This window comes from Corvus cornix, chromosome 13 (genome assembly GCF_000738735.6).
Source record: "Corvus cornix cornix isolate S_Up_H32 chromosome 13, ASM73873v5, whole genome shotgun sequence".
NCBI lineage: Eukaryota > Metazoa > Chordata > Aves > Passeriformes > Corvidae > Corvus > Corvus cornix.
Window position 1 is genome coordinate 8,265,100 of NC_046343.1, and position 121,896 is coordinate 8,386,995.

Below are 121,896 nucleotides of genomic sequence, written 5' to 3' on the forward strand. Positions count from 1 at the left end.
GAAAAATGCCAAAAGGGAAGAAGGGGAAACAAGTTAAACCATTTGAAGCTCATAAAAGAAAAAAAAAAAGAATTTAAGTGCAACCACATGAGTGGTGTAAAATTGGTGTAATACTTAATCCCATGTTAGAGCACAATGTGTTAGATATGAGTTCCTCTAGAAAATAAGGCCTAAAAATAACCTAAATATTTATGATTGAGAGTTCACAACATGATCAGCTCACTGTGTCGTGCTTGCAAGGGAAAAAACCCTCTGGTCTAAAGATCCACCAAGATAGGTCTTCATTTCACTTGGCCAAGGTTTTTACTTGAATGCTGTTCCCAGCTACTTCTTTGGATCAACGTAACAAAAAAAGAAAGTCCCTGAGAGCCTCAGCAGCACATGGCTTGAAGGAAGAGATGGACCCAGATTTATGGAACATGTCTGTGTAAACGTTCTCAGTGGAAAAGGGTGAACATAGGAGAAGTTTAAGGGAAGAGCACAAGTTGGTGCCACAAGTTCTTGGGTAAAATGTGCTTCACTGGCATAACATTTAACAAAACATTGGTATTCAGCAAGGTTTTGCTGGACTCTCTTTCTTGCTAACATTTTAAACTCACTTTGTCCTCGACAAACATTGATTTTACCTGATGCCCAACAGTAATTTGCCCAGGCAGAAACATATCCATCCAGCTGAAGGGATGGGAGGCAGCAATGCAGCCTCTCAGCCATGGAACATGGGTCAAGGACTAGATTTGGGTTAATTATACGGGGTAAAAAGACATTAAACACACATAGTGCTTGTTGTCCTGGTGTTGATGGATTATGGTGTTCATCGAGCAGCCCAACTTGCAGTGGGTAAATTAGTTCAAATGAAGGTTATTTACTGTACTGTGGACAAGTACATGGGTTTGGCTTTTGACAATATTTTATGTGAACTATAAAGTGATGCTGATTTTTAATATTTCATTTACTTGCCCACAGTAGATGACATAAGTGGCTGCTACCCAGCAATTGTGAATCTGTTTACTGTGAACTTTTTACCTTGTTTCTGAGGAGCTATTCTTTCATCCATCATCTCTTCCTCATAATATTTTCAAATAGCAATGTATTTCATTCTCTTTCTTTGTCTTAGCGTTACTAAATCTATCATCTTACTGGGAAACTTATGGTGTTGTCAGAAATTGAATATTATGCCCTGGATTAAAGCTGTTTAGCTTGAACGTGACAAGTTGTTTAAAAATAGACTGTTAGGCTTTGTATTCATTCTCCTCTCCAAAACTCTCTTTTGTAACAATGTAAATAAAGGACTCCCAGAACTGATACAGTGGGGCTGGCACAGTTAAAAGAAAAGACTCGGCTATTGCCCAATTTACTTTAATGCAACATAAATCTTAACTATATTGAACAAGCATCAGACTGCGAGGTCTTGGGAGATGGAGTCATTAGGTAACAGTTTACAGGGAACATTTATCTTCAAGCAAATTCCCAGGCCTCCTTAATTTCTTTTGTAGTTTCTTAAAGGGGTTGAAAACAAGAACTGTAGTATGGATTCACTTTATACCCAGTTCATTAAGCAGTATCCAAAGCTGAGCCCCCAGAATAAGCTAGAAATTGCTAAAATAATAATTTCCAATTGTGCAGACCATAGACTTTATCACATCTGCAGAGTCTGAGTCTGCAGATGGCATTAATGACTTCTGGGTTGTTCCTATGTGCTGCCCTCTCCCGTGGGAGCTGGGAGGTCTCTGTCCTGCTCACCCACCTCTGTATCACAGAATTCACACTCGCAACTCTTGCCCAAAGTAAATACTGGGTTTGATATTTTTCCTTTTAATTCCCACCAAAACTTTTTCTCCTCAGAGACATTTCCTAACCCAGCTACTGAATGGTAGCAGGATTCTAAATGTAGTTTCCAAAACGCTACATTTTTTTTTTTAGCAAATTGCTCTCAGATAAAAGCAGCAGTAAAACAGATGAGAATGGATTTTTAATTTTTTCATCTCTCAATTTTGGTTTATCTTACACTCACCACAAGCAGTATCTCTAAAATATATCTGTCATTCCATATGCTGCACCCACTTTACAAATTTCCTGGAAGACTATAGGGAAAGAATTATAAGATCACAAAATAGCTGGGGTTGGAAGGGACCTTTAAAGGTCATCTAGTCCAATCGCCCTGCAATGAGCAGGGACATCTTCAGTTAGATCAGGTCAGGCAAAGCTCCATCCAATCTGACTTTGAATGTTTCCAGGGATAGGATATCTACCATCTCTCTGGACAACCTGTGTTGGTGTAGGCAAGAACCAACTTTTCCCACGTGCTGTGAAGTACTAAGAAATCCCTTAAACTTGAAAAAAACCCAACCTAATATTAAGGTTCCTCTTTATACAGAATCTTTGGTTTCTTGCAGGTTTCTCACATTCTCAGTTGAATGGCTCCAACCTAAGCTCTATGTGGGAGCTCTGTGCATTCACCCTTTGACAGCAACCCTCCTTTAAGCTGCCTAAAAGCATCAATACCAACTCATTACTCACTTGTTTAAGTACTTGGCCTCCCTCTCCTACACCTTCATTAGGACATTTTCTCCTCCCTAAGGAGCACCCTGTGCTTTCTGCCTGCCACCGGCAGAAGAGGTAAAGCAGAGTGGTTACTGAGCAAGCCACTTTAGATTAAACAGATCCAGGAGGAGTCCATGGAAAGGCAGGGAAAGATTAAGCAAGGCTGGTGTTTAAAGCACTCCCTGCACTCCAAGGGAGGCTGAAGGCAGCTGAGGCTCTGCCTGGGGGTAAGACCCCCAAAATTAGCCAAGAGGGTGGTGCACGTAGAGGGGCTTTAATTGCTCAAGTCACAGCTGATCTCCAAGGTTGAAAAAGGTGTTTCATCAGAGCTGGGGGTTCCTTTCCAAAACACTTGACTTGGGGATGGAGGGAGTAAACCTTTCTCCTGGCTGTAATGTGCTTTCAAGGAGGCTGCAAATATGTTTGGGGTTTTTTTTGTCTTCTGTGTAGAAACTTGTGAGCAAGTTACTTAGGGAGTAGTGGTAGACATTTCTACCAATCATTTGTGACTACCTGGGGCTTCTGTCTGCAGGTTGCCAATCCCATAGCGAGGGAGCAAGTGGGATTTGGGGGCAGGGTGCCTGCTGGAGCTCTGTGGTGGGCTGGGAGGGGGAGAGCTGGACAGTGTATCCAAACTTCAAAGAGGAGTACTCCAGGCCGTGGCTGAAATTCTGGAGATGCAGTTGCACGTTTGAGCACAGAAATGTTTATGCAACGGGGGAAATTCTGATAGGAGTGCAGAAATATTTAATGATCTTTGTTTATCATCCTTTTCCAGCAGAAAGGAGAGGGAGCACTGTTGTTTCTCAGATAAAAAGCGAGTTCTTGCTTTTTGTTAGTGTTGCTGTCACTCAGCAAATACTCCACCCAAGCTGGCTGATCCACTGCAGAAGGCTGCAAAAAGGGGCTTTTTCTTCCAGCCTGGCAATGCACATGTTGTGGGAGAAGTGATGCTTCCAGGTGCCCTGCAGGGAATCCTGGCTGCAGCAGAGAGGCTGCAACACATTGGCATGGAGCAGTATTCTGTATCAGTGTTTATTGTTTGAGTGCCTTTTTTCCTTAATTAAGAGTATTTTGTCATTTTTGGCACTTATGGATGCCTTAGCCATTGCTGCCCGGTATGGTAAGAATACGAACAAGCTTTAAAACTGGAATTATAAATGTATGACCAGATCCAGGCTGTGTCAGCAGTCTGCACAGAAGAAGCTCTGACTCAGATAATGAGCAGTATAAACCAAGAGGTTTATGTTCCTCACTTTAATACTTTAAATACTGTGATTTGCAAGCCTGTATCAGCCATTTGCAGCACGCAGGGACTGCGCAGCAATGCTACCCGCTCGACAAAGGCTTTTTCCCAGAATTTTGGAGCACATAAGACCTGGTTCCCTCTACTGTGTAAGCAATACTAATAACTTCAAAACCTACTTCCCAGCTTGCCTAGGAGCCTGATCTTGGCTTTTTCACCAAAATTATGTCGTGGGGAAAAAAACACGGTAATTAAGATGTGCAGCGGACTAATTTATTTGGTATTTGGGAAAGGGAGGAAGACATGAGATGGATCCAAAGGGAAGGACATGTGGTAGATACTCTCCTGAGCTCACTGTCCATCTGACATCACTAACCCTGTGCTCTCTGCTTCCCACAGGGCCCCCGGGGAGGCGAGGGAAGCCTGGCCGGCGTGGAGAACCCGGTAAGCATCACCTGTCCCGATGGCACTGGGGGCCCTGGGGGTGTCACTGGGTGGTATGGGAGCCTTTGGGCAATGACACCAGTCACCTCCACCTACCAGGCTGTGGAACAGGGACTTCCTACGTCCTTTGCGGTGGATACGAAGAGTTTTATTAAAAATTTTTTAAAAACCCAAACCAACCCCCAAAACCCTAAAAACCAAAAACAAATTAAAAAAAAAAAAAAAAAGGAAAAAAAGCAACCAACCAAAACAAAAGACCAAACAAATTCCACTCAAAACACCCACAGCTGTTGCATGTTTTATCCATCCTTCCATTTCTCTATGCAGTATTCAGCCTCATCACCCTCCAGCACTGACGAGGGACAGTGAATTAGCATGGAAATAGGGAATCCCCCAGCCATGTTAGATGGGAGGTGTGCACTGACTTGTTCTCTGCATGTGGATGTGTCCATACATTGCCTGCCAGCCATAGGGTGCTGGTGTCTGCATTTGGGAGTCTGGGATAACCAAACCTCAGCCACCAGCCTTGAGCAGGTCCCCTGGGCATCACTGTACCCTCAGCCCAGGTGAAACCACAGAGCAGCCTTTCTGGGGTTTTCATTTGAGCTGACTGTAACTCTGTGTCTCTGACACTTTGGTGGATCTGGTGAGGTTTGGGGTTTTGTCCCTGACTTTGAAAAGGGAAAGGACTGACCCTGTTTCACCTGGAGGGAAGTGCTGTTTACATTCTGCTGTTGGGTCTGAGTGCTGTTGGAGAAGGGAGAGATGCAGCTGGAGTTGCTCTTTCTGAGGAAAACAGACAGGGGTGTGCCCAGAAAGCCAGGCAGTTTTTGGGATTGCTTCAATGTGCCAGAAAGCAGCACATGAAATTCTACATGTCCCAGCTCTTAGGTTCTTGAACACTGAGAGAATGAACGGGAGTCAGTGGATTTTCATTTAGTGAGGAGGCTGAATTCTGTTCTCTGCTGCCTCTCACTATAGAAAATTCACAACTGGGATTTCAAAATGGGCAGCATAACTTTCTGATCACCAATATTTTGAACAATATTTCTAACTCTGAGGAAAGGAAATTGAGGGGATTTGTGCTGCACACCAGCAGCAGCACATGAACTGATGGACAAGGAAGGCAGGCAGGCATTTCCCTTCTCTTCCATTGATGGTATTCCAGAGTGCATTAGGTGTTTTCTGAGATTTTTTTTTTTCCTGAAGCATCAGGGATTTACTCCTGGGCAAGGGATGGGTGCTGATGGGGTGGTGGTGGATCCCAGCCAGCTTTGTTAATTTGTTTCATTTTCCCAGCAGCTGGGCTGTAGGGAGAGCCATCAGACTGCTTTGATTCTTCTTTTGGTTGTTTTTTAAGTATCAGCTAAGGGCTCTAAGGGGCACAGTGGAATACAGCATTCAACCAAGGGCAGCTGGAGATGTCAGCCAATGGATCTGATTTTATATGCAGGCATTTATGTAAACGCTGTGCAAGACGTGTCTCTGGTCCATACAGAAACCTGGGAGGTAGCACTGAGCTCACACATGCCCTTAAATCTCTTCTCCCTGCTTTATGCAAAACTTTTGAAAAGCATCATTTGCCCTCATGCTGTGACACATCTGCAAATGCACTTGAGCATCCCTCTGATGGAGCAGAAATCTGCCAGGGAATCAATGCAGAACCAGCAAGAAAACAAGCATTATAAAAGAAAACAAAAAAAAGAAATCAATTATTGATGATAAAAAAATTTCCAACCTTAGTAACAACTTTTTTTGCGTTTCTGCAACTGAGGAGGAAAATAGAGAAGAGTGCAGCAGCCACCCACTGCACACAGCCACACACTCAGCCAGGCTCGAAGGGTGAAATCCAAGGAATGCAGTGCAGAGCCTGTGGGTTGCCCACTGCAGATAGACACCCAGGGAGCAGGCATCCCGCTGTGTATTGCTTTTGGCTGAGCTGCCAGATGTTTGTTTCTCCAGATAACTTGAATATATATTTCTACATTTGTTTGAGAACCTGACCACACATAAACCAGGTCCTTGTTCCTTCGCTACAGCTGATAAATGAGACTAAAACTTTGTTTGTGTAGCGTGCTGGTGTCTGTCCCTGGGGACCCTGCCTGATTAGGGCTTCACAGCCTCCAGACAAAGGCTGTTGGAGAGCCAGGAGGCTCAGCCCTGCCAAGGGGGAAGTGTGTTTCTCTGGCATTTGTTGAAATGGTCATGTTGAAAAACCTTTTCAGATTCATACTGAAACTTTCAATGTATATCTCTAAGAAACAAGCAGAGAAACTGTTAAGAGGTATTCCTGTCCCTTTTAATCACACCCTCCTGTTGATTTAAACCAAGACTGAATTTTGCTTTTTTCTTCTGCCATGATGGATTCAGATAAAATAAATTAATCCAACAGCTCTGTTTCTCTAAACTAAGAATTCATCATCATGAGAATGCATTGGGACAACTGCTCTCTTCCACAGATATGTGCCTTACCATAAAAGATTAATTTTTAAACTAGTTCTGGAGGGAAAAATTTAACTATTTAGACTGTTTGGAAGAGGGACAAGCCTGGCTGCACATGCTTCAAAAAATATTTGTTATTGCCCCCAGAACCCGCCAAGGGCAGGCACTGGGTCCTGCTGGGTTCCTGCCTCTGGGCTTGGTGGTTTATTTTGCTATAGTGAAGCATAAAGTGAACAAGTTTCCCCCTGAGGAGCCCTGGAGGGCAGAGAGGGCTGTGCTAAACCCCAGCCTTCCTTTGAGGTTCACATCTCTGGTGGCAGCTTGAGCTCCCTGTGGCAGCACGATTGTCCCCACTGTCATCCCTTCCCTGACCTCAGACACAAGGATCAAGTACCTGGGGGAGTGTTTCTGCCACCATCAAACCAGCTGAACAAACCAGGGAGTAATTGAGTCAAATGGCTTTATCCAACCCATTTTATTTACCCTCTTCATCATCTGGTCCCATGGGAATCACTGCTGCAGCAGAGGAGCAGTCCTGGAGCTGGGCACAACCACTGTGAAAGAGGCTACTTTTAAAAACCAATTTATCCCACTGTTGCTACCATGAGACCAGGAAATTCACACCAGCAGCCTCCCTGGAGAGGTGTCACTTTGGCTGTTTGGTCTGGTCCAGCATGTCCTGAGCTCCATCCCATCCTGCCAGGACAGACACAAGGGTCTCAGCAGCCCTTTTCCTGCAGACGAGCATCAGCAATTTCTTTTCCAGCTGGAAAGCAAGCGCAGCCTCGAAGACCCATGTGCACCTACCCATGGAAGTTGTGTGTAAAAATAAAAACACATTTTAATACCATTTTATGTGGGATATTCAGTCTTCTCTCACTGTGGGGTGGAAGAAAGGTTTTGCAGCACTTGCTGTCATGGTTGGTCCTGACAGCCAGCCTGCTCATCTCAGATGCAGTTCTTTTTCCTTGCCGAAGGCAAAATCAGGTTTAATGTCATGTTAGCTTATTTTTTCAATGTGATATGTCCCAGTGAGGAGCAGTTCAATTGTTGGAGTGAGCGTTTGTGAAATAACAAGGATTTCTGCCAGGGACCTGGGAGGTTTTGCTTCCCCTCTTGCTGCCAGCTGGTGCTGTGTGAGTGGGATGGGACACGGATGCACAGCCCTCACAGGGCTTTGTGTTTATTTTTTTTTAACGATTGAGCCATGCTGGGGTGTTCCTGAAGGATGGATGAATAGGATCCAGGATTTGGGAGCTTAGTTGAAGTATTGGTTCAAAGTCTTTGCACAAGTAGATGGTGGGAGATGATGTACTTGTCTCTTGTAATATCATTCTGCTTTCTTCCTCTGAGTTGAAGATTGATCCAAAAACTGATCCGAAGCTCAAAATCTCTCAAGATAAAGCAGGAGACAATCCCCATGAAATGTTCAATTTGGGGAGTCTCTGAGTAAGGCTCTGCTCTCCTCACATGAAGCAAGAGCTGCCTCAGGACACAAACAGCCAAAGCTGATGGCTGGGGTGTTAGGTAGCACCTGTCTGCATCAGCTGTGCACAGCTACAGCCCAGGGGGATAAATGCTGGGGGTTTTAGGCACAAAATTGCCTTTACAGGTGGGCCTGAAAGAGCATTTTTTTGATGAAGTGCTATTTCATTGGAAAATCCTGACTTGGCATAATTTCTGGTACAAAAAGTTTTGTTTACAAAATGTTTTTATTTCAAAAGCAATTTTTGGGGAAATGTGTCGAAATTGGTGAATTGGGGTAAAAGTCTCCTGCTCACCACCCATGACTTTTTCTTTCCAAATTTATGTTATGCTACAAGTGTTGCCTTAATTTGAACTTCTAACAAAGACTTAATCCAAAGGGATTTCTTGGTTTTTTTGGGTGGGCTGTTTTCTTACAGCTATTCTGTTTATGCAAATATTCTGATTTGGAACAAGAAAGAATCTAAAGCTTTTTTAAAAGGAAAAAGAAAAAAAAAAGTGATTTCTATCCAGGGAAGGGTTATTTCTCTCCCAGCCTTACATGTACTTAAAACCCCATATTTTACATATCAAGATTTACACTTTCAAACCCATTGGCTGTGTGATTGAGGGGACAAGTGTAAATATACAGTTGTTGTTATTCAGTAAGTGCACATGAGCTGCATGTGAATAAATCACACAGAAAATTGTATTTATCCAGGGATTTCTATTGCTCCCCATATTTCTCACTATGAACTGCCTGTGCCAACCTCATACCCAAGGAGTTCTTTTTCTGCTGAACTTCAGGACAAATCTAATCTGTCCCACATATGCTCTCAGTAATGAGCCTCTGCTAGGAGAGCATATTCACTGCGTGCCCCAGGCATAGATAGGAGTTAGAGGTCACCACACAGGGACAAATACTTTTTCCCAGATTCTGTGACTCCTTATGACTGTAGCAGTTGTCCTCCTCTGTTGTTACCCATGACTCAGTTACTCCCCTTCCAGCATCCTGAATTAATAACTCTGTGTGTATGTATATACATATTGTGTGGGTATAAGTACACATAACTATGTATTAATACAGATTTTTTTGTATTGTAATGTTTTTACATCTTCAGGTGGCCACAGATGCATGGTTGCTACCTTGGGGATGGGCTATTTGCCCTTTAGAGTTGCAGCAAAGTCACCTCTGACTCTTCCTGAGCTGTTGGGAATGTTTGGCTGGTTTTGTTTCCCCTGCCTGGCTCTCTCCTCTCATGGTGGGAGAGCTTGCATGATAAATGATTTGCAGATTTAACAGAAATATCTTATCCCAAAATTTCCAAGCTGAAAAAATACTTGGAAATAAATGACTGTGACCTGTCATTTCCCATATGTTTGTGTACTGCTGGGGATGATGCCACTGTGATCTGCTCGGGCTTTGGATATACAAAACATTAAAGTTGGTCAATCAGGAAATCTGGGTCATTAATTTTTAATGAGTTTTGATTTTCACCTCCTGCTAGCACAGCTGTCCATGTTCTTAAGGAATCTTTTGGTGTTTCCAAATATCTCCATGCCCTTGCACGCTTGAGCACAAGCTGTTCCCTCCTGGTTATAGCAGCATCATCCCTGCTCAGGGTAAATCAATCACAGACCAAAATCTGTGCATTTGCAAGTTATTTTTGTCTTTCTCCTCTTCCTTCTGAAATCAGCCCCCAAGTCAGTTTTCAATACACAAAGGCTGTTTCCAACTTCTATTTGTTGTAAGAAGAATTTGATTATTCCTTTCAGCCTCTCAAACTGATTCTTACTAGTCAAAATGGTTAGCAGCAAATTCTGGCAAATTGCTTTGAAAAGAGCACATCTCTTGCACAATGTGTCCACAATGATGAGATGGCTGGATGAGGGGCAGCCCCTGGGTACAGGATCTGCTTCTTTATTTATTGTTTAATTGCAAAATATTTGACTTTCTTCTATAGGAAACAAGTGCCTTGTGGCTGGGCTGTTAAAAACATGTTCAGCAAACCAGAAAGTGATGCTGTTCTTAGGAGGAGAAAAGATCAGTTCGATAGGTTTCACTTTATGCCTTAATGAAGATTTATTGAGCCTCAATTCGCCAACAGCACAGTGAAAGATTGGTGTAACTCCACTGATGGGGGTGGAGAACATCTCAGGGTGCATATACAGAACCCCCCTATTCAACTGTGATTCCTGGATTTGGGAGGAGGAAGCACTTTGAAAGAGCACTTGCCTGCACATGTTGGGGAGAAAAAAACAGTAGCTGAGAAAAGGAAAGTAGGCAACAAATTCCAAAGAGATTATAATTGGTACATGATTGAAATCCCATATTAAAATAATTTCCTGCCCACTTCTTTGAGACTTACTCTTGACTTTTCTACAAAAGGGCTTTTGTGGGTAGCTTGGTGTAAGTGAGTTAATAAATCAGGTTTATGATTCTCAGTTAATAAATTGGCATAGAGCCATTGGCTTCTGTATTCAGAAGAAATTAAACCAAGGAGAGCAAGTTAAGCCCCTGTGCTTGTGGCCTGGAGTGAGACGTGGAGGTTGTCCCTGCCCCAGGTGTGGCCAGGCACTCTGCTGTGGCTGTGTGGCACTGACCCCCTTCAGGTGACAGACACAGGTCAGTGGGATGGTTCTTGGTGCATTGCCAGTCATTACTTGCTGCCACTCCTTATTCTTAGGCTTGTTTGGTTTTTTTTAAAATTCAGCTTGGTAATGTTTTTAATTTTAAAACAAATTTTAAAATCCTTGAAAAGGCATTGGCTTAAAATATGCTTCTTGAATAATATTGTTGAATAACATAAGATGAATAAAGCTTCCCCCCCCCCCCCCCCCCTCCATTTTAAGTTTTCCCACATTTTTTTTTTCTTTCCTAATTGTGCCTGGTTTCTGGTTTTGATCAGGCAAGAATCAGAGCATGAAGAGATCCCAAACAGAGCTATAGGCTGCCTCGTGAACAGGAGTGGAATGTGGATTGCATTGGATTAGGGCTCAGCGTTCACCTCAGTGCAGCACCAGTTTGGGAAAGCAGTAGGAAAACTGCAGAAATTGGTGTGGCTGGTGGGGAACACCCTGCACTGCTGGGGAATATGGGGAAATGTTTCTTTTTCTACTGCTGTTAATGCCAGGTTCAGACTGTGCTGCTGGCAGCCGAAGCCTAAGGCAGGTGTGAGGGGTGTTTCCCTGGAGCTAAGGCACTGTGCATCAGTCCACTGGCTGCCTCTGAACGTGAGCGGGGGTGACACAGGGCTGTGGGGTTGTGTGACATGTTTTGAGGTCAGGGAGAGATGGGAACCATCCAACAGCAACATTTGGGGTCTGTGGAAGCAGTAGCACTGTCCTTGTCAGGTCCCTACTACACTGCTCCTCTGGCTTTTGTGAGCTTATCTTCTGTTCCTTTATCTGAAGGGTAAATAAGGTCCATGGTGAAAATACAGATTTTATTAATAAAAATTTGCACATTTTTCTGGCCATGTCTGTCTCCTTTTTGCTGGCCACAGGTGGTGCCCAAGGCCCTGATGCCCTGCATGTGGGCCCTGCCTTGTGAGGTGCCCAGGGTATTGTGGGAGGAGAGAAAACAATCGTGCTGTGGAAAAGATGGGAAAAGAGTGGTTTTACCCTGTCAGTACTGCTGTGCCAGCAGCACAGGTCAAATGGTCTTGTGACAGGAGGACGTGGATGGTGCTGAGTGTATCTAGAAAGTCATTGCATGGGAATTGGACTGAAAAGTCCCAAATCATTCTGATGTTGGTTCCTGCTATGTGCTGCTTTATCAGATTATATTTCTTCTTTGTAACTGACTCGTTCTTTCTTTGTTTTTCTTTTGTTTTCCAGGACCTGCAGTAAGTATCGTGGATTTTACTGTTGGATCAACAAAGTTAAGGCTTCCCCTTCCCCTGCCTTTCAGTGTCCTTGCAAAAGCACAGCATTTTTTGGTAGAGGTGTGTCTGCAAACAAAATTGGTACCAGATGCTGCTGTATTTTTTTTTTTGTGATTGTAGAGAAATGGGGGGTATGTGTGGGGGTGAATTTTAAAATGTTTAACTTGCTGCCTCAAGGGACTCCCAGTAATTTTAAACTCAGAAAATATTCAGTAAAAACAAGTTTTCCCTTTAGAGAGTTCTTTAGTCTGCCTCTATTTAACAGAAAGAGCGCTGTACTAATATTTTAACACGTTAGTGGGTTTATTGGTTCTAAAGCTCTGTCTTGCTTTTCTTATCTGTTGTGTTTCCAGCATTTAATATGGATTTGGTTGCCTCACAAGGGGGGCTAGAGGGAAAACCATAGCTTGCTTGCTTCTTTCTTTGAAGTCTTGGGTAGAATAAAGAGCATTCCTACCAATGCAACCAGAAAATTTATGGGCAAATAGTTGTTTGAAGGGGTAATAGTTGAAAATGTGTTAACTCCTCCTTTCAAATGTTCAGACATGCCTTTGGCTGTGCCACCACATCCAAATCTGTTGTTCTCCTGCTGGTTTTGGAGTGAGAATGTATGTTTTGTTTGTGCCCTCCAAGTTGCTGAGGGTTGGTTTAAAAAGTAAATTATGGGTATTAGGTGCTTCTGGTTTTCTAACCTTTCTTCCCCCAAAGGAGGAGGAGGAGGAGGAGAGGTGCAGGCTGTTAGCAGCCACATTTCCTTGTCTGTCATTGCACCAACAGAGGCATTTCTTCATGTTGTTCTCTTCCTATAGAGCCCCACTGGGTTGAAAAGGGCTCATTTTAGGGAAGATAAATTTGGCAACTCTTCCTGGGCTAATAAATTTCCAGTTTTGTTTTGGTGACAAGGAGTGCACATGAAGTGTAGGGGCTGTCCCAGCATCGTGGCTTTGGTTTTCCTGGGATTGGCAGCATTGCCCGTGAGTTTAATTGAGGTTTTCAACCCTTTGAATTTTTACTTCTATTTCAAATTCATTTTTTAATGTAAAGACTTAAGAGGGGGTTGAGCAAAACGATTATTTGGGATTACAAATAAAGAGGATACTGCCTTACTAAAACTCCATATATAGAACTTAAGAGACATTTTCGCCTTGACTGAAGCACTTTGGCTCGTTTGAAATGGATTTGTGTAGCTGCTGGGTTGTGCTCAGAGGCTGTTATCAGCCCACACGCAGCCGGGTGCGTTGCTGCCTCACGTGTGCTGTCTGGTCACGTTTATTATGGCGATCCAACACAGGCAACATATGGTGCACTATTAATTTTTCTTTGTCTCTAGTTGGTTTCATTTCCTGGTTCCCACGGCACTATTGAATTGCAAATGGAGCACAGGAGAGGTTTAACACAAACAAGACCTTTTTTTTCCTTTCCTCTCCCCTTGCCCTTCTTTGAAAGACAACTCCTGGTTTAGTTAATTTTGGTTTGGGTGGGATTGGTTGGTTGGTTGGTTGGTTTTGGTTTTTTTTAATCCTGCTTTTTAGTATAAGTACTATTTGCCAGAGACTTCTTTAAGCATAATATAAAATAAGTCTTAGAACCCACAGAACCACAATATTATTTTATTTCAACAGTACTGCATTTATTAGTTTCTTCTGTTTCTTGATTTTGGCCAGAAGGAATTGATTACTTCTTACATGTACAGCATCACACTGCTCTAACTGTATCCTCAATTCTGTTGTTCCCTAGTAGCAGTTGTTCTAGTATTTTATTCTTTTGGCTGTCATAAGTTAGTTATGCATATAAAATTATTAGAATTTGTGGTACAGGATTTGTGGTACAGGATTTGTGGCTGATGGATGATTGATTGTCTTGTTTGTGAGTAAGGGGTATTCTGCTCAGATATGCTATAAAACCTCTGTTTTGGAGAGTATTAAAATCACATGCTGGGTAGGAAATTTCTGCAGTTGAAATATAGACTTACCACAGACTGTAATTAAACATTTACAGTCACAGATATTAGCAAACACATTATGTGTTATTGTGCTGGCTAGGGAACTCACCAGCAAGTGAGGGCAGGGCGTTCCAAGTGTTTCCTATATATCTGTGTGTGCTCCACTGCCATACATCTTCATAAAAATCTCCCTGTGCACTTTATCCCAAGACTGTAATTGGTTAAATAGGCGGTTGTTGAAGTCGGTGCTGTTTCTGGATGAATCAGGAGTGCTGCAGGAGGCGTTACAGCTGCAGGGGTACTTAGGAGAAGGGAGAACCCCTGTGTGTGGTGTGGAGGGGACTGCTGGAGCTGTTCCATGCCGTGAGAAAAGCCTGACTCTGACTCTGTACCCACAGCACGCTGACACAACCTGTGTTTTTGGTAGCAGATGGCATTGCTGTGCCAGATACTCACCTTAACTGCCTGTTTGTGTACCAGCTAATACTGAACAGCTCCTGCCCGGGAACCTGCGTCGGTCTGGCTCACAGCAGGCTCTGCTGTACAGCAAGCTGTACAGGCTCTGCTGTAGCTCATGGCGTGGTTAACAGCAGCTCGGGCTGTAAACACCTCTGGGAACCTCCCGAGGAGAGCACGAAAGGTGAAATGTCCTGAATGGGCTGTGTTTTATTCTGCTGATCCTGCAGGTGCTACCAGGAACTTCAGTAGGGTCTTTCCCCGCGGCATCAGCTGTGCTTTCTGCTTCATTGCAAAGTAAAGCAAAGCTTAGATGTGAGCTGGGAGAGCTGCATCCTGCAAGGAAGTTAATGGATCTAAGAGGGGCAGACCTTCACCAAATCAAATGCTGGAACAGGAGTTTGAAGCTCAGTGATTGCTGTCCTGGCTGCTGGCTCAGCAGCTGCAGCCTCCACAGCCTCTCCGCAACACCTGGGTGTTTCCTTTCCTCTTTGTACCCCCATCCTAGGGCACGTGTATGGCCAGGATCCAGTGTGTGCCATGCATATCCATGGCTTCAGGGGCAGCAGGGGCTGGGCACAGGCAGCAGGGATGGGTGCAAGTTGGCAAAACCGGCGGTAAGTAGCCAAAGGGGAGCAGGAGATCAAAATCCAGGGAAAATACGCTGTAGGTGTGACCTTTCTGATAGGAAAGTTGCCCCAAGAGGTTTCTCTGGAGTTTAGTGCCAGGGCTGGCTGGAGAGCAGATGGCCCCGTGTCCTGCCTGCTGCTATGTGATGTCAAGCTGCTCCAGGTGCATTGACTGACTTGTCTCCCTTGTTCCCCCCCACAGGGGCAGTCAGGACGTGATGGTTACCCGGTAACTCCACTACTCCTTTTATTTTTATTCTTTCCTAACCTGTGCTCTGTGGTCCTCTCCAGCTTTTTCTGTGACTCATGACTTTCCTTGCCTGTTTTAAGCTTCCTTTTTTTTTCACTTCTTCCCTCTTTCTTCATTAGCAATAGCTTTTGAGGGATTTAGCCTTAAAACTTAAAAGCCTGAGCAATAATTTCCATTAATGTTTATAGGGATGAAATACTTGAGCCCTTTCATGGTTGCATTTATGCTCTTGCCTAAGAGTTCACTGGACTGCAAAGCGAGTGAAGGCTTTGGGGTTTGTCCCACTTAGAACTGTAAGGGATCAAATCTTGGGACACTGGTGAAAGAGCCTCAGGTGTTGAGATGGATCCTCATTTGCCCATATCCAAAAATTTTTCCCTGGGAGCAGAGCTGACCTGCTGGACATGGAGGGGGAGGGAGTCCTTGTTCTGGCCAGATCCCAAACCTCAGCCTCAGCCTGGCTCTCCTCATCCTCATCAATGCACTTGGATGGCCACAGTGCTCCAGCTCCAAGGGGCTCAGCAGCTCATCCATCAGGGAGCGACTCCTAAGCACTCCCTTGGTGCAAGGGGTTGGTAAAAAATACTGTGTGAATTCTCCATGCTCATGGCATGGAGAGAGAGTTTCCATCTCTGCTCCTGCTTTTTGAATGGATGCGGTGAATCCTGCACTGCCTGTTGCTCTGGAAGGGGATTCTTGGCTATCCTTGGCCTTCTCCTTCCTGTGGTTGATGCCCTTTTTTCCTATTTTTTTTTTCCTTTTTTTCTCCTTCTTTTTTTTGTCCTTTTTTCTTTTTTTTTGTCCCCTGAATGGGTGTGTTAGAAAAACTCCCTCCTTGTCTCTGCCACCACATGCCCTGGCCTGGCTCCCCTTGAGTGCCCAGAAACCATAGAAACATCTATTGAGTTTTATGTGTGTCAGGGAGCTCAAGAGAGGAGGATTGGAAGGGAATTCCAGGGCTATTTGCAGTTTTCCCTTCCCCTGGACCCCTGTGATCCTCCCTGGGGAGGACAGTGGTGTTTCCCCAGAAAGAGAGAGGTGGGAGATGGGGTTAATTTTGCAGAACCAGCCTATGCTGCTGTGGCATCCCTGACATGAATGTACTCCACCAAATGATTAGGACAGATTAAATTTGCTGTGAGGGGAGGGAGGGGAGGCTGTGGGCAGGCAGGGCTCTGTGTCCAGGAACGGGGTTTGTCTCCCTCAGGTGGCACCTGCCTGCAGCAGCCCCTGAGATGCTGGAGCCAGGAGGTTGAACAGATGCCTCAGGGGTCTGTTGGAAATGAAGAGTTTATTTTATTAGAAGTTAGGATGTGAACATTTCGCCCTAATGGGCGGTTTAATGTCAGTTTTAGAGCAGTTTTTGCCCTTGTGGGATGTGACAAACACTGCTGGATTAGCCAGTGCCCTTGGCAGGTTTGTCCCTTCATGTCTCAGTCATGTGGTTTAGTTGCAAAGCTCTGAAAACCAGAAACCCTGGGAGGAAACGGGCTGTTCCCCAGGACAGAGCATCACCACAGTCCCCATGGGCAGCCTGGCACCTTGCCTGTCCCAGCTCCTGCAGAGGGATTTTGGTGATGCTCCAGCACTCCTGGATGGTGCAAGGGAGTGGCAGTGACCTCAACTGTGCTGCCACATCTGCAGTGGGAAAATGGCATTAACATCACCACAAGGTTTTTCCTCCTCTCTCTTACCCCCAGAACCTGCAGTCCAGGTGAGCTGTGGTGCTGGTCACATCCTGACTTTGAAACCATCAAACACTGAATTACTACATCCGTGTGGCTGTGGCTGCACTAATTAACTTTATCTAATAAGGAGGTGAGGATAATTGTATTTCCAAAGCAAGATGTATACCTGAAAAAGGAGGAAACTAAACATGAAGCAGGCTTGAGGGTATTATTCAGCAGAAGCGTATGGACAGGTCTTATTAAATCTAGTTGCATATTCAAATGAATTTAATTATTTAGTTCCCTTCAGGGTGATCAAATAAACTCTGAGCTGTTTCAAGGGGTGGATGTGGTGGAAATGCAGAGGTAGAAGGTGGATATTAAGTGGTGTGTGGCCAGCAGTGCTTTGAGCTGCTAGTTTATAACTGAGCTGCAAGCAAAGGAAGCTTTAAAGGGATGAAGTGATCCAGAGCTCTGGAAATGGGGCCGAAAGAGAAAACAGCTTCTCTGAGATGATTTCAATATTTTTATATTTAATGTCTTAAGATGAGGTTGGAGCCTTACAATAAAACTTTACAGCAGAAACAGTTTTTTTCTTTATAAAGTTTTGTAGGTTTACTGTTATTTTTGAAATCCCGTAGAGGATTTGGTTTCCATTTCTAACCCTATGGCATATCCTACTAACATTGTCGTAACAGCTATGAAGGATGTTGGGATTTGTTGCTCTTCTGCTCTTGTTTGATTTGGTTTTGACATCGCACTGATCATGGATCACAGCACATACCTCAGCCTGAATTTCAGTATAAGGGCTGTATGGGTCTGTCTTCTCTCCTCTTTCACCAGTAACATTTCAGCTTGGCCCGTTTGGGCCAGATTTGACAGAAGAACAAAGACTTAATAGATAATAGTTTAACTTTTGATACTGGGGGCAGGTTAAGGAAAACACTTTTCTGATGCCCATGGTGAGGCAGGAGCCATGCTGCCATACAGCTGCCTTGAGCTCAGGCTTGCACAAGGCCAGCGGAGGAAAAGCAGATGTGCAGCCACCACAGTGATGGAAATGTGTTTCTCGTTGGGCAGGAGCAGGCCCTGGGACTGGGATCCCCTGGGACATGTCCCAGGCTGTGCTTCCTGAGGCAAGGAGCATCCTTGCTGCAGAGTGGTTCCCCTCGACTTGATGTGCTGTCAGCGTGTCAGGGTCATTTGTCCTCAAGAAGCTGGGAGGGGAGGGAGGGGTTGGGTGTGCAGAGAGCTGGTGCACTGGGGCTGTGGCTGCTTTCGTGAGCAGGGCAGGCCAGCTGCATGTGGGCAGGAGGAAAAGGAGAAAATGAGGAGCAGATGGGAGAGCTGAACTGCAAGTAGGCTTTGAACTGGCCTTTCAGAGCAGGAGGATCTCTGCATTACACAGCTGTTTAATTGGATATTAGGAAACATTTCTTCACCAAAAGGGTTGTGGAGCGTTGGTCCGGACTGCCCAGGGAAGTGGTGGAGTTACTGTCCCTGGGGGGATTTAAAAGATGTGGCTCTTGATTTAGTGGTGGGGTTGGCAGTGCTGGGTTAATGATTGGACTTGATGATCTTAGAGGTAATTTCCAACCTGAATGATTCAGTGATTCTAAGCAGTGGCTGTGCAGTGCTCTTAGCAGCCTTGCCCCCATCTCTTTCCCTGCCTCATGCAGGGATGGTTCTATACTTGCCTTCAAACTCCTCAGTTGCTCTCCTACATGGTATTTCTCTTTCCCAGTGAGAGGCTGCCTTTGTGGTTCACCAGAACCCATTCCCTTCTCTCTCTCCATTTACTGGAGAGGCCTTTTGAAGCCAAAGTCTCTGTTTCTTGAGAGTTTCATCTGCCTCTACTACTCATCCCTAAAATCAGTCTCAGCTACACCGCTACGTGACATCCCAAATGGAGGACTGTCACTTCAAGTGGGAAGAAACCAAAAGAATGAAGTTGATTAATGAGGGGAATTACTTCATGTGCATGTCTTCATTAATAGAAAGCAGATCAGGGAAGAGGCTTAGCGGAAGAAAAGTATGATGTGAAACAGAATTGTCTCCTATTTTATACATTTCCCTTAGAATACTAGAATTTATTTTTAGTTGAGCGGTGTTACTCATTTTATTCCTCTGGTGTGTAATGTTTGCCTTCTGAATTCTGTTAATCACTTGTGTGTTGCCTGGAAGAACCCAGGCATTGTCCTGCCCATCTCTTGCAGCAGTGGGAACCTTTTGGGAAGGCAGGGAGAAAAGACTTCATGTTCTGCCTGCTTAGAAGTAATGCAGCTTATTACTGAAAATAATTCAGCACTGAGTATCCAGCTCTGGGGTCCCCAGCACAGGAAACACATTGTCCTGTTGGAGCAAGTCTAGAGGAGGCTACCAGGATAAATAGAGGAATGTAGAACCTCTGCTATGAGGAAAGGCTGATAGAATTGAGATTTTTCAGCCTGGAAAAGAAAAGGCTTTGGGACATCCTAATTGCAGCTGTGCAGTACCTGAAGGAGCGACAAGAGAGCTGGAGAGGGACTATTTACAAGGGCCTAGAGTGGCAGGACAAGAGGAATGGCTTCCCACTGACAGAAGGCAGGGTTAGATGAGATACTGGGAGGAAATTCTCTATTGTGAGGATGGTGAGGTCCTGGCACAGGGTGCCCAGAGAAGCTGTAGCCCCATCCGTGAAAGTGTTCAAGGCCAGGTTGGACGGGGCTTGGAGCATCCTGGGATAGTGGAAGGTGTCCCTGCCCATGGCAGAGGAGTGGGGCCTAGACCGTCTTTAAGGTTCCTTCCCACCCAAACCATCCCATGATTCTGTGACTGATAGTGTCCTTTCCTAATGACAGGCAATTACACCAATATAATCAACTAATGGACTTCAGGCAAAAAAGAGTCACGACACAGGCATTGCTCAATGCTGGCATTTCATTTTGGGGAATAATTGTTCTGTCAGAATTGGGATACTCCTGTACAGGCCATTCTCATGTATTTATAGTCCAGTGCATGCTAAGATGCTGTTGGAGCTAAGCAGGTCAGCATCTTCAGAAACTTTTATTTTGGGAGCTTTGGACAGTGAGCTAATATGTTCCTTTGGCTGCAGTGTTGTAAATCCAGAGTTATCTACTGAAGTCAGCTGTAATATATAAGCCAGAAATCAACTGGTAAGGATGGTAAAACTCTGGTTTTAATTAATTTTCAAGACATAAAGCGAAGCCAAATGTGTTTTTCTAGGCTGATGTCTGTGAAAGGGGTTGAAGAAGCACGGGTAGAAGATGGTTCCCTGACTTATAAAAACCCAGCACTGGTACACTGACTTTGGTTACAGCTCTAGACCTTGACCATAAACAGAGGAGTCAGGGGTTTTCTCCCCGCAGCAATTAAGAATTTCATTTAGTAGACAACTTAGGGAAAGTCTGTGCAAGCTTTTCATGTGTGACCCATAAATGTAATATGAATGCAGACAGGATGATGTGTGGGAAATGAGGAACACATGCCTTAGCCTGTTCCTGGTGGCAGCTCCTCCGTGCCATTGTGGTTCCTCTTTTACCAGAAAGCTCCAAGGCATGCACTTAACCAGTCATTTTGGAAATGGCAACACCAGAAGGCCAGATGTGGCATTAATAACAAACCAGTTTTACGAGAACTGTAGGAGTAACTTAGAACTGAACTGCCTGATGTCTCTATGAGTTGCCTCCACCTATGCAATTATCTCCAAGTGCTGCTTGGGTGTGCTCAGGGTGCAGCCTGGCAGAATGGCTGGCGGAGCCCTGTGTAGCACTGGGATTGCTCCATGCACAAACCAGAGCAGCAGGCAGTGTTTTAACTCTTCAGGAGGGCTGCCAGAAATCCCATGTGAGGCCATGCTATGTGGTCAGATCTCATGGGCTGTGTGGACCCCATTTTTTCCTGGTTTTTTGCAGTAGACAGTTGCTTTCCAGACCTTGTGTGGTAGCTCAAGCACAGATGCAGTTGCCTGTGGTGTCCAAAACACATTGCATGGGTGTTTTGGCTGTTTGTGCATTGCTAGACTTGGATATTTTAAACACTGTGTGGTGTGATGGAGGCGTCTGTTGGTGAAGTATTTAGTTTTCTTAGCTAGGCTAATCAAGGTCATAACTGTAATTTAGGGTTCAGTCCTGTGTTTGTTCTCATGTTTTACTCGTAAATATTCAGACTTCAAGGAGCATCTCCTGTGTGTGAAGTCATTTGAACACATACCTCTCCCAGTAAGAGCCCAAAAGACAGAAGTACCAAACATTCATTTTACAAGGCAAACTTTGTAGTTCCAATCTTTTTCATTTTATTTTAATATCAGTTTTGTGGCCAATTCACGTAATTATTTGCCTAGAGGGAAAACTCTCTTTAAACAGGGAAAGCAGATCCAGCGTGTTTTCCTGCTACATCCATTTGCTGGCCCTCTGATGTGGAAACAACAGTGATTTTGTGAAGACCAGTTCTTCATGGCAGCAGTTTATTTTCCTTTTGATTTAGAGGTAATTCTTCCACAGGGATAATAAAAAGTTGTCTTATATCCCACCCAGTAGAGGAATTGCAGATACATTTATTTATCCTCTGTGTTTCCAGTGGTTCTGGATAGGGAGAAGAGACAGCCTGGTGAAAGTGCTGACAGCAATGGCAAGGAGAACTTTCCAGCCCAAATTGCACCAGCAGGGCAGAGGTTTGGTTTCTGGCTTCTGCTTTTCCTCTGGTTCCCTGCCTTGAGTGTTGAGTGCAGCTGGTGGGTCTGCATCTCTGTTTCCAGTGCATTTGGGTCCAGCCCTGTGGTAGAGAGGCTCAGTGTCTAGGCAGAGGAAAACTCAGAGAAGTTTTCTCATGAACCACCAGAGAGAGGTAATCCAAACAGAAGCTGTCAACCAGGAATGACACTGGTGTGGAAAGACTGTAAAGGCAGTAAGTTGCTGAAGTGTTCGCTTGAAACACCAACATTCTTCCAAAATAAGTACTTACCTACTTAAAAATTGCATTCCCACCTCAGAGGCCATCTCCTCTCTCATAGGTGGACATTAAAAAATATATCCAAAGCCCAACAGAGACAAGATTTCCTGATTATAGGCAAAGAAAGAAACCATATTTTCAAGTGCTTGAAGAAAGCAGTTGTGCAGAACACGTGGAACTCATTTAAGCCTCAGAAATTTGGGCGAAGTCGGGGGACTCTTTCTTTCATAAAAGTACTTTGCTGTTTTGGAAGAAAGCTGGTGCAATGTGATGCACAGATGAGTGAGTTCTTGCCTCTGAAATGGTGGTCTGGCATGTCTGCCCAGGAACCACTGTGCTGGGACAAGTGAACAAACTGGCCCTATTTTGGCATCTCCAAGTGACCTTCTTTGAAAACCCAAGCAGTGCCCTGTGCACCTCCAGCCCAGTGTTAGTTTTCCACCCCAGTGTTTGTTTTCCACCCCTTTGGACCAGTCAGTGTTAGGTTTGAATCCAGATATTTTCCTTGAGCACCTTTGAGAAGACATCCAAAACAAAGAGGAAGCTCTGTTCACAGACAGAATGCAGCACATCTTGTGGTTAAGGAAGAGGCAGCTCCTGCAGGGAAAAAGGTCCCTTATCTCATTTGAAACCCTGCAGAATGTGGTTGACATGTCTGGAGGACAGCTGGGAATTGAAGCACTCTGGTGAGCTCAGGCTAGCGATGCAAAGGAGGGGCTGAACAGGGGTCAGAGCCCAGCACTGCCCCAAAAACGTTCTGAGGATAGGGTTGGGGTTTGGTTTTTCTGGTTTTGCCTGTTTGTTTCTTTCTTTCCCAAGGCTTTCAGAAATGCTGGGAGCGTCTGTGCCCTGTGGAAGGGAGAGGGGCTCTCCCTGCAGAGGCTGGCTCTGCATGGCTGCCGGATGCCCGGCGGGGACCAGCCCGGCCTCCGAGGTGGCTGCTCCCTTGCAGAGCTGTCTGGTTTGCATTATGGGTGAAGTTTTCTAGCAAATTACTGCTCCTCTCTGCTCCATTTCCATCAAAGAATGGGCAGAGGCCTCCCAGCAGTCTGTGGACAGATTTTTTTTTTTAATAGAGCACAGATATGTGGGGTTTTTTGTTGTCTTGCTATCACACACTTGGCTCTTATCAGGCTGCTCTGCATCATTTACCTGACACCTCTATTGAGGGATTTATTCCTGGCAGCCTGAGCTGTGGGACATGGTTCCCTCTGAAGATATATTTCAGAGCCTTTGAGGTTTTGGTGATGCAGAGCCCGACCAGATTCTGTAGGCGATGCTTAAGGTGTACTCAGGTGGCCTTTTTGGAAAGAAACGTGGGAGAGGGGTGAGAGTTGCTGCAGCTGGGGGTCTCTGTGGGTGAGGGGGACTCAGCTCATCCCACTGCCCGGAGCAGCCCCATCTTTTGGGATCTCCCACAAGACTGGGATTGGATGTTGCATGCAGGGAGATTAGGTTTAGGGGAACCCTTAAATGCCCTTCCTCATAAAAAGAAATGGGATTTTCTAGCTGAACAAAGAGGTCCTGGCTCTGAGGCCATGCAGGATGCGGCCTTGGCCTGCATGTGTAAATTGTTTCCAAATGAAAACAATTAGTCTTGCAAGCATTAAAGAATAATCATGTCTCATCAACGTTGCTGTTTAGTGCTTGTAAGAAAATTGTAGAAGCTGTTTGGTTTGGGGTTTTTTTTTAAATGATGCAAAAACTATCATCTAGTAATGGAAAAGTGGGTTTCCAGTTTGCATGTAGTCGTGGAGCAAAGGGGAATTTGTGTTGGACAATACTGAAATCATTTTTTTCAAACAAAGAAACAGAAAATTGTTAGCAAAGGTTTGTTGATAATCATGTTCATGCTTAAAAAATATTATTTATTTTGAAGTGCAGGGCTGTTCCAGTGTGCAGCAACCCCATCCCATTGCACTGAGGCCCTCCATACTATATATAAAGTTAAACATGAAACTATTGGGATATAAATGATCTTAATGCTTAAACATGACAGCTCCTGGTAGGAATATTTCCATTGTTATGTCATGCTGCAGAGTGATATGATTTTGGGGTCTCACACCAGAGACCCAGAAGTCAGGGCTGATGAAGGAGGAACCTCCTGCCCAGGGCTCCTCCAGGCTCACAAAAGTGAGGGGTGTGTGCTTGGGGTAATTCCTTGTATGACCGATTTCATACTCTTCACAAGTTTTTTAATGTAGTAATAAATTTATCTAGCATCATAAATAATAATGATAAAAAATAAACAACAATATAGAATAAATTAGATCATGTATTTAAATGCATTTCAAAGGACGAACGATTAGCGCAGCAGAGGTGGTATTGGATGGAGTAGAAACTCGTGATTTTGTAAGGGTTTCTGATCCTTCTGAACTGAGGACTTCAGGGAGGGAGGATGAGGTGACATCCCAGAGCAAGCCTCTTGGACTCTGTTTATTCACAGTTAGTGCCAGTGATTCTCAGCTGCTATTTAGGGGACTCACAGTTCATTTTTTGTTTCCCAGTCCCTTTTCTCCCTTTTCCCTTCAGCTGGGAAGCTGGGAGCAGCCACAGCAACCTGGCTGCCTTCCTCCACTTTCCTTGTGACGGGTCTGGCAGGGCACGCTTGGGCACAGCTTTTGCCAAGGCTTTCTTCTCACACAGAAATGTGCTGAGGAACCGCGTGGCCAGCAGACACTGTCCCGCCTGTGAGGATTTACAGCGTGGCCTATGGGAAGGGATGGTCCCTGTTCCCTGGCTGTGCTGCAGATGACCCAGGGCCCTTTGCAGGGGTAGTAAAATACTGTCATGCTCTTTTATTCATTCCTTAAAATATAAGATTCTACCCTTTTTTGAAACCACAGGGATGGAAAGGCAGCCTTTTGAATTTGTCAAAATTTGACTGCAGGGTTCCTTCCGACCCCTGTGCTAATTTTTAGCAGAGCAGGAAACATTAAAAATAACCATGAGAGAAGATTTCCCAACTCAGAAGGATTGTCCTCTTAATAATCTCTGGCTTTGTTTTCCCTAGATATTTTCCCCCCTTAAAATTCCTGTAATGCTGCTAGAGCAAGTCCATCCCTGCCAGCAGCAGTGAGGGCACTGGCAAGGGACAGCAGAGGGCCAGGTAGCCAGGCTGGCACCTTGGCTTGCTCTGAGCCAGAGGTGAGTGATGTACATGGGAAATGCTTGTTATTTATTGGAAGAGCTTTTGGAACCAGAGCTTGCAAGCTCCACATCTTCCCTTTTTGGTGAGCTCAAAACTGTTCTCAAGCCTTCAGCTGGTCTCAGCAATGGGTGAATCTCATTTTTGCAAGGAGAGGTGGCATTTTGGTGCTGTATCTCAAGACTTCAGAGTTTTCTACTGAAACAAAATGAAAAATATATCAGAATTTGTTTTAAAATGCATCTGAATGTAGCCCCTTACTCTGAAGTTGAAATGTTGTGTGGCAAAACCAAGGCATGCATCAAGACTACATGATACAGTAACAAGCTCTGCTCAAGCTTCGACATCTTATCTGACCCATGTCTGCATTCTCAGCATCAAGGTACAACTATATATCATGAAGTAATATGTCATCGATGTATACCATAAAATATATTACATTTTATAAATAATGTCCTCACCTGGATGATGACAAAGGGGGATGCACCACTGGATCACCATGGATCGTTATTCCTGCAGGAACACCTGTGCCTGTGTTGCTCTTTGTGAGGGGTGAAACCAAGGCATGTAATTGCAATTATCACTCACCTCTGCTCCGTGGCACCAGCTCTCCCCATTAACCCAGCTCCTCCTGTCCCAGCAACCTGAGGGCTCCAGACAGATGTTGCAGATGTATTTTCTTTACAAAACTGAAGCAACAATTTTTCTTTTCAAGTGGGGAGGGTGTCCCACGGAGCTGGTTTGGTCAGGCACTGAACGCAGCTGGTCCTCACTGGTGTGTGGTCAGAAAATGAGCTGTGAGTTGGTTACCAGCCAGGAGGGGGCTCTGGCGTTGTCTGGGACCCCAACAGGGTTGTCTTCCTTCAAGTACCCTTGATTGACGGATTTTGTCCCACTTAGCCAGTGCAGTGACTGTTTTGGTCAGAACTGTGTTTTGGGGGAAATTGATTAAATTTTCCTTCTACCTTGTCTTAAAGCATTGTGTTGGTCCTAGGCAGAAAGTTCATCCCCTCTTGATGTAGTGAGTAAAGAATTATGTGAAGTGTGATCGCTGTGTGTGTGATTTAGAGCAAAGGTCTGTGATCAAGAGTGGGTGAAGGCATGAGTGAAATTTCTCCCTGGACAAAAAGCACAGCCTAAAGCCACTGCAATGCTTTCTATTGCTTGGGATGTCCAAGGAGAAAAATCTCCTTTTTCATACACTTTTCCTGGTTATTTAAGTGGAAGTGATTTTTGTCCCCTCAAAATGAAATCTCTATAGATATTAGTTTTAAGTGAGGGAATAGAGGGTTACTTGTTGTTTTCCTGTTCCTTGTTTATCAAATAAATTAGAGATTGCTTCATCTTTAATTAAAATTACATGGAGGAGAATTCAAATAAAAGACAATAACACTCTCAGCACATGGGCACTCCTGAGATTTGCAGGCAGTCAAGTCAGGCAGCCCAGATTTCACATGTTCTCTCTGCTCTACCCATGAAATCCCCTGGCTGCTCTTGGGAACCCTGCCTTGCTCACACAGACATTTGGCTGGGCAGGTAGAGCAGAGTCAATTAGATCTCCAGTCCAGACTAACAAGACACTTAAAGGTCTGTGTTAAGTCTTGTCCATTCAGTGCTGTGGCTGGCCAAGAGCCCCTTTGGAACCCTGATGGATATTGTTTCTCTCAAGCATTAAATGCTTTCCCCCAAACATCTTCTGAATAGGCCATTGTTTTTGCTTCTGGATGTCTCTTTGTGGACTGATACAAGAATAGCTAAAAGCTGAAGAACTGGCATTTTATATTGAAAAAAATAATAATTCTGGGACTTCTACTCCTCTGAGAAGTTGAATGTGCTGCCAGTTCTCTGCTGAGATCCCATGTCTGATCCTCTGGAAGTCAGGGAGTTGCATCAGGAGCTTTAGATCAATCACCTCAAACAATCATAGTTCCAGGAAAGAAGCTGCATGAACCTGATGCCGTTCCCAGGTTTTAGAAACTAAGTAATTGAGGTGAGATGAAGTATGGAGGAGATGTTGGGGTAGTTTTGTTGTGACCTGCAAGCCTTTGCATTAACAGATAAAACTGCTTTATTTATATTTTCCATTACCACTGTGTAGCTCTCGTGCACTGGTAGTTCCTTATGAGAAAAAATCCACATAATGTGAGGAATATAACCAATGTTTGACCACTTCAGAAATCTCACGTGTGTAAAGAAATCCCCATTTATTTTCACATGAACTTCTCTTGTACAGGTCCCCTATCCCTTGTAACTCAGGTACTGATGACCTGCCCAGGTCATCTGGATTTACCTCTTTTTCCTAACAGAGCTGTGTTCCCTAGAGTTTCATATTCCAGGCTTCATCAACATAGCCATTGCAGACTGATTTATTCCTTATCAGTGGCCATTTATTCCTTATCAATGGCTGTGAGCTGGAACGATGCTCTTTCAATGCAGCCATTGGCCTCCTCTTACCCACCTTTGTCTCTTTGCTCAATTTCCCCACCACAGATATAAGATAAACTACAAATACTCACCCTAATCAGTTCCCTAAGAAATACAGAGAACTTGGTGCTTTAGCACTGTACCACAGTCCAAACTCCATTTGCTTTGTTAGATCCTCATGGTTCCCAGGGCTGTAACGTGGGAGATGTTTCATCCCAGCATGTTGGGAGGAGAATGTGCATATTCCACACGTGTGGCTGTGCAGGGCAGGTGCAGGAGGGAGCGGGAGCTGATCCCAAGGTGCAGCTTTGCAGGTGGAGCCCTTGCATTTGCCACAGGCAGTGGATTTACAGTAACTCGTGTGTGTCTCTTGTCCCCAGAAGTGCCAGCTGATGACAGGGGCTGCTTTGGCCTTAGAGCACCTATGCTTCCTCCCTCCACACATCCCTTATCAAAAGCAATGTTTCCTTTGGCCCCACACATTCAGTGGTTTGGTGTTAATTAATGGCTTAAGTGCCAGAAATGCTGGGGAATTAAACATTTTCCATATTCATGCAGCAGCCCTAGAAACAGGGGACCTAAGGAAGAGCTGGGATAACCGAATGCTTTAGCGAAAATAAACGGTTCAGATCCAAGGTCGATGTGAATCACTCTTGGATCTGCTCAGTTTAACCAAATCAGGCATGTTTTACTGCTGCTGTTTTTGACTTTCAAAACCTCAGGGAGTCCCAGGCGAAGTGCCAGAGCAGTGTCACCTTATCCCTGTCACTAATCCTGTCGCTTCCTTTCACACTCCTTCACACTGCAAATTGTTTGATGCCTCTTACTGTACCTCTGTGAAACCTTCCTGCTGGATTGCATGGATGGAGGATTAGGTAAATCATAGAATCATAGCCAAAGATTGTACTGTACGTAAGTAGAGTTTCTTTCAGAGTATGCCTGATATTGCTGTCTGTAAATTAATTTTTTTCCCTTTTTTTTTTTTTAATAATACTCTCTTTTCCTTCCTTCTTCAGGGGCCTCTTGGCTTGGATGGCAAACCAGTAAGTAGCACTAAGTGCCAAATATAACATGTCTTTGTTCATGCTGCTCCACAATAAATAGGCAGTATCTCAGCTATTGCTCATTTATTGCTACATATATAACTGTTTAGAAGGGACAATTGTACTTGGGAAAAATACTCCATGCAAGTTTGAATTCTGGGCCAGGGCTGGCCAGCACAGTTGGAAGTGAACTTTTCTTTACCTGTCAGCTCATCTCAGCTGCCTCTTCCCCTCCTGGGCCAGCTCGGCGAGCACAGACTGCAGATGAGCATCAGGCCAAATTTGGGGAATAAACTCCAGTAGCACATTCAAAGAGCAATGTCAGTGATCTTGGTTGTGTGCTCCTGGCACTACAGAGTGATACCATAAAAATAATTGATCCCAAAGTGGGTTCCATTTTCCTCCAAAGGACCTGAGCTGGGAACTGCTTGAGGGTGCCCAGTGTCCACTTTTTGGAGCAGACTGGATTAATTTATGAGCTGTTTTCTTGACTTCATTTTTGCTTGGAAGCCCTTTGGATATTCAGGTGCTTCATTATTTTCTTACTTATTTTACAGAAACACAGGCTTTTTATTTTTATGCTAATTGAACCCTAGCCAGCTCTGATTCTTTCCACTGAATGGCTCCTACAGAAGGTCACAGCTCCATATTTTTTCTCCAAATCCCATTCTCTTCCACCACCTTCACTAGAGGGCCCCATATGAAATCTTTTTAAATTCTGGTCTTAAATGAAGTGGGATTTCAAAGTGGGTAAAAGTCATTCAGTCTTTGCAATTGAAAAGCTGTTCCAGACACTTATTTCTATCCAGTTAGGGAGTGTGTTGTTATAGCTGTACACTGTTGTGGTTGGTTTTTATCCTAACCCCAAGAATAAGATATGTGAATAAAATCTAGAAATAAGGCATTAGACAAGAAAAGAAGGAAGGGCCAGCTCACAGCCTGATGCTCAGGGCTTGGCTTTCATTAGCAAAACCTCATGCTGGCAGTGCAGTCAGACCCCAGAGCGCAGCCCTGCACCCCCGGGCTGGGGTGCCACTGCTGGGCAGGAGAGACCCCGAGTGAGAGGCAGGGGAAATCTTAATGACAAAGCAAACTTATCACACAGCCAGACTCAAACCAGACTGTTCATGATCTCTTTCATGACAGTAAGGGGCCAGCAGCCTTGCTCAGAGAAAAACAGCGGGAGGGAAGCTGCATGGGAATGCAGATGCTGCTGCCACTGGCCTCTCTGCTGACCTTCCCCCACTGCATCCCACTGGGTCCCACTTCAGCACACACTGTGAACTGGTACCAAGATTTGGTACTTTTCTGTGCTGGAAGGCACATGCAGAGCAGACACATCAAAGTGTTGCTCTCGGGTTCTCTCTGGGGCTGCAGTGTCTCTGCCTGCCTGTCCTACACTCAGCTGCTTGGAGGGAAGATGAATGATGCCTTCAGCAAATAGGCCAGAGGAAGCAGCCTGTCCTCCTTGTTTATTTCAAACAGATGTATAATTGTTGTAATGATATGCTGAGCATGTGTTTTTTCTAGAAGTGATTTAATACCCCAAGATATCTATTGCATCTATTTAGAGTCATGTGTTAGAGAGCTGCTGTCACACTGCCTGCCCTGCTCTGGTCCTTCTCCCTACTCTGTCCTGGCAGGAGCAGGCAGGACCTTGTGGGTGCTTTTTGGTAGAGTGTTGCTCATGTCAAGCACTGCACAACTTAAAATAGTAGTATGTATTCCTTAAAATAATGGAGAATGTGGCTCAGGTTTGTGAATTGATGAATGCAATTTCCTTGGTTTTGTCATGTGCATTGGTGATTCTACAGCGCCTTAACTTGGATTCTTCTTATGTGTTTCCAGGGACCTCCAGGACCAAAAGGGGAAAAGGTAAAGGCTGCATTAACAGATGGATTTTGGGGAAGCAGTTGTATATCCTCCAGTGGCTGTAATTCCTTCAAGTTCGGGTTGTCCCAATAGCCCAGCTGGGTTTTGTTGGGATGTGGAGCTGTAAAAATGGGTTCTCACATTGCTCTTGGAAAAGCCCCAGGAAGGGGAGGACAGGAAGAATTTGCAAAAAATTAGGGGGAACAACTATGGTGTTAAAGCTCACCCATGCTGTAGGGTTCTGGTAAGCCCCTAAGAGTCATGAGAGTGGCGTAAAACTCTCCTCATTCCTCCAAGAGATCTGGGCTCCATCGCTCTGTGTTTGCATGACACCCATGAAATCAGAGCAGCCAAAGAAGGTCATTACTGAAAGTGAAGTTAATTTTCACATGTGAAGGACATAAGCAGTTGCTAGGGGAGCCTTAGAGTTGGAAACAAACTGCTATTTCTGATTTATTATCTGTTTCATTGCCTGCCAGGGCAGAGTCTTTCCCTATTGTGTTGTCTCCAACCCTTCTCCTCCCTCATTTTAAATACATTAAGCAATAGGACTCTTGCCACTTCCCTTGTGTGCTGTACCCGTGTTCAGTCCTTCAGGGTTGATATTTGAACTCTGACCCTTTGCTGTTTTTCCTGATTTGCAGGGGGAAGCAGGAGACATCGGCCCAAGGGTAGGTAGTGACACAGCCTGTTGATTTATTCTAAAATTTGGTTGGGTTTAGTCACTGCACAAAACAAAGCTTTGTGCAACCTTGCTGCAAACAGTATGGTAACAGTTGTGGAAACGTTTAATTTTGCCTTTGGAGCTCTTTGTGGTGGTGGTTTTCCTAACTTTGGCCATGAGGAAAAAAAAGTCAAAGATCTTTGCGTACCTCATGAAGGGTTTTGCTTCTACTGAACTTTCTCCTCCCTTGCTTCCTCTTCCAGTGTCAGAGACAGACTCCATGTTTCTCCTGAAGTTTCTCTTGAGGCTGTGCTCCTTTTTTGTTGGCATTAGAGCACTAGTACGTGGGGGTAGGACCTGGTGTCCCAAGGGAGAGGTCCAGCACAGAGTTGTGCAGGATGGAACATTCCTCCTCCCTTGCTGAGCTCCCCACCTGGGAGCAGGATGACATCCAGGTGATATCCAGGCTGCCTTTGAAAATAAAGGGTTTAAAGTAACTGTATGATGAGGGAAAACTCTTTTGGCTATAGCACACAGAAATCAATGGAATTTTGTGGAAATGGCTCTCATGGAGCTGCGTGAAGTTGGGATTTACTGAAGTAAATCAGGACAGGTCTCCACAGGACAGAATGGGGATGTGGCCCATGTTGGGGATGAGATGGGAGGTTTCACCACAAGGTGTGGGCTCTGTTGCAGAGGAATTTCTGAGGTGTGGCTGTCTGTGGGTTATGGGCACCTGCTGGAAACACCACTGTGTGCATGTGTTGGAATCCTGGCGTACAGGTGACCGTGCAGAGGCTGGGTTTGGAGCTGGCACCCAAGAGCTGGCTGACCTGGGTTAGATGTCGTTGCTGGAAACATAACCAGGACCTCAGTGGTTAATGTTGAGTAGAGATGCCTCAGAGATTTTTTTTTTTTCTTCCTTCCCTGGAGGTTGTAAACTCACTTTATGAAGTTAGTGTCATATTCTGAAGCAGCTCCCAATTGCCTTGGGTGTGTTTGGAAATGTCACCCTGGGGCTCAGAGGGGCCCTAAAATGTCTCACATAGATTTACAGCCCGTGTGGCGAAGGAGGGGCTCAGCATAAGGTCTCACTTTGTCTAAGTGCACACCCACGTACTCAGAAGAGGCTTTAAGAGGTGATTCAGCAGCACAGGGACGTGAGTTTTCACTCCTTGGCCAGGGCTGTGGGTGACTTTGGGGCTGGCAACTCGAGAGATGCCAGGAGGTGCTGCTCAGGCTCCAAAGGTTCTGTGCTGCCAGGTGCTGTGGAATTCACCTCCTGCTGCAGGAGATGCTCTGGGACAGGCTCTGTCTGGACTTGCAGGGCAGGTACCAGCTCTCAAGGTAACACTTGTCCTTTGTTTTCATCTACCAAGAAAAATGTGCTGCGTTTTGGGGTGGGGTTTTTTGTCCTGATTTGCATTTGTCCAGATTTTGCTTCAGTTTTTGATTTAATTATGACTTTTTGCACAACAGTGAGAAAAAGGCTCAAAAACAATTTGGGAGAAAAGAGAGAGAAAAAAGCCTGGCAGAACCATGCACAAGTAGACCTAAAAACAGGTGCCTGACTTTGAAAATAGCTCCCTTTATGTCTCCAGACACTCAGGGTTGTGAATAGAAGGCAAAACTTCTTAATACCATCTGGTCCAGATTACTTTTTATTTCTGAATTTAATCTGTTTTATTCCTCAAGTTTCAGTGGTGGCTTTGTTTAGCTGATTTTGAAAGATGTGTCAATGCAACTCGCTGCATCAATGGGAAGATAAATAATTAGGACTGTATCCAGTGCCCTCTTCCTTATAAATGGTCATGTCCAAGGGCGGTGGAATGGGGATAGAGTGTCAGTGAACACTAAAACACTGTCATTAGGAATGATGGATTCAAAGAGAATAATCCTTGGGATGGCTTTGGAGGGACTGTCTGTGGTGGGAGTGAGGTGATGGCAATTAGGGATTAGCTACTGAATATATTCATGTCTGCACTGCTTCTCTTTCTGTAATAAGCACCTGCCACTAGCGTGGACAAAAATAGAGATTATTACATGTGGGAGTGTGCCTGATGGCAGATGTTGGAGGGTGATTTTGGAAAGCTGAGGAAGGAGATCACCTTGGGTTGTCTTAATCACTGAATGCTCATTGTTGTAAGCAGCATGAGGGAGGATGCTCTGCAGCCTCACCTGCTCAGGGTGGGGAACAAATGCGCCCAAATGTACTGACAGAATGCATGGAAGTGTATTTACAGGGAGAAATCAATAACAGATCCCCTCTGCTCTTGGGAGAATAGAGGGAGTTGAAGCAGGATGCTGCCAAGGCTGGGACAGCTGTGCCCTGATATTTGTGCCTGTGCTTCTCTCTCACAATCAAATACGTTGCTGCACCCCTGGAAAGGACTGGTTTTATAAGCCTGACTTGCTCCCTGAGCCAGCACTGGGCCGACTGCTCTGGATTTATGAACTTAGCTGGGTGATCTTGTTCGTACTGACAGATGAGATGTTCAGACAAATGATGGGGTTGAGGAATCTCTGCACATCTGGGCCAGCGGATGCACAGTGCCTGTGGCAGCAGCACCAGGTTTGCTCTCCAGAAGGAGAAAATGAGCCCCAGCTGGTGAGAGAAATTCTCTGTCTGCAGTGGCCCACATGGCACGTGCCTGCCCATGGCCAGTGCTGATGGAGATGGCTCCAGCATCTCCTGTATCCGGAGCTGCCGGGGGCAAAATGCTGGCATGGCTGAACAAACTCTGCAGCCACAGTGCAGACATAAAAGGAGCTTTTTCTCCCTTATTTTCTGCGAAATTTTAAGTGCTTGACAAGCTCACACTGCTGATAAAAACTCAGCACAGGAAGCATCCTGCAGGGCTCTCTGTGCCAGTCAACAGACGCCTATGGATACTTTTATTATTTGCTTATTTTGGAGTGCTATGTTGAAATGGCTACATCGAGAACTCTAAAGCTGAAAATTACCAGTGTTCAAGGTTTCTGCGCTCCAGTATTCCATTGCTACACGGGGTCAGATCCAATGGCCTGTTAGCCCAGTGCCTTGCAACCAGAAGCTTTGGGAAGTGTGGAGCAGGAACATGTAACCATCACACTTAACCCCTCTCCTGCAGCCTGGCTCTCTATGGCCTGAATGTTTCTTGAACCAGGGGTGGTGCCTCTCTACTTACTATCCCTCAGGGCTGCTCACCTTTCATGAGCCCATCTGTAACAGGGTCTGTTTAAAATGAAATGTGTGATGGCTGGATTTGGTGGGATATGGTGTGTTTGGCCTCAGAGCAAATGCAGATTGTTGTTTTCCATTAAAACAGATAGGCTTGGGACATGCTTATTTGGATGATGCTTACCAGTCTGAGGGACAAGAAAAAAATTTCAGTTCCCGTTTTGCTCTGTGGGCTTTTATAAAAATCCCACTTTATGCTCTTGTGTACTTTATGCACATAATGAGCCCCTGAACTGTGTCCCTTCTGTTTGCCACAAAACCCTTTGCTCTCAGTAGAGTCTTTTTGGTGGTTTCTGTAGTATTTGGAGGACCTGTCCACGTGCAAGTGTTCTGTGTCCCCATTAATTTTGATTTCTCAGTATTTCAGTGCTGTTCTTCCCAAAAATGGCTGCATTTAACTGAGTATTGAGCTTAAAGCCTCTCTCTACATCTTGAAAAAAGTTCTTGGTAGGGGTTGATTAGTTTTTTTCTATCTGACTTTACTTTTCCCTTCTCTTCTTGACACGATGGTGATAAAATATCTGTGCTGGGAGGCTGGGCAGGAGGTGGCCTTGCCAGTGCACTATTCACCCCAAAATTGAGGTTTGGGGTTATCTGTTATTGGTGTGCAAGGTTTAAAAGCTCCTAGGCAATTTGGACAAGAGGTTTGTTCCTTAGAAACCCCCAAAAATCCTCATGGAGGATTTTCTGTGTGTTTCCACAGGGCTTCTTGTGGCTTCACTCCACCCTCTTGATTCTCCTGTGGAAGTGGGCAGGGATGGGTGAATGGGGGAAAGGGAGATGCACGTGGTGTCCTGAGAAAGGAAATGTCTTACTGCTTCTCCCTAGATAGATGAGTGGAAAGGCTAAAAGACAATAGCAATGACTACTGACACAGCCTAAATACATTTTTTTTGCATCATATAAATCTGAACGATTTATTTGCGATTTGCAGGCTGGGAATACATCAGTATTCATTTGAACCTCTGAAAACAAATACAATATTTGGTCTCAGGGAAATGCTGGGATATATCATCCCCTATGGGGTTTACTGTAATAATACTCTTTATTCTGCAGTAGGGGAACCCTTTCCCCAGCTGCTTTGAATGTCCTATTGTGCAGTAAACTAGTGAAAAAATACTTGTTTCCCTCAGTCTGTGTCCTGCTTACAAAGCTCCAGTGTATCTAGAACCTTAAACCCACCAGTGTTGGCTACCTAGGCTATTACTTTCTAATATATCAGCTAATTATTAAAAAAAAAAAGTTATATATTGCTACAGTCTTTCAAACTCACTCTTCTGCTGTGCTTTCACCTTGAACTGCTGCTCTTTCTTCTTCTGCCTCCCACTTACCCTGGATATAGATGGTTTTTCCCCACCTCAATCATGGATTTCTGGCTAATGATCAGCTTGTCTTTAGCCGGCGAGTGCTCAAGGTAGACACCAAATCTGCTGCCACTGGTTTGCTGTGATTGTTTGAGCTGCTTTTGTTTTTCCTTTCTGGCTGACAGTGCACTGTTGCTATTTTAAATTGCCACGACAATGTCTGTATTTAGAGATGCTTGTTGGGAGCATGTTTGACTGAAATCCCATTGGAATTTACGGGGCAGGCATTGTCAAAGTAGAGAGACATAAATCTAATGGGTTTTAACATTTGGTTATTTGTGAGATTTGGGTATCAAGCAGCAAAGTCCTATAAATGTTGATATGAACAGCGTTGGTATTGTAAAATAAAACGCATTCAAACTAGAGTAATCTAAATCCTTGAACTCTAAATGTGACATTGTAATTAGGAAAAATTCGGTGGGAGACTTGACATAATTGGTTGCAGTGTTCAGCATTTGCAATTGGGTGTTATAAAAAATGATGCAAGTGATTTAGGAGCCCAGATCTTGGTGAAAGGCCATGGGACTTGTGCTGCTAAGTCACTTAAGGACTTCTGAAAAATCCCATACTTGTCCCTGATTTGAGGGTGGACCACATATTAAACACAGCCCTCTGACTGCCTCGGTGGTGACTCTCCCAGATGTCGCTTAAAGATTTACGAGGCGGCCTTTCCATGAGGCTTTCCCATTGTGCAGCCGCATGGATGGGCCGGGCCACGGCCCCGGGGCTGGGCTGTGGTGGCTGGTGGGGGGCAGGGAGCTGATACCCAGCCTGGAGCCCCACAGGATGCTCCCCTTGGGAATGGCACCCACCAAACCCGCACAGGCACAGGGACACAGCGCCTTCTCTGCACTCAGAATCCGCAGGGTGTGAGCGGCTCAGGATGTTCACCCGTGACCTTGGCTGCATGTAAAGGATGAGATTAATCACACTTTTTCTGTGTGATTTTCTGGCATGGTGCACTGAGCTATGGCAGTGTGTGCATGCTCCCTTGCCAGCATGTTGTGGGCCTGGGGTGCTCTGGGTGCTGTTGGGTTGGTAGATTCCATGCAGACAGTCACTGGGTAAGGGCTTAAGGAGATTAAATCTCATTGGAAGGCATTGAGCACAATCCTGGCTGAGGAATCAGACCCAAATGGCATAAATTGGCCATGAGCTCACTTTCAGCTTTCCCAGCTGGAAGCTGCAGTTAAACTCCTCTGGGACAGCAGAGGCCAGGGTGCTGGTGGCCCAGGGATGCAGTGCATGTGTCATGGACACCCTGAGACCACCCCTTCCAACACTGCTTCGTCTCACCATGTCTGTGTGAACTTCTTCCAGGGTGATCAAGGTCGAGATGGAGCCATGGGCCCCCCTGGTCCGCCAGGACCCCCAGGTGCCCGAGGGCCTCCTGGTGACACAGGAAAGGATGGCCCAAGAGGACCTCCAGGCTCCCCTGTAAGGACGGGAGATGCGCAGCGAGCACATATCAGGCAGTTCCCACCCTGCGAGGGACAGGAGGGCGAAGGGTGTCCCCTTCCCCAGTGCTGCCACCACAACCACTGAGTCCCCAGCCTGAGCCACAGCTGGGCTCCAAAGGCTGCTCCTAGAGCAAAGCCTTGGGGTATGGGGCAAGGGAGCAGGAGGGGACCTTCCATCTCAAGTTTTGGAGCAAAGAGCTGGACCTGGGGTGTGTATTTGCAGGTGCTGGTTGTACCTCACAGAGCCAGGAGATCTCCCAGTCTGTACTCTTTGGATGACCTGTTGCAAATCTGAAGACCACTGGCAATTTATTTAATAAAAAAATAGGCTAAAGCATAATGCAGTGAAACTTTCTAATTATTGCTGAGTATTTTGGAGAATGAGAGGTAATAGTTTCAATGTTGGTCATTTTATTTTTTGCAGGGTTTCAAAGGCGAGCCGGGAGAGGATGGAGTCATGGTCAGTATTGCCCAGAAGTGTCTGTGTGTGTGCCCCTCACCCTCACTGTACATCACCCTTCAGCTCACTGCAGCAAGTGGGTTTGTGTTGTAGCTTATGGAGGACAAAAAACCCCACATGAAATTATGGGTACTCTAAAATGGATGTTCGTCCAGGGCTACCTGGGAGAAAAGAGGCCGGTTTTTGTGTCCCCTTGGCTCTTCTGGAGGGATGTGGTGCTCCTGTATCCTGACTTCTGTCCCTCTGAAGCCACATGGCATTGTAACCAATTTGCTAAGGTCCGAGTTGGATAAAAAGGTGCTTATTATACATAAAATACATGAGCCATAAAAGGCTGTTATTTACTGGAGCACAGAGAACAAATGCAGCTGTATTTGTAAGGGAAGATGAGAACTTGACATCTGTGTCATTTCTTTTTCTTGGAATTAAAATACTCTTAGAAATGCTTTAATCCTGTTACACTCAGTTGTCAAACAAGTAAACCAATCACTCTTGTATTCAACAGGGTGCCAGAGGACCTCCAGGACCAAAGGTGGGTAATAATCTGTCTAATTTTAACATGAATTCTTGAAATAATGCTGCATAAGAGGAGTAGGGATGAAAATAAGCATTTTATAGAGGACTTCAACTCATCTGTATATACCAGATATAAAATTTCAAGGCATTGACTGGGGGTGTAAAAGCCTAAATATGTCTCTTCCTCAATATCACATCCACTGCCCGTGCTCAAACCTGGAAATGGGGGTGGAGGTAGCTGCAGGGGGCTGGAATCTGCTGTGCTGTGGGAATGTGCTTTCTTGCATTTCAGGGGGAAAAATATGATCATCACAAGCCAAGTATTTTAATTTTTAAATTAATTTTAAAATCAATTTTACAATTAATTTTGACTATCCACATAATTGGCTTTATTTTCTGTTATGTCCCTAAATTTATTCCTCTTCTGTTGACATTGCTGTTGAAGGGTGAGCCTGGTGTCCAAGGGAAAAAGGTAAATGGTGACTTTTTTTTATTTTTTTTTCTTTTTAATTATTATTTTTAATGGTTTTTGCTTTGCTTTGCTCTGTGCTTGGCTAGGACAACCATTGCCAGAGACTGGTGTAGAAGCTGTGGTCGTGGCTGTCCACGGCAACCCTTCCCTTGTGTTCCCTCGGTTTCATGTCCATGTGGTCCTGGAGCTGGGCATGGCTGTGCCTGCAGCCTGGCTTTCATTTCCACGAGCCAGCCAGAAGCTGCAGCCACATCTGCCCAATAGACAAAGAATAAAACAGCAAATGCCAAGCAAAGCAGTAGGTCCTGAGCCTTTTTCTCCAGTAATTCAATGAACCAAGATGTGCCTGGAGGATGTTCTCCGACCAGGGGCCCTGGGATGGCCATCACCATGCAGCACTGCAGCCCCGTGGGAAAAGTCCCCTTGAAGGCCAGGAATGCTGCTGGGTGTGGCATTGCAGACTGCGAGAGATTCACATGTCCAAGCTCCCCATGTTTTCTCCCGGTGGTGCCATTGAGAAGTGGATAAATCACTGCCATAAACCACTGACAGGGCCCAGCCTTTCCCTCTTACTGATTTGCCCCAAACCAGGTTTGGCCATGGGTGTTTTTCAGGCCAGAATTTGGCTTAAAAATTTTATAACTGGCTGGTAAAACTGACCTCTTCAGCACCCATTAAGTGGTTTTACTCCAGGAGAACAACAAAGCACAAGCAAAACCAGAAAACCTCTCCTGGCAGAGGGTGTTGGTGACTTGTGATGAAGTCCATGAGGATGGGTGGCAGCTTACAGGAGGCCTTTGGGACCCAAAAGGCCGAAAGGAATTTAATATTTCTGTTGAAAGTAGGACAAGACCTTTGCCAGGGCCTGATGTAACCAAATTCTGGAAGATGCCCATCCACCCTCGCAGGAGCAGGAGAGGCAGAGGCAGGGATGGGTGGGAGCAGGGGGCTACACTGGAACCTGTTGGGCTCCTTGCTGCAGCTCTCCCCTGGTCTTCTGCAAACCTGAGTGGGTTTCAGGTCTGTGCAACACTCAGTGAGGTGAAATGATGTGTTGGAACCTGATAAGTGTGTACAAGCTCTGTGTATTTCACTTTTTATATTTCATTTCATCAGGGTGATGATGGGATCCCTGGGGAACCAGGACTTGTGGGCCCTAAGGTACGTTCCACTCCGTGTCCATCTATTGCATGTGTTGAGCAGCATCTTTTGCTGCCTGGTTTTTGGCTCCATATCACAGTCAGGGCAGGTTGAGAAACATTTCTCCTCTGATGAGGAAAAAGATCAACAAACTGTGAGGGTGGTGAGGCACAGGTTGCCCAGAGAAGCTGTGGCTGTCCCATCCCTGGAAGTGTCCAATGCCAGGTTGGATGGGGTTTGGAGCAACCTGATCCAGTGGAAGTTGTTCCTGCCCATGGCAGGGAGTTGGTACTGGATGATCTTCAAGACCCCTTCCAACACAAAACACTGTGATTTTATGATTCTATGTTGTGGTTTTAGGGCCAGTTTCATGGCTGAACACACCACCCATAGCCAAGCTGCTGAATCTGAAAGCTTCATTTTTATCTCAAAAACTCCCCGTTTGCACCTTGGCAAGGTGATGTGTTTTACAGCTAAAAGCAGAGCTTTGCTCCTTTGTGTATGTAAAATGAAGATAAATCAAGAAAATGATAACTTGAAGAAATCTGTTCTCCATCCTCCCTGTATATCATTTGTCTAAATGGCTTTGTTTTCAGGGAGAAAAAGGAAGCGTGGGTCCCAAGGGAGAGAATGGCACAGATGGCTTCCCAGGACTAAAGGTAAAGAAAAGCTGGATCTCTGGGCACAGCACTGCTGAGGCAGAGGCTTCTAGCTGAGTGTTTTGGGCCTTTGCCTTCTAAAAGGCTCATAAAGTGCCAAAACTGACACAAAATGAGGGATATTAAGAGTATTTTACCTTTTCCTGGTGATTTGATGAAAGCTGGCTTCAAGCAGAGATCAGTATAAGAGTTTGTAAGTCATCTACTTGCACATTTTCCATTGAATTGCCTTTTTCCTCAGAAAAGGTAGAACTCTGATCACATTTTGATCCCATGTTTTTGATGGTTGTGGCATTGCTTCAGAGCCCCAAGCACCTGAGAGCTGTCCTGTCCTCCTGACCTCCAAAACTGCTGAGAGATGCAATTAACCTGGGTTTGTTAAGTGGTGGCGAGGGGACCCGGACACCCTCAACTGCTTTATATTTAATAGGATCTGGATGCACTAATATTTTCTATATCAAAGAGCTGTGTTCCCTTATTGGGCAAGAAAATGTGTGTAAGGAATAAAATGGGTTCTGGTGAACCTTAGTAATTTTTTTCTAGAACCAGAGTAGCAGTGCTGGTTGAATTTAGGGTTTTTTTCTATACGTCTTTACCATTTTTTACTTTTTGGAGCACTTTAATTTGGTCAGCAAGGGGAATAACATGGGTATGACAAGTGGGACATCTTTTGAATCCTGAACCGAATTTCAGGTCATTGCTGTAAGAGTACTATGACTTTTTAAACCTTGCCAACTTTCCAAAAAAAAAAAAAAAAAAAAAAAAATTATGAAAAGGAGGGGAGGGGGGAATATAAAAAAGAGGAAGAATGAAAGGATCAACTTGGCACAGAACTTTTCCTTGAACTCACCCTTGAAATTGGTTTAAGCATCTCAGCTGAAGCTTTCCACATGCAAAACTCAGCCTAAAGCAAAGGGAGCCATGTGGAACCAGCACAAGGAGCTGGAGCTCAGCCCTGAGCTGGCCACTCTGCTCCCCCTGCAATGAGACCTTCTCTTACTTCTCTTGTTGTTATACCAACATTGTTTTTTGCAAAACATATTTGCTCTCAGGTCAAATCTATTTTCTGCAAGGAGAAGCAGTCCCTTGTTGGTGTCATACTGTTTCTTAATGTAAAGCATATCTTTATGGGTGGGTACAGTATTTTTAGAATAAATATTTTATATTTTCCTTGGTCTCTTTGAAAAAAAATGTGATTTTTGATTTTCAGGGTGAACCTGGTGAGAAGGGAGGAATTGGCTCCATTGGACCCCGGGTATGGATGTTCATGATTTCAGTTTGCAGTTCTGTATTTGTCTCAACCATAGCTGTTCCCCACCACCTCTTGCTCCTTAGTATGTGAATGAATAGCTTCAGGACCAGTTCAGTGTGAGAAAATAGAGATGGTACATATTTAAACAAATGATTGCACAGGTACTGAATGCTGACATGGGAAATCAGTCAAGTCCAATTTTCTTATCCACATGACCATCCTATGACCCTCTTTTTTTTCAAGAGGGAAGCTGGGAATAGGGGTAATCAAGTGAGGATTTTTATGCACTTCTCCATTTCACAAATTGATGGCCTTTTGAGGTTTGACAGTTCCAGCTGTCAGACTAAGGACTGGTTAAACCCAGGGTGTTTGTAAGGTGATAACCCCCAAACGCTGCGTGTCAGGTCTTTGCTTTCATACCAGCCTCCTTTCAGTGCTGTAACATTAAATAGGATTCATCCCTGGCTGCAGGGTCCCCCCGGGCTGAAAGGGGAACAAGGAGACACCGTCGTGATCGACTACGACGGCCGAATCCTGGACGCACTCAAGGTAAGCCCTGCACCAAGGCTGAGTCCTGCAGTTCATGGGAAAGGACTGAAACCTGCCAAGCTCTGCCACAGTGACATTGTGACATGTCCATCCTTGTCCTCTGTCTCAGGCTCCTGAGATTTCTGTTTTGGCACAGAGGTGGTTTGGAGGGAGAAAGAGCTGATTGCATCTGGGGGCTGAGGATATTTAGGGTGTAGCAGCAAAGACAGTGTTGGAACTTGAGGCTGTGAGCTCAGGCTCATGGGATCCAGCTGTGGGATGTGAGTTAACATTCTGCAGGTAAAAGCAACCTGATACACCTGTGACATGAACACCTGATGCAAAGGGTGTGAGCAGCCACATTACAGCTTAAATGCTGCCAGCAGCAGGGTGTGATTCCCGTGGTATGGTGTGGAGCTGTTCTTGTCACTGCACATCCTCTGCAAGCAGCAGTCGGGATGTGGAATGGCACCCAAGCCTTAACATGCCCAACTGAACAGTGCCCTGACCTTATCATTAGGATGAAATAAGCTGAATAGAATAAATACTTAATTACAGACATATTTGAGAACCATCCTAATTGTTTTATAACAGGCTGCAGGGATACACAAAGTGCTGGTAATTTCCGTTTGCCAGATGTCCGCGTTGCACGCAGCTTTCAGAGTAGAGTTTGTGGAGTGCAGTGGTTGGAGAGGCTCCATCAAACATCTGGAGGCTTCATCTGCTGGACCCAGACCCTGTCCGATGTTCTGCATGCAGAGACTGCTGAGGGGCACCTCACTGAACCTCACTAACTTTGCTGTTTTCCTGCTTATTTACTGTTTGCAGTGTTTGTGCACTGACCTGTCTCGTGGGCAAGGCTCTGGAAAGGCTTCCAGTGTGACTAAATGTAACAGCATTTGGGTGTGTAGCCATGGAGAAAGGTGCTTGAGGATATGATACTGGTTTGGTTTTCATCTGATTTTCATCAAATTTTGCTGCTTGAAATAATTTGCAAGTTGGAAAATATTTGTTCATCTCAAGGTGGTTTGTGGTCTTTGCATCCAGCAGTGCCCAGGAAAAATTACTTAAGTGTGCAAGGTTTTCCTGTTGTTAGTGCTCACACAACCTCCTTTGTTTCCCCTCTTTAGTTGCACCTCCCTGGCTGGCTGACACTGCTTTCAGCAGGATGCTGCTTCCCAGGCTGGTTGGTTGGAGTGGGCAGGATGAAAAAAGAGACCACCAGATCTGGGGTCACACCTCCAGCTAAAGGCATTTTGCCTCTTAATCCATGTCTTTGCAGCTGTACACCTGACCCGCTGCCATTGTGTTCTGTTCTGCATGAACAACCCCGTGGCAGAGGGACCTTGGGTCACTCTGTGTCAGTTGAGCTCATCTCAGTGTTTGAATTCATCTCCACTGAACTCACCCAAGTGTCTCTTGCAGATTCTGACTGGGAGCTGCTCCCAGCTCATCCCCACAGCACGAGGACAGCGTGCCATGTTCATGCAAGTCATGATCAAGCCTGTTTTGTTTACTGTGTTTCAGGGTCCACCAGGTCCCCAAGGGCCACCAGGCCCCCAAGGTGCTCCAGGTCCCAAGGTGAGTCTGATCTCTGCCAAGCAACACAGTCATTAGTAGCTCTCCATGAAGAGTCTCCCAATCCAAAATAAGGCAGTTGAAGTGGCCTGCAGAGGAGTTTGAGGCTATGTGTGTGATATTTTGCCCTTTCTCTGGCTGAAAAAAAGGTGTCTTTCACACAAAAGCCAAAATGTTGTTGACCTGTCTCTGGCCTTCAGCCTCTTCCAGAGGATGCTGTCCCAGAAACGAATCCAGTCCCAGTCCCGCACCTGACAGACAAAATCCCAGCCCCTCTGAGACTGCCTCATTGTCTGTGGCAGGAGGCAGAAGTGGGAGAAGCAGTCATGAGAGGGGCTGTGCTGAGCCCCATGGCTGTGCTGAGCCACCCTCATTCCCACCCTCCCTGTGTGCTGCTTACTGCTCCAGCACCATATCCCAGGACCTGCTGTCCTCCTGCTTCACAAGCAATAGTCTGTAACCTGCAGCCAGCTGTAGTTTCTTAAAAAGAAGAATGTAATTTGCAGAAAAGTAGCTCTTGAAAGAATGGGATGGGGCAGGATTTCAGTGCATTTTGAGGTCTCTCTGTCAATATTCAGATCAGCTGGTGATGCTAGTGTGTCACTGACACCTCCTTGGTCCTGAGCCTGGCAGAGGAAACCCATAACCACAACAATTGTGTGTGAATAACCCATTTTCTTGCAAAATGCTCTCCCGAAATGAGTTCTTAATTTAATTTACCATGGGCTCCTCTTTCTTCGTGTCCCTTCAGGGAGAGCTGGGCTTGCCAGGTCCACCTGGAATGGATGGTGAAAAGGTGAGCGGGGCACGGCTGGATTAAGCGAGACCTTGCCAGGAGCCAAATGAAAAGGAAGCTTCCTGTGTGTCTGTGAAAAGCAAATCCAGGCTGCCAGAAGCGAGCTCTGCTGTGTAGTGTCAGCTGTGTCTTTCTGAATTGATGGCCCTTTGCCTGCAGCCCCTGCTCTGCTCTGGGCGTGCCAATGCTGCTTGTGGCTGCGTCTGCCAAGATAAAGGGGCTCCTTTTACAAGCAGTTCATCAGACGCTGTCTCAAATTTTTTTTGTCAACCTTCCCAACCCCAAATGGCTGCAATCCCTCCTGCAGCCCAGCCAAATTCTGCTGCACCCTCAAAATTGGCATCTGTGAGGTTGAACGTTAAAACATGTTCTGGTGAGCTCACGCTGCGATGCAGAGGGAAGCGGCAGAAAGGCAGAAGTGGCTGTTGTGGGGGGTTATTTTCCGAGTTTTCTCCTAAACATGTTGTTTTCTCTCAACTTCCAGGGTCCCAAAGGAGCAAAGGGTGACCAGGGCAGCGCAGGGATCATGGGGCAGAAAGGAGAGACAGGAGAAATGGGCTCAGCAGGTCCCCCGGTACGTCCCTTTGTCTGTCCCTGTCCCTCTGCTCTTGGTTCTTTAATGCACTGATTTCTGCAAATGCTCAGAATGGGGCTGGGTTGGCTGATTTAAGCAATGACCTCTCCACACCACCTTACTGTGGAGCTGGTGGAGGTGGGAGCTTTGAATTTCCATTTCTAATCAGCTTATTCAGAATGTATCAAGGAGGAGAAAATATTTCTTCAAAGTCCCCTGGAGATGACGATGAGCTTTGCTTGAGCCAAGGCTGGTGTTCAGAGGGAGACAAACCTATTTTTCTCTCATTTTTGCTTTCCTGGAAGACGCAGCACATCAGTGTTACACTTTTATCTTTCAGGGAGCAGAAGGGCCAAAAGGAGACAAAGGAGAAAAAGGAGACACCGGGTCACCGTGTCTGCAGAATAATCATGTAAGATCTTGGCAACATAAAGTCTCTTTCATGACACAGGATCAGGCAAAGTTGGGGGTGCAGGATGGACCCACCAGTCCCATATCCATCAGCAAAACCCAACTGTTTTCTACAAGAACTTTCGGAAGTGTCTAAATGGGGTTTATTCATTAGGGAAGAGCAGCTTGCACACTTGGCACTACAAAGTTACTTTAGATTTTGTATTGGTGGTTGAGATATTGGATGCTGATGTTATAATTAATTGGGCATTAAATCACGATTCTGGGCTTTGTGAGGTTTCCTCTCCTGAACCATCTTCTCTCTTGCCCAGCCCTGTTAATGTGCTGTTTAATTCCCTTCTGCAGATCATACCTGAGCCTGGACCCCCTGGCTTACCTGGCCCTATGGTAGGACTCTGGAAGTGATTCCTGAAGATTTGTTATTGTATGTGATTAGATAAGGACAAAGGTGGTTTGTTCTGTTTAATCATTGAGGGCTGTTTCGAATCTGGGAAAAACATCAGGGAAGTGCTACAGTCTGACCTGGCTTTGGAGAAATGAGAGCACCTGATTTAGGAGAGTACATCAGAGTTCGTGGCTCATTTTGCAAAAAACCAAGTTGTTCCTTGGGATGGAGAAAAGATAAAATCTTGTGGAATGGGAAAATCTGTTCCCAACCATGACAGTGTCTTTATTCCCCTAAATTCACCCAAGTCATTAAGTTTTCTGCCATCAGCTGCACTGGAAGAGGGTGCAGGTGGTGATGAACACACAGAGCACTTTTGATGGAGATATTGAAGGGGTTTGGTGCCCACAATGCTCCAAAAGAAGTTGTCAAGGACATTGGGAAGGCTGGGATACCTCTGTGGGGTCCAAGGTTCACCTTGAGAGACCATGCTTCAAAAGCAGGTGGCATTTCAGGTGGCATTCACAGCCTGGGAGGTATCCCAGCCCTGCCCAGGTGTGGAGGGCTCTGGTGGCATAATGCCACCCCCCAGAGCTTCCTGTCACTTCTTCAGCAAAGCTTTTGGGGGCTCTCACTCCAAAGCTTGTGTTGTCCTGTTACACAGAGTGCTCCTTTTCAGTTCCCCTGCCCCTTGATTTGACATTGGAGAACAAAATAAATTGCTACCTGTTTTGAAAAGAAATACTTGACCATTGTCAGCCTGTAATTTGAGCAAGAAATGGTTTTGGGAAGGAAAGTTTAGGGTATGTTTTTAAATTCTGGGTTTTTTCAAATGCACCACTGTCTTTCCCACAGGGTCCTCCAGGAATCCAGGGGCCTAAAGTAAGTCAATAAATGAAATGTCACCCAGTTTCCCAGCTGCCAGTGCATTATTTACAGGCCCACAAAGGCCTGTCAGCTCTGGAGACTGAGTGTTTTGTCACTGTTGTCACAACACATCCCTTGGTTACAATGTTCAGCAGTTGGCATTTTGGAAAACAAGCCATTTTTCCTTCCAAACTTTTATAATCCAAACCCCTCCTCCAGCACAGAGTCCTGAGGGCTGGCAAGAGTCAGGGTTTCCAAACCAAAAGGCTTAAAGCCTGTATTTTCAGCTATTTTCTTATATGATGTGGTCAAGAGCAAAACATCAACAGCAGTGTGGGTGTAAGCACCCCAGAAAAGGGGTAGGAGGTGGTGGGTGCGTGGGGTGGCTGCCCTGGGCAGAGCTGCCAGGTATCCTTGGCTGATCCATTTCATTTCTGCAGGGTTTGGATGGTGCAAAGGGAGAAAAAGGTGACAGTGGTGAGAAGGGGGACCACGGTGACACTGGACCTGCTGTGAGTTGTCTTCCCAAATCTCAGTTCTGGCTGTTGACAGAAACCTGTCTCAGGGGAAACAATCCCAATGCCTTGTTTCTTTTTAATTTAAGGGTCTCCCAGGTGTTCCCGGGCTCATTGGTTTACCTGGTACCAAAGGAGAGAAGGTAATCACAGGTGTGGGAGAGGAGCAGGGACATTGGGGTGTAATCCTAAAACAGGGGCTGTAAAATCCTGCTGTGGGGAGTCCAGCCAGAACTGCAGAGCTGGACCAGCACTATCCTGGTGGGTTGCAAAGGAGCAGCCTCCAACCCCAGGGGCTCCTGGATGAGCCCATGCTCTCACTACCATGTTAAACCAACTGGATCAAAGTTTGTCTGTGACACCAAACTCAACACAGCCCATCGTAATTTTTGTTTTTACATCTGCAGGGAAAGCCAGGGGAGCCAGGATTGGATGTGAGTATGGAAACCATTAATTACTCATGTAGAAACACAAATAACACACACGTAACTTGAGATTGTTTGGAAAATATGTAGCTAACACTGTATAGACTGCTCCCCCTTAAACACAATGCCCATGGAATGATGGCTGTAGGAAAGGGCTGAATTCAGGCCAGTTGCTGGGCTCCTTCCACTGCACAGCAGAACTGCTCACCTAAAGGTGCTGCCAGGGCTTGGTTCCCTTTCCAACTGAGAATATTTGTATTGATTCAGTGAAATGAAAATTTCTAATAGCTGTAATGTTACTGGGGTGTGGTGAAGCACTCCAGTTTTCCCAAGAAACTGCTGACATACCAAGTCAACAGGAAGAAAATGTTGTTCTTCACCATGGCAGGATGGGCTGATGGCTGGAGTTGGCTCCTGTTGAACTGAGATGTCTGGACATTCACACACTAAACTTACAAAACTTTTTTTTTTTTTTTTTCATTTTTCCCACCTAAAAATTGTGGAGACAGGGTTTCCCAGGCCTCAGAGGAGAGAAAGGAGAGAGAAGTGAAAGAGGCGAGAAGGTAAGTGGGTTATGGCTGTATTGATGCTTGTGGGGCAGGACAGGCTGCTCTTTTTGGCAGGCAGTGCTGCTTGCCCTGGGGGCCAGTGGTGAAAGGCCGCCTGTGAAGCCCAAGGACTCGCACATTCCCAGTGTAGGGCAGGACAGGCAGTTAATTCCTACGCACTTGGAAAGGTTTTGGCAAGCCTGCTCCCACCCCAGCACAACCGTTGTGGGGAAATGGAGCAACCTGACAGCTCCAGGTTGCAAAGAATCACTGGTCTTGGTTTACAGACCTTGGAAATGGATCCAAGTCAAAGGCTTTGTTACAGGGACCCTTAAACAAAGGGATACCCAGCAGGAGCCAGGAGCCCAGCTGAGCACAGGGCAGCAGCTGAAAGCTGCCGTTCCCACTTGCTGTCAGATACTAACCTGGGTTCCAGCAGAAACTAGTCATTTAGTCGATCTGTTATAAAATTATCTATTACAATACTTCCACCCAGCTTTAACCAAAGATTTTCACAGTGATTTCACTACTCAGCTGAGGTCACACTAGTGCAAGTGTCCCTACTCTGGGGGAGGACTGGGACTCTGCAAGTGCTGTGAGACACGAAGCAAAGGTGTTTCTTTCCCTTGCTCCTGATATCTTCCTGTTGTGCTGACAGGGTGAACGAGGAGTACCGGGGAGAAAAGGGGCCAAAGGACAGAAGGGGGAACCCGGCCCTCCCGGACTGGATCAGCCTTGTCCCGTGGTACGTCTTCCGTTTCACTCATCCTAAGCACGGCTTGCCGAGGCTGAAAAGGAGCCACAGCTTTGCAGCCAGGGAAAAGGAGGGAGGATTTGGGAGTTCTCTCTTTTGCAGTAAATCAGAGCAGATGGTTATTGTTTTCTCACTTTTCATACTGGTTTATCTGCACTGCTGGAAGTTCACTGCTCCCTATAAGGGCTCCTCACTGGCCAGATGGGAGCAAGCCACAGCAGTAAAAATAAAGGATCTTTGTGTAAAGACCTTCTTATTGTAGTCAGGAACAATGGACCTCAGTAGAGCTCTTCAGGAGATAGAGCAAAGCTGCTGGCCTGGCTTCTGAGTGTGTTTGAAATCAGGGAGTAGCTGGGTGCAATGGATGGGAGGCAATTTGAAAAGAAGGGCAGCTACGTCCCTTCATCCCTGCAAACCAAGCAAGGGATAAGCCTGGGGAAGCATGTTGGAGTTGATGGCATTACAGTTCTGCCAAAGATAAGTGATGGATGAGCTGGAGATCCCCAGGCTCCCAAGAAGTGCCTCTGGGAGAAGAGACCTCCCCTGGTTTCTCTGCCGGTGGCTCAGAGTTGTCCCTTCCCAGACACACCCCCGGCCACCGCCGTGCAGGGTGTACCCCCATGGGCTTTCCAGGAAACCTCCTGGGTGTTTGAGCCTGGGGAAGCAGGATCTCCCAAGTCCACTTCCAGAGCCTCTCACTCATTAGATACAGCCCAGGCAAAAAAAAAAAAAAATCTAGAGTGGCTTATAAGAAGTTGTTTGACCTGGTAAAATTTACCTCCTTTTCACTATTGTTTTTCATATAATGACTAAAACTAGAGAGATCCTTTCCCTGCACTGCTTTTAAGCTGCAGGATGAGAAGTAGCAAATACTGAATTGAAACTACTTAAATGTAGCTGTTTAGAACTTAGTTCAGAGGCACCTAATTAAGAGTGCCAGCTGCTTGCTCCAGGACAATTCAAAACCCATTTCTTCTCTGAGCATGTGACTTTTCCTCACTCTCTGAGCACAGCTATGGCAGCCAAGGCTGTTGTGTAGCTCCACTACACCAGCAATAAGCTCCTTTAGTCAATATGCTTTATTTTGCCTGAAGATTGAATGTAAACTACAATTAATTTTTTCCTCTCATGACATGTTAGGTGATTTACCCTTTATCTCTTTCACTGTGCTTTTACAAATGTGAATCTCTGGTTTGTGTACAGAAGATCTTTCCCAGATGACAGACTCTGCACGTCTTGTGAATTCCCTACCATAAAACCACTCTGCTGACTTGCTGTGTCATCAGAAATGGAGCTGTGAAGCTCTAGACCCATCCTCCTCCTCCTCCTCTGCTGAAACATGGGTGTCTGTCTGTATAACTCCTGTGTCCTTTATCATTCTCAACAAGCAGTCATTTTTCCCAACAGGGAGATCATAGCATTGCAGGCAGCAAAAGGGATCCAGGTTTGCCAGGCCTGGATGGGGTGAGCCTGCCCTGCCCTTTGGTACAGTATCTGCTCTGTCTTTCTTGCATGGCTTGTGTGTGTTCCTGCTGTGGCCAAGCTCTGTCCCAAGGAGCAAAGCCCTCCAGGGAGAAGAAGGACACAAGGCAGCAGAGCTGGAATGAGATGTTTCACTCTGGCATTTGGGGAAGGTTGCCAATGTGTTGTGCCTTCTTCTTCCCAGTTAAAATGACTTCAGATAAGGAGTGTAAATCATGGGAGAACATGCAGGGGATGCCAGTCCCTTTATGGGAACAGATGCTCAAAATCAGTTATGGATTCTCTCAGTACCTACAGCCCAGTTTGGTTCCCCTTGTGCCTGTGCTGCTGCAGCCCTTTGAGTCCCATTCCCAGCTGGGATTTGAAAAGCTTTCCTCTAATGAACAGCTAGGCTAGTCCTGCAGAGCAGGGCCACTGGCACTCTGGGCATCAGAAGGGTTTTGCTGTGTCAGCACAGAGCTCTGCCCAGAGCTCAGGCTGGGTCCAGTGGTTATGCAGGAAGGTTTGTGCTCTGCTCCCCAGAAGGGCTCGGCATGGCTAGCTGAGAGAGGTCATTGTTTTATTTTCATTTTTCTAACCATAGAAAATGCTGCGTATTAGATGATTTGCAGTTGTCCTCAGAGAAACAAAAGGGCAGTAAGCTGCTTCTCTTTCAAAAAGTTAAATTACTTTCAGATGTGTCCAAGGAACCAATTCCTAACAGCAGGCCTGCTCTAGCTCTTCATATTTACTCCCCAGATTTGTTCTATTTCCCAAGCATCTCCCATCTTAACTATACAGAAAACACAGGACCCATCTCTGTTGAAGGCATTGGAAACTGCCGTAGGGGATTTTTCCAATTAACTACAACATGACCAGTTAGTAAAGCACTGGTGGATTTTCCTGGTTAGTTGCAGGTTGGTTGGAGTGTTGACTTTGTTCTGCAGTCCAGGGTGCAGTGGAGGCTTGCTGGGCTTTCAATCCAGGAGCATCAGCACGAGCCTCACACACAGCCATGAAGAGTCATTTTGGAGTCACTCAAGTGAAACATGGTAGAAAGGTGTGGAGTTTTACTATGGCCAAAATAAGTATTCTGAGTGCACAAGGAGAAAAAGCCCAGGGCAGAAATCAACCCCCTGACCATCAGTGTTAGAGTGCACTTTAACAGCAGGTCAGGATGTTTTCGGTCAAACAACCACTCTGCACCTTGTACCCTGTACCCATCACCCCCAGAAAACTCTGGCAAATGTACAAGTTTTACCTTTTTTTTTTTTTAATAGTTACAGACCAAAATATTGACTGTGTCTGCAGAAAAAAAAAAAAGTGTGTTTTCTAACTAAGGTTACAGGAAAGCATGACTTCTTACACTGTGAGTAGCTGGAGAGGGTTACCTTACTTCACTGCATCTGTTTTATTGGGCATGGGCTATTTTACATATAAAATCAATACAGAATACAAAAAATGTGATGACTAACATTTACAGTAAAAAATGTAAAATTGCGTTTTGACCTGTATTTGCACTAGCAGTTCTCTCTGCTGCATACACATCTTCCCACCCCTAGCGAGTCTGGAGGTGGCTCTGAGGGAAGGGTCAGTGCTTGTGTGCTCTCTGTGGCTCTACATGCAGAAATTCATGTAATCGGAGATCCAAGAGCTTTAAAAAATCCAGCATCAGGAAAGGCAGCTGAAGTCAGCTATTTCTTCTAAAGTGTCTTGAGAGAGCTGGTCATACATAGCTCGTTCCTCTTCTAATGGGATCCTTCCTTTCCAGTGTTCTCCTGGTCAGTGAGAGCTCTTCTGGCTTTCTGATTTTTGTATGTTTCTTGTATCTCCAGCGGAACAAGACAAATATTTTCACTCCCTTTGCATAGTCCACAACTCATCCTATTCTCAGTTCAGCAACTCAAGATTTCTTAAAGAAACTAAGTACTGCAGGATCAAATTTAACACAATTAGGATACCATCTAGGAAAAAAACACCTACATCACCTCCCCTGAACAGAAAAGCACATTTTAACAAAAAATACATTCCCACATCATGCTTTCCATATATATGTCTGATGGCAAAAACCACTACCTTATAAAGCAGATTATGAAGTTAACGAACTGTGATTTCAAATCTTTGTATGTATATATGTTTTCTTTGTTTAAAGGAAAAAAGTGGAGATTTCTGATTTTTTTTTTTAACCCTGAGGTGTATTCAATTTTGTGTTGTGTGTTACACATGGATTATGTTGCCTGCATATTCATTTTTGTGCATATACAGTAAATGGGTTTTGCATGGTAATTAACAATGCTGCTAAACCTTTCATTGTTGTGACGAGCGAGCTTCAGGTTTTTGGGTCTGACATTTAAGTCCCTGTCAGGAAAACTGAATCTGTAAATTCAATTTTGCAGGGACCAGACGGACTGCCAGTAGCAGGATGTTGGCATAAGGTACTGTAATGTTAATAAATGTATATCCTTGAACAGGTCCTGAGTAATTTTGCTCCCTGCATGGTGATTGTTTGCACTGCTGCACCTGCTTGAAGCACCAGGTCACAGGCCTGGCAGACAGGACATTATGCCTTTGGAGAGCAGGATTCCAGCAGCTTCAGGTCTTGTTCCCCCCAACTCTAGACTGCTGCTGGGAACACCAAAAACTTGCTAAGCATGAAAAGTCATTGTTAACACTGTCAGTAGAATGCCTTTTCATAGGCTTGCTTGGGCTTTTATTATGGCCAAGGAAGCTTAGGAACCTCCCGAGGAAAGGCTGCGCCACATGCTCATGTGACTTACTCAACCCATACCCTCCAGCTGAGAAGGTAGCAGTGGGCTGTCTCATTGTTGCAGAGTTCCAAACATTTCTTTTCTAGCAAAGACTCTTCTGCCATTGTAATCATAACTCACAGCCACTGCACTGCTTCAGTGCTCGAATCAGCACCCTGGGTGCAGGTGGTCAGGTAATTTGTAGCATCTCATGCACCCAGAGCAGCCAGGGGTTGGAAGAGCTACTGGCAGCCTGGGAGAATGAGGAGATGTGCCCTCCTGTAGTAAGATGAGGATTTGATCCAGGTTTGTAGGACAATGCTCATTCTCCAACAAGAGTATGACACTGAAGCTGAGTGGAATTACTAACCCAGCTGTAAACATGTGGTATGTGGATACAGTTGGAGTTAACAGCATGTCACTAACTGGTTACAAACCCTCAGTTAGAATGTGAGCACACCCTTAGTATATCAAAGGTTTTAATTCTGAGTAATTTGTTAGGATGTACCATTAATATTAAAAGAAACCTGAGTGCCAATCCTTCTAGTATTAACAATAAGGTTAGTACGTGTAATGAATGGAGCATTTTTCTGATTAAAATGTTTGTGTGTTCTTTTTCAGTGATCTCTAAGCATGAAGCACAATATGTAAATAATGTGATATATTTTGATCTTTTTGATTTTTGTATAAAAAAAGAAAAAAAAAACTTTTGACAGTAATATATTGACCTTTTTTTATACTGGATTCTGACATTTATGGACTTGGAAAATAATGTAAAGTTCCCAAACCCATAAAATGTGCATGGTAACACAACAGGATTTGATAAAGGTGCCGATGACAGTAGCTGGGGATGAACAGTGTTCACTGCTCATGCTGCAGTGTGAACTAACAGTACTGAGCCAGCCTCGTGTGCCTTATTGCATGAAGGAGGGCAAAATCCCTGTCCTAATTTGGCTCTCAACTCCATATTTGCATTGCACATGCACATTAAAAGGGTGAAAAAACCTGGCTGAAAACAAAGAAAAGAAGGATGCAGCCCTAAAAAATGAAAGAAGCTACTGTCTACTGTCTGGTCAAACAGGAGAAGGATTTGCAACCTGCAGAGGAAACAAAGCCAAGCTCCATCCATTGCTATCTGCTGTGGGCGTGATGGAAACAGCAACTCTGGGGCTAGACAGAACAACCTTGACTGCCTGTGGTTATTTCTTCTACAATCAACAGAAACTTTTATCCTCAAGAGGAAGCACCTCTGGGTCCTGTTCTGGGGTCTGTGCCTGAAGATGTGCAATCACTTTGTTACTGTGGGACATAAATTCCCCAGGAAGCCTCTGCTACAGAATTTCAAAACAGAAAAACCAGGCAATACTTTCAGTGCAGGGAGTTGCAGGACAGGGAAGGCTCTGCTTAAGTCCCTTCTTAAACAACACAGCACACAATGTTGCTCTTGGAGTTCCCAGAAATTGGGAGTTTGGAGTATTTAATTGTCTTGGTTTATGGGGTTCATTTGCTTTTTATTTCTTCTTGGTTTATATAGTTTTAACTGTAAACTAACTCTGCACTCTCCTCTTGTTGTCTTATTTCTCTTCACCTTTTCAGTCTCTTTTGTTAAATTATCTCAGGCATATCCCATGCAGAGCAGGGTAATGAATAAAATCAGTATTATTTTGATATCTGCATATGCCACTGTGGGATCAACTAAAAATTGCAAACTATTCCACAGTTCACATTTTTTAAGATGTTGAAAAAATAGCAATTGTGCAGCAGAGAGCCATAAAAGATATTTCAGACGAAGAAGATGGCTTACAGCTGAGTCTGTTCAGCTTACAATGAAGATCAAGAGGCAACCAGATTCCTTTACAGGGAGGAGGTACTTTGTATTAACAAGTTTTTAAACTGAACAGAGAAAGATATGCAAATATTCACCCCACGGGTAGAAGCTGAAGCCACACAAACTCAAAAAAGTAAGCTGTGGATTTTTATTGGTAAAACTGGTTAGTCCTAAGCAGACCAGTGATATAATTGCCATCACCTTAATGCCTTTTTGATTTAACAGATCATGTCTGGAGGAAATACTTAGCTCAATACAATTTGCTGGGTTCTGTGTAGGAGTCTTAGGTGAAATTAAGAGCCTGACCATAATATCAAACATGGTATTATGGCTCTTTCTGGCCTTGATCTTAGAAAATACAGAAGGGAGGCATTTTTGGTGCACTGAGTAGATCCAAAACCTCTGTTAAGATTCTTGTTTCATTGCCACTCTTACTGCAGCTACTGCCAGAGAGGGCTTGAGAGAGGGACGTGACCATCCAGGTGCAACCTGCCCTGTACAAGATGACCTAGTGCTGAAAGTCTTGCTCAGATATTCTGAAGAACAGTTGGAATGTGCTTTGTGCTCCACACAGGTAGGGTGATGTCTGGTGTCTTGAGTTCTCATCTCTGACCAGGCTCTGGGTGTCCTTGAGCTTATCCCCAGAGTCAGGGGAGCCTGTGCTCTGCACTGGTCAATGCTGAAATGACCACCAAGCTCGGGAGAGGTGACACAGCTTATGGCTGTAGGCAGTGAATTTTTTACCTGTTGGCTGCTTAGGGGCTACACCTACACATCACTGGCTTTGTGGCTGTACTTGGCATCTCTACCAGTTACTCACTGTTTCCTTGGTCACCATATAGATTAAATCCATGTAAATTCAGATCAACTAACAAATCAAGAAACAACAATTATGTAACTCAAAACAGCAATGAAAATGCATTTTATTTACTTCCATTTCATGTTCTCAGCTATCAGTTTTGGTGTAGGGGTTTTTAAAGGCATAAGGAGCAGCTAACAAGCTTCCACTGGCCTTTAGTGCTTTTGAAAAACCCCTTTAATATCCCAAATTAAAGCTAAAAAATTTTCTGTGAAAGTTTGAAGGCAAATCTCTCATTGATGTCACCAGGAAGATCTGTAATTGTTCCCTTAATGTACAGTTGTTCTTCCCATCTCCCCCAGTCATCTCCAAACTAAAAGCAGTTCACTATTCCAAACCACACTGTGGGCTTCTACACTCAAATTCCTGCACATGTCGTGTTCATGGAACTTCTTTCAGTATCAATGAGAGTTCAGTCCCCAGAATGACTGCAGAAAGCACAAGAATCTGGAAGTGTCCACAAACAATCTACAATGCAGATAGAAAAGTCTTGTTTTACATACGCTGGCAAAAACTAAACAGCTTTCTATCTAGCTCCTACTTGAAGAAGTTTGGTATCACTGAAGCTACAAGACAAGCTAACCTCCAAAGCTTATGAAATTATATTAAAATTTATATTTTCTCTGAGGAAATACCCCGAAGTCCTATTATCTTCAGGTAAACAAGTCAGTATTCCGTCTTCAACTTGTGGAATATCCAGTGCTTGTAGGCATCAACTGTGACCACTGCCAGGCCTGCAAAACATTGATACAGAATACCAGAATAGTGCTTTACCCTCTCACCCCTCTGCAAGGCCGCCGTCCCCCTCCCAGCACAGAGGCTCTGCTGCCACAGCACCCAAGACATTTGTTAGTAATGGAGGAAGGCTGGAATTACCACCCTAGCACAGGAGTGCAGCTGTATCCACCCCCATCAGTGCTACAACAGCTCAGCTACCAAACCTGTTTGTGATCCTCTTTGGAAATTCCTAGGCAAAGGTCCTTGGCTGGTTCTGCATGTACAAAGATCACCTATGCACCTGCAGCCAGTCAGGAATATTCAGGACATTGGACTCACTGCTCATGTGCAGTGGCTTCTCTGAACTTCCTGCTGCTGCCACTCCCATCAGGAATGCTGGCAGGTAGGGATCCTGCTGCATACTGTTGCCACTTTGGCTATGAGGAACTAACCAGTAGGTCTCCAAGGCTTGTGGGTGGTACATCTACTCTACCAACCTCTCGTCATCAAAGGAGCAGAGACCTATGGAGAGCAGAGCTCCCGGGAGCAGAGCAGGGAATGGATCCCGCAGCAGGGCTGTAACTGGCACCTGAAGTTCTTCCTGGTCCTCAGCTGAGATTGGTGCATTTGGCCTTTATATTCTGAACAGTGTACCTGGTTCCCTGCCCATGGCACAGAGTTGGACCTAGACAATCTTTAAAGACCATTCCAAGCCCAGCCATTCTGCGACTATCAATCGTATTATTCATGATTGACTTTATCAGAGAAACTGTTGGGTTTTGTACTGATTACACAGAGTCTAAGAGGAAATCTGTTTAGACTTCCATGTGCCTTACATGCAAACATATTTAGAAGAGTAGTTGTTAAATACAGAGCAGTTATGATCTTACTGCAGTGAGTTAAAAAGATGTGCTTTGCTCTGCAAATTCATGCCAGATCAGTTGATTATCTTCTCCTTCCATATGAAAATGTTCATCTGGGTCTTTCTGAATACTTTGACTTTGCAAATAGCTCACAAAGACAAATTTTACTTTTAGGTAGTACTGGCAGTCCTGCTCAAAACTCAGTCACGATCTCAGGCTTTCACAAAGCTTAGGGTTTTTTCACCCAGGAAACTTCTCTTTTGTTTTCCCCTCTGGTTTGAAAGAATCTGAGACTGCTTTACAGCAATTCCAAAATGCAGCTGTATGTTACCACTGTATGTCACCACTGTATGTCAGCAGCAATGAAGATGATTGACAGGGACACTGCTAATACTTATGAAATGTGGGTCAGTCTGGGACTGAGGCACTGTTTTTTCTTGATCACTAGAATATTTGGTGTATCTTAATGGATTCATCAATAGACATTCTGGGTAACACATTGAAGTTAGTGATACTGGGGGAACCTGAAACTCAGACAAATGTATTTTTGTTTTTTAGTTGACAAAACAAAATTCCTGCCTCTAATTTAACTGCCTGTGAAAGCCTGGTGGTTTCCATGAGGTTAAGCTAACCATGTCTGCTGCTGCCCAGGAGCAGAGGACACACAGCTTTAAGGCTTGTTCCATTTAAAACTGTAGCTAATGACCATCTTTCCAATCACTACCAACATTCTCTGTCTAACACACTGTAGCCCAATCAGTTTTGGAAGCAAAGCTTCCAAACTGAATCGTAAGGGCACAAGAACTCACTTGAGACCCCTAAAAGGTTTTTCAGCCACAAAGCTCTGCAGGCAGGGCTGCCGTGCCATGAGACAAAGCAAGTGCATTCTGTGACTGAGGCTGGAGCTGCTACTGGCTGTGGTTGTGTCAGTGCTGGTGCTCCAGGAGTGGTGATGCTGCACCCAACTGTGAGTATGGACAGCACTCCCTAAAGCTCCTGGGGAGGATGGATTTAGGGAAGAAGGTAAAAAGACCCCATGTGTGTAACTCCACAGTGCTGGCAGCTTAAGAGGAACCTTGCCAGAGCATGAACCCGATGATTTGGCCTGTTCTGATGGGGACAAATGAGGTTAATTAAGAGTTTTGCAGCTCCATCATGCCTTGGCCAGTGAGCTCAGGAATATTTCTGTGGATTATGAAACAGGTGCAGAGAAATCCTGATCTGACCCAAAACTGAAACAGTTTCCAAGTGTCAGCTCATCAATATTTTAGTTTAAAAAAATCATTATCAGGATATTGCCACATGCTTTGTTTTATTCCCACGGGGAGTCATCTCTCCTCTATGCACTGCTTCTGACAACTCCTGTATATATAATGGTGATGAATTTATTTCTGTATGGATTTCTCTCCTGTGTATTTAAAAATAAGAATGTTTCTTTTAATGATAAGCAACTTTCTGATGTGTTTTCTTTCTAGGAAACTAATAGATAAAATATTTAGATGAGCTTTTGTCTTCTGTAATTTCATAGATTCAGCATTTGAAATCCTCAAGCAAACCAGCAGAACACATGGGAGGTTTCAGCAGTTTAAGACATCCAATGCAATGATGCAAAGTAATCCATGGAAAATGACACCTGTGGTTTTAAGATTGTTATAGTATCCACTACCCAGGGTAAAGTTTTATACATAGGGTTTTGCACTCAGCCAAATATAGCAGGCTCTTGGGCAAGAATGCAAGAACTCACACGTTGTAATGCACAATTGATTAAAATAAGTTAAAAAAATTAGTTAAACAATTAAGATGGCAAAAAGTTTCCAGCTTTATCATAATGGTAAATAACTCCTCTGGCCTGTCAATGTAATATGTGCATTACAAAGGTGTTCCCTGGTCAGTGAATGCTGGTTCAATGCTGCCCTCTAGAGGAGACTTTTTTTTAAATAGAAGCAATTTTTATGCAAATTTTATGCTGTGACAGTATCCCTAATTTACAGCAGACATGACTTTTGTGTAACTCTATGATTTGAACAGATATTTGTAAAACCAGGAGTGCATGGATAGAAACTTCTCTTTTTTTTTTCCAACTCTGGTATTTCTTTCTTGGGAAATACCATTGTATTCTCAAGTTTTTTTCGGTCCCACTGTTGCCCAGATAATTTACACTGCTACACAACTAAAATCTACCTATAGTAGGCTTCCTGACACATTTCTATTTTTTAAATTTTAAGCATGGAAGCTCTGAATTATTTTCTTTGTATGCAACAGATTTATCTTTAAGATATGCAAAATATTAATAATAACAAATGATAAAAATATAAAAACTTAAATGTCCCCAAACCACTCATCCTGGACAAATAGTTGCAGGTATGTGGCTGAATTCAGATCAGTGAGTTTGGATCCAATGTGCTGTAACATAGGAAGGAGTGTCCTCAGCAATGTCCAGGGGTAGAAAGAACCTCAGTATTGCTTTGTTTAGTTCAAACTTCCTGGTTTTTACCTGTTCAGGACAGGCTGACATGCTGTGCAGCACAGCTAGCCTTGCAGGGGGTTTAACCAGAAGACTTTCAAATGAGAAATGAAACATATGGATAATTTCAAGAGGCCTGTGACACTAGCTTGCCAAGACAATCACTGTGGCACACACTGAACCTGGCAACTTCACAGGACAGCGTATATTATGTAAGCGTATTTCTTGACTCTTTTGCAATAGTGTTTTAATTTTTTTTTAACAAAAAGGAGGGGGCAGAGAGAAACGTCTGGTCACTCTAGTGAGTCCAGTCTCACTGTCATTTACTGGAATCACCTGCCTTTTAACTGTGTCCCTGGCACTGCACTGGACCTGGCCATAATTAGTTCAGCTCGAAGTACTCCACAGCTCCACTTGGGAGAATCTATTGCAGACTGAAGCAAACCAGTGAGTAAAAAATCCATTTCCTAAACTTTATTTTCCCTGGTGATCATTTATATTTCTAAGCTAAAAATTACTTTTAGTATTTTCACACCCCCAGGTGAATTACTGCAACTTTGCCCTGTGCTTGCGTCCCATTAGATGGCACAATACAAGGGATGTGTGACTGTTGTGTAACCTGCAGCTAAAGTAAGTGCTGAAAATCTGTCACTTAGAAATGAATGGAGGAAGGACTTAATAGATGTTATTATTGTATACTATTGTAGAGAGCCTGGGGGAAACCACAGGAAGGCTGGGAAACGCAAGTTTTCCATGCGTAAGAAGTTGAATTATTGACAAGAGAGTGGAGTAAGAAATACATTAATAACATTTGTGGTTTTCCTATGTCTTAGAACAAACAATTCCTGTTTTGTTAAGTTCTGGTAGAAGTTGCCTTAAGTGTGGTTTCATGGAACAGTCAGCTCACTTCTGTGTCAGCTCACTTGTGTGGTCCCTTATATAACATAGGTATTAATGAACAGAAACTTAAAATGGACGTGATCCCAAGTATCTGTAAATGACACCGATACCATCTGCTGCTTTTTATTATACTGTTAAACACTGAATTGAAAAGTTCATTTTACATGAATTTATTAAGTGTAGGTGAGTGCTTATCAGACTTGCATTTCTGCAATTACATAAAAAAATTAGGATCTGGTTTTGCAAAGCAAAAGCACCCATGATATCCACTGAATTTGTGAATTTAGCAGGAAAGGTCATTAAGTTGCCATCAGTGCAAATGAGAGCTGGAGCCTGTTGTGTTTGCTGGTTTGTTTCATAGAATGCAGTTTAAGAAACAATTTCGTAACAGCTTTTTGTGTTTCAATTTGGGTTTCTCAAAAAATAATCAAAAATACGGAATATGAAGAATGTTCAGCACAAATATCACAGTCAAAACTGAAAGCCCCCCTGCTTTGTTGCATTACATGACTTTGGACATAGAAATGTTACAAAACTGGTGCATATATTAGCATTTGAGAAAACTGTACCTGCTAGTATTTCAAATCTGACAATCTTACTTATTTGTATACAGTTTATAAAAATACATGCAACATGTGCCTTATCTGTCCATATTTGTTTTGAAATTATACTGATAGAGCTTAATCCTCTACCACGTTATGCAAGTGTCCCTTATTTATGTGAGCGGTTGCATCACTCCAGGGAGGCTGTTCAAAGGAGAAAGGGCTGTTTGTGTGTTTGCAGTTTGCCAAAAATGAGTTTTGAATGTATTTACATGGTATTTTATACAAAGCTGGCTAAATTTCTGTAAAATGTGTCACCTTTGAAAAGAAAGATAGATATTGAAATTACAGAAAATGTGCTTCACATTTCTATTTGCAAACTTTTTGTGATTTTTGATCATGTATGTGCCAGGAAAAGTATTCTATTTACTCTTCTCTGGGGAACAATTACTTTAAAAATGAAGGCATTAATAACAGTATTTCTTATTCATTGTTTTAACATGTTAAAATGGTATTAATTAGTACTGCATCATGTATTTTTAGTTTAAAGCTGTAACGGACAATATTGAGACCTAAAAAAATATGGTTTTCTTTCGCTTTTTTTAATAAAAGCAAAGACTAGATTTTAAAAAATGGTCTCTCTGTACAGATTACTTATACAATTGTGTGAATATGTATAATGAACTCTGCATTTGTAACCAAGAGCAAACTTTCTAAATTGTAAATGTTCAGGTTGTTATTATAAATAGCTAGTAAATATCTTAACCAGACAAGAGTTCAAATAAAGATTAACAGCCATTATTAACTTTTTCTCCACTGTCTTTTGTTACTTAAAACCTGACCTTTATGAAACACTGGAGTTAGACTAAGTTCAACCTAACTTCGAGTACATAGCAATTTGGTTTTGCATTTTCCATATTGCACAAAATTTAAACTGCTCCTGTGTTTATCAAGTAATTGCAACTAGAGATAATTATTGGTGGCTATATCTAGTCAGCAAAATCTGCCAAGTGTAGTTTTAAAATTATCTGTTCTGTTGTTCTACAGTTTTAAGAGCCGTTTGTCAGTTTAAACCAAAAGAATGTGAACATGTACTTGGAAGGAAAAAAAATGTGGCATTTTCCAGAATCAAGTTGGACAAGTTGATGAACTTGGTTATGGCATACAACACCTGCAGTAGCAGAACTCAATCCATTGCAGAACTTCCTTTCTAGTTCTTTATCTTCCTATTCTTCTTTAGGTAATTCCAGTCAAAGAGAAATGGAAGAAAGATCATTCTAATCTCACTGACAGCATTTCCTCTTTTAATCCTAACTATTACCTGTTTTAGGATTGGCTCTAAAGGAGTCGGTCAGATATCTACCTATCTGCCACCAACCAAGCACGGGGGTACAACATATAAAAGGCTGGGTTTACTTCTGCTCAAACAACGAAGAATGTGTTGAAGAATTATTTCAGTTCTACCATCTAGGCTGCCCGCTCAAACTATTTTCAACTGTAAAGAAAACTTCCTCGATGTGTATTTCAAAAGAAGAATGTTATGGCTGTACTAATGATCCTGAAGAGCCTGTTCCTCCCTCTGAAGTGAGTGGGGTGTGGGGCTAGATGCACCCGAGTGGTGTAAAACCCCTGTGGTCTCTTGTTTAAGGGTGAGCTGCCAGCAGCCCCGCAGGGCCCCAGGGACCATAGCCTCTCCCCAGTTTGTCCCCACTCCTGCCTGGAAGGGAAGCGCTATTCCCTCGGGTCCCTGGGTGAGCTCCTGCCCCGCTCCTGGCGCATGCAAGACCCGAGCCGCGCTCTGGGTGCCGCCGGGCTGCGCTCGGCGCTCCGGGCGGGCCAGTGCCCGCGTCCCTGCCTTGCCGCCGCCCCTCCCCTCGCGGCCCGGCCCCCGCGGGAGGCGGCCGCTCCCTCCCTTCCTCCTTTCCTCCCTCCCTTCCTTCCCCCTCGCTCCGCCGCCGGCCCGCTCCGGCCTCGCGGGCGGCTCCGCGGCCATGCGGGCGGCACAGCCGCGCTCCCGGCAGCAGACCCTGGCCCTGCGGCGGCAGCTCGTCGGGTGAGTGCTCTGGGCGGGCGCGGGGCCGGGGCCGCGCGGGCGCTGCCGCCTGACGTGGCCGGGAGCGGGGCCGAGCCCGCAGCCCCCGCCCGGCGGCAGCGCCATCGCGCCCGGGCTGAAACCGGGACAGCGCCGGAGCGCTGCGCCCGCACAGCCAGGTGCACTGCTGTAATTAACAGCAATTAGCTTTCTTAAGGAGGGGGATTACGAAACTGCACTATAAAACCCGTATGATACTGAGCGCGCCTGTTTAGCGTTTAAACTGCTTAGAAAGCGTTTTCTGTGAGCCCAGCAGAGGCACGGCTGGGGCTGGAGGCCGTGCTGGGCAAGGCGAGGTTCTGGCTCACCTACTGTTATAGCCCGTCTTTCAGAAAACTAATTACCCCAAAACCGTGATGGAATTAACAACAAACGTCTGCCCTCTCTGACAGAATGAGGGACAAGACTCAGTTCCAAACTTCCCATTACCGGTGGTGTTTCAACCAACCTAAAAAGCGCCTTCATTCTGTAGACCATCACCAAGAATGGCAGCACAACTCTTTTTAACTGTGGGAATATTTTCATGTAATATATATTCAAATCCAAGGCTACTTTTATGTGTTTTAAAAATAGAAAAGTTGAGCTGAAACTAAACGCTGAAACTAGAATTATGCCAGTTAAATACACCTGAAAAATACTACTCTGGGTATTAAATCTTTTTCTAACTGATTTGCCCTGCCACTGGTAACAAAGACCCAGCCTCTGCAAGCACTTTCTTAGCATCTTTTGAACAGTTAGGAGAGGCCAACAAAAACCCCCAACAGTTTTGCCAGCTCAAACAGAAAGCATCAAGATTCCTGTTGGGGAGTGATAATGAAGCACTTTCTCACTTCACCATTGTCCTTTGTCATCCATTTGACAATGGCTTTGTATTTATAGTCAAATTATTTACGTATATGCTATCTTTTACTAAATGAAGTATGGAAGTTTGGCATTGCCCTTCAGAATCAAATCTCTGCAACTCCAACTCAGGCAGGTGCGTTACCATTTTACTTGTTTGGTAATTCATTTAAAATGTGAAACAAAACAAATGCACTTAAATAAACCCAACCTTATAAAATCACTCAGCGTTTTAGCTAGTGAAGCCGTAAACAATCACCTGCATCAAACTATCTGGAAAATCAGGACCTTGGCAGGAATAGCAAGAACGTAACAGGAACAATAAAAAGAACACAGCACAAGGTAAGAGACACAAAGAACAAAAAGGGCAGATAGCACAGACAGTAAGGAACTGCAGTTAAGATGGGATGAAACTATAGAGGCAAGTCCTACTGCTGTGGTTAGATCCTAGAGTAGGATTTTTAGGTTTGGAGTGTGTTGTTTCCCCTGTAAATCTAAGAAAATTTGAGTACAAGGCCTTTGATTTAGGGGCCAAAAGCAGGATGACTGTGCCAGCAAACAGGAGAAATGTCTTTTACCAGTGGAATGAACTAAACTCATTAAGATTTATTTTGCTTTCTGATGCTTGTCATAGCTCTTCTTGCAAGCTGTTTTTTTCTAATGATCCACTGAAGATTGTGAAGGCAAAAGGCCAGTATATGTATGATGAGAATGGGAGACAGTACCTTGACTGTATAAACAATGTCGCTCATGGTAAGCCGAAGTCATGGTATTGAATGGTATTTGATGCTGTGTTTTTCTAAGCAGAACAAAGAACAATCAGTACTTTTACTACAGTTGCACTGTGCTGGGGGAGGGGTGTTTAATTGGAAAAGTGGAAGGAAAGTTTCTTGAGCCTGTAGTTTGGGGAATTACAGTTTGTTTGAATTTGTGTGTGTGTGTGAATGTGCTTTCCAGACTTGCTTCCTGTCCTGTCTTCCAAGAAATGTGTCTAAAACATACAGATTTTTTTCCACAGAAACTCAAGTAAAGCACCTCACTGTAAAACTAACAAATGACATTTTGTTGTTTTTGTAAAAGTTACTGTTACCACTGCTCAGTGGTGGTGCCTTAATTGTGTATGATTAAGTAATTGCTGCTTTCTTACAGGATTTGAAATCTCTCTAACCTAACCCCTTACCAGGGCTAGTAATTCTTTGATAGTAAAGCTTACATGCACCTTCCCAAACTCCTGAACTATGTAACTGCCTAAATCCAAGCATCAAATCAGACACTATTTATTTTAGCATATCAATTTCCAGTACTAACTACAAACCTTTAAATACAGTAGGAGGCAACTTCAAAGTTTCTGAGGAGCAAAAAAATGTTTTTACAAGGTGTACCACTATTAAGGCCCTACTGATAATATCTCTGTACTATTAGAGAAATAAAAGTGTTAAGCTGGCATGTGACTGAACACCATGGGTAATATAAAGAACTCTCAAACCATTCTCCACATTCTCTTGCAGTTGGGCACTGTCACCCTGATATAGTAAAGGCAGCCCATGAACAGAATCAATTGTTAAATACAAATTCTCGTTACCTTCATGACAACTTGGTTGATTATGCAGAAAGACTTTCAAAAACACTACCTGAGAAATTATGCACCTTCTATTTTTTGAATTCTGGGTAAGTTGGGTGCATTAGAATTGATACGGGGGCTTTACTCGATATACACAGACAAGTACACACTTGCTTATCAACAGCCAGTTTCAGTCTGGTGTAGATGTCTAATGATGACAAAAACATGGGTTTGGTTCTGCAAGCTCTCTACCTGGGAACTAAATGAGTGCTTTATTTAAGGGTTTTATTCTATTTGTAAGACCTTAGACTACTAAACAGTAATGTCAATATTTACTGTATTAGTTGTCTGATTTGTCTTCTGACTTGGGAATTATTCTCAAATGTACCAATGCATTGCTTCTGCTGGGGGCGGGGCATATTCCTAAGCAAGCTTCATCTGGAAGAAAAAAAAAGCCAGATTGTTTCTGCAGTAGTTCCTGTACTCTGGCTTTTTAAGATGGATTCTGTTCTGGTGAACAGTCCTTCCTAGTGAGTGCTGATTACTAAGGAATTTGTGCATAACATGCATTGAGTTGTCTGATCTCTGCAGAACAGTGCAAAGGAGGTTAGATTTCAAAACTGAGGACATCCACAATGAAGCAATTACTGAATTTTTCCATTGTAGATCTGAAGCCAACGACCTTGCCCTGAGATTGGCACGGCAGTACACAAAACATGAGGATGTTATCGTTTTAGACCAGTGAGTACATTGGCAATTTGGGGTACAAGGCTCTGTTTTGGCCCATAGAGCATTTCTGAAATCCTCCTGTAGTAGAAAGACTGTAACCAGGAAGCTGAGGGAAGTAATTTTTCCTTCTGTTCAGTATTTGCCAGCCCAGCCCTGAGAGCTGTGGTTGGGCTCTCCAGCACATGACAGCTGTTGACACACTGGAAGGAGGCCAGCAGTGGCCTGCCACAATAGGAAGGGAGCCACAGCAGTGAGAGATACTAGGTTTGTTCAGCTGCAAGAGACAGCCAGGCAGATCTCACTGCAACTACAACTATCTCATGGGAAGGAGCAAAAAGGATGGGAGCCAGGTGTGAAGATGCATGGTGACAGGAAAAAAGACCTCAGATCTAAGTTCAAACCTGAGCAATTTTGATGAGACATAGAAAAAAAGATCTTTTGCCATGATGGGGGGTCAAATACTAGAATAGGATGCCTACAGTCACTGGAAACTCCACTGTTGGAGGATATTCAGAAATAGGCCCTTCCAGTTGTTCTGCAATCTTGTGATACTGCTCAGGTGTTCCCTGCTGTGATTCCAGTCACTGGTGCAGGCAAACCAGTGACAAGTCCTGTCCCTCTGCATCCCTTATATTCAGATACAGCAAAAAAATCCAAATAGTACTAAGCTTATTGACAGAAAAGAAATTGTAGAGTTGTTCTCAGCTTAAGTTACTGAATTTCCTACCAAGTGATAGCAGTTGGCTACTCTTTACTATTTGGAATGCTAATACTGAAGAACTCTTGATACTGAGAAAATTACTATTTAGTTCTGCCAATTGTTTTTTAAGTGCTTACCATGGACATCTGACATCTTTGATTGACATAAGCCCATATAAATTCAGAAATCTAGAAGGACAAAAGGAATGGGTCCATGTGGTATGTACTTCAGCCTATACCTATCAATTACTTGTCAACTGAATTGTTTTTATGATATATTGAATATAGGATACTGTTCCTTTGTGTAGGCTCCTGTTCCAGACACATATAGAGGACTTTATAGAGAAGACCATGAAGATTCAGTAACAGCCTATGCTGATGAAGTAAAAAATATTATTGAGCATGCACATAAGAGAGGCAGAAAGGTAAAATGTTATTTCCTTAACTGTTTGTCTTGTCTTAGAAATGAATGTGCCTGTCAGTGCAATTCAGAGTTACTAAGCTACATGGTATGGACTTGTCAAAAAGAAAAGATCACATTAATAATGCAAAAACCATCTAAGGACAAAGAGCTTGCTGCACAACTTCCTGTGTTGTATTCAAACATCATATGCTGTGTTTCAGATTGCTGCATTTTTTGCTGAATCTCTACCAAGTGTGGGTGGTCAAATCATTCCCCCAGCAGGCTATTTTCAGAAGGTTGCAGAGTAAGTGGTCATTCATTATCTTAACTTTTTAAACTTAACATATTTAGTAAATAGATAATTTCTCTGCCTGCTGTAGCATAGAGCTTGACAGGCAGGAAATTACCCAAGCCTTCATGTTAGAATGTGAACTTTGTGTATGGCAAAGACCTGCCTATAAACACATGGTATAGAATATAGGCCTGTACACACTTGTTTCCTCAGAGTTTGCAAAGTAACACTTTCTGCATGTTCTTAAATGGTAAATGCTATGTTCTCTTTCCTTTTAAGAGACAATCAAATCTGTTATGTTACAGGCATGTGCACAAGGCAGGAGGTGTATTTATTGCTGATGAAATTCAAGTTGGCTTTGGCAGAGTTGGCAAGCACTTCTGGGCATTCCAGCTTCAGGGAGAAGATTTTATACCCGATATTGTCACTATGGGGAAACCAATAGGAAATGGGCACCCGCTTGCTTGTGTAGCAACAACAAAAGAAATTGCAGAAGCATTTTCAGCCACTGGAGTAGAGTATTTTAATACAGTAAGTAAACAGTTGCCCACTTCTGTAAAAGAGTCTAAGGATTAAAATTAGATCATCATGCAGTGTTTTTATTAATATTTACCACAGTACCTAAAAAGTAACTGTGTTACTGTACTATTTCTATCTATGTTTCTAAGCTGTGACTCTCTCTGTATAGACTCCATCTGATAAAAGTGATAATATGCTCCTTGTATCACTGAGGCTACACTTTCAGTGACATGACTCCATCTTTCTTCCCTTTCCATGGCTCTTTGTGTTCCTATCCTGGGCTCAGTTTGGTGGAAACCCTGTTTCATGTGCCATTGGATTAGCTGTGTTAGATGTGATTGAGAAAGAACACCTTCAGGCTCATGCCACAGAGGTAGGCAACTTCTTGATGAAGACACTCAAGGAGCAGCAAATCAAGCATCCCATCATTGGTGATGTCAGGTATCAGTGCCTTACTTACATTTTTAGCTACTTTGTTTGGTTCAGTCAGTCCAACAACTCAGTCCAACAGATTTTGTTTTGAGAAATAAATTAAATTTTGCATTTTCAGCAAATATAAACAGCCTCCTGTACACTGAAGTGAAATAAACTTGATCTTATCAGAAGTCCCACATACTTTTCCACTCTGGGCTAGTACTGTTCTGTCAATTTATTAGCTGCTAAAGGAATTCACTTTCCTGTTGAACTTGAATTTCAAGTGCACAAGGTACAGAAGTGATGAGCTAGATAGAAAACATGCTTAAGATCCTGTCCTGTGCTGCTAGTGTGAGCAGACAGAAGTCTGTATTACTTACATTTCTTCAGAACAGCAAAACCTTTTCTAACAGTAGCCAAAAAACATCAGGTAATTCTCATGTAGTAAAGGTCTTGTCTTAAAAAAACCTCAGTTTAGTTTATGTGTAGTTCCTTCCTCTGACACTGACTGACTATTTTTATTTCTTTTACAGAGGTTGTGGCTTATTCATTGGAGTGGACTTAATCAAAGACCAAGCAGAAAGGACTCCAGCCACAGCAGAAGCAGAGGATTTAATAACAAGGTACATGGAACAATCATGGAGTTCCTCAATGAGGGAAGCAAGCACACAATTACAGACTACCCTTGCCACTCAGGAGCTGCTAAAATACAACCAACTGGCCAAGACAGAAACCAGTCAGTGTAGAAAGGCACTGTGTGACAGCCTGCAGGCTGGTGCTTGGAAGTTTTTCTCAACTACATGCAGAAGTAAACATAGTTCTTTGTTATTGCTCTTTCCAGACTTAAGGAAAAATATATTCTACTGAGTACAGATGGGCCAGGAAGAAATGTGCTGAAATTCAAGCCCCCAATGTGCTTCAATATGGAGGATGCAAAATTTGTTGTGGAGACAATTGACAAAATACTAACAGGTAAAAAATGATCAAAACCCTCAAAAATAGAGGTTTTTGAACTGCCTCAAAGACAATGCTGCACTACTGAGCCTGTTTTTCAGAAGTGCTAAAATGGAGCCAAGATTGTAGATGCTGAGCACATAACCTTTGCCTCTAAATTATTCTGTGCTGAAGTTGTCTAACAAAACTACTTCCTCTACAGATGCATGATGTGCCTTTTAAAATAGCTTTGCTCTGGCAGAGGTTTGAGTGTTCAGCTTATCTGAACAAGCAGAACTTGTAAAAGCTGTACACCTGTTCCTGAAAACCATGATCTATGTGCTTTTACCACTTAGCTTGTTATACAACTTCTACACACTTAGCATTAAGAAAGTTAAGTGTACAAAAGGTCACAATGACTTTACTAAGTTGCTTATTCTCTTTACAGATATGGAAAAAGAATGTCTGAACCAAGAGAAAACATCCGTTTGTTCTACCTGAGCAGGTATTTACCTATAGTCACCCAGTACTATTTAAAAGCCAAGATTCCTAAACATAACTTCGCAAGCACTGTCAGACTAAAGCTTCCTCAGAGATGCTTTTACTCAAAGTCTGCAGGAATTTCTGGGAATCTCCAAGCACAGATCATACTTGTGTACACCTGGCATTCACAACTACCTTTTGCCATTCTGACACTCCCAGCAACACTGTGTGCATCACTTGTTTGTGAGGGCTAACATGTCCCAGATATGACTGCCTCTAGAGCATGCAAATGACTGCACATCCACACAAACACACAGCTTTTCTGCTTGCTGCTCAGTGCCTTAAGGCTCCAGCCAGAAGCTGGTCCAGCTGCACAACCACTTCTCAGCACATCTCCCCCATAAGTGTCATTTCAGGTTCACAACTGGTATCTTATCCTTCAGGATCAGTTTATCCCTAGACTGAAAAGTTTGTGGGTATCAGAGTAAGACTGGTCCTGTTAAGTCTTCAAAGCCTTGTTATGTCTTCATCTGTTGAGGTCCCTCAGTAGGTTGCCAAGAGAACATATAGCTGCAACTGAGTTTGCTGCACACTCATGAGCACAGTGTACACTTACAGTTAACACCTTGATAACAACACCCTTTGGTACACTTCATACTTCTTCAGACTACTCTGACTAAAAGATAACCACGTGTTTAGTAGAACTCTGGACAGCTGGGCAGGAATGCACCTAATGTGATCATTGTGAGCAGTGTAATCACTGGTGGCCTCAACCACCACGAGATTCACAGTGCTACATCCCTGAGCTAAGGAGAAATGTGTTTTAGTTCAGTGTAATATTAGTATAGCAGCCACAAGAAAAAGGTGTTAATATTTTATTTAGCAAGTTAATGGAAAGACATACAGCTGTTTATACTACTTACTCTTAGGAACAGAAAGATTACTTAACAGTGCCAGTGCAAATTAGAGGCCTAATGACTTAATGTGCTTGTCTGTAAACTAAACTAAGCAAGAAAAACGCCTTTATTTTCTACAGGAAACCAAGAATGCAAAAAGCCTCTTACTAAGTACAGTACTAGTAAGACACTTACATATAATGTAAGCGAAAATGAGGCAGTGATTTCTTTTAATGATACTTTTACAAAAAAACCGTAACATTATTTTCTTTCCATAGGTTTCAAACAATGATCAAGATCTACTACTAAGAAACAGAACTCTACTATAATAATGCACATTTAATCTTCATCCTAGCATGTCTTAGACCAGATAAGTCACATTTGATTTTTTTGTTTTCATTTATCTTGTTTTTAGTAAAAGCTTTAGGAGAAATAAATTTTACAAGAGCTTGTCTCAACTCTGGCAGTGTGGAATTGGCTTTTATTTAAAACACCATATCTAAAACTGATTATAAAGGAGGATCTTTCTAGTAGCCACTACAAAATACATTTTCTAAATGTATGCACTTTCAGGTTACAACTTTTTCAAATTAAGATGGGCCAATGGGTGTTCTGATTTTTTTAAGTCTTCAGCTGCCTATGCAAACACCATTGCAGGTGCCAGTACACCCAGTCCTTCCCACACTCTTCTGACCAGTTTCAGCAGCCAGTGTCAGAACAAGGTCCCTAAGTAGCACTATATTCAACAAACACTCTCAGCCACCAGGTTAAGTCAAAAACTTCACTTCCAAATTCCTAACATCAAACTCATGAGGGACAGACAGCTGAGGGCTATGGCTCCCAAATCACTTCTTACAAACACAGTCTGTCCTCAAAAAATATCCAAGTAGGATTAGGAAATTAAGAGTAGACTACAGCCATAAGCAACAACCTTGTATACAAGCCTTTACTTTCACCAGGCAGGTCTTTGTATCACAAACTTTTCATGCAAAGAAGAAAGGGAAAAGCCAGCTCTGCATTTAAATACCAGTATCCTCAGTTTCTGCCTAAGGCCACATCACCTGTCAAGGAAGCATTACCTGAGCACCTACTTACAAAAATCACCACAATAACACCAGCTGACAAACTCTTGCTAGGACACTACTAGCGAGAAGGACTGCAGCACAATGGTCCTGGTACCATGCAATTTTCCAACTGGAGGGCCAAGTGTTTGCTAGAAAAATATTCTGCTACCCCTTATTTCACAGAAAAAACAGTGCAAGTATGTAATAAAGTATTTAAATTTTAAATCTTGAGACAGTAATCCTTTTAAATACTGTACTTACTTGTTTCAGTGATCTGCTATTTTTTTATTTGCAAGTAAGTTGGGCTGCAGGTTACACAGTCCAGCTGTAAAGTTGTCAACTCTTAAGATTTAAAATCTTGACTTTTTTTAATACTCAGAATTTCCACTTAACACCGAAGAGTCTTACAGACTTGTAAATTTACAAGCAAGATTTTCTTTTCAAGGACAGCCAGCAGGGAGCAGCAGATTATAGTCCATGCAGAAATAGCTGCATCCCTTGTTAAAAAACTGAAAAGGTCACTAGTAACTTGTTTGTTTCTTGTCTTAGTTACTTGGTTTGATTCCACTTCTGGGTGTTACTTGTTCAAAAAAACTTGTTACAAGGAAAAAAAAATTGTCATATTTTAGCTTTAATAGGAGACTGAAAATCGAATTGATCAGTGCAACAAAGATTAGAAATTTACTTTGTGCAGTAGAGCTTGCTACTTATATTCTGCAACAAGACAGGCAAATCACATGACAGTTATTGCCTTAAAATAGCAGTAAACTAACAGTGAAGTCAAAAAAAGGAGAGTATTTCTAGCTGGTCACTTATCTCTAGAGAAAGAGATGTTTTTTCCACCCACAACTGCAGTGGAAGTTTTTAGCCTTTTCTGTTATACAAAAAGGCTGCAAAAATTCAGACTTTGCATTGGTAATTTAATGTTTGTCCAACCTGCCTTTCAAGGCAAGTATATACATCCTATTAACAACTTGCAGACAAGTCTCAGACTCAAGACAGTGAAATATGAAGGAAGTGCAGCCAGCTTCTTGCATACCTCTTGGCTCCCTCCTGCAATGCTGTCTAGACTCCCAAGCACTACCTAAAACCTACAGCTCTGACTCCTCCTAGCAGAGCCCAATGCAGATACCAATACAGTTACTCTGAGCCTCTGTGCTTGCCTAGAGCATGAGCCACCACCTCACCAGCACAGCCCCACCACAGCTGGGGCTTCTCACCTGAGCTCTCCTCCACAACCTCCAGGCAGAAGTGACAGCAGCTTTTAGCTGCCACTTAACTGCAAGTGAGCACAACTACCACCACAGCCTTCTAGTTTTAAGATTAAAAACGTTTAAGCACAACTCTTCATCTATCAAGGTACTGCCATGAACTAAGTTCTGGGAACAGGATACTGGTGTTTTACTAACACGAGCTGAAGAATGGCACAAGACACTAGATTACGCCTTTTTTATTTCAAAAGCTAGGATAGCTTCAATATCCATGTCATGGTGAATCAGAACACATGTAAAATACCTTACAATACATTAGATTCCAAAAAGGTACCAAAAAGTACAGTAAAATTAACACTTCCATTACAGGAAATGTATGACACAAAAACAATACAAAATAAAAAGGTGGAAAGTGACACTGGTTCCCTAAGATGCATCTCATTCTGTACAACTGGAGTAATGCAGAGTCCATAGTTAACTCCAAGAGGCAGTCCCTAGATGCAGAGCTGCAGCTTTAAGCAGACCCTCAAAATCAGTTTCAGTTTAACCTATTAATAAAATCATTAATTAATATCTTCAGCAATGCTGAAATTTACACACCACACTGTCTAGACAACTAGTTATCGGTAAGTATTAAACATGTAAAACATTTTCAGGGAGCTCTTCCAAGTAAGATGCACATTTAACAGGCCATAGAAATTTATTGTAAAGTTAAATTTGGTACAGAACTGAAGTATCCATCTACAGCATTGTATACAAAACCTATGCAGTCATTTTCCAAAAGAGACCATGCCACTGCATACCTGAATAAGTTTGATCAATATGGCTTGTAGTTATTCTGATGACCACCACGTCTTGGTGTCTTCCCATAATTTGCACTGCCTTGACCTATGAACAAGAGAACAAATGCATTAAACTGCTAATTAGTTATGCTTGCTTATACCCAATACAGTTCTCTTTACTTACTGTAATCATAGCCTGGTCCATATCCATAATACCCATATCCTGAATAATCATAGCCTCCATAGCCACCATAACCTTGCTGATAGCCGTATCCTTGATTCCCATAACCCTGGTTCCAGTAATTGCCATAACCTTGATTCCAATTTTGACTTTGAGCTATAGAAGGGAAAACCATCCACAAAATCCCATTTTAGTACACACAACTTATTTAGAATGTGTCCATACTAAAGTAGTGTGTGTGGTACTTACCACCGCCTCTTCCACCTCTGCCTCTTCCTCCATAGCTACCTCTTCCTCCGCCACTACTGAACTGTTGCTGCTGGTACACTTCTTTTGGCTGTGCTACCTTAATCTCACACTGCAAATAAAAAACCAGGAAGAGTATGTAAAGTGTTTCAGAGCAGCATTTCCCAGCCTGAGCACCTGGAGAAGCCAAAGGCTCCTCTGGAGGCAAAGGAGGTGTACACACTGTGCTCCTCTCAGGTAAGCAGCACTACTGCATAACCAGGGGCATCTGATTTATTGTGTCAACTGGGCAAAGGTAAGTCACTGTCAGCCTTTCCAAGAGGCCACTGCTTTCAGGGCATTTTATTCGCCTATTCCCTACCAGCAGTTTACCCATGGAAGAGGTGCTGAGGCCACCTCTCCACAAGGCTGCCCTCTCACCTGGCACAACCTCCAGAACAAGGCTGTTGCTATCAGTGCTATGACCTGCACTGAACGAACAAGGTTCTGAGAAATGCACCAGAACCCAGCAGCCGTTGTATACACCCTGCACACTGTGTATGTGGCTGGACTGTACCATACCTCTACCAACCCCTGAAATCATCATTTATCAAATACCAACAGGTAAAGCCAACCAAAACTGACATTTCCAAGACAGGTTCCCAGGCTGCAGTTCAAGCTGTCAGCCAACCACCTGGTTCCTGGATCTGTGCACAGTCCAGGAGTAAAGCTACTGCTGCTGCAAAAGGAACAACAGCACCTGAGCAAGTCTGGCTTGGAGTTCTTCACCACAGGACCTTTAAGGTAATCTGCTTTTTATTCTCTATGGCTATAACATAAAAATAAATCATAGGTATGAAATACAGAAATTTCTCAGCTCTCTTGGCATGTAAGCATTCATCTCTCCTGAAAACAAACGTCACTGCTAACCAGTGACTTTCCCAGTGCATTAGGTTTGCCAAAATTTGTGCTGTCCTGTATCAAGACCAGTCTTAAAGCAAATGCAGTCTAAGTCAGTGTCAGACAGTATGACCCAGTGTAATAGGGCTCTGACGTTATGTGGACAGTCAGCACTGGCCTCAGAGCAAGGGAGCAGGGACACCTTGAGCCAGTACACATCATTTGCCTCCAGTCCTCTCCTCATTTGTTGATACATGAGCCTCTCTCCATTAGCTATTCCCTCAGATGAGCAGTCAGCTGGTCAGAGCACCTCACACCACTTACAGCAGTTCCCATAACCAGGTGACCAGACACAAGCTGCCCCAAGCATACATTCACTCTCTGGATCCTTGTACTACATTTAGGGGACAAGGTTTTGGCAGCAGGGGGGCTGCAGGAAGGGGCTTTAGAGAAGAAAGCAGAAGCTGCCCCCCAGCAGACAGAGCCAGTTTCAGCCAGATGCTTACAGAGTTAAGCATCTGCAAGGCTTTCATTTATGCAAGTGGTCTATGCTGAAAATAGGCATCTACCTGTTGGAATGGCTTACACTGCTACACTGATACATAAGCCAATTTCTCCACATATATTTAATGAATGCAATTAGATACTTTACATACAAAAAGCCTTAAACCCAGCAGTTAAAGCCACAAATACTGCCAAAGAGCCTCTGTGACTGAACTTGCAGCAAAACACCACTATGGTAAACTTCAAGCTGTCCTTATTGTAAATTTGGTACTTTGACCCAAGAGGTCTACAAAAACCTTTCCAGGTTATATGCTTGGATAAAGAGTTACAAGTCAGTGTTTCTACCTTGCTTCCACTGACGTTATGGAATTTCTTCTCCAAAACCTTCTTCACTGGATCCTCTTCCTTGAAAGTGATGAACACAAACCCCCTCCTTTTGTTGGTCTTTGGATCCATTGGCAGTTCAATTGCTTCAATCTGAAGACATGAAATACTATTTTCAGACTCACGTTTTAGAGATGAACAGTTAAATGCACAGAAACTGGTACAACAAAACTTAAGTTTTCTTTCTAAGCATATAATGCAACACCAAAGTTGCAAGCCCTTCTGTGCCAACACTGGCTTTCAGATCAGAGATTTCCATTTTACAACTCTTCAAACTGATTTTAACATGAGTTAAAATGCTTTGAGTTAAAGGGTATCTAACTAGCAATGGAAGCACCTAGTGCAGTAAGTGCCACCTTTGCTCTGAAGATGGGAAATTTCTGCATGTTACAGAAGGCTTGATACATCTGAAGTTAACTTACTTTGAAACTTGCATATCATTAATAAACTAAACAGCAACTTTCAGAGTTTACTAAGATACCATTACACACCTCTCCAAACTCTCCAAAGTATTCCCTGATTTTCTCTTCTGTGGCTTCTGGGTTTAGTCCACCAACAAATATTTTCTTCACTGGATCCTTTTTCATTGCCATGGCCTTCTTGGGATCAATTAGTCGTCCATCTAGTCTGTGTTCTTTCTGTTCCAGAACCTAAAAGATAGTTTGGTATGATTAACTCAAGCTGAAAAGTTTTCCCTAGAAGTTAAGGATCTAAAATATGAAGCTTAAATTCACCTTTTCAACACTCCCAGGCTCTTTGAAGAGAATAAATCCAAAGCCTCTGGATCTTCCTGTGTTAGGGTCCATCTTTATCGTACAGTCAGTTACTTCACCAAATTTGGTGAAGTAATCTTTTAAGTCTTTTTTGCTTGTATCCCAACTGAGGCCACCAACAAACATCTTCCTGAAATTTCAAGGAGAGAAGAGCTATTCAGATTCAGGAAGCACTGCAGAAAAGCACATGCAGTAAGATGCTCAGTGGTACACACCTCAGCAGCATTGTCAGAACAGGACCAACTGTTCCGAGTGCAACACCTGCACCTTGTCAAAAGCTGCTGATACTACAGGAGTGCACAAGGGTGGGCTTCTCCCCCTTCTTTTTGAGGCAATGCCACAATGCACTCTGACATTTATTAGATTATATAAGAAATAGTAAGAATAGCCTGAGATATTCCTTGCCAGTAACTTACATTCTTACAAAAGCGTTCTATAATTTGCAAGAAAGCAGAATTGATTTATCAAGTACTGCCAACTCTTGCAAAGAAACTAGGACCATTCCTACTGCTCTGAAAGCATTCAGCAAAGAATATGGCATCAAAAGCAAAGTATTTGAGCTCTCTTAGGTTTTGGTTAAATGGCTGTAAAAATTTTAGTCCAGGTATCTGTGACCTCCAGTAACAGTCACATACAAAAGATGGGACTTTGGACCTGCCTTAACTACTATGTTGTGCACTTCTTCCTGCTTAGTTACTGACTCTAGTTCTATCTTCATCAGTACTACAGGAGTCTCTCCATTCTTAGTATTTAATTCTAAGTAGGCAGATACAGTTCCTCCCTGCCCACTTTCCCATACAAAATACCCTCTGAAGGAGGATATCTATCTTAAAGAACTAAATTCGAGGCACAATACAGAAGTGAAACTAACAAACAAAACATTGATATCAGGCAATAAGGCATTTTTCAAATGCTTCACTTCAAATGAAAACATTAATAACATGGCTGCATTTTCTATTTTCAGAGTTTCCAAGGTAACAAACTAAGCTTTTAAAAGCATTCGAGCCTTTTTATCTAACTATAGACTGAAACAGTTTAAGTTGTCATTACTCTGTATGGAGGCAACCTAGATTGGCACTACAAGCTAACAGCACTTCAGAAACTAAACTATGCTGAAATAAAACTGGCTTTTGGTGTTTATATGTAACTTTGATTTACAAGAATCGGCATCTATTTCTGTATAAAAGGCAGTAGGGGAGGGAACCTTATGGGGTTTTTGCCCTTTTTTCCTCAACTGGGTGAAACCATACCCTGTATCAGCTGAACTCAAGTTTTTTCAGCAGACCAAGCTGTGCACTCTGGATGAGTGCAGCAGGAAGCACAGGGTCCAAGTAAAGTGTGTGCTTCCTGCAGCCATTACATCAGAGCCTTAGAGGAACAGCCTTACGAAGTTTACTAAGTCTTTCAATACCAGGTAGAAGAAAGGGGCTTGGGGGATTCCTTCCCATCCCAACAGCTGACTATGGCTGCTATAACCTGTACAGACTGACAGTGGCTTTCTACAGCACACCCTGTCATCACTGACCACACTTACAGAATTAACAAGAGATTGGGGGGATGACAGGAATTTGTCTGGAGGCAGCTTTGGCTGCTTTATGGCATCAGGTTGGTGTTGTAGCATTGCCACATGCTAAACTCACCCCTTACCACAGCAGTATGTGTTACACTTCGCAATTTGCAGTGCTTTGTTTTGTAACTGGAAAAACTGATACCTAATTTAAACACCACAATACAGAGCCTTTGAAACTATGACAAAAATCCTGGTATTTGGCTTTGCCTTCAGAGGCCACATAAACTGGACAACTGCACCCTTAACATGCAGTCATTTTTCCCCTCCTGAGTGTATTAGTGCAGCTAAATGGAAGCTTATTTCAGCTCTTAACAAAACCCTCTAAAATCAGTGCTTTGGAAAGCTCTCATTTTAGGACAGTGCTACATTTTTCACATGGTTCAATCGCTCTGAATAACTGCTTTTGTCAAAAGTTTCATTTCATATCGATTTGGGGCTGAAGCTTGTCATCTCCTGTTCATGGAAGAAAAATACTATCACCCCTTTTTCAGTACAGAATACTAGAAACAGTAAAGAAAAATTCGTACATAGCTAAAAGGCCTGGTTCTCAATCCTTCTAGTGTCTGCAAAAGGTACATCCGGTCCCAGCTTGCGGGAAGCTTGTACAAGTGTTATTCATTCCTTTATCGTCAAAATCTATTACACTGGCTTCAGCTCTGTGTAACCAGAGGGATCTGACCCTCTGGTTCAGGGCTCAACGATAACAAAGGGAGTTCCAATTAAATACCTGGGGTAGCCTGAGTAACAAAGACCTGCTTGAGAAATAGGTAAGTAATGTCCATGTCAAGTACATGTATTTACGAACAGGCCAACTATGATAGAAAAGAAATTTCTCTTGTGTAGACTACCAAAACACAGCGAAACTACTCTTGACTCCCCCAGAAATCCCCTGCAAGACATAAGGCATTTTCTGACAATGCTGCAAAGCTGCACACCAAATTCGCTCTTACCGATTTAAACACACCGCGCATCGTCTCAATCGTGCTGATTTTTCCATTTACTTCCCTTAAAAAAACTTAGCTTACCCCCACTGCCTTCCAAGGCCAGGATTATTTATGTGCTTTACACAAAACACATTCACATCTACATCGACGCCGGTGGCGATAGGCCATGCGATCCCCACAAAGTTCCAACCAGCCCCCCTCCCCCAACAGAAAGCAACTCCCTCCATCCGCCCCTTTCGCTAAAGAGAGAAAGGATCAAGAAAACGCGGGAGAGGTAAATGCCCTTCCATTTTACAGCGTGAGACGGCAACAGCCCCGCTCGGCGCCCCTCCCCCAGCCGCCACATGGCGCCAACAAAAGGCAGCGCCAGAACAAAGGAAGCGCTGGTGCTGCAGGGCCCCGGCTCGGCGGGCCGCTCCCGCCGCCCTCCCCGGCGGGCCGAGCGGGGCCGGGGGCGCTGCCGCCGCCGCAGGGCCGCGCCGGGCCCGGCGCTCCGCACATGGCGCCCGCGCTTACCCCGCGTCCTCCTCGTTCTTGCTGGCGTTGATCTGGTCGCCCTCGGCCCCATTCTGGCTGGCGGCCGTGCCCGCTGTTCCCGCCGCTGGGCCGGCTCCAGCCGCCGCCGCCGCTCCCGCCGCTCCTGCAGCTCCCGCCGCCGCCGCCGGAGCCCCTCCGGTCTCGGCCTGCTGCTCCCCGGCGCTCTCGGCCGCTTCGTGCCCGTTCTGGGTGGCGCCAGCCGCCAGCTGCTGCTCCGCTTCCGACATGGTGCCCCGTCCGCAGAGGGAGAGGGACGAAAGGCGCCTGCGAGAGACGAGCGCGGGTCAGCGCGGCGGCTCCTCCCCAGCCGGGCCGGTCTGATCCGGTCCGCTCACACCCCTCCCCCTTCCCGCCGCCGCCATCCCGCTCGTACTCACTTTAAAATCCGCTCCCGATAAAACCCGGGCCGACCGAAGTCTAATTAAAACCGCCCCGGCACTGGTGCTGGAGCCGATCCCGCTCCCCGCGGCTGCTCCGCACCGGCCCCGCCGCCACCGCCGCCTCCCCCTCAGACACGTACTCAGGCCCGCGCCCGCGACGCGTGGCCGCCTTTATACCGCCGGAGCCTGCGCCACACCGCAACAAGGGGCGCCCCGGTTGGTCACCGCGCCCTGTCACTCAGGGGGTTCTGCTCTCACTACTGGCTGTCCTGCCGGGGTGGGCGGGGTCGTGCTGGGAGAGGCGGGTGAGGCGGGGCCGGGAGTCGCTGGTGGGGTCGGAACAGCCCCGGGCGGGATCGGGATCGGGATCGGGATCGGGATCGGGATCGGGATCGGGATCGGGATCGGGATCGGGATCGGGATCGGGACTGTGGCTGCGGCTGCGGCTGCGGCTGCGCTCCCAGCACGGTCCCTGGTTCGGCCACGGCGGACCAGAGCTCACGGGTTCGGCACGGGAACGTCCGGCTGCGGCTGGAGCGCTGTATTTACTTAAGAGTGCCACCCTGTTTTAGCTCGAGGTGTGTTATGGGCACTGACTCAGTTACTCCAGGACGAGAGGTTTGCTTAATGTTTCCAGCTCTGCTGGTTTTGCAACCGAGGGGGGCCAGAGTTTGTTGTTTTTAAACTTAGATTTGGATATTACATAACTCGGGGAGCTGAAGCGCTGAGCACGTGCCCGGGCCTTAATTTCTTTTGCCCAAGGATATGTCAACCTTGTTGGCAAAGTTGTGGGTGAGAAGTCCAGAGGACAACTGCTCCTTGTAACCATACTTCGTTGTACGGTATACAGCTCCTAATGTCCTATTTGTCCATACCAAAGGGGCAGATTTTGGCTTCTAGATACACACGTAAAGCTTACACACCTTTAAAAAGACCGTAACAGTTAAGCCCTTTGCTTGTGGGCAAAAAGTAACAATTATTACCTAACTTACTGAATTAATGAGTGCACGCGTTATTGCTCCACCCTCTGCCCAATATGGCTTGTGGCTCAACTTTCATCTGCTGTTAAAACTCAGGAGTGCCCACAGCTACTTGTGAATAGAGATTGTGGTGATAATTTTGTTAAGTGATCTGGTCTGGGATCTTGTCTGGATCATGAGCTGTCCTTCAGTGAGCTGCTTTTAGAACAGTTTTTATCCTAAATACAGTAGGTCAGAATTCATCTTTAGAGATGCCTGTCTCAACATATGTTGTTGACAGGGTAGGGTACTCTATACACAAACTCTCAACCAAAACTTTAGGCTGAACTTTGTAAAAAAATGTTCTATGAAGTCAGGGCAGTAAAGACAGTAGAAAGAGCACCTAGCCAGTACACTTGTTACACTACACAAGTTGTAATGGCCTCAGGACAGGTTGTAGATGTTGGCTGATAGAGATGCTCATCTTTATGAGAATATATTTTTATATTGTTTTCTTGTACTGAACTTTAAATAGAATGTTGGAAGCAAAGAATTTTTTAGAAGATATCATAATTTATACCATGTCAGAGGAGCTTACCCCACATCCAACAAGGGGGCTTCTTGTGATTTTTCAGGCAGCTTTGGCTTAGATTTTAAACCTCTCAGGTCTGTACCAAAAAGGTGTGGTTTGTGATTACAACCATCAAAGCCACCGTCTGTCAGCTAAGTGCATTCTGTTACACTGTGCTGATAGCCTGCCTAATTGGAAAATACCACACATTTGTTTAAGTCACAGGGAGCTAAGGCCACACTGAGGCTTGCAGGTTGCACGGCTGAAGTGGTGGGTGCCACTGCCCTGGTTCCCTGTCCACCTTCTTTTTGCAGGTTTTTGTGTATGCAGCTGTGGCAGATGACTGCAGAAATACGTCTGTGCTTACAAGTTTGCGGACCAGCACCTAAGAGTAAGCTGAAATTTGCAGCAGTTTACATGGGTCTGTCAGGCTCAGGTGATGGACATAACCTGAGTGCCTTGGATCAGATATTTATAACTTCATTTTCTTGGAAGATTCACTGCCAATAACATCTGCTTTGTATTTCATCAAGCCTTGCCAAGAACATGAATGATTGTCATCTCATTAGGATTTCTACATACATTTCCCTTTACTTTCTCTTCTTTTTTTATTTCTCCAGTTCTCTTATTGCTTTGCTGAACCTGTCTCATCCTTCCCTACCACTGGCACTTTGTCAGGTGTTTTTCCTGTTCTTGCTGAACAGTGCTTTCTTTAGAGCCGTGCTCGTTTCCAGCTGCCCATTTCTCCTGGTCAGGTCCCTCTCAGTCTCTGATCCTGGCAATTCCGAACAGCAGGCCCCAACTGGCAGGGCTCTCTGTGATTCCCTGTTGCCCCATGTTAATAGCTGTTTGATTAAAGCTTTTGTGTCCCATATCCAAGAGCAGGATAACAATGTGGTTGTAGACTGGCTAAGCAGCCTGGTTTGAGAACTGTGGCTGGCCCAACTAACGAAGTCATTCTTTACACATCTAGACATCAAGGACTGAGAAATTTGAGAATATGGGTCGTTGTGGTTATTTTTTGTCTCACCAGGCCCCATCATGCCACAGGTAATTTTAAAGAATTCCTCTGGGCTGTGACTTGGGTTTTGGTCTTGCTTTTCACTCCCCACTCAAAGCCTGTGGTTAACCAAAGAAAAGTACACACATACCTTCTAGGGTGGTAATTCTTCCTATATCACACATTTACTGCTGAGAAAAAAAATCTATCATTGTTTGCCATTTTTTTAATCCTGTAATTGCTATGTTTATTCATGGTGTTGACTGAAATTCCATTGAATTTTACTTGCATATGGGCTTTCTGATCTTGGGTCTAATTCTGCTGTTCTATCAAACTTGCAGTTTATGCCAAGCCCTGCCCTTGTTGTCTGTTCATACCAGTTTTGTGCCATACCTGTCTTCGTTACCTCTTTCTTTTTCTTGGTCATCCTCTCCATTTCCTCATTATTTCCCTTGTGTTGATTTTTCTAGCTTCTCTTCTAAAAAAAAAAAAAGGAGAGAGAAACGACATATTCATTGCTTTGAAACTTGGTGTAATTTATCTGTTTCCCACATCCTATGCCTGTCTTGTCTAAGTTGATTGTAAGCATCTCAGATGACAGACTGCCTACTCTATAACAAACACCATGCTATTGGAAGGTTCTGTCTGAGTTAGTCTTTATGCACAGCATAAATAAATATATTTTATTAATAATAATAATAACAGCTATGCAATTAATCCCATATATTTTAATGATGGGGCTGAATGTAACGGCTCAAAATAAGTATGGCAAAAAGGATTCCTTATGCTACAGGAATTAAGATGAATAGAAGATGTCTTTAAGTAGGCATTGACAAGATATCTTCAAAAAAAGCCTTATTTAACCAATTGCCTCTTTTAATTTGTTAGACAAAAGATTTTTATTGGTTTATTCATACATTCATTTCTTCATTGTGGTAGGATCACAGTGACTACTTATCTCTGAGCTTGGTGGCCTCAGGGATAATCCAAGCCAGTATTATGTTAAACCTTGTGTAGAACAATGAAGCAGCAAACACGTTCAGGTGTTTCTGCTCTAAAGTTCAGGTGAAAGCCTGATATCTATATGCAGTATTTATATAGAATGTCTGTATATAGATGAGGAGAAGCTTTATAGGAAACAAGTTGTCAGCCCCAACCTGTACAGATGTTCAACAGGAGCTCATCCTGAGCAACAAGGTAGGATAAAGCAGGAAGGTGTTTATTTGAAAGGGCAGTATTGGAATTCAGTTGTAGGGCTGGCAGGAAGCAGATGTCTTTACAGAGTGAAACAAAAGGTTCATTGGGATGTTGAGCCTGTGAGCTTGGAGGGAAGGGAGGAGAGTCAAGGATGGGGCTCACCACTGCGCCTGCAGAAAAAGAAAAGAAACACAAGGGAAGGGACTGACAAGCCAAGCTGAAACAGTGACTGGAAAAGCAAAAAGTGAGAATAACTGCAAAAACTAAGCTACGACATGAGTTAGATATGCTAAATATGACTGAAGGTCAAACAAGAGATTGGTTTAAGGTGGATTGAGAAGCTTTCAGATGATGAGAGGAAGCCAAACCAAGTCTGAAGGGGATTTAGTGTAGAACCTGGCAAGAGACGTGGCTGGAAGAACCTGTGAGGTGGCAAAAGAGGCACTTATACCAAAGACTTTTTTTTTTTTTTCCTTTCTTTCTTTTTTTTTTTTAATGGTAAAAGTGACAAGCATATCTCTGTAGGTGCTAGGAATCAGAGCAGACTGAACGACTAAAGCTGTGAACAAATGAAGGAGTGAGTGTTGGGAAGATCAAGAAATTAAATGGGGTGAAGTTCTCAGGGCAAGTGATGGAGTTACAGAAGCCACGTTGATAAGCTTTTTGTTATTGCCACTTGGAGACTTGTAGACAGAGGAATCATGAAGAGAATATTTTATCACTTTTATCTTTAAAGAAAATGGTGAGATAAAAAGTAGAGGAAAACAGACAGGAAGGCTTGACAAGGGTTAAGCAGCAGCAATGAAAAGCTTGCTGGGATTACAAGCGTACAGATGAGCTGCAGGAGGAGAATTGTTTAGTTGTGAGAAGGCAGAAATGGAGAGAGAGTAGGCGTGTGGCAGAGGAAGTTGCCTTGATCACAGGATTTCCGTCAGAGACACTTTGCACTGCAAGAGCAAGCATGGATGGAGCAAGCAGTGAAGGTAAGCTGGTGCTGTGGGTAGGTATGACAGTTCATCATGAAAGGAAATAAAGAGAAGAGAGCCCATGATGGATGAAAGTTGTATGTGTGGTAAATGTGTAGTTAGAACATTGCTACTGAAGCAAACACATTTTTCTCTACTTAACATCAAAATACAAACAAAGCTAAAAGATGTGCAAGCTTCATTTTTAATCAATTTTACTAGTTAGTATTATTTCTTTAGCTTTTCTTCACTTATTTTCATCATTCTTTTCTTTCCTTCCTTTGTAACAGTTTACAAGACATTAGTTTTTGCACCTTCTTGCACTATCAGAGGACAAAGTTCTGAAACAATATTTTTCCTTAAAATGTTACTTATCTGATGTTGCTAGCATGTAAATACACCTGCAGCCACAATCTTTTAGTGTTGTTATATTCCATGCCAGCTAAAAATAAGTGAGACAACTAAGGCTTGTTAAACCGCTTAACAGATAAGATACAGCAGCCAGGCTATGCCCTGAGAAGTGTTCAGAACCACAGTGGTTCATTGCACTGTAATTATAATTTTCCTTTTTTTTTTTTTTTTGTTTCTTTTCCTAAAAGCACATCCCTGGCCTACAGAAGTTAGGGAAGATGCTTCAGACCAGCCTTTTAGTTATCAGAAATATTATGTCAAGCACTATGAAGATCATAGACATAATATAATGGTATTAACACATTGTTCTAAGGTCAGGTTTATGGAATTTTTGAGATTGTACTGCTGTAGAACGGCTTTGTTAGGAAGCACATACTGTTATTTTCTCTTAACATGTGGGGCCACTTTAAATTTGTGCTTCTGCATTATTAAACCATCGTGAGAAGTGCAGCAGGAGGAAACCCGGGTAATTGGCTGCGGCTCCAGATGCAGCCGCTCGCTCATTGGAGAGCCGAGGATTCTCCCAGCACTAAAATTAGAGCGTCTCCGCCCTCCAGAAATGCTTCTGGAAACAGCGGGCAGGAGAAATTGTGACACAGCCCGAGGGCCCGTGGTGGGCAGGGAGGTGCACAGGGCTCTGCTCTGATCAAACTGCAGCCTCTCAGGGTGCGCGGAAAAGTGCTTTGGGGTTTATGGCCTGGGTAGCTGAAAAATGCACACAATAAAGAAACTGCAAGAGATTCACGTTAACAGTGTTTTATACACAGATATTAAATTCAACATTTCTTATGTAATAATAATTCTGAAGTGTTCATGCAGGCAGAGGAAGCCTTTGAACTGCTAAATTTAAGCAAGGGCTGTCAGACTTGTGCTCACTGACTTTGAAAAGAAATTACTTGCTGAATTAACACTGAACTAGACTAAAAAAACGGTGCATTCTTTCTATCAGCATTTCTTTAAAAATAAAACATGTTTATCCGTTATCTCAGTGAAGTTGCAGTGTTTACAATGTCTTCAAATGAAATACTGGGTAAGGTATTTCTGTTAAAGAAACAAATGCCATGTGCCTGTGTTGGTGAAGGAAGCCTGTATCTGAATTTGTCTTATGCACTTGGAACCTTTATTTTTTAAGGTATATAAATAACAACATCAGACTTTCATTTTTAAATATATTTCAAGCTGGCTGCAAGGAAATAACTGCATATTTTTATTTCTTGTTTCTATATTTATATTATTCACATTACTCATTAAAAAGATCAAGGCAAAATGGATTTTTCTTACGCTAACTCCAGCTTTTGCTGTAAATTTCCTATCTCCTCAGCTAACCATGGCACACAGTGTCAGTACCTCTAGCTTCAAATCGTTGGGGTTTTTTTGTCTTTTCTCCTTTACATCTACTTTCAGTCTGAAATCATTAAAATTTAAAGCCAGCACACCCATGTTTTCTCTCTGTCCCTTTGTCAAGTGTCACCCTCAAGGGTTTGAGTGCTATGTCCAGTTTTGGCTGAACTCAGCCGCGGGCCCCAGGTGTTCCAGCACCTCGGATCCCACAGTTTTTGAGAACACGGTGACAAGAGGGAATGAGAAGCAGGGAGAGGAGCAGGGCGGCGGAGCCGGCTCAGGAGTTATCGGGGCCGTTCACCAGCCCACACCCCGATAGCGCGGAGCCAGCTGGCCCGGGTCCATCCCGGGAGCGCCGGTAAACAAGGACGGGAGGTGACACCGGGGCACCCCGCGCCTCGGCTTCCCAGCCACTACGGAGCATGTTGGATGGACCATGCCTGTCCTGTAATTCCTCCCCGCTGAGTGCCCCCAGAGAGCCGGGGAAGTAGGGGATGTGGAGGGAGCAAACGAACTTGCACCACGGGGGTAAAATCTGGGGAAAATTCCCGGAGAATGCGGCTCCCCAGCTCTGCTTAAAGCCCAGCTCATCATGGTTTAATCTACAAAACGGTGAAGGTTTCCAACCCGTAACATCTTTGTGTCATAAAAGTGAAGTGGCACCGGGTAGACGCTGCAATTCCCACGCAGTGCTCGGAACCACCATTAGAGAGCTGTGGTTCGCGTCAGTGCCCGGGGTGTGCCGAGAGCTCCGGCCTCGCTGCTGCCGCTCAGGCGCGTCCAAAGGAAACCTCCCTGCAAACACTCATAAATGACCTGGGAAGGGCTGCTGTGTTTTCCTTTATTTTTTTCCCCGCCAATAAATCGCGTTACGTCGCTTCATGAGCGTTTGCTGTGAGCGCACGGCTCCCTCAGCAGTTCTGAGCGTGAGGTGAAACCGACATAAAGCTTTTATTGTCAGTGAGGAATGAGGTTTTTGAGATGAGCCCCGGAGATCACGCCACTCCCCCGTTACTCCCGCACCACACGCGAAGCCCATCTCGGGGCAGCCACGGCCCCCCGTCGTGTGCGCGGAGCCCGCGGCGGTCCCGGGCCGTGAAGCGCGCTCGGCCTCCGCCGCCATCACCTTACTGCTCCCGGCCGCCATCTTCGTCCCGCCCCGCCGAGGCCCGCGGGCGCCATCTTGTGCCCGGGACGGGCCCCGCCATCACCCGGCAACAGCGGCGAGTCCGGCGGAGTCCCGGAGGCCGGGATAGCAAAGCCCGGCCGGGCCCCAAGGCAGGTGGAGCGGGGCGATTACGAGCGGACTTTGCAGCAGGAAGCAGGTCTTTGCAGCCAGGCAGGGTCTGCGTGTCTTTGTCTGATCCAGGATGGATGGAGAGAGCCAGGGCTGGAAGCGTGGGGACTCGGCGGGCAGTGGGCGAGGGAAGGGCTGCAGGTGCCGTTGTGTGGAGTTCTCTGAGGCTCTGGCAGGATCCCCCGCAGCATCCTGCTCTCGCAAGTCTCTCTAAAAGGTTGAGAGAGCTGGGGGTATTCAGCCTGGAGAAGGTTCCTTGGAGACCTTAGACCCCCTCCCAGTGCCTAAAGGAGCTCCAAAAGAGCTAGCGAGGGATTTTGGACAAGGACAAAGAGAGGTAGGAAAAGGGGGAATGGCTTCCCACTGACGGAGGGCAGGGTTAGATAGGATATTGGGCAGCAGTTCTTGGCTGTGAGGGTGGTGAGGCCCTGGCACAGGTTGCCCAGAGAGGCTGTGGCTGCCACATCCCTGGAAGCGTTCAAGGCCGGGTTGGACAGGGCTTGGAGTAACCTGGGATAGTGGAAGGTGTCCCTGCCCATGTCAGGGGGTTGGAACTGGATGGTCTTTAGGATCCTTCCCAACTCAAACCATTCTGTGATGAAAAGAAGATCGCAAGTGGTCGCAGGTCTGTAGGAAGCCCCCTCACTGGTTCCACCACTCACAACACGGTTCTGTGCTCTCAGCTTGCCAGTGCATCTGCTCAGTGAGAAAATTGGCCCTTTGTCTGGAGCCCATAAATACAGGAATTAAATAACCATTGAGAAATACCGAGGCTTACAGGTGGACCAGCTCCAAGTCATTAGTCCCACACCACAGTTGTCATGTGTGAGGATACAGATCTGGGGTTTGAAGGAGCTCGTGGTGGATGGAGGGTGTGGGAGAACAGGGAGCCACATCAAGGTGTGTGATAATGCCCCTCTTTCCTCATGTATTGTCCATATATTGTTAGTGAATAACAACATTAAATTTTGGCCTTATTTTCCACAAAGTTCCACTGCACTGAAAATGGGAATGTGAACTACAGAGTGCTAACAAATGCAGAGAACATCTCACATGGATTTTGTGAGGTGAGTGTGACCCTTTCTGTTCCTGGACTGCATGGTGAGTGTCACCACAGGTGACTGTGCAGTAGACAAACTGCAAATGTCATGCACTGGTGTCATTGCAGTACAAAAGAGGCAAGTGAATTCTAATTTAGAAGCCAGGATGGAGATCTTAATGCCTGAACCTCAGATTTATGTGGAAAGAACTCTGGCTATCATCAAACCAGATGTCATCGATAAAGAAGAAGAAATAGAGGATCTCATTCTCCGATCAGGATTCCACATCATTCAGGTAACAGGCTGTGCTCCAGAGAAAAGAACTGTAGTTTATAAGTCAGGAGAATATTTAACTTCCAGCAATCAAGCCAGTAACTAAAAGCTTGTGTGTCCAAAAATCAATTCATGTTTTTCATATCACCAAACTTTGCTGCCAGATTCTGTAAGGAGAGATGTTTTTTGGTGCATGGGATGGAACAGAGCAGGCCAGCTATTTTGCTGACCACAGGAGAACACAGATTTTGTTAATAAACTCAGATTTAGCAAACGTATGGAGCAGATGTGTGAACTGTCCAAGGCAACTCTTTGGAGAGTGCATCATTCAGATCTCACAAGATTTTGTGCAAGTGGATATTAGAGAATTAATTGAATTCGGTAGCTGGCCGGTTGCAGTCTGACTAATTTTTTGTTTCCGCTGTTTTTCCAGTAAATAGGCCTTATGAATATTGAAATGACCGTATAAATATTTAAATAAGACCGGCCGGGCGGCCGCTGGGGGGCGCTGCGCCCTCGCGACTGTGGGCGGTGGGGGCCCCTCCCCCTCCCCCTCCTCCCCACATTGTCTTGTTTCGTTTCGTTTGGTTCTTGTCATTTCCTCCCTTACCTTTCTCGTTGTTTTATTTATTTGTATTTATTATTTGCATTTATTTGTTTATGGGTCTCTTGGAGCTACTCCAGAAGAGGTTATGAAGATGCTCCACGGGCTGGAGCCCCTCTGCTCTGGAGACAGGATGGGAGAGCTGGGGTTGTTCATCCTGTAGAAGAACAGGCACCAGGGAGACCTGAGAGAGCCTTCCAGTGCCTAACGGGGCTCCAAGAGAGCTCGAGAGGGACTTTGGACAAGGGCTTGGAGTGACAGGATGAGGGGGAATGGCTTTCTACTCCCAGAGGGCAGGGTTAGATGGGATATTTGGAATAAATTCTTCACCATGAGGATAGTGAGGCCCTGGCACAGGTTGCGCAGAGAAGCTGTGGCCACCCCATCCCTGGAAGTGTTCAAGGCCCGGTTTGGGGTTTGAGCAACCTGGTCTAGTGGAATGTGTCCCAGCCCATGGTAGTAGGGGGTTTGAAACAAGATGATTTTTAAGACACCTTTCAACCCAAACCATTCCATGTTTCTATTGATTGAATATGTATCAGAAGATGAGACAAAATAGTTTATTTATTTATTTATTTATTTAATTGCAATATCTTAGTAGAGTCTTCTGATGTCTGCAGTGACTTTTGACACCAAAAGGACTCTGAGTATATGGAATTCTTGCGTTGTATAAGTTTGAGCTCGAAGAATGCACTTTAAAATTTTTTTCTTGACTGCCCTGTGGTTTCTGATAACCTCCCAAAGTTGTCCTGATCCTGGCCACTTGCAGGCTAGGCAGCTATTGGAAGAGTCACAAAGCACTGAAAGAAAAATAGAACAATTGCATAATTAACAATGTGGGCTGGAGAGAAACTTGTTTAAAAGTAGAACATTATGCTGTAGCAGCTGAGTAATAAAATCCTGCCCTTGTAATGCTCTTCACTTTTTCTGTACAGTGCTCTGTCATCCAGCAGTTAGAAAATGCTGTCGTTTGCGTAGGCTAAAATCACATCTTACTCCATTGGGCTGTTTTCATAATTAACTTGGAAAACTTTTGCTCTTGGTTACTCTGTATCTCAAAGAAGATCGTATCTGGGAGAATCAGATTAGTTTCAGAAGTAACTCTGTGTTCTGCACTTGAAGATAGGACTGCAGGAGAGGACTATATCCTGTCTTTTAATGCTCTAAGCTGTTTCAATGTAGCAAGTTATTTTAATTCTTTTTTTGTCTTTTACACTTTATAGAAACGGAAGCTCCAGTTAAGCCCAGAGCAGTGTAGCAACTTCTACGGAGAACAATTTGGAAAAGTGTTTTTTCCTAATTTAACAGCCTATATGAGTTCTGGTCCTATAGTTGCTATGGTTCTTGCTAGAAATTGTGCAGTCTCATACTGGAAAGAATTGCTTGGACCATCCAACAGCCTAAGAGCTAGGAGAACTCACCCTCACAGGTAACTCACTGACTGGCCTTGGGCAAGTCAGCAGGATTTTCTCATTCTCTTGATTGAGACCAGAATTCCTTCTTTTTTTTTTTCACCATTGTTTTATAGTATGCAAAGTTCACCTATTTTATGGGGAATGCTGAGTGCACGAAATTAAGTTTTAGGTAGCTACTTCTTATGTTTAAAACAAAATCAAGCCAATGTCTTGTTAATTAGTCCATATCTATTGCTCTTCTGCGCTCTCAGGCTGCAGAAGCTTGGAAAGGATTTGCAGTTGCCCTCCAAGCAGTTATTTCCCTTGTTTTTAGCTTAAGAGCACTCTATGGAACTGATGAGCTGAGGAATGGGCTCCACGGCAGTCTCAGCATCTCCTCAGCAGAGAGAGAAATTCGATTCATATTTCCAGAAGGTAAAATGGTGCAGTTGGTTCATTGCCAGTCTTGGGGAGGATGGAGTTCTTCCCTGTCCTTCCCTGGTATTACTTGTCTCTGCCCTGACTCCAGATAAAATTGATTTAGTAGAGGTTGGGTTTGTTTGCTTTATAGGCTTGTGGGTCTCTTTATCTACAAGCTGACATTTTCTGCTATGAAAGGCTTACCAAAAATCTATCTGAAGAGCCAGGGTAGTTGCAAAGATTGCTTCCACTTTTCAAACTCTGCTCTGGGAACTGGAGCAGTCAAAGCTGGGTAAAATGAGAAGAAATTAGGAAGCTGTTACACTCCAGCGAGTGTTTCTGGCACTGTCAGCCCTGGAGACTCCTGTTGGCTTGAGAAGACTGACTTTCTACTTGGATTCAGGCTGAGTAATTCCTATTCAAAAGCAGCTGGATGCTCACATGATAGTGCAATTCCAAAGTTAAGTGCCAGAGAAAAGGGCCTTAGAACCTGGAAAGGCTGCAAGAGGATCTCTGGTTTGTAATGTAACAGGATTTGCTCTTTGACAGAAAAGTGCAAGTGAAACTGCTAGAAGAACGTGTCTACTGATGCTTTTTGTCAGCTGTATCAGTGAGTTTAATAAAAGATGTTTCAGTTCCATAAAAACCTTACCCATTGTGTAAACCATGTCTATTCTCCTCACCCTGACAAACAAAGTAAGACTAAAGGTGAGGTTTTTAGGGTTTCAGAATCCAGCTTCACACTGCAAGAAGAAAGTGCTAAACATGGGATATATTATTTCTCTTCTGCCCCAAATGCATCTTCAAGGATAAAGGTTTTCCCCAGATGATCTGATTTTCTCCCTTTTCATAATAGACTATAGTTAGTAAAATTACCTCAGGGACATTGTGAAGAAGTTTAGGGAGTTTCTTTGCAGTTTGTTGTGGGAGAAGCTATAAAACCCATGATGTATTATTAACTTATTAAGGAAAAGAGCAGCTCACATATAAACAACCTTTGAAAGAATGCTGGGTTTAATCACTCTAGAGGCTGTTTTCTAACACCTCTGATTCCTCCTTGCAGCAATCTTGGAGCCTGTTCCCACTGGACAAAGAGCTCGGGATTACCTGAACCTGTATGTGAAGCCCACGCTGCTGGCTGGGCTCACTGCCCTGTGCAAAGAGAAGCCAGCAGACCCCATGGTATGTGCAGTGTCCCAGCACTGCTGTCAGCTTTGGGATGCAGTTACTTGGTGTTAGTAAAGTCCCTGTTTGTAGAGCTACTCTGTTGGTGAAGAGCTGTGCTGTTTTAGCTGTCAGCTAATGAGCTACTCAAATAACATTTGGTTTCAAGAAGTTGATTTGTTTGTTAGAGATAAAACAAGGTTGTGTTTTAAGTCCCTAAACAAAATCAATTTTCTTATGTGTGGAAAAACATGGTAAATATGTCTTTGTGTTCTTAAAGCTCCAGTCATTCGCACTAGTACTTCTTTAAGTATGCAGATAATTAATTCATGTGACAACTTGCTGGCAGTTGTGGTGGATTTTACATCATTATCAGCTTTATAATCATTGCATTTTTCTAAAGTATGCTTTTCAGAAAAAAAAGCCTTAAAACTCACTTGGGGTGTTCCTATAAACTATGTGATCTACATGAGGCCACATTTAAGGTACTTTGATTGTTCCAGCTTTATAAACTCTACTTTATCTGTGTCTGGCACTGTTACCATAGAAATCTAGAAAACAGAGATGAAGTCCATTCCTGTGCCCAAAGGCCAAACCAATTGTATCTGTTCCTAACAAATGTGTGTCTGGCCTGTGGTGTAGCACTCCAAATGATGGCGAATCTACAGTCTCCCCAGGCAATCTGTTTCAGTACTTAATTATACTTGTTAAAAGCTTTCACTAAAAGATAGCCTAAATCTCCTGGCTCCAATTTTAAGCCCATTACCTTTTTTTTTTCCCTTTTACTATCCCCAGAAGACATTGGAGACAATGTAATATCTCCTTTTTTTTTTGCAGCAACCTATTGCATATTTGAAGAATATTCCCATTTTCTTTCTCTTCAGTCACCTCTTTACTATATTAAATACTGAATTTTTTTTTTGTTACAAGTCCCATCTCTCTTGCTCATTGTTTTGGCTTCCGGTTAATCTGCATTCTTAGCACAATTTTCTAATCAGTTATGAGGTATCTGATAGTAACTTCATGGAGACAATGCCTTCCTTCCTTGCTTGTAAGAAAGCTGTATTAAGCAGTGCCAGTAGTTTTGCTAAAAACAGTCTGTTTGCTTTGCTAAAAACAGTCTATTGCTACCTTCTTTGTTGTCCATAATGTCTGTGACCTTGTAACAGAAGGAAAATAATGTTGATTTCATACTGCTTCAGAAATAGATATTGCCTGTTGCTTTTTGTTTGTTATCTGCTAGGTGGCTTACAGCGAGACTGTTGGAATGTTTTGTTTTTTCCAGTATCTTTTTCTTTTCTTCTTTTCTTTGCTTTTGGAAATGGCATCAGAAAGTGTCTGTACACTCAGAAATACTTGCTGTCAGCACAGAGGCTGTCTGAGCCAGTTCCTTAGGTAATACAAGATAAATTTATTTGAGCTCAAATGATTTGAGGATTTCTTTTTCCTAAAGCAGTTTTTTCTAAGGGGCTTTGTGTTTTGGCATATTTTGTTTGTTTGTTTTCCATTTTTGTCTTAGGTTCTTAGTACTGTCCTGCTGTTGCTGACTTTACCTGTCCTAGTGCTCTGCTTGGCTCTCCCTTTGCAAACCACCCTTTTTGTACGTGGTAGTAAAAGGAGGGTGTTGCTTACCTTCCCTGTCTGCTGTTCTGTCATTTTTTCACAGTGTGGTATGAAGTTTGTTGTACTCAGCATTCCAGAAACTAATCGTCAACAGCCTTGTGAAGTAAATAAGGATGTGTTAAAAACTTTGCTTTACAAGTGGAGAAATCAAGGCAAAAGGTTTTTGCCTAAGGCCAGGCCCAGACTGGCAGATGGAATTAGGACTCAAGGCATTCCTGCCTCCTGCATTCTCGTTTAAGTACAACGTGCTGGAAAACTTGCAAGATGAATTTTAAAAAGCAACCATATTTTGGTTTTAAGTTTTAGGTACTGTAAGGTGATTTCAGTGCAGAAGGCTGGCACTCTGAATGAATGATTACTAGATGAAATATCTGTAAGTGTTGTCAGCAGTAATATTTCATTAAGCAGTTTCAGGAATACTGTGCAGCCGCATTCCGAAACAGAGATGGCTGAATTATTTGAAGTATGGCTCAAATGGTCTTACACTTTCACAAAGATAAACATTGCCAGGACAAGTTGTCTTCTAAAGGTCAGTGTGAATTGTTCAAAAGCAATATAAACTGAAGATTTAAAAGAACATTTTTAAAAAACAGGTCATCTGCATGTCCATTTTTTTCTGAAAGGTCTTAATTTTGCAGCACAGTAGGAGAGTATCTGTACCAGAGGTTTCAAATAATGCTTTTAATATGCTTCTATACACTTAATAGAAAACAACAGAAAGCTGAAAACATTTGGGTTTTGGGTTTTTTGTTCACAGATTTGGCTTGCTGACTGGCTGATTGAACACAATCCTAATAAACCTAAACTACAATATCACATCTCTCAGGAAGAGCATCGGGGGTGAGAGCTTGGTGGAAACCAAACAAACCATCTCAAGCATTCCAAGTTACAGATGTATATTGTCATTTTCAGTGTGTCCTTTGACTGTATAACCAATACTATCTAAAGTAAATGCGTTTGTCGTAACTGCTTGTGTCTTCATGGGATAAATAACCTTACACTTAATACACAGGATGTATTGGTTCTAGTACTTTCTCTACTGACAAAATGAATGCAGAATTACGCAGTAAATTTATGGCATTGGGTGATTAGAAAAAGACAATGTTCTTAGTGGGTGTGACTTACTGCTATTTTCCCCATTTTTCTTGGTTTGTCTGTGTGAGAGAACAAAATCATTTACAGCAGTGTGCATTCCCAAAGGACATCCACCTGGCCTGTCCTTTGTGAAGTCACGGGTCGTGTTTCAGCAATTTTTTAGCATAAATTCAGTTATGAAGGGAGGTACTTGGATATAATGTAGAAAACAAATACTGGAGGCATATTAGCAACTTCGGAATTTTAATTGCTGATTACATCACCCAGCTAAGGTTGCTCTTGAAGTTGATTCACTTAAGTCTGATCATTTTGTCAGAATGTAATTTGAAGGACTTATTTGAAGGTACATTGAATGCACCTTTCCCATCTTGGTGGCAAAAGGCTCAGTGACTAAAAATAACAGGAATATATATTTTAGTCAAGGACTGAGGTTGTCTTCCAACATTTTTTTGCAAGTGTATTGGTTTGGCATGGCCTGGTTTTGGGTAGCGGGGGACCACAAAGATGGCTCTTGTGAGGAAGCTGCTGGAAGCTTCCCACCATGTCTGGCAGAGCCAATGGCTGATGGCGCTGAAAATGGACATGCTGCTGGCCAAAACTGGGCCAATGAGAGAGGTTGGTAATGCCTCTGTGATGACATATTTAAGAAGAAAATCAAAACAAAGTCAAAAGATTTTGGGATTCTAGTCAGAGAAGAGGAGGAGGTGAGAACATGTGAGGGAAAATGACATGGTGACAACCAACATCAGTGAAGAAGGAGGGGCAGGAGGTGCTCCAGGCACCGGAGCCGAGGTTCCTCTGCAGGTTGTGGTGATGACCACGGTGAAGCAGCTGTGCCCCTGCAGCCCATGGGGATCCACGGGGGATGCAGAGATCCACCCACAGCCCGTGGGGGAGGTGCCCGTGCCGGAGCAGGTGGATGCCTGGAGGAGGCTGTGTTCCAGTGGGAGTCCCGGTGGAGAGAGAGGGCCCTGTTTCCAGGCTGGAGCAGCCTGTCCTTGGAGGACTGCACCCTGTGGAAAGAGAGAGCCACGGCACAGCAGTTTTGGGAGGGCTGTGTGCCCGTGGGAGGGGCTCACACTGCAGCAGGGGCGGTGTGGCTGCTGCTTGTGAGGGTGGACCCACGCCAGGGAAGTTCAGGGAGAACTGTCTCCCGTGAGAGGGATCCCACGGCCTCACAGGGGAAGATTCCTCTCCCGGAGCAGCGGAGGGAAATCTCAGTGATGAACTGACCAAACCCTCATGCCCTGTCTCCCTGCGCTGTCGGTGGGAAGGAGGGAGGGGCTGGGGGGGGGAAGGTGTTCTAAGGGCTTATTTTACTTCTCATTATCCTCCTCTGATTCTGTTAGTAATAAATTCACTTCGCAACTTAAGTTGAGCCTGTTTTCGCTCCTGAAGTGTTTCTCCCGGTCCTTATCTCACTCATGAAGCGCTTGTTAATTTTTTTCTTTTTCCCTCCTCTGCCCAGCTGTGGCAGGGGAGGGTGAGCAAGCCACTCTCATGGGTGCCTGGCGCTGGGCCAGTGTCAAACCACAACAGCAGGAAAGGTGCTTAATTGGAACAGCTTACCTTAAGAGTGTTTTCTGTGTTCTCTGAGTGTTTTCTGTTGTTTTCCTCAAACTTCCATGTGGTCTGTTGAAGAATTTCGAGAGAGTGCTCTTGACAGGCAACAGGTTAATGCCATGCTATTGCCTTTTATGAAGTAACTAAACTGTTTTTTGGGATGTGGGGCTTTTTAATTTTCTTCAAAGAGCTGGACTTATGCTGTTAACTTCAAGCTTTGTATCTTTTGATTTGACTGGCTAGAATGAAGAAGACTGTAGTTTTCATAACTCTGAAATATGAGTATGCTTGACTAATACTAAATAAGCAATTTCATAATTTGTTTCATGAAAAAACTTGCTTCCTCAATTTGAGTAATTATGAGAAACAGAAGTCATTTGTCCGTAACATCAAACTTTGTTTAAGTGAATTTTTTATCCTCTCAGTGGAACAAACGACTATTGCCAGCCCAGATAATAAACATTTAGAAACTGATCCCTGCAGTACCAAGACCTAAAAATCTTGGGACTTCTAAGATAAGGAAAAAAAGAAAGCCCAAACCCTCAAATATTGAAGAGTAAAAGCATGAGGTGGTTAGAAATACAGTAAACAGATCTGTTTACAACCAGTTTATTTTGCCTATAATTATTGTCCCCATATGTGTCTGATGGACAGTCGTGCTTTGTGTTTTCCTGTCAGCCAAATAAGAATTTCTGTTTTCTGAAAACACCTGAAAAACTCTGAAAATTCAGAAACTAAAATCTGGTGAATTCACAAGGCATTCGCCTGCATTTTGTTTGTTAGTATGATATTTGCTTGCTTATTTTGATGTCCTACTGCTTGACAATAAATACATCCTTTATGTTACTGCTGGAGTTTTAGGTTTTGCTTTTGTGCCAGAGCTGCATTCTGTTGGATGAGAGTAGGTGGATCCTTATCCGGGGGGCAGGAGAAAAGACAAAGCCAGCTGATGTTGCAAATGTCACCTTTATCACCCACATAATATAGACTCTCAGTCATTCAGGTGTTCATCTGTCATGGAATTATCCTCTGATGTTGGAGCTAACACCTTCAATTGCTGACTGGTGTTTGCTTCCATTTTCCTAAGGTAAAGGTGGAAAGAGAGAAGTTGCCTTTATCCCACGGGTGCCGTCCTGACTCACTGTATCCCTACACCTAGGACAAGTACTGATCGAGCAGATCTCACAGCTGAGACCCTGAGGAACCTGCATTAATAAATAGGATGTGGGCAGAGGATCAGTCCTGGGAATGTGAAATGGCCCAGCAGCCTGGTCCCGTGGGGGAGCTGTGACACCATGGGAGAGGCTGCTGGGGCATGTGCTGCTACATTTCTTATGGTCTTTAGGTTTTTATTTAGCCCAGAGTGGTACAGGCTTGGCCGGGATTATGATTCCATAGCACAGAAAATGTAGCTTTGGGGAAAAAAGCCAGATTAACTGAAAGATGTCGATGTCAGCAAGGACGAGTAATCTGTCCTCTCCCTCTGTCAAGTCAAAATGATTACCTTGCCTATTGAGTTTTATTGGGCATTTTTAACTTTGAAGGAGTCCATTTTAGTTTACTGCCTAAGTGGTGGAATAGAGCTATGTCCATAAAATGAGCAGTTCAATCTGTTTCCCATAATTCTATTTTTTCAACAGAGTTCCTCCTGGAACTTTGCTTATCATATGCTTGCTATCACCTGCACTGGAAGTTGTTCTTGGAACTGTACAGACTGAGCTAGTCTTGAAGTATGTGATTGTTCAGCCTTCCTGTCTCACAAGGGAGTTATTATCTTCAGGAACAGTTAAACTGCCAGGAACCTTGGACATACTTTAAAGATGGCAGAAGCCTCAGTCGAAGGCAGTTTCCCATTGTCTGCATCTGTCAGAGCATTCCAGCATGCCCAGCTTCAGAAATGAGTCACTGGTCAGAGCTTGGGACTGTCATTCAGGAGATTGAAGATTGTTTCATGAAGATTTGCAAATTCCTGCTTTTCTCATGTAGGAAAAGGAGCAGATTTGTGTTTCTTCCTTCATTTAGCTATTAATCTTGACCATCCTTTAAACAACAGTTGATGAGTGTCAGTGTTAATTCATTCAGTCGGAGTAGTCAGATCAAGATAATTTGTGTTATTCTGCACAGTAAATGTTGGCCATTTTTGGTGGTACCCAACAACAGCTCATCCTCTGAAAATATTATGGTTGTTCAATTTTCTTTAAAAAAACAAAATCAGAAGAGAAATTATTTCTATTTTGTTGGAAATACTCTTTGCACATCATAAAAAGATAACTTACAATTGTTTTTGTAGTACTATTTCCTTTTAATAGATTTGTCCTTGGACTAGGAATAGGACTTCAGTCCTCTCTACTCATTACCTGCTGCTTTGCTTTACTAAAGCAGACTTGGCTCATACCAGCATGGCAGTGTCACCAGGATCATCACAGCAAATAGGTACTTCCTGGTTCTGCTGTTAGTGAAACAGGAAAACCTGCTGCTTTAGGATGGTCAATCAAGAGCAGCTGCCTGCACCTAGAAATCTCCCCTGGTGTGGATGACCTCCTCTGGGTGTGGAGTGTGTCAGCAGTGTGACTGATGTGTAGAGTCTCCTTGGGAAGATGCCTGTCAAATCATTGTCATGCTGCCTCCTGCCAAGTGATCATGGGGACACTGCCAAAGCTCAGGGGAGAGCTTTTTGTTGGTCTTCTGAGCCAGAAATGAGGTATTGTTGTGAGGCAGAGCAGTTGGTGGGAGAAGAAGGCAGTTTGCAGACAAGTGGGTGAATGATACTCTAATAATGGTAACACTGAAGGATTGAGAATTCAGTTCACTGCTCGTGAGTGTTTTAGGGCTGAGGGAGGTGATGCTTTCGCACAAAGATCTTCATGTAGTGCCTTGCTGGGTGTGCTTATATTTGTCTTGTATGGCATCAAGTTTTGTCCCCTGAGAACCCCTGACTGGCTCATCTCGCTTGGCTGTGGTGCTATTCTGAAGCATGATTATTAAAAAATAAAGCCAAAACACAACTCTGGTACCATGTCTGCAACTTTGTTACCATCACATTTAATTTATTGGAAAGTCTTTTCACCTGGGGTCTGAGTCAACCTGGATGGATCCTGTTTGGCCAGAGAGAAAAGGCAGCTGGGTGCAGTCTGTCAGTTGCAGACTGCCTGAGCAAGGAGTCACGGATGAACTCACCCTAAATTCCAGGGAATTTTTATGTGCAAGAACCTAATTTGGCTCTACTCTTGTCTTTAGGAAACTACTCTACAAACCCCCCATGCTTCTTTATTATTTCTTTATAATCAATGATTAAGCTCTCATTTCCTTGCTAGGGGACAGTTGCGTTTTTGTTGCGCTTCCAGAATCTGCACCGATTTTCAGGTTAGGAAATCCTGCATTTCCAAAAGCAACATCTTATTGCTCCGATGGCTGGTGGTTCTTATCTCTCTTAGGTGTTGTAAAGTGTTTTCTTACTGGGTGGCATTCCTGGTGCTGGGTGAATGAGGCAGTGTTCTGCCCGTGTTTAGTTTTATGTCAGGCCTCGTCTCTCTCTGTGTGACAAAATTCCCAGGAGTGTTTAACGGACACGTGCAGACAAATCTCCTGCACGCCCCATAAAGCACTTTACTATGGGCCACTATAAAGCAGTCATTACAGAGCAATGTTTAAACTTCTGAGATTAACACAGTCTCTCAATTGCACTTATTTTTATAATGTGTAATTTAGCAACTGAACTGTGAAAAGTTATGGCATAACAAGGTCTTCTTAAAAACAGTGGCTCCAACTGTGCTTTTAGGTTGCTTCATTGTAAATCTGGAGCAATTCCATTCTGTTAGTTAAAAGAAAGAAAATGGGATTTTTTCTGGGTGCATCTGAAATGTATTATCAAGTGTTGCATGGCACATTTTCCACATTTATGGAAAGCAAAGAGCTTGTGCCTGATTTCTCAGGAACCAGACTTGGACAATGCTGTTCCTTGCATGCAGAACACTTTGGCAGTTGCCATTTTGCTCAGGGAGTTGTGCAATGGTATTTTTGCCTGGATGAGGAACGTTTGATCAAACCTCTGTTTGAAAACCAGATGCTTTTTCTGCGGCCACCACACATCTAGATAGCCATGAGATCCTTCCCTGCTACTTACCACTTCCAGCTGAACTATCCCATGAGGGTATTTCAGAACACTTGTTTTCTTCGAAGCTCTTCCATGTAAATATACTGAATTGACCAGCAAAGTTTTGACCGTGACTGTCTTTGTTTTGCAAAGTTCTCTTGTAAACAGGCACTGTGGGGCTTCCCCAAACAGCCCCATCAGTGCAACTGAATGGGAGCAACAAAGGCATAGGAAATGAAATGTCCATTCCTTTTCTTATTCATGTAAATGATAGTTTATCATACTGTTTATTAGCTTCATGTAGTCAGGATCTGTGATGTTTCTTAAGCTTTTTATTCCTTTTTTTTTTCCTTTAATGAGCTGCAATAAAACATTGCCTTGCCTGAGTGCTGACGCAGTGCTGAGGCATTCTCCAAACTTAGTGTTATTATTGATGTTAATTAGTCATTACCCATGGCGAAGGCTGCCACCACAGCACAAAGCAGCCATGATGTATCTTTACCAGTTGTTCTGTCTCTATGCAAAATGTTCCTTTTTACGACTATATGGAATTCCTGGAATGAACAATTTCAAGTCATCCATAAACATGGTTTTAATAATGATATCTGATTTCTTTATAATATCTCTCCTCAGTGGATGGGCAATGATGTACAAAGGAGCTGGCAGTACACAGGTGCTACAAGTGTGAAGGTAAGGAAATGGACAAGTGAAGAGACTCCTTGGGTCCTTCCTTGGAGCAGCAGCAGGATCTAGAATCACAGAATCATGGAAAATATGTGCAAATGCACAAGTAACAAGGTTACTGCATGTGCACTATATAAGTACCTACTTGTAGGGAGGAGTGGGGAGCTTAACACCTGTGTTCTCATGGTCTGCCAGTGGTTTGGTGCTTGGATCGCTTGGCATCTCACGTTTTGAATAATTTCTTTGGAGGCTTTTCTACTTGAATATGTGTAGTATGAGGTGTGGTATGAGGTTTTAATGCAGATAGTTGCTATCACTGTGGTAACGCTGTTGCAAGTCTGTTAATGACTTCTGGACTTCCGAAAGCAATGGTCAAAAATTAGTAGCCAGTTTTCTTTCATCTCTGGAAGTGGAAACAAACAGAGCTGGCACAGCTCTGAAGTTGTGTATGGAAGTAGCAGGTTTGGAGCACAACTCCTAGGTGGGAGTTGTTCCTTTCCAGGGTACAGATGAGCGTGGCTGGGAGGTTCCGTGCTTCTCTGCTCCAGCAGCACCTTCAACTGTTCTGTTTTCTGTTCTGCATTGTTGTCTGCAGCCACCGAAGGTGATGATCCAAGGGAAATCACACGGTGTTCACTGACACTGTGTTTAGAGCTGTGAAACAGAACAGGTAGAGAAAAGGCCAAATGAGGACATGTGTGATCCTCTGCTTTGTCTTCCTCTGTTCCAGCAACACAGAAATGAAATGTTTCCCTATCCCTAAACCAGGACATCCACCTTTCAAATATTCTGACTGAGCTCCTTTCAGCTCAGCCATGATCGCAGGTATGTGCAGAAGGACTGGCCTGGGCACAGAGAGCAAAGGCTGACAGACAATTAAAATTTGTAGCTGTTTTTATTCTGCTCTAACTGTTGGATTTCTTTCTAGGTACAAACAGTTGATGTGACTTTCATCAGCTGACATGAAGGAAAAGGTGCAAGGTAAAGTATATTTTTAAGTTGAACAATTTTATATGTGCTTTTAGAGATTTGCTGCAGAAGATGATGCTTGGCCATGTCCTTAGGTACTATAATCTGGTATAATTCTACTGAGGTGAATTCTGACAGATTATATCAATTTGGGTATGACCTGAGATTGTAGCATCCTGACAGTATAAGCTGGCAGCTTTTGATTTTCACTCCCTTGTACTGACAAGAAATTGGATCTTTATTTATTTATATGTCCAGTTCCAATGAAAATTAATAGTTTCATTGTCACCTAGTATTAATTTACAATTCTGCTGCAGGTTTTCTTCCTTATGGTTGAGAAAGTTTAAATACAGAATAATTTTCACCACTTGTGTGTGCCAACCCACCCGTGGATGTGAAATAGCTGTGTCTGGTGCCAGGGGAGTTTTCCAGAAATACAATGTGTCTTTTATGTGCCCACATGTGTAATGTTAAACTGTTTCTGCCCATGGAGGCTGTAGGATTTGCACACTGGTCCAGAGGAGACACATTACTGATGGGAATTTGCTTATCTTTTATAGAAAAAAATCGTCTTCTAAAAGTTTTGTCTTCCCTTGATCCATAGTGCCAGGGGAACATGTTGAGGCATGCCCTTTTCTGTTTGCTTTCAACAACAATGGGAATTCTTCAGTTAAGTATAAAAAATGGAAATTTCCTTTCTTTTTGCCCCTCTCAAGTATGTTTAGGTAACTGAAGCACATTCACACTTGGAGAGATGGGGCTGTTTTGCAAGGGAAAACCAAAACATTCCAGTGCAGCTAAAATTGCAGCTCCTCTGGTGTCTTAAGTTCAGGCCACAGCAGGAGGTGCAGATATCTAAGGGGAATGCAGTAACTTTTTGGATCTTTTCTTTGGAAGAAATAATAAGATGAGTCACAATTAACCCATTCAGCTAAGTTAGCAGGGCTCTGGGAGATGAGAGAAGAAATGGGAAGTTTTTAGTTCTAATGGTTTGCTCTACAGAAAAGAGACCTTTTTCCTTACATCCCTTCAGGTCCAATCAATAAATTTGTCTTCATCATTTCAGGAAGCATAAATTTGCTTCTTTTCTTACAACCTTCTCTTATACATCCCTCCTTGAGACGTCCAAGCCTGATGTGATGATCGTGCTTTGATTATCTTGCTCTGGCAAACCGATGGGCTCCACTCTCCAGGAGAAAAGGGCTCTCCAGGGCAAGTGTCAGAATGTTGGCACAAAGTACTTTGTTCCTCTTACATGATTAATGTGGAAGGAGTGTTTTTAAGTAATTTGTAATTTGTCACAGTGCAATGGAAAACATGCCGTATCAGAGGCAGCCAGGGCCATAAAGTGCTGTTGTTGAGAAGTGAGGACTATTCTAACCCAGGTGATGTCTCCAGGGGGTGTATTCCTCAAGGACTGGTGGGTGGATTAGCAGTCAAACCTTTGAGAAGCAGGGTGAAAGCCAACATGTCCATGGTGACAAGGACACAGCTGGAATTAAGAAGGATGACTAGCACATCCAAACCTTTTTTAAAGGATTCTGGTTGGTTTTTTCTCTAATGATCTTTTCTGGTTTCATTTATTTAGCTGTCTCGAGAGTTCATGTCTTTCAGGTAGCAGAGAAGTGTCTGCCCCAGTGTCTCAGAAAATGAGGTTTTGTCTTTGGTCCCTCACAAAAGGAGCTGCACACTGGTGCCGTGGGTAAGCAGGAGATGGAATGTCCCATTGCTCTCTGCCTGTCTCTGGCACTCGAGTGCTTGTGGAGCTCATCTCAGCAGAGCTTTGCTGCTTTCTGCTTTCGTTTTTCCAGCCTCTGGATCTTGATGTCACCATGTGGCTTTGAAAAGAAGTGTTTGAGGTTGAAGGAGCCTGTACAAAAAGTCAGCCATCCTTCAAAACACAGGTCAGGGTGGTATTTGTTCGAGGGGTAGCACCTGAAGGTCAATTCTGTTATTCCATGACTCCTTAGTTGATATGTTTTCCCAAAAGCCAGTAATCACCAAGGAAGAAATCTCCTGTCTGGGAAAATAAAGCAAGGTATGTAAATTGCTTTAATGGGATGCTCTAGTACACTTATATCTTCTTGAAAGGAAGCTAAACCACATGCATGAGATGATAGATGAGTTTATTTTCACATGTGGATTTAATAACCTATGAAGATGTAGCTGCATTTTTAGTGCCCCAAGTCATCTCCAGGAAAATAATTCCATGGGATGAGGTCAGTGTCTGCTTACAGCCAAGAGAATGAGCTGAAGGGGTTTGCCAGTGGTTAGCTTGGTTAGGAGGCACGATAGTTTATTTGATACTGAACAAATCAGGGTGATGTGGAAATTAATTATATCTTCTGCTCAGAACAGAGAGAATAGAAGTGCCCCTGAGACCATCTGGGGTTTAAAACTGAGGAGTTGGAAGGAGCTGACTGCCACTCTGTTCTCTTTGTAGCACTATTTGTTACTCTTCCCAAATATTTATTGGATCATAGCTGTAATTAAATTTGTGCTGAAAATGTACAGAGCACCCTGTACTTAGTGTCACAGGAAACCAGAAATCCTCTACACTGAAGCAGTACAGTGGCAGCTCCTTGGCCACAACAGCCCCCTTTGGAATGGGAGATAATCCAAAAAAGACTCTCCTGTTGATATGGCACTTGCTAAGTTAAAACACAGGAAATTGTGAATTTTGGCTCCATCCTGTTTGACCATTTACACTATCTCCTTATCAATGTACCTGGCCTGGTCCTGGGAGATTGGATGGTGTCTGGATACAAGAGGTACAATTTAATGCTCCCAACTGCTTGAAAGGGACTGGACAGTGATTTGTGAGCTCTCTGGTGATGGGGGAGATAAAGCTCTGCAGTGGGGATGTCCTCTGCCCTGCCTTCACCCTGGCCAGAGCCAGGGCAGGCTCCCCATGCACACCTTGGAGCTGGAGCTGAGTGCAGGCTATGACCTGATTATTCCTGAATCAGGGGATGTCTCAAATCCAGATTCAAGTCTCATGGCCTGTAGCAGATGAGAGAAAGAAATCAATGTGCCATAGTCAAAAGCATATAGATGTTTCTCGGGGAATTTAAATAGCAGGTTGTTTGGTAAAACAGAGGCTGAGACCTGAGATGACAGCCCTGACACCCTGCAGGGGAAAGCCCATGGGACAAGAAAGAAACAGGAGAGTAAAGTAGTCCAGGCTGGGAAGCACAACTGTGTTTGCCCTGGGATAAATCTTACTAACTCAAGCACATCAAAGCATAAATGTAGCTGTCTTACTTCTGGACTCAAGCGACTCGAGCAAAGCCATCCTGAGAATCTCTTCCTCCTGTCCAGGACTGGCTGGTGCTCCTGTGCCAGCAGAGATGTCCCCAGGAGCCACATTTGCAGCCTGCGCCTGGCTGGAATTACCTGCTCTCCAGACACCTGTGGTGCAGCTGTAATGCTGGGAATGCTTGGCACCTCGGGAGGTATTCAGGACTGAGTTAATTTAATTATTCTCTTGCTCATTGGCTTCAAAATCCACTTAGAGATAGGGAGGAGGTGCCTTGTCCCTACCACAGCTGATGGCAGCCAGCCAGCAGAAGTCTCTGCCTGGCAGGAGTGGGAATGAAGAGCTGGGCCAGAGTAGGTTTAGCTTCAAGGCACTGGGCAACAGGGAGAGAAATAGAAATTACTGCGTTTAAAACTGCTGACTCTAGTCTTGATGGATGATCCCCTAGAAGTGTCAGGCCAGGAGCCACAGCTCTGTGAGTTAGAAAACCCTGTGGAATTGAGAAGAAATGTGAGAAACTTCTCACCCTTGCCTGTGTCCAGGCTTGATCTGAGTCAATAAAGAGTCTCCCTGACATCACAACCCAGCATTTCAAACCAGGAACCTCATCACAGTCCAGTTTGAGTGCTGGCACTCAGGCCAGGTGGGACAGGGAGTGCAGCCATGGTCCCAAGCAGAGCTTACAACCAGCAAACTCAGTCCATGCATGGCCCGAGTTTGAGCCCAAGTGAAGTAACCCTTGTGCCCCTCCCCACTGTTTTACAGTCTTTCCACTGACCTCGTCATTATCATCTTTTATGGCATCCCATGTGCTGTTGAAAGCATCAGAGGAGGAAATGAAGGGCCGTTTACTGTCCAGGCTCTGTGCTCACATGTCCCCTGACGAGCTATTCTCTCCTGGCTGTGCCCACAAGGGGCTTCAATTAATGTTGCATGGGACACTGAAGAAAGAATAGAGAGAGAAAGAAAAAGAATACCTAAAATACTTCTTGAGATCTCCCTCTCTATTTCCCATCATGTCCTACTGCTTGTAAAGCTCCACAATCCCATTCTATGACAGATTTAGACTTACTCTCTTTCATTTTCTGTCTCTGACTCACTCTGTTCCACATGATTGCAACTCATCTTTGCATCCTGACTGCATTTGGTGAACATTTCTTAGCTGTGGCTATCTCTGCTCCTTACTGCACTTGGAGTTACCACCAACTCCCTCTCCTTTCTTCTCTGCATTTCAGACCCTCTGGGAGGGATGAGCTTGGGTCCAAGACCTGGTGCACACTTTAAAAGGGTCTTTTCTAATCTCCAGAAGTGTTTGGACCAAGTCCACTTTGTCTGGGAGAGCTCTTGTGTGCAACTGTCCCAGCAGCTATCTTTACACATAAATAATAGTTTAATTAGGGAGCACCTCATCTTTCTTGTTCATAAAATATGAGACACTCTGTGTGTTTGGAAAAGGGAGAGCGGGATGGGAGAGCAAAAGAGAAGGAAGGAATTAATTTTGAAAGCACATTGCAAGTTACATTTATTTGATTTTCTCTAATCCATCAATCTTCTGTTATATGGCTCAGCTCCTTGGGGCTTGTTTGAAAAGGGGGAATTTACTGCACTGTAAGCCAGGGCAGTGATTTGCAAAGTGGGGGGCATGGATTGTATCCTAGGAGAGAGCAGGGAACCAGAAAGAGAGGTGGGGGAGCTTGTGAATCCCTCTGCAGAGGTAAATATGCTGTACATTACCAACTCCCTCCCAGCCATCCCTGGGGGCATTTCTGGAGGGGACCAACCTGCTCTATGCCCACCTCTTGCACCATGTGGCCATACCAGAAATATGGACCAGCAAGTGGGCAATAAATTGACACCCTGGCTCCCTGTACACCTTTCTCCTTGGAGAAACCTTTGGATAAGAACCTTTTCCAGTAGACCTGTGCTTGATCGGGACTCCTGGATGGAAGTGCAGTATGAATTCATACTGAGTATGCAGCATTCCGAGGGAAGCATGGACTCTCCAGCCAGGGAAAGCAGATGCAGCACATCCCAGCAGACAGTTATTGTAGGTGTCCTCCCCAGCTGAGAAATGTTTGGGAAACACTTGTAACTCTTTTTCTCAGGTGTTGCAAAGAGGATTTGTTTTGTAAATAGTGAAGCTGTTAATTGCCCTGACTTTATTAAGAGGGAGCCGAAAAGGTGTTAACAAGCTTTTGTTGCTCTGTGCTGGCAATGAGCCAGCACCAGTCCCTCTGTAGGGGGAAGGTGGCGAAGTTGCTCTGAAAGTCCCTTTGCCCTCTAGAGAAGAAAAAAAATTAGGCACCACTTTAGCCAAAGACTTGGGGTAACGTGTGAATTTTGTAGGAGGGATTTAACTTGAATCACCACACAGTTACGCTCCAGGGGATTCACTTTCTGTCGAGCAACATGGACTGGAGTGTCCCCAGGGCAGCACAGCTGGGAAGTCTGAGCTGGAAAGGAGCTTTAAAGGTTGTTTTCTCCTTCAGCTTCTCTCTAGGCACAGGTAGAGGGAAGTTCCCGCACACAACTGTGGGAAGCCCAGGAGTTCAGTAGCTTTGAAAATCAGGCTGGTGGGGTTTGGAGATCTAACTTTAAGCACCTCACTTAAATATATATTGTTTAAGACTAGAGTTGAGGTTGTCAAGTCACTAAAGTCACTAACTGGTCACAAAACCCTTTCCTATATACTCCAACAAGCCAGACACCCAAATCCTCCCATCTTCCCCTGAAAATCCCTGTTGATAAATCCCGCAGAAGGCATGGAAGGGATGCTTTTTCATCCTCCTCTCTGGGACTGGCACTAACAGCAGCTAACCAGGGACTGATTCAGGCCCTTTAACTTTGTCATGCTAAGGGTTGGTTTTGCAAGTCGAAAAGGACCTGTGACTTGTTTTTTAAGACTTTAGGGAATTGCTGGCACTCACTGGTTTCACTGCACCAGATGCAGCGTGACCGGGAATCTACGCTGCATATGAAAAGGTCACTTAGCCTGTTCAAGAGAGGAGATTCTAACACTTGTCAGCTTGAGTGATGGAGGCTCTGCATGGAGAGCCATAATATTCATGTCAGAGAATTGCCAAGCCCTTGCGGAAGTGTTGAAGATGGATGGCCTGGGGATATACTCCTGACATTTTAATACGGGGGGAGGATACGGCACAAACATCTCATACAGAATTATAATCCATGAAAGGGCACTGGGGGCATAAATTAAAGGTAATCCAGCAGGCAAGGAGTTTAACAGCTGAAGGGAAGCAGGCTGGGGGAAAGGAGGGATGCTGGTAGGATGCAGTGGGGGCTGTGGTGGGGCTTTGGGGAAGGGAACAGCCCCCAGCTGGGGTGGAAGTGGGGCAGGAGGCAGCAGTGCCAGGCCAAAATCCATCCACCTCCAAACTGCTTTGCAAAATCATCTGCAGAACCTGCACTTTGTGTATTAAATAAATTCAATTCCCTGCTTGCTGATGGTCACTGTGCAACAGTGTGACCTGTTGAGGAGAGGGTGCTTGGGGCAGATGAGCAGAACTGTCCCCACCAGCCTGCTGGGAGAGGCTGCGGAGGCACACGGTGGCGATGATGGTGTGCATTCCCTGCCGGACTATCCTTGCACTCTTTTCTGCGAGAGGGAGCAAAGGAAACAGCACAGGTCCGGTTCCTGTGCTGGGTGACATCTTCAGCCCCCACACAAACACAGCCCCAGCCTGGCTCTGTGTGCTGGGCAGCCCTGAGGACGTGCTGTCTGTCTCTGTTGATACAGGCTGGCACCTGCACCCCTGAACTTCACCTTCCTCCATGCACTGAGGGAGGCAACCCCAGCCAAGGCCACATGAGTCATACCCATGCTCCTGCCTGAAGGGGAATGAAGCTGTGAGGGCATTTCCACCTGCTGGGAAGGAGAAACCAGAAGAAAACTGGTGGTTGCTGTCCCCAGTGAGGGTGCTGGGATGGGCACCTGGACAGCAGCACAGCATGGCCAAGAGGCTGCTGGTGAAACAGTGACAGGGATGATCCTGGGTTAGATGGGAAGGGCTGGGAAAGCTTGTGGACTTAGCCTGGGCTGTTATCATGGTATGAGCACCCCGACACTGATCTTCTGACCCTCTGTTAGTTGAGCAGGTACCTCTGACATAAACCTGCCCTGGTCTGTGGTAACACTATAGCTAGCCTATATTATTTCATCATTTGGAGAGTGTTTCCCTTTCTCACTGAAAATGGACTGTAAACCATCCCTCTCCCACAATAAAAGCACAAATTCACTGCTGGGACACTGGTGTTAAACCTCCACAAAGGCAATGGTGATTTTGAGCTGATTCCACTGCTGTCCCACAGATTTCTTATCACAGAGGATGCTCTATCCATATCAGTGGCTGGTAAAAATGGAAGGTGCTGCTCCAGAACTGTCCAAGTGGCTCCACAGCCCTGCCTGAAGTGCCCCTGCTCCTGGGAAAAAGCAGTGCTAACAGCTCTTGGTAGACAGACAGCATGATTTTGGGTTGAGTTCATGCAGCACCAGGCCCAGATTGAGATTTTTAGCTGTTCACTGTAATTAGGATCAACACTCTTACAATACTATTACTGGGGGACAGTGGTCAGATTCTTCCTCAAGGCTTTATAGAGCTAGCCCATCCCTTCCTCCAGGTGTGCAGTGAGTTACAGGTGTTTGGGATCAGTGCCCCGGGTTGGAGCTGACTTTGGGTGATCATGAGCAAACACGTGCAGGTTTGAAGGCATCACCAATCTCCACAAAAGCTTTTTGGCTGCAGTGGGAGAACGAGCCTTTACAAAGCAGCCAGTGACAGGACTGTGCTCTGCTGTGTGTGCTCATGTTTACTTTGAAAGCTGCTCTGCAGGAGTAGAAAAGCTGCCCAGGTAAAATCACAGCTGAAATGATGAGCTCAGTCCTGTGGCATCCTCAGAATTTGTTACCCTGTGCCCCTCTGTGCCCATGGCATTTCTGTGAGGGTTATTACAGAAACCACAGCAGCAGGCAGGGATGTCAGGGTTCCCTGACAGTGCTGTGATGGATTTAGACGATCCTGAATTTCCATTGTTTTGTACTGAATGTAGTGAGAATTGATGACTCTTGTATCCAAGCAACAAGGGGGAGGATGAGGAAACTTCAGCTTCTCCAGGACTGTAATATCTCTGGCAAGGTGCCACTCTAAGGCATGAAGTTGATTTTTGTAATTGTTCAGTCTCAGTATTGTCTCTGCAAGGTATAAAAAGAGAATGGAAATCTGTGTCATGGGATGGTATGTAACTTTCTCCTGACTTTGCTTCAATTTGCATTTGGTCTCTGGTTTTTGGGTACAATTCACTCGTTGCCTTAGAGAGTCTGGGTACCAGAAATGTAAATGGCTTTGATGAGAAATTTAAGGAAGAACAGTTCATCTCCAGCATTTAAATACAACAGGTTGGATGTGAATGCTGAGTCGGTGGGCAGGGGAGGGCTCAGTGGGAAAAGGATTGGTCTTGGCAGTGGTATCTCTACTTCCCTCTCCACCCCTATTTCCCTGGGATGGAGCCAGTGTGGGACAGAGGTCTGGTCTGGTGCTGTTGCCACCTGCAAACCTTTTTCTTCTTATTTTCTGCATGAATGTTAGTTTGGAAGGATGCTGCAGAGAAATGTAAGATGACACACAGCATGTCCCACCCATTCACTGGCAGCCCTCGTCTCCCAGGATTTACCTGAGTGGTTTATTAACCTGCTGTTGGTATACAGCAGGAAGGTCTCTATGTGTGCTTGGGAGTTATCCTGGTGAAATAGTTTCCCTCCTCTGAGCACATCAACAGGGCACTGTCCTGTGCTCTCTGTAACCTCATTTTGAGGGATTTTGGTGGTACCCTGTGCCTGCAGCTGCTGGGGCTCCAGAGCACAGTCCAAACAAATACAGCAGGTATTACAAAAAGAGAGCCTGGGGGTAATATTTGTGCAGACAAATCAACCAGTGCTCGAGATGCAGGAAAGTGCCTTTGTTTGCCTGTTTTTATCATTCCCAGTTCAGCCTAAATTTTTGGCGGTTGCAACTGCTATGTGGCAACACTGTGCAAAAATCTTGGGGTTTTTTTGTTTGGGTAGGATAACTTAATAGAAATAGCTACCCTGAAGGCAGCAAAGCCCCCCTAACTGATGGTGTCACTCTTCCAGCTTTAATAAAACCCACTTTGCATAAAATAAATGCATGGAAGTCAGCTGTGCTTCCAAAAAGTGTGTTTTGCAAGCTGAGCTCCCTGATCTGGCTCTCGTGTGTGTTGAGGCTGTGTTTACACAGGGGGAGCCGTAGGGAGACCTGGATAAAATAGCATTGAAGCATTTCCAATGGGTGTGCAGTGTGCTGGCAGAGCTGTAGGGTGGTTTTTACACTTGTCTCTCCTCCTCCTCTCCTGGCTGGAGAGCAAACCTGGTCGAGCATCCTTGCCCTGCATCGTGGGTGTAGGTGATGGCACAGCCCTGGCTCCCTCCGGAGCAGCTCTGACTCCAAGGAGCAGGACCTGCCCTGGGACAGCTGCAGCCAGCGCTGTCCCCTCCTGCCCCCCCCAACCTGGTCCGGGCTGTTGGCACCCGGAGCAGCAGGGAACCAGCAGACACATTCACAACTGTCCCCAAGTTTTCTCTCCTGCTCCAGTTCAAAGGGTTCCTCTTGTGCCTCCAAGAAATTTTCAGTGAGTGCCGATGGTGATGCTTTCCACATCAAAGCGGGGCAGCCTTGCATTGTCTGGGGGATGTCGGGTCGAGGCCAATTAAAGAGACTTTGGGAGCTTCAAAATCAGCTTTAGCCAGGCTGTGTCCGCATACTCAGCACTTGGAAAGGGCGAGATTACGGTGATAGGTACTAAAGCCAACCCTCCGGGGACTGGAAGCTGGAGCCAACTTACTGAGATCCAGGAGAATAAATTCACTGCCCTTGGTGGCTTTTGGATTAATGATGAGGAAATTCGTGGAAGTGCTGGGTTTTACACAGAAAAGGACAATTTGGCACCTAAAATCATACTGCTAGGAAGCCAGAAAGGAAAAAGCCAATTCTTTTCATTGTGGTTTATTGCAAAATACAGTCCAAAATCTAACTCTTAAAGGATACCTTCAAAATACATAGTGAAAACAGATTGTGCTAAGCAATAATACAATTTATTGATAAACAACATTAGGCATAAAGAATTCTGAATTCTTATCTGCTAATTAAAAACAAAAAAGTAAAGGAACTGTACACTGATTAATTTTATCCAGTACAAATACATGAAGCTATTGTCTATTTGGGGCAGGGCTTCTTGTGCCAAAATACAAAATTAAAAAGGAGAAGAAAAAAAGGGGGGAGGGAAATATGTAAACACTGGCTGTAAACTTTTCAAAGCCCTCAAAAGGCTGCAGTTGTGGTAATACACACCACAACACTGCCAATCCTCCTCTCACATCACAAAGTGCATAAGTTTTGCTCCAGAAATGCTGCCAAGCAGCTGCTGTGCACGAATGGCCGGGACCTAGGGCTGCAGGGATGGGATCACCCAGCTGGACCCGCTTTTGGCCACAGCACCTATTCCCACCCCTCTGGCTGCAGGGCTGGAGCCCCACTGCTGGCATTGGCAGACCCACTGGCAGGGGCACAAGGGGTTGAGCCCACCTAAAACGTGAAATTCCTCCCTCTGTCCAACGCACAGGTAAAGTGACTCCCAAGAAGAAGGAAGCTACTGGTAAATATTGAGGAAAAAACATGGAAGCAAGAAGGACCGTGGTCCCTCAGCGCCCGCGCCTTGCACTTCCTGATCCCACTGCATCCATCCACAGGAGACCCCATCACCTCACATGGTGCACACTCAACCCTCTGGACCCCAGGACGCTCCTTCCCCAGCGTAAGGACACCAAAGCTTCCCCTATCTCCTGTGGCCCCTGTTCCTCTGCCTGATGTGGTTGGGGGCGGCAGAGTCACGGCGGGTGCAGAAGTGCTTGGCCACCAGCGTCCGGCACTGCTCGCAGCGCACCGTGCAGCACCAGTGGAACTTGCAGTTGCAGCTGGCCACCACCTCCGTCCTCCTCTCCTCCACCCGCAGGCCGCACTCGGTGCAGAGCCGCCGGCAGCTCCTCTTCTCCCACTGCGAGAGGTTCTTGCCGGTCTGCAGGCACTCGCGGCCCTCAGTGCCGTGGTGGCCCAGGCTGGCGTTCCTCGTGCAGTAGTCGGGGGAGTCCTCCAGGAAGACGAGCTCCGAGGCGTGGATGTGGTGGAAGGTCTCTGCCGTGGCCCCGCGGCTGTCGGCGCTGTTGCCGGCTCTCATCCGCCTCTTGTCCATCTCCAGCTTGTGGGCTTGGTCGTATTTTATCTTCAGGTAGTTGCCGATCTCGCGGAATTCAGCGAGCTGCAGCCAGCAGGTCTGGATGCTGCAGCTGCCCGACACCCCGTGGCACTTGCAGGCCCTCTTCATTGTGTCTTTCACTGCCTTGGTGGGAGAGGTGAAGAAATTAGGAAATCTCAAAATCAGGCTCTACAGCACTTGTAATTTGGGGACAATGCATCAAAAGTGGCTTGTACTCGGTGTGATTGACACAAGCTGATGCTCTTAGGTCCTGGAAAACATCTGTCCCAGAAATAAGTGGGCACAAACTATTGTTCCCAGCCCTTCCAGGAGAATCCAGGCCAGGAAGAAGTGCCTTTGTCAGGTCATGCCCTTCTCACGCCACTCAGCAGCACCAACGTATCATCTCTTTCAGAGGTTTCATTCAAAATGTGTGAAACTGTTTTGGAATAATCATACCCAACCTCTCTGCATCTCCTCCAGGCCAAGCACTTCACAGATATTATCTGCCTATCTCCCTCTGGTATTTATAAGGTCCCAATCACTGGTATCTATGTGAGATTAAGCCTTGACACACCCTATGAGATAGGTATGTTAAGTGTTGTCATCCTTGTTTTTACAGACAAGGAGGTTTGGCAAGATGCTGAGAGCTCCCATGGCCCAGGCAGGAGCTGGGACGAGTCTGGCTGGCTTGTGAGCAGGGCCAGCTCACACCTGCCTTCCCGGCCAAAGAGCTTGGAAATGCATATTGCAAGAAAGTAAGGAAGGTGGCTCTAGCTTTGTTTTGCAGACCAGACAAGCCTAGAGGTGGCTACAAACCCCATGCATTTCTGGATAAGTCGTGTGTGCCAGCACTTAACTGCGTTACACAGCTGCCAAAGCTGGAAGTAGGACCAACTCTTACTGGGATTCCCTGTGTTGAGGTTCAAGGCCAGATTCTGGCTGTGTTTTTTCCTCCATGCAACCACTACTGGGCCTGGATTGTCACAGGGGCCTGAAAATGGGGACCTGAACAGCCTAGATTTTGTTTTCAATATAGACATTATTATTATTATTATTATTATTATTATTATTATTACTTACAAGTCTCCCAACTTCATTGTTGTGCAGGTTAATCAGCGCGCGGGTATCGTGTCCTGTTTCCAAGGCATCCACAAAGAGCTTGGAAACCTTCTCCCCAAACTCCACGTTGTCACTGCATCCTCCCCAGACCCAGCCTCGGCCACCTGCAAGACAGACACAGGCTAAGCACAGAACTGCCCCAGATTCTGCCCTGAAGTCCGTGGGGCTGCGTGTGGGGACAGAGGGATGAGGTCAGTCTGTCCTGGGAGGGCACTCACCGACACGGCCGTTCCTGGAGTCGTCGCAGCCACAGCTCTCGAAGTCCCCCAGGCTGCAGTTCCTGGTGAGGGTGTACATGACCCCGGCCGAGCTGATGGCGTGCACAAAGGAGGTTTCCCGGGTAGCTGGGGGAGAGAGGGGAAAAATACTGTCACATGCAAATGTAGACATCAGTCCCGGATTATCAGCAATGAAATTCTTTCTCCTGCAAAGGTGCAAGGAGAAAATACCCATGCTCTCTGTTCAAAAGGTAAGGTGCTACAGAAATGAAATTAAATGCTCATGACTGGATCTTTTCAGGCTTCAGCATCACAGGGTACACCAATTTGGCGTATGATTATACAGGTGTCAATACAAGGGATGGAACTTCTTGGCGGGGTAGGATTTTAAGACAATGCCACAGTCCTGCTCTGGCCAAGGCAAGTTATTTCTCCCTTCACCTAGTGCTTGGTTCATCTCTCTCCTTCCCTGCCTGGGGGTATGTTGTGCTTTGATCTTGCCTGCTGGAGAAAACAGTCATTGATCCTTTGAACCTGTGCTAACAGCTGTCTGCACCCACACTCCTGTGTAGTCCTTTTTGGCTTTCTGAACAGGTTCAAATAGAGATGCTGCTCTGGGGAAAAGGAGACTTTTGCCTGTTGAAATAGATGATATTGAAATATATCCACAGCTTTCTTATGAAGGCAGTTTCTTAGTACACATCTCTGGTTTCTCCCTTTGCCTCTCCTGCGCTTCTCCGCACTGGAAGCTCGGGTGTCTCTAGCACTGCACTCCCCGGGATGCTGCACGCAAAGTGGCAGGAGCAGACCCATGAAGCAGCACTGAGGGAAAGACTGAGCCCGGGATCCCTCGGAAAATGTTAGTGATATTTATGACATCAATTAATACAGATAAAGGAAAAACAGTTGTGATTTTTGGGACATGAAACCCCTCTCCGTCAGTCAGTTAAAGCAGCAGCACCAGCTGTCTCCAGAGCACATCCCAGCTGGCAGCCAGAGCATCCCGGGCCAGGGAGCGGTGCCGGCAGGTGAAGGTGCACTCACCGCTGCGGAGCCGGTTGTGGGTGGAGAGCTGCAGGGCGCTCTCGGGGCAGTTCCAGCGCTCCCACCCGAACTGGAACTTGCATTCCTCCATCCCGCTGTGTGCCCCGGCTGCCACGCTGCTGGAGAACGTCAGGTAAGCCTGGCATGGGAAACAGCGGGGTTAAAATCCACCGTGTTTTAGCATTTATCAGTGAAAACAGACATGAGCAGGTTGCGAGTCTTTTCCCTCTGTACTTGGCAGGACTTGGAGCCGATATGCTCTGGGAAGTCTGGTTCCTTGGAAAGTACTATTTCCCATTTGCAAAACAAAATCACTCCATTTAAATTCCTGGCAGTCCGTATGTTAATTACCTTAGGTCCTGTCATCAGAAAGTTATTCACAGACCTGAAACAAAGAAAATAAAATGAGTCACCTTACCACAGGCTGAAGAGCATCCCTAAAAAATGCCCTTTCCACTGAGTTGTTTCCACCCTACCATGCTGCTGTGTGGAGAATGGCACTGTAGACCCCTGTGATGGAGAGGATGAGGAGGGTGCTTCTCTTCATGGCTGTCACAAGGAGTGGGGTTGGATCCCTTTGGCTGCTTCGTAGCTCTTCGCACTGCAGGTCTCCGAGCAAGCAGGGCCGCCTCCCTCCACTCCTTCCCAAGGTGAGCTATGGGGATGGAGCAAAGCTGCAGGAACCTTCAACGCTGATATTTATAAGGTGAAGTTGTGAATAGTCAAAACCCCCCATTCATTTGCTACCCAATGACTTAATGTGGTAAAAAAGCTCCTGCTCCAATGGGTGACAAGGAACCGCCTAAGGTTGCACTTCAAAAGGCGGCGTGGTGTCCCTGGGAGCGGGATGGTCTGAAGGAGAGCAAACTTCCCTAACAATGGGACACTTTTAACTCTCTTTCCCACCACCAGCCAGCCCTTTCTGCTGGCCCCAAGTCCTCTTGCCTTCTCCTTTTCATCCTCTGCTTGCCAGCAGAGGCTCCATCCCCATGTCCCTCCGAAATGACAAGCAGATGCATTTCTATAGTTCCCCTGTTATCTGCCTGCTCCCTCCTATGAGAACTCCCGAGGAGTTTTAACAACCCTTCTGTAAAGATCTATAGGGGATAGACCTCCCAGGTCTCCCTGGTTTGCAGAGATGAGTTTAAAGGCAGGTTTTTTCCTTCTTGCCTCTTTATGATGAAAGTTTCTGCATTTCCATCCTGACAACAGCTAGCATGGCTTGGGAGCGTTTGGAAATCTCTCTAATTTACGCGGCTGCAGCTTGGGAACACTGTGTGAATCACTTATGTGGTTTTCTTCATGCTCCAATGCTGTAATTAGGGGTTGGCAATTTCCTTATGGTGAAGGCTGCTGCAGAAAAGGCACGGCTGCTGCTGCTCCAGGCAGGAGCTGCCCATAGTCTGAGTGGAGTGAGGGGCCTCTGCTGCAGCTGAGCCATCATCTGTGCTTGGGAAAGGAAAATCCTTATCAGAGGAAACCCAAAAAGCCTTTTGGTAGTTACAGCCAATATCATTAAGGGTTGTGAGGAGCTGTGATGCAGGTGATGGAGGAATGGGGAGATGGTGTTCATGGTAACTTCTTGGTCTGTTTTCCTGTGGGTGAATGGTCCCACTGGGGGCCAGCTCACTCTGGGCAGGGATCCTGGCTGCTCTGTGGGGCAGTGTGGATACTTGGCCCCAAAGCAATGCCATGCTGTGCCAGCAGTGACAAACAGCCCCCTGGCTCTGCCTGTCACTGTCCCATGGCACACAGGCACAGCATCTGTCCAGCATTGACTCTGCGGCAAGCAGAGCTGCTGCCTTCCTCCTCCTCCTCCTCCCCCTGGCAGCTCCCTGACTGACCCTGGGGTACACCCATCTCCCTGAGTTAACCACTGCTGCTGCAAGGGGACTGATGAAAGAGCTGCAAAAGTGAGGTTCAAGGGAACGGGACTGCGCTGGACATGTCACCTGGGGAGCTGCCCCATGAGGAGAAGGGGGCACACAGGGACAAACCCCATCTTCACATGCAGGCAAGCGGCCACAGCCAGCAGCACAATGACCAGGCAGGGGGATGCACCTCAATACCTTTGAGAAGTAGTTTTCTGTCCTACCATGAAATGCTCAAGAGCATTGCAGAGCCAGCAACCTGCCCTGGGGTTTGGCACCTCACAGCTGGTATCTGAAGTGCAGGACTGTGGGCTCAGCTCCCGCTGCTGGAGACCTGTCACTCCTTTCTCTCCTGCCTGGAGCAGGCAGACCAGCTCCTCGCTGCTCCTGGCTGCAGAAAGCACAGGGATTCTCCCTGTCCTGCTGCCCATCAGCAAGTGAGGGGAGAGCCCTCTCCCTCCAGACTCTGCAGAAGGGAAACCTGGAGTCAGCTGGGCAAAGCCACAAACAACCCGTTTGTAACCAGAGGATTAAAATTGCAGATTGGTTGAAAAGCAGGGATGCAAAATACCTTCCAAGTGAGCACAAAGCTGATGCAGTCCCACCAGCATGGAAAACCCTCTGTGAGTCAGCATTTTAATCATTACCATCCCGAACAGATCCTACTTGTTAGAGCTGTCGAAGGACAATTACTGGGAATGAAGTGTTTCCCATGTATCTGGGAAGTTCATTGATTAAACCCCATGCATATGGCTTGGAAATCTGTGTGCATTTTCTACATGCACACAGGTAATTTTGGGGGGGTTGTGTCTGGCTGCCCCTGAGGGCATATAGATGGGGTTTTTTCTTGTCTGAGACAGTTTGTGCAGCTAAAAAAAAGTTGGCATGTCTGCTCTGTCTGTTCACACATGATATTGCTATCACATGCCAGAGGAATAACAGAGTCCCTGGGCGTGAGCTGTGCCACGAGCAGCCGCTGGCAGGACCACACAGCTCTTTGCCCAGGCTATTAAAAATGTCCTTTCTAATTAAAGTCACAGCGATCTTAAAAGTCACTTATAACGTTGTCACTTGCACTAGCTGTCAGCAAACAAAGCAGCGTGCTGGGATAAGCCTTCCCATGCCGCTCCAGGTTTTTTCCAGATTAACTGCTCCGGCCTGGCAAGCAGGAGCCAGCACTTCTGGAGGTCACCCAGCAATGAGTGCAGTGATCCCAATTGTATCGCTGCTGGGCTTTTCCACCTTAAGCAAAAGCAGACTTGGGTCTTGCTGTGTTAATAAATTTGCACTTATAGACCACTTCATGTCATGTCCTTGCAGTAAAAGAGGTTAAATGTACACATCTCTGTTTGCAGCTGGGTAAACTGAGGCACAGAAATGGGTGTCCTGGAGATCTCGGGGTGGATCAGTGGCAGAGCTGAACTGGGCAGAGGTGTTTAGAAGCTGATTTTGGTGCTTTGCTCCATAAGTCACTGGGCTTGTGTGGGCCAAGCCCAGTTGGGCTCTGGAGGGCTGCAGGGCTGGGTGCTCCCCTGTCACCCATGGGAACAACCCACTAGTCACCCCATGGGTCATCTCAGAAATGATGCTGAAGGGGGTTTTGCTTTGATTTTCCCACTGCCTAGAGACTTGTTTTTGGTTCGGTTCTGGATGGGGAAAAAAATTCTGGAAGGCAAATTCTGTTGAATTTACCTGGTTATGCAGAATGTGCGCTGTCAGTGGTTCTGGGCAGCCTGGGCCTCATGAACCATCAGCTGCCCGGCATGGAGGCACCACCAGAGCCTGCACCGTGTGGTGCTGAGGGACAGGCTGTTTGGAAAGCAGTGTCCTGAGTGCCAGCTGGACCCCCTTGAGTTAACTGATAAAATGTTGATGCTTTGTTTCTTATTTTCTTGCTATGTGACCAAATAGGCAGTGCTTTTCATGGGATGGTCAAAATCCTAAAGCATTTTAGTATCTGCCCTAATTAAAGAGACTACAATAGAGTATACAGCCCCACGCACCCACAAAAGCCTTTTCACGCCACAATGTGGGTTTTAAGGGAAGGCAGACATGAGGTAAATCAGTTTATCGGGGTGGCAGATCCCACAGGGGTGGGATCTTGGCTTGTGCTGCCCCGTGGCTGCAGATAACAGGAAAATAAAGCACAGGCCACTTGCTAAATTGCCCTCGGCAGGTGACACATTCAGAGCCCTGGCGTCAAATCCTGCATTGCTGCCCTCCTCACAATAGAAACCCACCTGGGTAATTAGAAAGCCACCCCCTCACTGGTGAGCTGGAGGATGTTTTATGATGCTCTCCCACACCACTCGCCCTGGGAAGCCCCCCAAGCCCCTTGGTCTGCACACAGCAAAGGGGATGTGTCCCTGTGCTGCACAATACTCCATCCCAGAGCACTGCAGGTGTTGGGCAGCCCTTCTGCACACCCAGCTCTTCCAGGAATTGTTAATTTTAGTCTTCTCATCTTTCCTGTACTGGGGAAAATATGTCCTCGTTGCTCTGCCTGCTGCACAGTCTCTTGTGGGCTGCTGCAGTTCCCGGCAGGAGCAAACAGAGGCAGGACCCAAGCCCTGGACCTGGCAGTGCTGGTGGGAGTTTTGCCTGTATAATGAATATGTTTGGATTAATGAATAGTAATTGGGGATGGAGATGTAACTGGAATCAGGTATTGTGCCACACCTACCCCACAGGCTTGGTTCTCTTCATGCCTGTTTTGGCACACAGAAGTAGCCCGATATTCACTGAAAAC

The 121,896-nt window shown here is 44.7% G+C and overlaps 4 protein-coding genes and 2 long non-coding RNA genes across 14 annotated transcripts; 5 read left to right on the top strand and 1 right to left on the bottom strand.

The window, feature by feature from the left end:
* The first annotated feature begins 35,616 nt into the window (after nucleotides 1-35,616).
* Nucleotides 35,617-62,179, top strand: COL23A1 (collagen type XXIII alpha 1 chain). 3 transcript variants are annotated; one of them, XM_039559525.1, is made up of 21 exons: nucleotides 35,617-35,703; nucleotides 36,974-37,090; nucleotides 37,538-37,573; nucleotides 38,079-38,105; nucleotides 38,535-38,561; nucleotides 39,678-39,722; nucleotides 40,298-40,360; nucleotides 41,571-41,615; nucleotides 42,084-42,161; nucleotides 43,668-43,721; nucleotides 44,470-44,514; nucleotides 44,999-45,088; nucleotides 45,429-45,500; nucleotides 45,845-45,886; nucleotides 46,740-46,766; nucleotides 47,192-47,263; nucleotides 47,356-47,409; nucleotides 47,674-47,700; nucleotides 48,201-48,254; nucleotides 48,898-48,984; nucleotides 52,851-62,179. In XM_039559525.1, exons 1-21 carry the CDS (start codon nucleotides 35,632-35,634, stop codon nucleotides 52,896-52,898), a joined length of 1,182 nt encoding a protein of 393 aa, XP_039415459.1. In that variant the 5' UTR covers nucleotides 35,617-35,631; the 3' UTR covers nucleotides 52,899-62,179. The 3 variants fall into 3 exon arrangements, with proteins under 3 accessions (XP_039415459.1, XP_039415458.1, XP_039415457.1); XM_039559524.1 differs by lacking the exon at nucleotides 35,617-35,703 and having other exon boundaries at nucleotides 36,866-37,090; nucleotides 52,851-52,889; nucleotides 53,823-62,179; XM_039559523.1 differs by lacking the exon at nucleotides 35,617-35,703 and having other exon boundaries at nucleotides 36,869-37,090.
* HNRNPAB (heterogeneous nuclear ribonucleoprotein A/B) lies at nucleotides 51,829-80,831 on the bottom strand. Of its 4 annotated transcripts, none has more exons than XM_039559526.1 (9): nucleotides 80,688-80,831; nucleotides 80,290-80,574; nucleotides 77,221-77,389; nucleotides 76,978-77,136; nucleotides 76,448-76,579; nucleotides 74,723-74,831; nucleotides 74,477-74,629; nucleotides 74,314-74,398; nucleotides 51,829-56,622 (listed from the first exon to the last, which is right to left on the bottom strand). In XM_039559526.1, exons 2-8 carry the CDS (start codon nucleotides 80,535-80,537, stop codon nucleotides 74,328-74,330), a joined length of 1,041 nt encoding a protein of 346 aa, XP_039415460.1. In that variant the 5' UTR covers nucleotides 80,538-80,574; nucleotides 80,688-80,831; the 3' UTR covers nucleotides 51,829-56,622; nucleotides 74,314-74,327. The 4 variants fall into 4 exon arrangements, with proteins under 4 accessions (XP_039415460.1, XP_039415462.1, XP_039415461.1 ...); XM_039559527.1 differs by lacking the exon at nucleotides 51,829-56,622 and adding an exon at nucleotides 73,734-74,058; XM_039559528.1 differs by lacking the exon at nucleotides 74,477-74,629 and having other exon boundaries at nucleotides 55,164-56,622; nucleotides 80,688-80,830.
* LOC104689598 (5-phosphohydroxy-L-lysine phospho-lyase) lies at nucleotides 60,476-71,698 on the top strand. 2 transcript variants are annotated; one of them, XM_019286031.3, is made up of 14 exons: nucleotides 60,476-60,562; nucleotides 62,705-62,958; nucleotides 64,941-65,059; nucleotides 65,815-65,974; nucleotides 66,534-66,608; nucleotides 67,427-67,514; nucleotides 67,604-67,720; nucleotides 67,920-68,002; nucleotides 68,296-68,521; nucleotides 68,796-68,950; nucleotides 69,457-69,546; nucleotides 69,765-69,895; nucleotides 70,305-70,361; nucleotides 71,514-71,696. In XM_019286031.3, the coding sequence occupies exons 2-13, from the start codon at nucleotides 62,915-62,917 to the stop codon at nucleotides 70,355-70,357; spliced, it is 1,341 nt and encodes a 446-aa protein (XP_019141576.1). In that variant the 5' UTR covers nucleotides 60,476-60,562; nucleotides 62,705-62,914; the 3' UTR covers nucleotides 70,358-70,361; nucleotides 71,514-71,696. The 2 variants fall into 2 exon arrangements, with proteins under 2 accessions (XP_019141576.1, XP_039415456.1); XM_039559522.1 differs by lacking the exons at nucleotides 60,476-60,562; nucleotides 62,705-62,958 and adding an exon at nucleotides 63,307-63,427 and having other exon boundaries at nucleotides 71,514-71,698.
* Nucleotides 74,831-76,951, top strand: LOC120410721. Its single transcript, XR_005603043.1, has 2 exons — nucleotides 74,831-74,956; nucleotides 75,323-76,951. It is a non-coding gene; the product is annotated as an uncharacterized LOC120410721 (long non-coding RNA).
* A 3,157-nt stretch (nucleotides 80,832-83,988) lies between the features above and the next one.
* On the top strand, nucleotides 83,989-95,954 carry NME5 (NME/NM23 family member 5). Of its 3 annotated transcripts, none has more exons than XM_010399815.4 (7): nucleotides 83,989-85,400; nucleotides 89,421-89,498; nucleotides 89,600-89,766; nucleotides 91,572-91,777; nucleotides 92,077-92,177; nucleotides 93,226-93,344; nucleotides 95,707-95,954. In XM_010399815.4, the coding sequence occupies exons 3-7, from the start codon at nucleotides 89,638-89,640 to the stop codon at nucleotides 95,791-95,793; spliced, it is 642 nt and encodes a 213-aa protein (XP_010398117.2). In that variant the 5' UTR covers nucleotides 83,989-85,400; nucleotides 89,421-89,498; nucleotides 89,600-89,637; the 3' UTR covers nucleotides 95,794-95,954. The 3 variants fall into 3 exon arrangements, with proteins under 3 accessions (XP_010398117.2, XP_019141582.2, XP_019141583.2); XM_019286037.3 differs by lacking the exon at nucleotides 83,989-85,400 and adding an exon at nucleotides 88,370-88,459; XM_019286038.3 differs by lacking the exon at nucleotides 83,989-85,400 and adding an exon at nucleotides 89,115-89,331.
* Nucleotides 95,955-97,353: 1,399 nt separating this feature from the next.
* Nucleotides 97,354-120,446, top strand: LOC109144604. The gene is made up of 2 exons (XR_005603045.1): nucleotides 97,354-103,365; nucleotides 114,263-120,446. It is a non-coding gene; the product is annotated as an uncharacterized LOC109144604 (long non-coding RNA).
* Nucleotides 120,447-121,896: the final 1,450 nt, after the last annotated feature.

Coding starts and splice junctions, on each gene's coding strand:
- HNRNPAB (XM_039559526.1), bottom strand. CDS start 80,537: ATGTCGGAAGCGGAGCAGCAGCTGGCGGCTGGCGCCACCCAGAACGGG. Junction 77,137..77,220: donor AGCCTGGGAGTGTTGAAAAG/GTGAATTTAAGC, acceptor ACTATCTTTTAG/GTTCTGGAACAGAAAGAACA. Junction 74,630..74,722: donor CAGAGGTGGAAGAGGCGGTG/GTAAGTACCACA, acceptor TCCCTTCTATAG/CTCAAAGTCAAAATTGGAAT.
- LOC104689598 (XM_039559522.1), top strand. CDS start 63,366: ATGCGGGCGGCACAGCCGCGCTCCCGGCAGCAGACCCTGGCCCTGCGG. Junction 63,428..64,940: donor CTGCGGCGGCAGCTCGTCGG/GTGAGTGCTCTG, acceptor TGCTTGTCATAG/CTCTTCTTGCAAGCTGTTTT. Junction 67,721..67,919: donor CACATAAGAGAGGCAGAAAG/GTAAAATGTTAT, acceptor GCTGTGTTTCAG/ATTGCTGCATTTTTTGCTGA.
- NME5 (XM_010399815.4), top strand. CDS start 89,638: ATGGAGATCTTAATGCCTGAACCTCAGATTTATGTGGAAAGAACTCTG. Junction 91,778..92,076: donor AGGAGAACTCACCCTCACAG/GTAACTCACTGA, acceptor CCTTGTTTTTAG/CTTAAGAGCACTCTATGGAA. Junction 92,178..93,225: donor TCGATTCATATTTCCAGAAG/GTAAAATGGTGC, acceptor TCCTCCTTGCAG/CAATCTTGGAGCCTGTTCCC.
- COL23A1 (XM_039559523.1), top strand. CDS start 36,890: ATGCAGTGCATGTGTCATGGACACCCTGAGACCACCCCTTCCAACACT. Junction 39,723..40,297: donor CAGGACTTGTGGGCCCTAAG/GTACGTTCCACT, acceptor CTTTGTTTTCAG/GGAGAAAAAGGAAGCGTGGG. Junction 41,616..42,083: donor TTGGCTCCATTGGACCCCGG/GTATGGATGTTC, acceptor CCCTGGCTGCAG/GGTCCCCCCGGGCTGAAAGG.